Source organism: Bos javanicus, chromosome 11, assembly GCF_032452875.1.
Source record: "Bos javanicus breed banteng chromosome 11, ARS-OSU_banteng_1.0, whole genome shotgun sequence".
Taxonomy (NCBI): domain Eukaryota; kingdom Metazoa; phylum Chordata; class Mammalia; order Artiodactyla; family Bovidae; genus Bos; species Bos javanicus.
The window spans coordinates 73,997,773-74,141,626 of record NC_083878.1 but is presented as its reverse complement, the minus strand read 5'-3'; the positions used below and the strand labels follow the sequence as shown (position 1 = coordinate 74,141,626).

Here is a 143,854-nt window from a genome sequence, read left to right as displayed (position 1 = left end):
AAATGATATGGGCCTAACAGAAGCAGAAGATATTGAGAAGAGGTGGCAAGAATACACAGAAGAACTGTACAAAAAAGTTCTTCACGACCAGGATAATTACGATGGTGTGATCACTCACCTAGAGCCAGATATCCTGGAATATGAAGTCAAGTGGGCCTTAGAAAGCATCACTACGAACAAAGCTAGTGGAGGTGATGGAATTCCAGTTGAGCTATTTCAAATCTTGAAAGATGATGCTGTGAAAGTGCTGCACTCAATATGCCAGCAGATTTGGAAAACTCAGCAGTGGCCACAGGACTGGAAAAGGTCAGTTTTCATTCCAATCCCAAAGAAAGGCAATGCCAAAGAATGCTCAAACTACCGCATAATTGCACTCATCTCACACACTAGTAAAGTCATGCTCAAAATTCTCCAAGCCAGGCTTCAGCAATACGTGAACCATGAACTTCCTGATGTTCAAGCTGGTTTTAGAAAAGGCAGAGGAACCAGAGATCAAATTGCCAACATCTGCTGGATCATGGAAAAAGCAAGAGTTCCAGAAAAACATCAATTTCTGCTTTATTGACTATGCCAAAGCCTTTGACTGTGTGGCTCACAATAAACTGTGGAAAATTCTGAAAGAGATGGGAATACCAGACCACCTGACTGGCCTCTTGCAAAACCTATATTCAGATCAGGAAGCAACAATTAGAACTGGACATGGAACAACAGACTGGTTCCAAATAGGAAAAGGAGTATGTCGAGGCTGTATATTATCACCCTGCTTATTTAACTTATATGCAGAGTACATCATGAGAAACGCTGGACTGGAGGAAGCACAAGCTGGAATCAAGATTGCCGGGAGAAATACCAATAACCTCAGATATGCAGATGACACCACCCTTCTGGCAGAAAGTGAAGAGGAACTAAAAACCCTCTTGATGAAAGTCAAAGAGGAGAGTGAAAAAGTTGGCTTAAAGCTCAACATTCAGAAAACAAAGATCATGGCATCTGGTCCCATCACTTCATGGCAAATAGGTAGGGAAACAGTGGAAACAGTGTCAGACTTTATTTTTCTGGGCTCCAAAATCACTGCAGATGGTGTTTGCAGCCATGAAATTAAAAGATGCTTACTCCTTGGAAGGAAAGTTATGACCAACCTAGACAGCATATTCAAAAGCAGAGACATTACTTTGGCAACAAAGGTCCGTCTAGTCAAGGCTATGGTTTTTCCAGTGGTCATGTATGGATGTGAGAGTTGGACTGTGAAGAAAGCTGAGCACCGAAGAATTGATGCTTTTGAACTGTGGTGTTGGAGAAGACTCTTGAGAGTCCCTTGGACTGTGAGGAGATCCAACCAGTCCATCCTAAAGTAGATCAGTCCCAGGTGTTCTTTGGAAGGACTGATGCTAAAGCTGAAACTCCAATACTTTGGCCACCTCAAGTGAAGAGTTGACTCATTGGAAAAGACCCTGATGCTGGGAGGGATTGGGGGCAGGAGGAGAAGGGGACAACAGAGGATGAGATGGCTGGATGACATCACCAACTCGACGGGCATGAGTTTGAGTGAACTCCAGGAGTTGGTGATGGACAGGGAGGCCTGGCATGCTGCGGTTCATGGGGTCGCAAAGAGTCGGACACAGCTGAGCGACTGAAATGAACTGAACTGAACTGATTCTCCTTAATCTCTTGAATCAATGCCACTACAAATGCAGTCCCAAAAGGAAGCTGGCAAGGTGATTCTACATAGTATGTGGATGAACAGGTGATCAATAATTAAGACGCTTCAGACAAAAAAGAATAAGTTGGGGAAATGTGCCCTATAACATGGCAAGACTTATTTTAGACCCTCAAAGATGAAGGCTGCACTTACCATCCATGTATTCAGTTCGTTTGTAACCTGCTTCATCTCACCTGTCCTGCCTCACTGGCCACTGCTCCTCAGTGTGAAATGTTTGCTCCAGTCTGTTTGACCTTCTCCTTATCTTCTGAATTTGGGCTATTGCCTCCCCTCTCATTGCTCTTTCTGTTTTTCTTGCTTTTAATTCACAAATTTTACCTTTCTACCAACCTCTGCTTTGCCCTCCTCAAATACTGCCTCTAAAAATCTTTTTTGCTGTTGTTCTTATCCAGTTCATACAAATTTCTTTCTTTCCAACCCTCATGCTTTTTGTTGTTTGTGTCATTTATTTCTCTATTTTATCACACCGAGCAATGAAAAAAAGAGGAGAGAAGGGAAGCTAGATTTGATATTCAGAGTTGACCAGATGTCACCCTGCAATACCTCATCAAGAGGTAGCCAGTCTCCTTGAGGATGCAGCCAAGATCTGACAGAAAGCCTGCCAAGCATCATTAAACACTCACCAGCTAGTTTGTGTGGGAAATGTCATATACTTTGATAAAACCTCACAGGATCAGCTGGCAACCCTGACACTGTTGCTGGTTCATGACAGCTATTTTCATCTCTCTTCATCTGGTTAACAGGTTTGATCATGAAAACAAAATCTAAAAGATCAGTAACAACCTATTTGTCCATCAGGAGGTTTTGGATTCTGTTATGGTATACACTGTTGGTAAAGAATCTGCCTGCCAATGCAGGAGATGCAAGTTCAGTCAGTAGCTACACCAGGTACAAAATACAAAAGGTACAAAAAGTATTCAGTGAAGAGTCTCCCACTCTTATCTCTCAGCCCCCATCCCTTTCCTTGGAGACCCGCAATTACCAGTCTCTCTGCATATTCAAAATCCATGAGTATGCACACTTCTTTCTTTCAAACTCTCATGCTCTTTGTTGTTTTTGTACCTTTCGTATTTTGTACCGGGTGTAGCTACTCACTGAACTTGCATCTCCTGCATTGGCAGGCAGATTCTTTACCAACAGTGTGTACCGTAACAGAATCCAAAACCTCCTGATGGACAAATAGGTTGTTACTGATCTTTTAGATTTTGTTTTCATGATCAAACCTGTTAACCAGATGAAGAGAGGGTTGAGAAGATCCCCTAGAGTAGGAAATGACAACCCACTCCAGTATTCTTGCCTGGAAAATTCCATGGACAGAGGAGACTGGTGGGCTACTGTCCATGGGGTTGCAGAGTCAGACATGACTGAGCATGCACATACGCAGTGACAGGCAACTAGTAAAAAGAACAAGCCAGCTCTGTATTGATGATAGCAAACGCTCTCCAAGAGATAGATAAGGAGAAAGCAAGGCACAGACCAATGTCACCACCCACAATGAGTGGGTTTCTTATTTGTTTGTTTAAGAAGTGTGCATACTCGTGGATTTTGAACATGTAGAGAGACTGGTAATTGTGGGTCCCCAAGGAAAGGGATGGGGGCTGAGAGATAAGAGTGGGAGACTTTTCACTGAATACTTTTTGTACTTTTTGTATTTTGTACCGGTGTAGCTACTGACGATTCAAAAAACAAGTATTAAAGAGAAAACAATAAGGAGCACAGATACTCAAAGCAAACAGCAAATTAGAAAGCACCAAAGAACAGCATTGGATATGTGTGTGTGTGTGTGTGTGTGTGTGTGTGTGTGTGCTACATCTTCTGAGGAATGCTAGCAAGGGACAGCACACTCCTCATTAACGTGAAGATGAATGTGTTTCAGGGCAGACCTTCTAACTCGACCAAAAAGATTTTCAACAAAAATGTGAAGCAGAGGAGCAGAGAGCCAGGCTATACAGCTGCAAAAGTAAACACCTCTGAAAAGATACCAGCATCAGAATTACAAACGGAAGACAGTGGGTTGCTTAGCACTGGCTATTTGTTTCCAGAAACAGAACCAAATTAATAATCACACTAAATTGAGGAAGTAAAAAGAAATCCCTCTGGGTAGTTGCAAAGCAGGCTCTAGTTTTAACTCGCTGTCTTCTGGAAGGGGAGAGGAGGTCTGTGACAGCTCAAGGCTTCTGCTGAGCTTCACGATGCAGACCAGATCCTGGGAGCCTGCAGCTGCCACGGTATGTGCTGTCAAGCAGGCTTTGGAAATGCTGCTTCAGGTGAAAGGCAGCCAGAAATCCAAGCACTTTATGGAAAGGGCACGGCCAAGGATCTGAGAAAAGTACTTGAGTCATGCTCAGCGCGTGGTCAACACACCGGAGTACAGGAGTGAAACATCTTGGAGGCAGAGAAATTCCACCAACCAAGTGATCATTTCCAGGGTCCCCTCTGAGAAGGTGTCCATAGACATTAAAAAAGAAACACTGTTAGTTTGGTGTGAAGCTTCTTTACTCTGTAAAGAAAGTACAGCAGAATAGATAGATCATTTGAGGGATTAAAATGTCAAATTCACCTTGAAGCAACTGGAATTCTCATACACTGTTGGTGGGAGTCTGGGAAAATCTGACAGTTTTTGATAAATCTAAACACGAATATATCCTGGGACTCAGCAATTCTACTCCCAGGTAGTTGTCCAAGGAAATAGAGAATATGTGTTCACAAAATGTTTGTATAAGAATGTTCCTAGCAGCATTATTAAGAATAGTTAAAAAAAAAAAGTACAGGTGTAGAAAACAAACTTAGGTTACCCAGGAGGGAAGAGAGTGGGACAAACTGGGAGACTGGGATTCATGGGAAATTTTTTTTAATTAAAAAAAGTAAAAAATAAATATGTATAACAACAACAAAAAATAGTCAAAACTTAGAAACAGCCCAGGTTCCATCAGTAACAAAATGGATGAACTCTTGAGGAAAATATAGGCAGAACATGCATTGACATAAATCACAGCAAGATTTTTTTTGACCCACCTCTTAGAGTAATGAAAATAACAGAAATAAACAAATGGGACCTAATTAAACTTAAAACTTTTGCACAGTGAACCTTAAACAAAATGAAAAGACAACCCTCAGAGTGGGAGAAAATACTTGCAAATGAAGCAACAGACATAGATTAATCTCTAAAATATACAAGCAGCACATGCAGCTCAATATCAAAAAAAACAAACAACTGAATTAAAAAATGGGCAGAAGAACTAAATAGACATTTCTCCAAAGATATTCAGATGGCCAAGAGGCACATGAAAAGATGCTCAACATCACTAATTATTAGAGAAATGCAAAATAAAGCTACAATAAGGTATATCATCTCACACCAGTCAGAATGACCATCATCAAAAAATTTATGAACAATAAATGATGGAGATGGTGTGGAGAAAAGGGAACCCTCTTACACTGATGGTGGGAATATAAATTGATGCAGCCATTATGGAGAACAGTATGGAGGTTCCTTAAAAACTAAAAATAGAACTGTCAGATAACCCAGAAATCCCATTCCTGGGCATATACCTGAATAAAACCATAATTCAAAAAGACACATGCACCCCAATATTCATTGCAGCACTATTTACAATAGCCATGACATGGAAGCAACCTAAATGTCCATCAACAGAGGAATGGATAAAGAAGATATGGCACATATGTTCAATGGAGTTTTTTGTGTGTGTTTGTGTGTGTGCTCAGTTGCTCAGTCATGTCTGACTCTTTGAAATATTACTCAACCATAAAAAGGAATGAAATTGTGCCACATGCAGAGACATGGATGGACCTAGAAACCATCATACAGAGTGAAATAACTTAGAAAGAGAAAAACAAATATCATATAATATTGCCACATATGTGGAATCTAGAAAAATGAAGTTGATAAACTTATTTGCAAAGCAGAAATAAAGACACAGACATAGAGAACAAATGTATAGATACCATACGGGGAATGGGAGTGGTGGTAGGATGAACTGGGAGATTGGGATTGACGTATATACACTATTATGTATAAAATAGATAACTAATGAGAACCTACTGGGCAGCACAGGGAATTCTACTCAGTGCTCTGTGGTGGTCTGACTGGGAAGGCAATCCAAAAAAGAGGGGATGTATGTATACGTAGAGCTGATTCACTTTGCTGTACAGCAGAAACTAACACAACATTGTAAAGCAACTGTATTCCAATAAAAATTTATTTAAAAAATAAGATTTATAATTCAGTGTTTTTTTTTAATATTAGAGTTATGCACACAGCACCTTTATCTAATTTGAAAATATTTCCATTACACTCAAAAGATACTCATCCTCACTTCCCATTCTCCCCTCTCATGCAGAGTCTAGAAACAACTGATCTACCCTCTGTCTCTATTTGCTTTGCCCTTTCTTCACATTTCAAATGAAATTATACAATGTACAGCCTTTTGTGCCTGGCTTTATTTTTTGTTTCACTTAGCGTGTATTCATACTTCTTTACATGGCTCTATGGAGAAATATCAATAACCTCAGATATGCAGATGACACCACCCTTATGGCAGAAAGTGAAGAGGAACTAAAAAGCCTCTTGATGAAAGTGAAAGAGGAAAGTGAAAAAGTTGGCTTAAAGCTCAACATTCAGAAAACTATGATCATGGCATCTGGTCCCATCACTTCATGGGAAATAGATGGAGAAACAGTGGAAACAGTGTCAGACTTTATTTCTGGGGGCTCCAAAATCACTGCAGATGGTGACTGCGCCATGAAATTAAAAGATGCTTACTCCTTGGAAGGAAAGTTATAACCAACCTAGAGAGCATATTCAAAAGCAGAGACATTACTTTGCCAACAAAGGTCCATCTAGTCAAGGCTATGGTTTTTCCTGTGGTCATGTATGGATGTGAGAGTTGGACTGTGAAGAAAGCTGAGCGCCGAAGAATTGATGCTTTTGAACTGTGGTGTTGGAGAAGACTCTTGAGAGTCCCTTGGACTGCAAGGAGATCCAACCAGTCCATTCAGAAGGAGATCAGCCCTGGGATTTCTTTGGAAGGAATGATGCTAAAGCTGAAACTCCAGTACTTTGGCCACCTCATGCGAAGAGTTGACTCATTGGAAAAGACTCTGATGCTGGGAGGGATTGTGGGCAGGAGGAGAAGGGGACGACAGAGGATGAGATGGCTGGATGGCATCACCGACTCGATGCACATGAGTTTGGGTGGACTCCGGGAGTTGGTGATGAACAGGGAGGCCTGGCGTGCTGCGATTCATGGGGTCGCAGAGTCGTACACGACTGACTGACTGAACTGAACTGAACTGATGGCAGCTTTTATGCTACATTGGCCAAGTTACATAGTTGCAACAGAGACTATATGGCCAGCGAAGTCTAAAATATTTACTGCTGCTGCCAAGTGCTCAGTCCTGTCTGACTCTTTGCAAGTCCTGTTTTGACCCATGGACTGCAGCCCACCAGCCTCCTCTGTGTATGGAATTTTTCCAGGCAAGAATACTGGAGTGGGTTGCCATGCTCTTCTCCAGGGGATCTTCCCAATCCAGGGATTGAACCCAGGTCTCGAGTCTGCTGCATTGGCAGGCAGACTCTTTATCACTAGGGCCCCCTGGGAAGCCCAAAATATTTACTAATATTTATTTTAAGTACTATCAAAAAAGTCTGTGACTAGTGGTCTAAAGGAAAAATAAAATACATTTTAGGATCTTAGAGTTGGAGAAGTTAGTTATCAGCAAGTTAGTTAACATCTCATTTAATTCTGGAATCTCCTTACTAGCATCCCTGCTGGAAGTCTTAGTTTGCTGAAAGGATATCTGGTGGACTCTTGACCTTCCTGCCAACAGTTTATCAGGAAATAGAGAAAATAGATTCCTAATGTAGATGTGGTGAGAAAATAGAGGGAAAGAGGGTGTATCTGGGGCACAGACCAATGTCCTAGATTTTAGAAAATCAGATACAAAGAAAAGAAAATTTGTTTTAATAGTTAAAAATTCAAAAGGGGCTCAGGAAAAATAAGTGTAAAGAATGCATGTTCATGGACTGGGAGACTTAATGCTGTTAAGATGTCAATACTACCCAAAGCAATCTACAGAGTCAGTGTAATCCCTGTGACACTTTTTTTTTTTTTTTTTTGCAGAAATAGATACATCCATCCTCAAATTCATATGGAATCTCAAGGAACCCTGAATAGCCAAAACACTTTTGAAAAAGAACAGTCTCCCTGGGAGGTATTTGGGTCCGTGGGTGTGTTTTGGTTGCCACAATGATTGAGAAGCCCCACTGGCTTGGATGGCCAGAGATGCTGGGCACCCCACAGTGTGTGGACAGCCTGCACATGGAGAGTTGTCCCACCTCCCACGCAATTTTCCAAGCCTGTCAGAAATTCACATAGGCACAAACCCTTCTGTGCTTATCTAAGCCTAGCTGTGAACTCTATTTTACACATTGCTGTTGTTCGGTCGCTCAGTCGTGTCTGACTCTTTGCGACCTCATGGACTGCAGCACGCCAGGCTTCCCTGTCCTTCACCATCTCTTGGAGCTTGCTCAAACTCATGTCCATTGAGTCAGTGATGCCATACCACCATCTCGTAAACAGGCACAAGACATTTACATGGTTTACCATATACTGAATTTTCCTCAAATACAACTGCTAGTTAGATTGAGAGAAGACTGCATATTGTTTTGTTGGGAGTTTTACCAAGAGCTGTTCAGAGTTTCAGAATATCATGTCACTGGTGGCGACGTTGCTCGTGGTATTTGAGTCAACACACCTGTATCAGCCTATGTTTGTGTCTGTCTGATTCATATGTAGAAGCATATGCAGAAGCATATTTGTTTAACCTTTCTTTCTAAATGTTAACTACAAAGATGAAAGATCAACAGTATTCAGATGAGTATTATCTTCCTCTTCTTAAATGCAAACTTATTCATTACATGTAGGCACAAACATCTGCCTGTTTTACTATATCTTTAGTTAAGCTGTGCCTGAGTATTTATGTATTAAAATATAATTTGTTTTATTATAAATTACTTTTATTTATTGCTGTTTAAAGTCATACACTATTGTTACTGAAGTCACTCAGTTGTGTCCGACTCTGTGACCCCATGGACTGTAGCCTACAGGGTTCCTCTTCCATTGGATTTTCGAGGCAAGAGTACTAGAGTGGGTTGCCATTTCCTTCTCCAGGGAATCTTCCCAACCCAGGGATCGAACCCAGGCCTCCCACATTGCAGGCAGACACTTTACCATCTGTGCCACCAGGGAAGCCCTTTTTAAGTCATGAATATACATCAATTTTAGGAAATCATGTGATTATGTAGGCTACATTGTTTATGAATTTCATTTCAGTATGTTACAAATATTTTTAATAAAAAGTTAATGTTAGTCTTACAGGATTGAAACAACTGTCTTAAAATATTAAATGAACTTTTAAATACAACTATAGAATTATAGTCTACACACACACACACACACACACACACACATACACATACACATAGATACTTATGTGTCCATACACACTGCACATACAAAGCAAATCCCCTCTTATAACATAGCTTGTTATTGCAAGCAATCAGGTATAACATACATCAAATGATATACCCCAAGACATAACAACTTCCTGTGGAAAAATTGAACCTAACTTGTCTATAAATATTCTTCCTGGCCAGACTTGAATTCTTGGAATGGCACCAAACTAAAACTGTTTTGATATATATTATTAGTTTCCTAACTTAAAAGGAATCATGGCTCTTGTCCTGAAGATCTCATAGTCTACATAACACTGAATTTACATAAAACAGTATACATTACATTGTGCTACGTTACAGTAGTTGCAATTATAGTAGCGTCTTCTAATAACTTCAGTTCCTTTTCTTCCAAAGTCCAGACATCAAACTGGACTGCTAGGCTGCTGTATGAAGGCATTTCGTGCCATCATGTTGTACTTTAATGACTGCAGAGGCCATGGGCATGAAAGCCCTTTCTAGACTCAAAGTTCAGAGAGCTTGGTTCCTTTGTTTTTTTCTCTCCTTCTTCCCTCCCCCCATCTGTGTTTTCCTCTGTGTCCCTCTACTCCCTCCCACTCTTTTCCATTTGCAGTGCCTCCACAGTTTGAGTCACAGGCTGCATCCGTCTTGAAGGCGTGATCATTAGTCAGGGATGCAGGGCCAGCCCTCCCCTGCTTTTCCCTGGCTGCGGAGAGCTGTGTGCAGGCGGCCCTGGCTCTCTGTGGGCACCTGGGGAGACTGCAGAGCCCGCTCCTCACAGCCTGGCTCTTCTGGAGTTGTGGCGATGATGGTGGCACCAGTGACAGCAGGAGAATTAGTGCTGGAAGCAGACTGTGGCTCTGCCGGGCAGGCAGGAGGGGCTGGGCTGCGTGGAGGCCAGGCAGGTGCACAGGTGGAACAACGGAGCAGGAATCTGCCTGCCCGGAGAAACCTCTGAACACGACCCACAGCGCAGATACTAAGCTAATTATTAAGCCTGTGGTGTTGCTAGTCCCCATGACAGCCAAGAGAAGGAGGGAGAGGCCACCCCCAGCGGTGCTTGGCCCTTAACCCTCCCTCTCTCTGCTGACGCCTCTTTCACACCCCTCCCCCAGGCCCTCTGGGGATCAGTGCCCCTGGTACTTGTTAATCTTTGCTATGAGGTAATGCTCTGGAATCCCCAGGTACTTAATTACATAAACCAGGGGACTCAGAGGAAGTAAATTGCTCTCACCATCCCATCCTATGGGCAACAAAGAAGCTAAGTCTCTTTTCCTTCCTTTCCCTAAGCTCACCAAGCTGTTCTTTTGAAACTTATGATCATCGCTCTTGTGTGTCTTCTTTAACTTAGATTTAGAGTTCAGGGCAGAACTGGGATCCGTGCTTTGTTACCTGAAGGGGGACACAAAAGCTGAGAATGGCTGGAAGGCTGTGGCTTCCTGCCTAACAGAGATATACCCGCTTGCGCACGGGGAACCACGGACATAGGCTGGAAGGGAAAGACGCTGCTCTTCTCTGTCTCACTTCACTGTTCTGAGCCAGGTTTCTGCCTCTTCCCTATGGAAGGAATTTGGCAGCAAGGGTCAGAAAAATGAAAGTCCGGGTTTTCAACTTACTTAAGATTCCACCTCTACATAATTTCTCAAACATCAATAAAGAACTAAACGAAGGTGAAATTCTTCATCTCTATTTACTTGCTAACTAAATACGAAATGTCATGGAATCAGATCTTATATGTTTGTCAGAATTTTGTCAACTTACAGGGTAAGAGGGAAGGGAAGTGTTTAATCATGTATCAGGAAGTCTAAAACATGACGCTTTACTACCGTAAGATCCAGCAATCCCACGCTTGGTAATATATCTAGAGGAAACCATTCTTGGAAAAGATACATGTACCCCAATGTTCACTGCAGCACTATTTACAATAGCCAAGACATGGAAGCAACCTAGATGTCCATCGACAGATGAATGAAGAAGATGTGGTATATTTATACAATGGAACATTACACAGCCATAAAAAAGGATGAAATCATGCCATTTGCAGTAACATGGATAGACCTAGAGATTATCATACTAAGTGAAGTAAGCCACAAGGAGAATGACAAATACATATGATATCACTTATATGTGGAACCTAAAAAAATGATGCAAATAAAATTATATACAAAACAAAAACAGACCTATGAACATAGAAAACAAACTTATGGGTAGCAAAGGGGAAAAGGAGAGAGAGCGACAAATTAGGAGCTTGGGATTAACATATACACACTACTATAGATAAAATAGATAACCAACAAGGACCTACCTTATAGCACAGGTAGCTACACTTAATATTTTGTAATAACCTATAAGGGAAAATAATCTGAAACTATACATATATATATACCCACACATAACTGAATCACTTTGCTGTACATCTGAAACTAACACAACATTGTAAATCAAATATATTTCAATAAAAATAAATTTTAAAAAGTAACAGCTAGGGCAGAGTTGAAAATTGCCAAATTTGAATTTTTTTTAATGTATGTTGTGTAAAAATAGTGATAGAAATAGTGTCCAATGGAATATTATATAGCAATTATATGGAAAATTAATATGTGCAACAGTATGGTTTAAAAAAACACAAAACATGACTCTTCAGAGGTGACTGGGTTTAGGGGTTTAAATAATGTCATTAGTTCTATCTCCCTTTTGTTGACTTGTTTGCCCTTGCGGTGGCTCCATTCTCATGTAGCCTCTTCTCATTGTGACAAAGGGGACTCTGCCAGCAATGACTCTTATATTGTTTTCCTTGCTTGTCTTTCTCACTAGCTCCTTCGAAAGTCCCAGGACGGCTCTAATGGGCCTGGCTTAGACCAACTGTCCTTACTTGAATCAACCACTGTGGCCAGGAGGATGAAATAAGTCCTCTAACATTTAGTTCATGTTACGAGTCCAATTGTGTGCGAAGACCAGGCAAGGGATTGGCTCTCCTGTCAGGCAGAAGAGGAGCAATTCTCAAAAGGAAAATATACTGAGCAGATAAAAAATAATACAGCCATATTTTTTAAAAAATAAGTGTCAGCCTACTTGCTTCAAAGCTAATTCTAATGAGCAAGCAATAGGGTGAAAGGGGTGCACAAAATGAAGATTTGTAAGACTAGAATTTGGCCCTTAAAAGAGCGTATATTCTAGTTATTCTGGAAGCTGGTCACATTCTTTACTTAAGAATTTGAGTCAGTGTGAGTTTCTTCATTGGAAAATATTTTCTGAGTCCTTACTTAATGCTAGACATCATGCTGGATTCTCGTCTTCCAGAAATGAAAGACAAACCTCTTCCACAAAAAGCATCAATCAGGTGGGAAAGACAAGCAAGCATTTTCAACTTGAGGTCACCCATGCAATGATAGATGTGTGCACAGGTGTCATGAGAGCTCCCCACAAAAGGCACCTGTTCCACTTTAGGCTCAGAGGGGCTGGTGCATGAGCCAGAGCTAGAAACACAAGAGAGGGGTCCGATGAAGTTGGAGGGTGGGGAAGGGTCTCGCAGGTCGAGGGACTAGGGGAGTGCAGAGGCCCAGGTGTTAAGTAAGTGCTGTGGTTGAGAAGTGTAGATAGTTTGAGTGGAGAACACGAGGGGCTGCAGAGGGAGATGAATCCAAAGAGTTAAGAGGGGCCAGATCACAGATTTGAGCTTATCCCTGAAGGATTTTAAACAGGGTATGAATGTGTCCAGATCTGCAATTAAGCATGCTGCTTCTGGCAGCAGATGGAGTGAAGTGAGCCAGACTGGAGGCAGGAGGAGTAGTGAGAAGATGGCTGTGGGAGAGCACATGAGACTCGTTGAAGACTTCTGCTTGACAGAGAATGCCAGCTAATAAGAGAAGACAATTAGCAAAAGCACCATTTTGCAACCCCGGTTCAGGCAAGGATTATTATCATCAACAGATGCTAAGATATTCATATGGTCTCAAAGAATCTCTCCACTGATTATTAATTACAAAGAGGAAACCGTACCTTTGCAATAGAAAGATCTGGTGGCCATCACCTTAACCTGGAGGTCAAATTCAGCAAAGGGGGACAACTCGATGTTTTGTGCCTTCTGATGTGGTGTGTTAAGAAACACAGAACATCGCCTATGCATCAAAAGTATCCTTTCTAAAGGTGTTTAATCTGAATCTAATCATAAGGAAATAATCAGACAAATCCAGAATATGGGAGATTAGCTAAGAAAACTGGCTGGAATTCTTTAAAACGTCAGCATCATGAAAAACATAAAAACAAAATGTGAAGGTTCTGGTCTAAATCAAAAGAGAGTAAGGAGACTCAACAGCCACATGTATATGTGACCCTTGATGAGATGTTTAATCAAAAACTTGAAATGGCTATAAAAGAGATTTCTGGGGACAATTGGGGAAATCTGAATACGAACCAAATGTTAGATAGTAGTTTTTTAAGGTGTGATAGGACTTCCTCTATGGCTCAGTGGGTAACGAAACTTCCTTCAGTGCTGGGAGACAGGGACGTGAGTTCGATCCCTGGGTCAGGAAGATCCCCTGGAGGAGGAAATGGCAACCCACTTCAGTATTCTTGTCCCATGGACAGAGGATCCTGGCAGACTACTGTTCACAGGCTTGCAAAGTTGGACATGACTGAGCAATAATATTTGATTTGTAATTATATCATAGCTATACAAGAGAATGCCTTCTTCTTAGGTGACGCTGAAGAACTGAGGAGTGATGTGTCTTGCAGTCTCCAACCTAATTTCAAATGGTGACAGAAAGTATGTAATATATGTGTGTGTGTGTGTGTGTTAAACATGGATGCTCTTACATATATATGAAGGCATGTACAAAATAAAAAAAAATATTCACCAAAATCCAACCCATCCATCAATGTCTGGCATAAACACCTTCTTTCCAAAAAACCTTTGCTCATCTCTGGAAAGTCATTCAACTAACACATTTTGAGAATTTGCAGAAAGCCAAGTGGAGGATTAGGTTCTAAGAATATTAACAATTTTTCTGTTTAGAAGAGGGATACACGAGAGTTCTTACACTATTTTTTCAGCTTTATTTGTAGATTTAAACACTATGGGAATGAAAAGGAGAATTTATCTTTGATAAAAACAAAGGCAAATTAATTTTTATTTTAAAAAAGGAGTAGAAAAAGCAGGAAAAGGAGACAAGCTGAGAGCTTGTCCCAAGACCCAAGCAGTAGGTTTGGGGGAGCAAGTTTAGAGCCAAGAGAACTACAGAAATACCGTGAATCCATCCCAGTCTGGAATAACATTGGGGGTCCACCTGCAGTGAAGTCAGGGAAGCAGCCCCTGTCAGGATTTCCAGTCCTGGTCAAAGATGATGTGATATCCTTTCATCATGAGAACAGCGGCAGCAACCACAGTAACAAGAGGACTTAAGTCACCACCCTGGGAGGCAGGGAGCCATGGAGTAGCTTTGAGGGAATGAGGTGAGCTTTTCTGAGGCTCTTTTCTGACAATGAGGAGATTGCAGCAGAAGTCCTCCAAATACATAGTCACAGTTAAGCTTCCTTGCTGATGCTCCGCGAAGCCATCTGAGCTAAGCCTTAAAGAGCTTTTGTCTCATCTGCCATTTTACCTTCTCAGTCCTGATTGATTTCTCCAGCCCTTTCTGACCACCCTCTCTTGAGAGTCTGTCCCACCCCAGATGAGGTCCTCTTTGACCTCTGCTCCATTAAGAGGAGCTGTGATAGCTGCCGGCTCCTGACCCGGCTGCCCCTTGACCTAATGGCAAGGCTCCTTCCCAGACTCTTGGTATTGCTTTCTATTAATAACTTTTCTTATTTTTTTCTTGTGATAAAGCTAGCACACACTTATGAGAGAAAAGTAGAAATCTCCTTCTATAGTCTGGGAAATTTTATAGAAGAAAATCTAAATTACAATTCTACCATTTCACTGACAGTCACTATTAAATTTTCTGAATGCACGAATATCTATGTATGTTGCAAAATTGATCTCTTATCATACACATTATTTTGTATTCTGATTTCTTAATAATGTATCTTGAGTACTCTCTCAGCGGGGAATGGATCAGATCACCATTCTGTAGTTTCTTTTGCAGAATTTTACAAGCATCATTTTACAGATGTCATTTTGGAGCCTCATTTTTCACAGCTTTCAATATAATGAAACACATTATGTTTTTGAGAAATATAATGTTAAAATTCAATGTTTAAATATGTTTTTATCATTATATGATAATGATATAATTATCTTCTCTATAATTAAAGATTCACTGTTTTCATACAAAGTGTTTTCTGAATGATTTTGCAACTCTGCCCATTATTTTCTGATTCTGAGGCAAGGCTGGCCTGTTACATTACCACTGGTACTGGGAAAACCCCGGATAGGGAAAGGACAAAGAAAGAAAGAGACTTGGAATTTCTCAGTTTTCGGTATCATATCATTAATGGCAGAGCTGAGATAGGCTGGAAACTGGAACCTGGGACCCTTTGCTGCAGTTCTTATACCTGGACAAATGTCTCCTCAAGCAATAGACTACAAAAAAAGTGTAAGGGACTAAAAGTAACTGTGTCCATACACAGTTGGGGCAAATTATGAACAAGATACAAAAAGACTAAAAACCCAACTGCCAACTCTGAAGTACGGCGAGCCAGAACAGGGTACTGTGCACCATACCTGCATACAGGACTACCGAAGGGGTGGGCAGACCTTCGAAGCCAACCCTCTGGCCCAGCCCGTGGTTCTTCTCCTATCTGCAGCCCATTTAAGGGAGGAGCTTTCCCCTACCCTGCCCAACTCAGGGAGCAGGCAAGGGCACCTATTTCCTGCTTTTGCTTCCTCATGCTCTAGCACGAGTCCCAGTAAAGACTTGCCTGAATTTCTCATCTGGCGTCTTACCAGTTTCTATTGATTAAGGAGTTCAAGAACCCTGGTTGGTAACAGATCCACAGAACCCACTTCTGGGTGGTGTTCATGGAATTTGTAGGATGTGTGTGTGTGTGGAGCGTGTACAGCAGGGAAGAGCCAAGTGGGAGGAGTAAGGAAATGAATTAAATATGATAGGTGTGGAGGCACATATGGTAACTACTTTGGAGATTCCATCTCTTCCTTTCTTACTAATGCCAAATAATAAGTTCTAATTTTAATGTACTGTGGATGTGTATATATGATGGAGGGGGTGGGGGAGTCATGTGGGCGGATACATTCTAGAATCTTTAAAAAACAACAATATAATTAATCATGTGTTTTTTAATGTCATTAAATTAAAACATCATAACAGTTGACAGATGGATATTCTCTGATGTCTCCAAGAAAGTACCTGAATCATTCACCAATTCAAGCATTTAATATTTTCATCCAAGAAGTTCAAACCACTTAATTCATCCTTATGGCTCCCCTGGGAAGCAAGGAGAAAAAAGAAATTATTCCCACCTCATCTTTTACATGATGTATGTCTATATACACTTTCTATTATGCACTTATCTTTACAGAAAAGGAAACCCATAAACCAAGTACACCTGTCTAAAATCACTTCTAACCCACCTTAGAATGTGCACATTCACTTGAAATTATTGCCTACATATTCCTTGTTTTCCTGTGTTTTTTCCAAATATACCCATTTCAATGACCATCACCCTTACTCTTTTAATGGCTACATAATATTCCATTTTATTGACATGTCATCACTTATTCAACCATATCTTTATTGTGAGAGCTTTAGGAGTTGTTTCTGAATTATTAAAGTATCATAAGTAATACTATCAATACATCATTGTGCAAATGCTTTTTCCCTTTGTATTCTTTACTTGAATCTCACTGATGCTGGCTTTTATTATTTCACTTTTGCTATACTATAAATATATAATAGATTCTCTAAGCTTTTGGTATTTACCTAATTTCTATCAATAGTTTAGAGTTAGATAGTTTATCTAGTTTCTATCAGTGGTCTCTATCTATTTTTCTGTGTATAAAAGTCTATTCTTTTTCTTTTCTACTCTGACCAATTGCCCAATAGAAGCTAAGGATTAGCCATATAAATTTTCATAGATCTAGACTTTTTTAGAAATGTAAACTTCAATGAATTGTATTTTCCATGAATCATTTTCACATTCTGTGGTCTTCCTTTTTTTAAACTTTGTTCAGTTACAATATTTTATATTATTATTATTTTATTTTATTTTTTTGCTGCTCTTCTTAGCTTGTAGAATTTTAGTTCTCCAATGAGGGATTGAACCAGGCCCTCAGCAGTAAAAGCATAGAGTCCTAACCACTGGACAGCCAGGGAATTCCCTATCTGATATATTTTTAGATGTTAATAGCTATATGTAAAATATATAGCCAATGAGAACTTGCTGTGTGTCTCAGGAAACTCAAACAGGGACTCTGTATCAACCTAGAGGGGTGAGATGGGGAGGGAGATAGGAGGGAGGCTCAAGAGGGAAGGGATATGTGAATACCTATGGCTGATTCATGTCGAGGTGTGACAAAAAAAACAAAATTCAGTAAAGCAATTATCCTTCAATTAAAAACTAAATAAATTTTAAAAAGGGATTGTAACAGAATTTACTCATGGACTCTTTCCCAGTGATTTCTATTGCTCTTGGAAACCTCCATATCACCCCTCTAAGTCCTACCACTGTATCCTCTGATATTAGCAAAACAGCATTGGTTCAAGGTTGAAGTGGAACCTGGGACATCCCAGGAATGTGGCCTCCACCATAAGGAGTGTGGCTGAGAGTGGGTGGTCAGTGTCCAGGGATATTGCTACCAGCCCTCTGCTTTCCCATTTCCTTCTTTGTTCCAAAATAGTCACCATGATATCTCTGAATAAATCTCTGGCTGTCCTTTAAACCATGTGCCTAGGGGCCACAACTGGTTATTCCCAGAGCTGCCTGTGGGTCACAAGGAGAAGGGAGAAAGGAGAAAGGGAAGCGTGTTTCCGGGACTCAGACCTGCTTGCTCCAGACCATGGCAATGACACACTTGTCTCCCTTGCCTGATGTTGAACCTGAACCAGGCATTGCACATTTCCCCGGGCTTGAGGCTAGAGCCGTGAGATAGATCCTGGTTCCACACAGAAGGTTATCTTTGTGGTCACTGGAGTGTGACTCTGTGTGTGTCGCCTGTCTCTTGCATGTTAAGTATTCCCTGTTGCATGTCATGCTTGTGTCACAGCCCCTCTTCTACATCCTTGTTGGAGTATGGAGTTGTGGCATTTGGATTGAATGCTTTGTCCCAGCAGCAGTGGGCAAAGAGTATGTTCAAACACTGAACCTTATTCACAGACCCAGTCATCCTGCTCAGCTGTGCTCCATCTGAATGCAGTAGGTTATCACTGCTGGAATTGAGGTCTAATTCTGCTAAGGTGTCGATAGCACATCCTGGGATGAGAATTCACAATGATGCTGGAAGGACTGGGAGGTACAGGTGGGCTTGAGAACAGGAGTCGGGGGTGGTGGGAGGAGTGTGGAAACTACCAGACAATTGTTTACTGCTGTGTTTATATAAACACATCTATAAAACTTTAAGATAAAGGGGTAAAATTTTTTATATAAAAAAGGAGAAACTCATATTAACAGTCTGAATTAGAGGGCTGTAAAATCCAGTGATAAGGAGATGGTGAGAGAAAGCTCTTCACACAGGAGCAGAGAGAGAAATAGCAAGAACAAGACAAAGGAGGGCAAGACCTGGGGCAAACATTGCGAAGAGAGAGTCCAGGAGGTGGGGGAAGGGGAGGCAGGACAGGACTGTTACTGGCGGGGCTGACCCCGGGCCATGTGGTACACCCAGCTAACTCTGCCGCCTAGCTCCCCACCAAGTGCTCTCTAAATACAATGCCACAAGTACCACTCCTTGTTTAATAATTTTAATTCACTTTCTTTTTAAAATTCAAGTGTCTTAACCATCCTAAGTTTCATCTTAAACAATCCTATCTGGGTAATCACAGGCTTGATATGCTACTTATATATTTTTCTGTGCGTGTGTGCTAAGTCAATTCAGTGGTGTTCAACTCTTTGAGACCCCGTGAACTGTAGCCCTCCAGGCTCCTCTGTCCATGCATATTCTCCAGTCATTGGCAGGCGGGTTCTTTACCACTAGCCCCACCTGAGAAGTCCGTATATATTTTTATAATATATATTAAAATAAACACACAACTAGTAAAAAGGATGTATATATCTCTGAAGCACTTGAAATAATCTCAAGTATTGATTGATGGTATGCATGACATTCTTTAGAAAATCCATTCTCTTTTCACCCTGCAGCCATCATTGTCTCTTACTGGAATTATCTGAACAGCTCTGCTTGCTGGAAAATTCTTTCATTTTCCATCCCTTTCTCTGGGAAAAATCTTGATTAATTCTTCAAGTTTCAACTTGGCCTTCACTTCCCAAGGAAATACACACCCACCCCCAAACTTCGACCCCACTAGACTGGGGAAGGTTTCCCTACTATAAGATCCCATAGTTCCTCTTCTTTCCTTATTCATCAGCTACACTTGTTAATATCACTTATTCTATTTTTCAGTCGTTTATTGGAGGTTACCTCTTCCAGGGCAAAGAAATAATAGCCTTTTTCAACATTCTGTTACCAGGGCCTACCACGTTGTCAAGTACATTGCAGTACTCAATAAACAGTTGTTGAATGAATCAATTCTGTCTAGCACCCATGGGCAATTCTCCCTTTTATCAAAATCTTTTCTCAGCTGACTTTCAATTTGTGAAATATTTAGATATTTAAATTTAGACGTAAAAGAACTATAAAAGTCAAGTGCATCAGTCTGTTTGTACTGTCCAACTAACCAGTGAAATGTTTCTCTGCAGAGGATCAGCCCAGAGTCTCTCAAATCACACTTACATGGTGGGGGTGTTTATTTTGCTTTACAAAATAGAGAAGTGAGTGGGGTGGTTGACAGATGTCTCTAGGGTTGTACTACTGGGTTTCAGTCCCAGTTTTCAGTTGTGTAAACTTGAGGAAGATATTTAACTTCCTATGACTCAGTTTTCCCATCTGTAAAATAGGTATACATTTACGCTTGTTTCATAAGTTTTTAAATGTTTTCAGCGTGGCACCTAGTACATAGTAAACACCCAGCAAGTTATAGTTTTCAGATGCCTTTCTCTGAATGCACTCCATTTTGTTAATATCTCTTCTGAGGTGTGTTCTTTTCAGTTGCTCAGTCATGCCAGACTCTTTGTGACCCCATGGACTGCAGCACACCAAGCTTCTCTGTCCTTCACCATCTCCTGGAGCTTGCTCAAACTCACATCCATTGAGTCGGCAATGTCATCCAACCATCTCATTCTCTGTCATCCTCATCTCCTCCTGCCTTCAATCTTTTCCAGCATCAGGGTTTTTTCCCAGTGAGTCAGCTCTTTGCATCAGGTGGCCAAAGTACTGGAGCTTCAGCCTTAGCCTCAGTCCCTCCAATGAATATTCAGGATTGATTTCCTTTAGGATTGACTGGTTTGATCTTGTATCAAACCAGTCAATGCAGTCTTCTGAGATGCAACCAGTCAAAATTAAACCCCAAACTCTATTTAGTCTGACATGGCAAAAGTTACAAGGGGCTAATACCATACAAGATCTAGATTTTTACTAATTTCAATATAATCTAAGATTACACTTGGATAGTTTTTGTTTTTTAGCAGCTATACCATACTGTTGAGTTATATTGACTTTGCATTTGACAAAACGTTCAGACCTTTCTGTGTGAATTTCTGTCCAAATAGCACTTACCCTTTCTGTCTCTGGACAGTTGATTTTTTTTTAAGCAAATACAGAACTTTTAAATTGTTCCTGTAAGTTTTAATTTTGTTTGGACCAAGTGTTTTAGCTCATACAGATAATTTTGAAGTTTGATAACATTCTACTATATTTGTTATTATTCTTAGATCTACCTCGTCTGTAAGTTAAGTGTGTCTTTTAATGTTATATTTAAATCATCCATAAAGCTGTTGAACAGAAGAGACTTTCCTGGTGGTCCAGTAGTTAAGAATCCACCTTGCAATGCAGAGGATGTAAGTTTGATCCCTGGTAGGGGAACTAAGATCCCCACTATGCCACAGAGCAACTAAGCCGGTGTGCCACAACTGCTGAATGTCACAACCATTGACCCCAAGCACTGCAACGAAAGATCTGATGACACAGCAAAGTTCCCATGTGCTGCAACTCAGACCCAATGCAATCAGATAAATAAATAAATATTAATACTTCTCCTCTTTAAAATTATTTTTATAAGTTATTGAATAGAAAAAGGCCAAGGCAAAATCAACATAACTTTAGTAAAGTCTCTGTGAATCAGTATCAATGAACAGCAGCATTTTTCATATGTAATCCACTCAGCCTACAAGTTCCCAACTTGTCTATAAATGTTCTATAAAGATGACCAAAATGACCACTCCTTAATAAAGATGTCTGCAAAAATTGGGCTCTAAGGAAGTTTGCTGAGGCACTGTTTATAAAGCAAAAAATAGAAAACAACCTTAAAGTCCAATAAGAGGTCATTGATAAATACATTTTTTTTTGTACATACTTTCAATGGACTACTCTTTACTATTGCAAAACAAAAAAATAGAATTCTGCAGATTCATAGTTTCCAAACTTATTTTTAGCCATAGATATTGTAGAAATCTGGTGTGGTTTTCACTCTGATTTTTATTCCCTCTTCTGATTATATCACTGACTTTCTTAGGGGGAAATTTCCCTTTCTCACTGGGGTACCTTTGGTGAAACTATCTAATACAGTATCTTTTGCTTCCCTAGCCAGAGGGTGTATACCTGGCCTAACTTAGGACAGGGGAGCTGGCTCTGTCTTCTAGCACCAAAGAAAAGTTGGAACAGATGCATCATAGCAGGCATGCCCTGATCCAAACGGCTCTTAATTTCTGCTGCCAGGAGCCCAGAGCACCCTTGGCTTCTGCCCTTTCTGATTCTGATTTGTCACCTACGCTTTTGATGTCGTGAACTACCTGTTACCTTCTAATGAACTGCGTTTTTGCTTATGTTATCCAGGGTTAGTTTCTGTTGCTTGTAATTAAAAAATAATCTAACTCTAAAATCCTTAAAAAAGTTAAAGACACTTTAAAAATGCCAATACGTAAAACAAAATAAAACAACAGTGCTCTTACATGTGGGAGCTTCCCAGTTGGCTGCTTCTTGCCTGTATAGTAAATTCATATGGTTCTACAAATGCTGTGTAAAATAAGTCATCTTTCATGGATATAGAATCTTCTCTCTTTGGTGATATAAAATGTAAAGTTTTCTTCTGTCTCTATATCCTACAAGTCCTTTTTACTGTTTATTTGCTTTGTGTTTTGTTCTCTGTCCTTCATGTTAGATGCTTTTCTTAAAGGTCTGATTGACTGTTTAGCTTATATTTAAAAGCAACTCACTAAGATGATGATTAGAAATGTAAACAGGCGGGGCTTATACCTGGTTCTTCTGTTTTTAACTCTACTACTTACGTCTGAGGTTCATATTGCCTTTTCCTGAGCCTTTCTGGGGTTCTGCTGCCCAAATCGTCTTTCTTCCTTTGGCACCTTCAGTATGCACCTGCTTTCAGCTTTTTTTTTTCTCTGCCAAATCAGTTACCACTCATCCATTTATTTTTCACCTTCCAAGCATTTGTTGTCATTACTGCTCTTTTTATCTTCTCTCCTAATCACTTTATCTTTATGAATTTTCATCTTTCTTGTTCCTTTATTGTAATTTTAGTGTTTTTCAGTGGGAAGGAAGCACATAATAGTTGGGGTTATTAAACTAGAAAACTCTATCTACCTTTTCTATAATGTTCATATTTTACTTTTATACTAAAAGCAAATTAAAGGTATTTTTAACTCTAAAGTTAACAATCTTTATAACAACCTCCTATTTCCACCAATGGTCTACAAATCTGTTAATTGATTCAAAAAGGAAAGAAAAACATTTACTCTGATTTGTCCTTAACAAACTCATACTGGCTCCAACTGTTCATTTAATTACTTTCTAGGTGTTCACAGCAAGCAACTCTGTTTAACCAGGGGATTCTATTAATTGTCAATATTCACCACCAAGCTGGTAATTAGCAGAACTTACTCTTTCCTTTCATACAAGGTCAACCCTGTTTCAAGTCCTCTCTAGTTTCTCATGAATTTTTAAGGTTTATCAATAGTTACTCTGCAATCCACTTTCCAAGTCTGTCTTCTTAACATCTTAGGAAGAAATTTGTCTAGACATGGGAAGTTTTAATTATCAGTTTTGAATAAATTTAAAAAAATTAAATATATTAAAATAAATAGCTTTAATCAATTATGTTGCTTTAATTCTTTCTTTGCAATGTTTGTTCTAAATCCTTTCTGTTTAAGGATTACAGTAGACTTTTTCTGGGATGAATGCAGTGGGACCACTAGCATTCAAACACCCTTCTCATTTAAAGGAATCCAAAAGATGTGAGAGGGCTTCCCTGGTGGTCCAGTGGTTAGGACACAATGCTCGCAGTGCAGGGGGCACAAGTTCAATCCCTAGTTAGGGAATAAAATTCTACATGCTTCACGATACAGCCGAAAAAAAAACCCAAAAGATGTGGGAGACAGAACTCCACCTCCCACTGTAGAAACCAAAGGGGACAGCTCTTGGTCTCTACCAAAGGTATTAGCATGTGATCTCAGTTTGATGAGTCAGATGCTACTGCACAGGATTTTTAATATTGAGGGAGGGATGTGAAGACAGGAAAGGAGAGACTTCTATTGTTGCAATAGTAGAGAAATGTAGAGTATTAATATGGGGAGGGGGCATCCTTTGTGACACCAACAGTGACAGCAGCCAGCGGTGGTGGTGCCAATGACGGAGGCCTTATTCTGGTGGCATAACCTTGACTGTATTTGGACGCTCCATCTCTCTTGGTTCCTGGCTAGATTTTTATCTTGAGCTTCCCATTGACTCTGTGATCCTATACCATTCCAATGAATTTCTTTTCTGCCTAATTAGCCAGAGTTAGTATATGCTATTTGGACCAAGAGCCTTGACTAACACAGAGAAATTGGTGCTGGGAGACGGTTGTAGGCAACAGGACCTTGGGGAAATGGGTGGGAAAGGGACTATGCTGGCTGGTTACTTAAGACCGAGAGCAATAAACGTTATGTTAGTATACAGCATAGAGATGATATGTCCATGACATACCGTGGTAGAAAAATTAAAAGATAAATAAAGTCTTTGATTGTTGCTCATTTAGAAGCAACTATTTGCTCCTGCCAAACTACAGGAAAGTCAGAAAGAATTAAAGGATCGTGGATGGTGTCACTTTTTCTGTTGGATCTAGTTTACTTAAATAAAAATAAATGACAAGCTCAAATTCTTAGATTTTCAGATCATAATAGAAATGGTGACATTTTCTAAGACTGTGCCAAAAAAGAAACTCATTTCTCACAGAACAGAGGTAACTGAAAGCCAAACTCCATGAGTCGTCAAATGACCAAGTCCACTGAGTCCACAGCCTCATCAGGTCACTTATGTGAATGGGCACTGATCAAGAAAGTGCTGCCCCTCAAGAACTACAGTGGGGATCCATGTGAATGTTTGAAGAACTCATGGACCCTTGTGCCCCTAAACCTCAATGGGCACATCACCAGTCCAAGCACAATCTACCCCTTTTTTAATAAGGCTATTATTGCTTTATGTGAAGCGTCACCAAAGGGAGTTATTGAGCAGAAGGAAGCCGATTATCCTTATTCTCTACTCCCTTCCCTCCTCATTAACTCCAAACATTTGACTAAAATTAGGTACCAGCACGCTCAGGGAGGCCAATTATAAAGGATAACCTGGGATTACTGATCAGCACATACTGTAGATAAGGTGCACACACACACAAGCATCCACACACCGAGACGTGCTAATTTACAAGAAAACAGGGGAAACACACATGGGGATGGATTTTCTAAAGAGGAAAAAACCCAAAATTTTAGATTCAGGCTGAATTTGTCGACAAGAATGTATTTGCTAGAAATTTGAATTTAACTTGTTGGCTTGAGTAGTTGGAAGTGTTTCTAAATATTTTCCTGGTGGGTTGCCTAAAACCTAGTCACAGTAGAAAACACTAAACAAAGCTGAGGTGCAGTAGGGTATAAAGTTGAGAACGAAATTCAAAGACCTTGAAAGACAGAAATATCAGAGTGCATTTATCATGTCCTCTTTCTGTGTCTCTAAGGTAGCCCAGAGAATGCTCATGAAGGAAGCCTTAGAGAGTGCTTTAGTGGCTATTCTAAGTAAGCCAGGAATGCCTGTGATATCTATGGCAAAGCTCCCTCCCCCCTTATTTCAATTACAATGGATAGATCCTGGCTCAGCAGAGGATGTATGTTGATGCTTAATTGCTAGTGATACGGGACATAATTTCCATCTAGGGCAGCAAGGTCAGCATGATAATCAGAAGTTTCACACCTTCATGGTTTTGTTTTGTTTTGTTTTTAACCATGGGTCTTCAGTACCAAAATAAATAATTAACTAGTGGGATCTCATTTGACTTAAAATATATTTTAAAAAATAAAATTCAAAAATTTAAAAACCAGACTCGAGTCGAAAACATTTGATTCAGGCAGAGGCTCCTGCAGTGGTCACTGGCTCTGGGGTATGAAACTGTTCTCTACCCTTCGATCAGACCCTTCCAGTGCCTGGCTCCCATGCCAGCCTCCATTGCTTCTCAGTGCCATGACCTCTACCACCACCTTCAAGGGCATCAACCTCAGCAGGAGGAATAGCTCCTGGGTTTTGCAGCCTCCGCAGCCTTCAGGTGGTGGATCCAGCTTTTCACTATATATATATATATATATATATATATATATATTTGTGTGTGTGTGTAATATTTATTTGAGCTTCCCAGGGTGGCTCAGACAATAAAGAATGTGCCTGCAATTCAGGTAGATTTGAGTTTGATCCCTAGGTCAGGAAGATCCCCTGGAGAAGGGCATGGCTACACACTCCAGTATTTTTGTCTGGAGAGTCCCATGGACAGAGGAGCTTGGCGGGCTACAGTCCATGAGGTTGCAAAGAGTTAGACATGACTGAATGCGACTTAGCACACACATCTCAAGAATTTTAGGGTTTTTTTTTTCCCTCTGAGAAAAATGCCATTGGAATTTTAATAGGGATTGCATTGCATCTGAAGGTCATTTTAGATACTATGGACATTTTTTCTGTTTTTAAACTTATTTAACTGTACTGGGTCTTAGTTGTGGCACACTGGTTCTTCTATCTTCATTGTAGGATCTTGGGATCCTACATGTGGGATCTTGGGTTGCCGAATGCAAACTATTAGTTGTAGCCTGTGGGATCCAGTTCCCTGACCATGAATTGAACCCAGACCCCCTGCATTGGGAGTGCAGAGTCTTAGCCACTGCACCACCAAGGAAGTCCCTGGACATCTTAACAATATTCAATCTTTCAATCCATGAATATGGATGTCTTTCTATTTATTTGTGTTTTCTTTAATTTTTTAAAGCTGCATTCCGTAGCTTTCAGAGTCTACATCCTAGGACTATTTTTATCTCTCCTCTGACATGTCATTTTTCTGTCTTCACTTACCTACTCTCCTAGACTGTCACTTTTCTGGATGGCAAGGATGTTCTTAGTTCTCTCTCCTCACTGCATCTTACAGAATCTCTTGCATGTAATAGGCTCTCGATAAATGTATGTTCTGTAAATTAGAACACAAGTCATCCTGACCTAACAGGCATCAGATATTAACAGGTTCAAAATCAAATTGACTTTTTTGGTTACATGCGTGTTGGTATATATTAATAGATATCTGAGCTTCTCCATTATTTTTGCCTGAGAATTGCTAAGCATCCTGTCATGAGACTAAAATGAGCTGTCATCCCTGAGCCAGCAAAGAGAAAACTGGGCTAGAGATTTAGAAGCTGATAATTGGACTGATTATCAGAGGAGTCTTGTGGCCTCAAGTCCAGGGAGTGGAAAAGGAGCCAGGGATTTCTAACTTCAGGGCTGGCAAAAGCTAAGCAAGTAAACCAGCATCATTTGGGGGAGAATGAGGGGTGGTTTCAAGGTCCACAGCCACTGCGAGGCAGTGAAAAGACACGGCCAAGGAGCCAGGGTTTGGCTCAGACTGGCCAGGGTAACTTCCTCGGAGTGTTGGCATCTGGCTCCATTGAGGTCCTAGGGCTCTTCCTCCCCCAGTGCCACTTTTCAGGTCTTAGAGTTCAGCATCATCTTCTATTTTCTTCCCCAGTAGCCAGGTTTGTAACTTTCTGGAGGTGTTTTTCTTCCTCTCACCCAATTTCATTTAAACCACTCTTTAGCCAGCTCAATATCTCAGGTTGGCCAGCCTCTGGTCAAGCCTGTTCCTTCTGGCTGTGGTTTGTTTGATGCAGTTCTCCTTAGCCATGGCCTGGAAAGCCAGATTTGATCTTCTGAGATCATCTATCTGGCCAACTATATGTTTTTTCCTTTCCCCAGCTGTGCATTTTCCTGTGTTTTCTTTTCTAAGTCACATCTATCAATAAATGAAAATGACACAAAATGGGCTTTCAAGTCATTCAGAGTGTGGGTGGGCTTGGGTCTCCCTGTGAGGGCAAGGATCACACTTGGAGATGGGAGGTAATTAGTGGGGAGTAGGTGCCTCCCGACAGCTGGGACCAAGGAGAGAGTGCAAGGATGAAGAGTCAGGCTAAGGGCGTGATAAAGCTTGAGCTTCTTAACTGGAAGCAACATGGACATGGATTTGAGCTTCAAGTAGAAGAGGAAACTCTTCTCCAGGGACCATAGGGAGTCGCAGCCAATGAAGGGAGCCTGACCTGTCTGGAGAGTAAACACAGGGTAAACAAAAGGCAGAGAGGAGGATGGCGGCCGGAGATCTGACTCAGTACTTTTAAACCTCAGCTTGTCAATAATCAATATCTCAAACTTCACAAACTCCCTGGTGAACTCTGGCTTAGAGGAGGTAAAAATCTGTCTGCAGTAGCCTTCTCCACCCTAGACACTCAGGTCTTGCTCTCCCAGCAGCAGGCAGCTCTGTGCCCCCTCTAGACCCCTCTTCAAGCCAAAGCAGCTCTCAGGGATCTGGCCAAGAACATGTTCCCCTGAACCAGCTCCTGAGATGTCCTGTGTTGTGGAGATGCCGTCTCAGCCCTCGGATACTTATCTGCTACTGTATTTGGCTATAGTTTTTATAGGCTGCTCTTTCCCAGCGGCTTCTGAGAAGTAGGTCAAGGTACCCGCTTTAAGGGAGAGGTGCCAGGGGTTCAAGTCACCAGGCCTGGAGTCAGGAATCCTGACTATTTCAAGCCTCACAGCAAATCAGCTACCTGGTGTCTCAGGGACCCATTCTCCCCTCCGGTTCTCCTTCAGCCCTTCACTGGGTCTCCTGACATATTTTCCCTGAAGATGAATTCCCTGGAGCTGTCACTTTCTTCCCTCTTGCATCCCTCTGGAAGGCCCTTTAAAGCTGTTGGCCGCTCAAGGCTGGTACCCAAGCAAGATCTGCTGCAGTTGTGTGACTGATGGGGAGATGAGAAGCTTCTGCGCAGACTTGGATGAGTTGAGGAGTGGGGGTGGGGAGGGAGGGCCGTGGGAGGCTGGAGATTCAGGAAGCCGAGGCTTGGACTAAAGAATCGGCCTGTTGGCATGGAATCCTGGGTACAAGTGAGGGACCTGTGTTTTGTGTGATGGTGGGAGACTGCTTCCTGCTTCTAAGCCTGCCTTTCTCTGTTACGCAGGGCAATTTAGTCTCTGGTTCAAAAGGAAACTGGGAATTGTGGTGCTTGCTCACGGCAGAGGGGATCCTTTGAGCTGCTGCAACAAAGGACATTGTTCAGAGTGACTGTGCTAATCAGGGCAAGTTTCGCCAAAGAATAATAAGCTTTTCTAAGGCAAGTTCCTCTGGCCTGACCCAACCAGTCCCAGGAGGGTCCTGGACTCTGAAGGCAGTGGCTGCCACAGCAGGTGCACTGCTGTTGGCCCAGGAATGGGATGGAAAGTAGAGCAACTGCTTTGGTCTGTTCAGCCCAAGACCTTCTCCAGTCCAAACGCAAGTAATGAGGGAGGGAAATACAGATGAAGAGGAGGAGCAAATGCCAGTTAAATTGAGGAGAGGGGGCACAGGATTGAACCTGCATCCCCTGCAATGGAAGGTGGATTCTTAACCACTGGACTGCCAGGGAAGTCCTTGCTCTTCTGTTTTGACCTGTGAGCTGGAAGATTGTGTTCCAGCTTCCTTGGATGTAACATCACTACCCTAGCCTTCTACACCACCATCTTTTGCACATATTTTATCTAAACATCTTGATTATACTTCAGAGAAGCTGGGTATGGGCCAGATTCCTTCACCACTGAATGTATGGACCCAGAGGGACCTGAGTGCTCAGGCCAAAGCACCCCGGCAAAGGGTGCAGGCTGGCCAGAGTGACTCTATCCCTGGGCCCTTAGGGGCCACATACCAATGGGATCTAATTGGGAATACAGGTTGAGGGGAGGGTGAGGACCACTCCAGGCCTGGTTCAGTTATAAGAATCCAGAATCACTTTCGCAAAGGATGGTACCAACTAAAGTTGCCAGATAAAATATAGGTTGAATCTAAATTTCAGATAAAAAAATTTTTTAATATAACATGTCTCCCATATTTCATGAGACATACACTAAAAATTATTCCTTATTTATTCAATATTCAAATTAAATTGCTAAGTCTGCCAGCCTTCGATCTAACAGGGAAACCTTTGGATTGGGTGCTTAAGGCCCCAGACCACCTTTCTTGCCTCCCTTCCTACTTAGCAGCTTGTGGGTATTTAGTTCTCAGACCAGGGATTGAACTTGAACAGTGAGAGCAGTGAGAGTGCAGAGCCCTAACCACTAGACAGCTAGGGAATTCCCCTCCTTTCCTACTTCTGTTCCTCATCCTTAACTCTGTTCCAATCAGATGAAACTCCAGGCTGTGTCTCACATTCTCTCTCCCCTCTACCATCTTGACCTTTGCAAACTGTTGTCCCTCTGGCTGAAATTATTAATGTTTACATTATCTCCACATCTAATATCCTACCCATTCCTCAAAGCCCATCGTGAATGTTTTTTCCTTCCTGAAGCTCTACTCTGCTTCCTCTATGGATCTTCACCATAGTAATTATTACATTTTATTATTATTTTTGCATGTCTCCCCTCTCCTAAGCACTTTCCACTGTATAAAACAGATAAAACAGAGTTATCAGTAAATATTTGATTAAAAGAATGAATTAGCCTGAAGGCCTAAATAGGGTCTATATTGTAAAGTCTAAACAAGGTCTGTGCTATATGTCTAAATGAGATCTGTGCTTCTTATGCACAATTTACCATGTTCTTCCTTGTCATGTAATATTGTATCAGCATTTGTCTTGTCATCTCTGCTAGAGATTTCACTCTAAAGGCAGACACTGCGTTTCCCACTGTGATGCGGACACCAGTGTTTAATGAATATATTTTGTGCTGCACAGATTGCAGGGGCAGGAGTCTCTCTGTGTGTTCAGACCAAGCTAGACTCCATTCTCTTGCTTCTGCCCTGGTTCAAGGGCATAAGTGACTCTCAGTAAATCTCAAAGTCACCTGACCTGATCCTAGAACTGAACAACAGAAGATGAGCTTCTTTGAGCCACCTGAGGGTCTCCGTTAAATGTGAGCTCCAGGAACCTTCTCAGAATTTCCCATGGGGCCCCTAAAACTTGCATGTGCTGCTAAGACAGGTAAAGAGACAAAGGGACAGGTACAAAACTTGGAAATATCAAGGGAGTGGGAGAGGGTGGTGAGGCCATAGAGGAATGGGAAGCATGGGTTTGGGATACAACAGAGAGCACTGTTCCAAGAGTCCAGTGACCTGGATTCTCTCCTTGGCTCTGTCTCTGCCTTGGGTGAAAAAGGAAAGAAAAGGTATACATGAGTGCCAGTGTGTACTTATGTAGGTTTTATATTAAATTTCTAACAGCCCTGTAGGAAGCTGAGGCTCAGAGAGGGAGATAACTGGCCTATGGACACATAGCTCAGTGTACCAAGGAAAAGAACACAATTAATTTCTCACAGCCTCAGGTTCCTCTTCACTAAAATTAGAGACATGCTATCATCTTTAAGGGTCAGTTCAGTTCAGTCACTCAGTCATGTCCAACTCTTTGGGACCCCATGGATGGCAACATGCCAGGCTTCCCTGTCCATCACCAGCGAGCCTACTCAAACTCATGTCCATCAAGTCGGTGATGCCATCCAACCATCTCATCCTCTGTCATCCCCTTCACCTCCTGCCTTCAATCTTTCCCAGCATCAGGGTCTTTTCCAATGAGTCAGTTCTTCGCATCCGATGGCCGAAATATTGGAGTTTCAGCTTCAGCATCAGTCCTTCCAATGAATACTCAGGACTGATTTCCTTTAGGATGGAGTGGTTTGATCTCCTTGCAGTCCAAGGGGCTCTCAAGAGTCTTCTCCACCACAATTCAAAAGCATCAATTCTTTGGTGCTCAGCTGTCTTTAGAATCCAACTCTCACATCCATACATGACTACTGGAAAAACCATAGCTTTGACTACACAGACATTTGTCGGCAAAGTAATGTCTCTGCTTTTCAATATGCTATCTCAGTTCAGTTCAGTTCAGTCACTCAGTCGTGTCTGACTCTTTGCAACTCCGTGAGCCACAGTACACCAGGCCTCCCTGTCCATCACCAACTCCCAAAGTTTACTTAAACTCATGTCCATTGAGTAAGTGATGCCATCCAACCATTTCATCCTCTGTTGTCCCCTTCTCCTCCTGCCTTCAATCTCCCAGCATCAGGGGCTTTTCAAATGAGTCAGTTCTTCACATCAGGTGGCCAAAGTATTGGACTTTCAGCTTCAACATCAGTCCTTCCAATGAATATTCAGGACTGATTTCCTTTAGGGTGAACTGGTTGGATCTCCTTGCAGTCCAAGGGACTCTCAAGAATCTTGCAGCACCACAGTTCAAAAGCATCAATTCTTCAGCGCTCAGCTTTCTTTGTAGTTCAACTCTCACATCCATACATGACTACTGAAACAACCATAGCCTTGACTAGATGGACCTTTGCTGGCAAAGTAATGTCTCTGCTTTTTAATATGCTGTCTAGGTTGATCAAAACTTTTCTTCCAAGGAGTAAGCGTCTTTTAATTTCATGGCTGTGGTCACCATCTGCAGTGATTTTAGAGCCCCCAAAAAGAAAGTCTGTCACTGTTTCCATTGTTTTCCCATCTATTTGCCATGAAGAGATGGGACTGGATGCCATGATCTTAGTTTTCTGAATATTGAGTTTTAAGCCAACTTTTTCACTCTTCTCTTTCACTTTCATCAAGAGGCTCTTTAGTTCTTCTTCATTCTCTGTTATAAGGGTGGTGTCATCTGTGTATCTGAGGTTATTGATATCTCTCCTGGCAATCTTGATTCCAGTTTGTGCTTCATCCAGGCTGGCATTTTGCATGATGTACTCTGCATATAAGTTAAATAAGCCAGTGACAATATACAGCCTTGACATACTCCTTTCCTGATTTGGAATCAGTCCGTGGTTTCATGTCCAGTTCTAACTATTGGTTCTTGACTTGCATACAGATTTTTCAGGAGGCAGATCAGGTGGTCTGGTATTCCCATCTCTTTAAGAATTTTCCATGGTTTGTTGTGATCCACACAGTCAAAGGCTTTGGCATAGTCAATAAAGCAGAAGTAGATGTTTTTCTGGAACTCTCTTGCTCTTTCAATGATCCAACGGATCTTTAAGGGTCTCTCCTCCTTAACTTCTGTTGTTACTGTTCAGTCGCTCAGTAGTGTCCGATTCTTTGGGACCCCATGAACAGCAGCACACCAGACTTCCCTGTCCTTCACCAACTGCCTGAGCTTCCTCAAATTCATGTCCATTGAGTCGGTGACGCCATCTCCGTCATCCCCTTCTCCTCCTGCCTTCAATCTTTCCCAGCATCAGGGGAACTTCTACTAGCAGAATTTTGAGGACAAGCCCCTTCAACCATGCGGTAGATGTGAAATGGAGGCTGGGTGAGAAGCCTTAGGGAAGCCCTGAGTTGGGCTAGAATTTGTCTTCAGGCTATTGGCATAAGCCTTCTGCCCCTCTGTGTCTGAGTCCAGAGAGTGATCCCTGGGGCACAGGTAGAGAGTATCCTGGACACGGAGCATGTGAATTAACCGTGTGAATCCGGGAGAGGAAGAGCAAGTGACTTCCTGCAGCGCTTGAGGGGTAGGACGGGGTGCATTTCTTGCATTCCTGGCCCAGGAAGGACGCGATTTGGTAGTGAGCACTTGACCAGAGAGTGGCTGGGAGGGTAATAGCTAAGGGCTTGATTAGGGAACGGGGGTTTATTAAGGGGGCCAAGGGAGGGGGTGATACTCCCCCCTAATTCCTCTTCCTGGCGCCCCCTGGCTTAGCCAACGCATTCTGGATGAATTTGGGGGAGGGGCTACATCTGCAGTTTCCAGCACCCCTACTGACCCTCGGGGCCCCCGCACGTTACGACAGATCTTAGCTTTCGGCCTAAGCATTCCAACCGGAGCAGGGCGGGTCACTTCCCGTAGGGGACGCTGCCGCTGGAAAACGCTCCACCCAGCACCTGGGGGCGACAGCCTAGGAAAGGTGCTTCTAGGGATCTGGGTTTCTAGGAGGGTGGGAATTGCAGGGGGCGGGGCGGGGTGGGATGTGGGCGGGGCAGCCAGGCAGTGACTGAGCCCGGGGGGAGGGGCAATATTAGCATAGCCCCCGCCCCTCTCGGCGCAGCCCAGCCCAGAAACCCGAGCGGAGGCCGGCCGCGCTCAGCCCGGGCTGCTGAATGGGCGCGCGGCTCCAGTCCCCTGCCCTCGCGCGTCGGGCCCCTGCTCTCGCTCCCGAACCCGGTCCGGCTCTCGCCCCGCCCGGGCCTCCGCCGCCCGCCGACATCCGCCAACCCGGCTGTGAATGAAAGGCCGGCGCCGCCGGGGGCTGGCTGCAAGCGACGCGGCCTCCGGGGAGGCGCTCGCCCCGCCAAGATGTACGGTAAGGAGGGCTCTCTGCCTCCGGGCTGGCAAACTTGCAGGACGCGGACCATTGTCCCTCTGCGGGGCCCCAGCGAGGCCAGAGTGTGCGGACTCGGTGCCCGGCTGGGCTCTTTCTGTCGCTCGGTGTGCGCGCGCCTGCGTTGGGAGGACAAAGATGCTCAGGACCGGAGACCCAGGGGTCTTTATGGTCCTTCGGGCCGCTTGTTTGAGGGCTCTGGGGCGAGTGGGCGGTGGTCCGTCGGGGTGCGGCGGGGCTCGGGGGATCCGAAGCAGCTGGGTTTTGGGGAAAGCGAGTCTCCCTTGGTGCCGAGGAGACAGGAGGTGTTGGTGGAGGTGGTCGTGTGACAGCATTTGCAGAATTAACAAAAGCAGGTTGTACTGGGGAGTTTGATGCGGGAAGCCGGTACGGAATTGCGGGGAGACGCTCACTGGCTGCCTTGTGCCGGCTTCAAGGATGTGGGAGGCGGCGCCCGCGGTGCAGAGAGCTGGCCAGAGAGCCAGTTCTGGGAGACAGGTCTCGCCGCCCCTGGATGGACCTGGCCTCTGCCCGCCCCTGCCGCCCGTGGGACCCAAGCTCCCGAACTTCCGGGTATGCCCTCGGCAGTGCTGAAGGGGAGAGACGCTGCCGAGGGTGCCAGGCAGCTCTGGCTGGCCACCTCTGTCTGTCACCCGATCTCTCTTGCCCCCTTCCACGGCCATCCCCTCAACTGACGTGCAACAGTTAGCCAGACCCTCATGATGCCCTGCTCTGCCTTAAAATTTTCCAGGAATTCCTCTGGGTTTGGCGGCAGTGTGGGTGAAGAAAAGAGCACTCGGGGTCCAAATTGCAGCCTGGAGGAATGGAGCACGGGAGACCCAGACCAGTTTAGAAATCAACTGCGTTATAGAGCCTCCAGCTGCTGTGTATGTGTCAGAGACAGACAGACAGAGACAGAGAAGAGAGAAAGGATACCCGTGGACCAAAGTCGTCAGAACTCAGGCTCTGGTAGCTATTTAGGGCCAGCAGAAGAGCTGCAGCTATGCTCAGCTCCCACCCCCGCAGCCAGGTAGGGGCTCAGGTGGCACCTGAGGGGTGAGTTGGAAGAAAAGCACATTCTGAATTTAATCCATCACTGAGTCTGCTTGGCTGCCTCACTGTGCAAACACTGAGTCACAAAGTTTGTTGGAGGCACAGGAAGCTGAGAGTGGAGTGCAGAGATGCTCAGCAGTCGGTGGGCCTCGTTATTTAGAGATACTTCACCTTATGATCAGCCTCCTCTCCTGCCCACTTTGGTCACACGTGCATTTCTGAACCTTGGGGAACATCAGCAGGTCCCTTCAGCAAGTATCCTTTCTCTCCCAATGGGCCGAGGTTGGGGAGTAGAGTGGGAGGGGATTGACTTCAGAGCGTGTGCTGCTGGCCAGTGGGGACTCTGCAGAAATGGTAGCAAGGCAGTTATGTTTTATAAGCTAGAAGCTTTTGAGGTTCCCAGGAGAGAGCTATATTTTCTTAATCTCTGTTCCCCCCCCCTCCCCATTCTTTTCTGCAGAGTGAGCAGCCTAAGGCTGCAGATCACTTGACAAAAGCATGTGACTGCAGGGGCACCTGCAGTGGGGAAGGAGTTAGGACAAGGCCCATCAGAGTGAGTAAGAATTAGGAATGCTAGTTCTGCTGGGTCACCTGGCAGCATTCAGTCCAAGACTGTTTGATGACTGATCCCAGGATACCTGAGTGGTGGGGGTCCCAATTTACCCCTGTTGCGTGAAGCAAGTCAAGGAAGAGTTGGATGGTACAGAAAGGTGAACTGGGAAGCTGGCGTATCTGGGTGCTATTTTTGGATATATCACGGATTTTCAGGTCTCTTTTATAATATGTTCTTATTCCTCCAGACACAAACAGCGATGGTCCTCACCCCTGAATCATTCATAGAAAGATTATAATGAAGGAATCCTCTGGGCAGTTGCCTGCAGCAGTCTTGCCAGTGCTGGTAGGGAGATGATTACTGAGTTTTAGGGCAAAGCCTTGTCTCAGGAGTTGTGAGAGGCACCCAGTCTCCAAGGGGAGGGCTTGTTGGCCTGGATTTTAGTATTTTCTTGATGCTTATGAAAAGAAAAGGTCCACGTCATACTTTCAATCATTCTGTCCTCAGAGGCAGTCGAATGATGAAATAAGAAGTGAATAGGGAGATTGGGAAGGTGTAGAATAATAGACTTCTTATATTTGGTTCTTATTTTTCTAGTGATTTATCCAGGGCGACACAGTTATATAGAAAGGGGCAAAATGAAAATGGGGGCTTCCAAGCCCAGTACCCCTTCCCTCCCCTAATGCCCTAGGTAAGTGCTCGTTAGGAAAATGCCACCAGGGATTTCATTAACTGATGGGCAGTGAGGCCCCCGTGTGGAGCCAACAGTCACCTAATAGCTTTAGGTAAAGGTGTCCCTTGACCATGCACCTGGTTACGGGATCCATTATCAACATGCATAACCTCACTCCCATTGCCGCCTTTCAGCTGCATGGTGATGCTGGAGATCTTCATCTCCCCTCTTGTCTCCTCCTCACTTCCCTCTGTCCTCGACATCTCAGTCTCTCTGGGTCCTCAGTTTCTCCCATCTTCTTCCTCCCATCTATGGGAGAATAAGGGTCCCTTGTCTTTGCCAAAGGACACGGTATCATCTGGGACAGAAAGGATCCTAGACCTGGCATCAGCCCATCTCAACCCACAGTCAGATCATGGCTATTTCACCTTAGACAGGTGGGTTTGTCTCTTGGAATCACATCTCTGTATTAAATGACAAGATACTCATGTATCTCCCAGTTCTGTGCAAACCTCAGGGCTGGCACCTGGATGTGACAGTGCATTATAGGAGGTTCTGCACTCACAAGGCAAATCACTCAAGAGCCTGTGCCCTTCAGGTCCTCCTGGGCCTTTGCCCGTCTCTCTTCCTCTTTGAGGCTCCTGAAGATGCGTGTTTGCAGCATCTCCCCCACCTCCCACTTTAGCACACAAGTCACCTTGACCTAGCTAACCACTCAAGCCATTGAACCGCTTCTGCTTCCCTTCACCAGACTTACCCATGCCGCTCTGAACCATCACTCATTCCTAAACCCCAGTCACTTTTTGGAAATGGCTCTCCAAGAGGTCACAGGTGACTCCCCACAATCTTGTTTATACCTATGAACATAGATTGACAAGGGACCTGGGTAAATAAAAAGCACTTTATACTTGGGTGGGAAGACTGTGGGCAAATTCTCTGCAAAAAATGGATTCCCATTAGGTTTTTCTGTGTGTGTGTTGTATGTTAGAATTACGTAATTAAAAGTTTCCCTAACCCTTTCCCCGGGGATGAAGCCACAGTGGTCTTACCTGGAAGCCCCCCACTGACCCCCCCGAGGTGAGTCCAAGCTCTCTAAGAAATACTGCCCTCGGAATCAGGGCAGCTGGATATGAAGACAATTGGGATGGCTTTTCCCAGAACCCCTGTCTGGGTGGCCCCATCCCTCTAAAACTAAATCTGCCCTAACGAACCCTTCCTCACCTTTAGGTGCTGCCCCATCCCCAACACATGCCTTTCTTCAAGCTTTGTGATCCAGAAAGCTGACTGTGGGGAAAACAGCCATGACACACAGTTTCCTGTAAATGTGCCTTACAGAGCACTTGTGTGTGACTTGTGGATGGTGGGGAGACCTGCAAGGAGGGGCTGACTCCACCTGCAACACAACGGCTCACCTTTGCAGACAGCTCCATGGATCCTGCTGCTCCTCATCACAGGAGACTCCCACAACATGCACACAGGCACACATGTTCCACCCTCGTCCCCTGAATCCTGAGGTGGCCCCATGATGCAGCATATGGTTCAAGTCGGGGTTGTGAGACTGCTCCCCCTTTCCCTCCGACCCCTGTATTCCCCTTAGGAAGGGATTCAGGATGAGTAGAGCCTATTTTCTCTCTTGTTGCTCACAGTTCAGTGATTTCAAATGGTTGCAGTTTTCTTCTTGCACATAAATAAAAACAAAAAGTTCACATCACGTTATGGAAAACCTGGAAAAGCGAGGAGGGGAAAAAACCACCCGCAATCTTACCCACTAGAACCACCCGTTTATACTGTTCTATAAATTACCCCTGAGATTTTGTGCTCACCTGCCATGCCCTTTCTTTTCTCTTTCTCTGCCTGATCCTGGCATAGTAGCCTGGTTGTGATGGCGCCTCTGCCCCTCAGGTAACCTTGAACTTGACTTTCTGAGCCTGTCTCCTGGCTCTACAAAGTGACAATGCTTGTTTCATGGCAGGGATTAATCAGGGTCAGAGAGCTGCCCTCACTCTCTCTCTCCTTCCCTTTCTTCAGCTTTCTCTTGTCTCTCTGTTTCTTAGTTTTGAAACAGGTGCAAAAATAAAATAAATGAAAACTTATGTCTCAAAGCTCAATAACGGTGCTGTTCCTGGTATAAAGAAAAGGAAAAAATCTACTTGAAAAGCATCTTTTGGGAATTCCCTGGTAATCCAATGGTTTGGACTCTGCACTTCACTGCAGGATGTGGGGGTGGGGGTAGGGACAGATTTGATCCCTGATCAGTAAACTAAGATCCTGCAAGCCATGGCACACTGCCAAAAAAGAAAGAAAAGCATCTTTTCTGCACCCTCCTCCAGTAGTCATCCAATATTTCTAGAAAACCTGGAATGCACAATAAACTATAAGCAAGTATAACTGCTTTTACTGTTTTGATATATTTTCTTTCATGCATTTGTTTATGTGGTTAGAATTATTCATTTCCTATAATCTTGTATTTTATTTTTTTCTACTTAACTTTACATATAAGCATTCCCCCAGCCCCAAGTTAACACAGAATCATTGGCTGCCATTTTTAATGTCCTGTAACAGTCCACTTAATGGACATATAATTTCCTTATTGTACATTTAAGTTATTCATAAAGATTCAGTATTATAACCCTGGGAGGAGTCCCTGGTGCCCAGGGCTTTCTCTGGACTTTGGAATATGTCCCTAACACTCCAGTGAGTTGGGGCTTCCCGCCTGGTTCAGCAGTAAAGAATCTGCCTGCAATGCAAAAACTGCAGGAGATGTGAGTTAGATCCCTGGGCTGAGAAGATCCCCTGGAGGAGGGCATGGCAACCCATTCCAGTATCCTTGCCTGGAGAATCCCATGGACAGAGGAGCCTGGCAGGCTATAGTCCATGGGGTCGCAAAGAGTCAGACACGGCTGAAGCGACTTAGCATGCATGCATGAACGCACACACCGATGTGTATAGGAATTTTAAAGCTTTTATATATTGTCAAATTGTTTTCAATTTGTATTGATTACACCAGCAGTTATGAGAGTACCTGTCTCCTTTCACTCTCAAAAGCTTTAAAGATTGAGATTTTTTTCCTTATCTTTGTTAATTTGATAGCAAACAACATTTTAACTTGTATTCTTTATTACTAGTGAAGTTAAACACTTCCTATGTTTTCTAACCTTTTGCGTTTTAGTGAATTATCATATGAGTATGACTAGTTTATTTATTGAGGATTTAACCTTTTGTCTGTCATTTGCTTTATGCTTTGTATTTTGAAGGGAAAGAGACATGAACTGTCAAGTATTTGTGGAGTATCAACTTTATATGATACTACACAGAGCATCAAAAAGATGCCAATTCCAGTGGGCAAATGAGTTGTAAAGATCTGCAAAATATTGAACAATACAGAGACAGTTTCAGTAAAATTACACAGTTTTGCAAGGTGGAATGGAGTTACTCTTCAAATAGTCAGCCAGCAATATTTTGATTTGGAAGAGACCCCTGGGAGGTGGAGCCATGAGGAGAGCTTCAGAGGACAGCAAGCATTTGTGTGAGGTTTTGAGGGCTGTGAGGATGGGTCCCCGGGGGTGGGGGCAGGCGTGCCAGGCAGACACAGCAGTGTCAGTGCACAGAGGCGGGGAAAGAAAAGACATATCCAGGGACAGTTAGGGGAGCTACCTGGGATTGGGCAGAGTTTAGGTGATAAAGTGTGTGATGAGAAGGAGATTTTGTCAGGATAAGGAGTTTTCACTTATCCCTATGAGCAGTAGGAGCCAGGGAAGAGTTTGAAACTGTCAAATGGCTGATTTTGCTCAACTGATGCTTTAAAGAAATGAAAACTAGGGGGCACTGTGCAGAATGTATGTGGGCGGGGAGGGGGGCGATGATGGGAAGATGAAGAAAAGAGGGAGACAGATGCTACAGCTGCAGGAGTGAGAAAGTTTTGGACCAGTTAAAACTGTGCATATGTAATAGAAGATGTTTGCCCCTTAAAAAAAGTAGTGATGGGAGTGGGTGGGTGGGAGTGGGCGCAGGTAGGGATAAGGTGAACTGAAACTTAAAAAATTCCCATGGTACATAAAATGTGGGTTATATAAGAAGATATAAAAAATAGTTTGTTTATTTTGAAATAGGTGCTAAATTACCTCAAACAGTACATTTATTATAATCTAGCTAGTACTAAAGAGGATTTGGAGCATATATTTTACACATGCGCACACACACACACACCTGTCCTACGATAAATAAAGAGATCAACTCAACGAAAATCTAAGAGTAAAACAGAGGGGAAAAAGCCAGAAATAAAGTCATATCAGGGAAAAAGTACCTACCACCTAGTCCTGTTGCAAATTCAGTTTTGAGCTTCCTGTAGCTCACAAGAGAAAAGTCATTTGCAAAACTCATCGCATCTATAAAACTTTTTAAAATGCAGTTGCCTAGGACAAATACAGCTTTTTGAGATGCTAAGATAAATTCCTCCCCGAGTTCCTCCTTAAGAGGAGATATTTCAAAAGTATTGGCCTAAATTCTTTTGAAAATATAGTTCCCCTCATTGGCTGTATCCCAGTTCGTAAAATATGAAAGAAAAGAAAGAAAAAGAAAGTCACTCAGTCTTTGCAACTCCATAGACTATACAGTCCATGGAATTCTCCAGGCCAGAATACTGGAGTGGGTAGCCTTTCCCTTCTCCAGGGGCTCTTCCCAACCCAAGGATTGAACCCAGGTCTCCCATATTGCAGGCAGATTCTTTACCTGCTGAGCCACAAGGGGAGCCCTTTGTAGAGTATGAAGATTGGTCCAAATTGGAGTTGTGGGTTCTGACTCCTCCCTCAGAAATAGCCGCAGACTCTGCTCATGGCTTCCTTCCTAGTTCCGATAAGCCAGGACTTGCCGAGGCTCTTGCCCACCTTGGAAGTGGTGGATATTATTTTCTCCCTCCATGGATGAATGTCACTCCACGTGTCTTTTGAGAATTTGCTCCCTGGAGAAGCTATTCTTGCCTCTAGAGTCCATGGAAGCTGTCTATCCCTCTCATTCGCTTGCCTTACAGTAAGTCCCCTACATACGAACCTTCAAGTTGCAAACTTTCAAAGATGCAAACGTGTATCTGGTTCCAGCAAGGAACCTGAACCTGTGCCATCATGGCATGAGTTAAATTGCAGCTTTCCCTCCATCTCCTTTTGCTGAAGATCCTTCAGCTCTAGTAGCATCTCCCACCTTATCTCCCTCCTCCAGTCAGTAACTCTTCTTGCCTGTTCACTTGAAGCCAGCTCCTGGATGCCAGCCATTGTACTATACTACTGTACTTTTCAAGGTTCTATACTCTAAGATTTAAAATATTTATTTTTTGTGTTTATTTTTTATGTATGTATTATTTATGTGAGAATTATTAGAAACCTATTACAATACAGTATTACATAGCTAATTGTGTTAGTTGGGTGCCTAGGCTAACTTTGTAGGACTTATGAACTTGCTCTTCAAACCAAACTCACTTGTATGTAGGGGACTTACTATATTTTAATTCACTGCACAGCCATTGAGCACAATCTAATATTCCTCTTGTCTGTGTTTCCCACAGTCCACTTCTCTTGTTCTCTACTGCATCTTTAGGGCACAGAGCACTGCCTGGTAAAGAGCAGATGCTCAAAAACCTGCTCTTTCATCCTTGTTGAATGAATGAACCCTGAGCTAGAGGTCTTTTCTAAAATTTATCTCTTTATAACTTTGTTTCCATTCATTGGGCACCACTATGTGCCAAGCAGTAGTCTAAGCACTTTTTAAGTATTTACAGATTTTTTTTTGTTGTTCAGTGGATAAGTCATTTCCGACTTTTTCTGACCCTGTGGACTGCAGCACTCCAGGCTCCTCTGTCCTCCACTATCTCCCGGAGTTTGCTCAAATACATGTCCATTGAGTTGGTGATGTTATCTAACCACCTCATCCTCTGCTGTACCCTTCTCCTTTTCCTTCAGTCTTTCCCAGAATCAGGGTCTTTTCCAATGAGTCAGCTCTTCTCACCAGATAGCCAAAGTATTGGAGCTTCAGCTTCAGCATAAGTCCTTCCAGGGTTGATTTCCAGATATTCAGGATTGATTTCCTTTAGGATTGACTGGTTTGATCTCCTTGCAATCTGAAGGACTTTCAGTAATCTTCTCTAGCATCAGAATTTGAAAGCACTTATTGATTTTTAGTTCAGTTCAATTCAGTCGCTCAGTCGTGTCCAACTCTTTGCGACCCCATGAATTGCAGCACGCCAGGCCTCCCTGTCCATCACCAACTCCCGGAGTTCACTCAAACTCATGTCCATCGAGGTGGTGATGCCATCCAGCCATCTCATCCTCTGTCGTCCCCTTCTCCTCCTGCCCCCAATCCCTCCGAGCATCAGAGTAATCCTCCCCAAATTCTGGGGATTGGGAATTATTATTCTCATTTTAGAAATGAGAAAATTGAGATGCTGAGAGTTTTAGTGATCCACCTGTGGCTGCACACTTAGGAGACTGCACTGGGATTGGAACCTCGGCATTCCAACTCCAGACTGTGGGCTCACCCCCGCCCCCACTCCCACACTGCTGTCCCTCGAATATTTCAAATGTTTCAGAGAATATGGGTCTTTCCTTTGCAGAGCTCCCTGTACCACAGAGAGTGGTACATGTTAATCTGGGGAGCGAGGAGAGTGCACATAACAGACATGAACTCCTGAGGGGATATGCCTTCTGGTTGGTTACAGGCCAGTCAGCAGAGAAGCTGGGAGCTGTCGCTTCTGGTTGGAGCCTCTGCTTCTTGGCAGCCTGCCCACCTGCTTTATGACTGTTTACTTTGTTGGAGAGAGAAAGGGCCCCAGGAAGAGTCTGGGGACCTGGATGAGGAAAGGGCAAGTAAGAGAGGAGTCAGGAGAGTAGGTTGGTGAGAGTGGAAAACAGAAGGCAGGTGCCAGGGACGTCATGAAAAACGGGAGCATGGGCTGCCTCTCGAAAGAGAGAGAGAAGGGGATACATGTATCAGATCAGATCAGATCAGATCAGTCGCTCAGTCGTGTCCGACTCTTTTCGACCCCATGAATCACAGCACGCCAGGCCTCCCTGTCCATCACCAACTCCCGGAGTTCACTCAGACTCATGTCCATCGAGTCAGTGATGCCATCCAGCCATCTCATCCTCTGTCGTCCCCTTCTCCTCCTGCCCCCAATCCCTCCCAGCATCAGAGTCTTTTCCAATGAGTCAACTCTTCGCATGAGGTGGCCAAAGTACTGGAGTTTCAGCTTTAGCATCATTCCTTCCAAAGAAATCCCAGGGCTGATCTCCTTCAGAATGGACTGGTTGGATCTCCTTGCAGTCTTATTCACATTGAGGTTTGACAGAAAACAACAAAATTCTGTAAAGCAATTATCCTTCAATTAAAAAAATAAAATAAAATTAATGATACGAAAAAAAAAGAAAGAGAGAGAGATGGGCAGACAGGGTGGGGCTGTCAGCCAGCACTGAGTCACACATATGCCTGCTTTGCAGTGTTCTTAACAACATGGTCCATGGTCAGGGCTTGGAGAACTGAGAAAGACTCTGGAGATTGAGACATTCATTCATGGGAGGAGCTTCTGCTTTTCTGATAGTTTGACCTTGAATTTAGAACTCCTTCCCTACATTTTCAGGTCCATCCAGTCTAGAACCAGCGATTGTTGCCTCTGAGAGGCGGGGTTGGAACTTGGCTGTGTGTGTGAGAGAGGGATGGTGGTCCAAGTCCCCAGTGGCCACCTGCAAGCCATAGGTCCCTAGTTCCTCTCTCTGAGCATATTCCTCCCTGATAACAATGGGGATAATTAATTTGCTTTGTATGTGCATGCTGCATGCTCAGTCACTTCAGTCATGTCCATGTCCAACCCTTTGCAGCCCCATTGACTGTAGCCCACCAGGTGCCTCTGTCCATGGGATTCTCCAGGCAAGAATTCTGGAGTGGGTTGCCATGCCCTCCTCCAGGGGATCTTCCTGACCCAGGAGTGGAACCCTCATCTCTTACGTCTCCTGCATTGACAGGCAGGTTCTTTACCAGTAGCAACACCTGAGAGAGGGGTCAAATGAGAAAATGTCGCTGTACATGTATTTACTTTACAAAACATGATACCTATGAAGGGGGATATTATCACCATCTGAGTAATTCTTGTGGATGCTTCTGGGGCATGGCCATGCCCTCTCCAGAAACAGTGATAATCCCTGCTTACGAGGATACTTATGTCATACTTCGACTGTATTTGTTAAAACCCTTAGACAGAAGTTTTGGGTAATAAGAATACAAACCTGAGAGCTGCTGCAGAATTGGCAAGCTGAGCCCCTGACTCTGGGAAGTCTGCTTGCCAGATGGGAGCCCTGAGAGGGGACATAACACCTATTCTGTTGAGCACTTGTTTGTCTCCTAGAGGACCATCTGCAGATTGGTGGGCCATGACTGTGTCCCTCTCATCTCTGTACCAGAAAGATGAGAAAATCTCTTAGACCACAAAGAGGACAGGAATGACATCTTCATCTAAGTCCTTAGAATATGCTAAATCCTTATGCGTTACAAAACTGTAGCGATGTTTAGTCATTTTGTGCAGTATATGCACTCAGAACAACCGGTATGGTGATGGACGTCGTTACATCGGTGGCTAAGCTGGGGACACAGAAATTCGGAAGACCAATCATCTGGCCAAGGTCACGCAGCTGGGTGAAGTTCATTCTCTCCACTGTCTCCTGAGCAAGTGTTCACAGAACTGCATGCAAGATTAAAACACTGCTTTTGTACCTGATGGCGTTGACGAGTGTCTTATGCCAAACAGTACATTTTCCCACAAGAGAATTCCAAACAGAATATTTCAGTAGCTTGTATGTAGTTTAGCTGTGGCTTTACATCTAGGAATACGGGTGCCTGGTGAGGACTTGGAAGCTCAGTGCCCTAATGCACATCCTGAATCTGCCTATAAATCTGAGAATTAAGATTTCTGGGCTCAAATGCCAACTTTTTCCTTACCCTACAGAACGACTCAGGTAAATTCAAGCACCTGGAACCAGGAGATTCGTAGCTTGGTAGGACTCCAAGCTTTATCATAACTATTCAGAAAGACTTCTCTCCATGTCCCAACTTTGTTTTTAGGTGAATGGTATGTGAAATAGCATTTATAAATTAGAACCTCTAAGGTACAAGCACATTTATAAAGATCTTGAGTGAAGATCTGTAGAAAGGCCCTGCTTGTAATAAAGTGATGCATTCCTAGCCTCACTCCTAGCCTCTCACTATTTGTGCGGGAGGTGCTCCTGGAGCTGAATCATACAGGATGGATGCTGAAAAAATTCAGAGCTCTGCAGCCTCCGCCAAGCCCTCTTTGTGTCCCCAACTGTATCTTATACTTTGCTGTTATTTTTATCATGTATTTGTCACACTAAATGTCATTTATTTCTTTACACAGTAGATCTGTGAACCTCTTGAGGACACAACCTCTATCTTAATCTTTGTTTTTCCTGGCACCTAGGGGAAATCTCTGGTATATAGTAAGAGCTCAGATATTTGCATTAAACTATAAAATAGTTATATGTATCATTCATCCAACTATACATACACATGTGGCAATCCAGGTTTCTAAGAAACCAGTGCTGGTGGGCTGAGGAGTCTCCCCAAGGTCGGAGACAATAATATTTTATCATCTCACTTTGCCTTCCTGCATATATTATAATTTTGTATAGAATAAAATATTCTTTATAGAATAAAGAATATGCCAGAATATAACCACTTGGCTTTTCCTCCAGATTTTAATGGTGTTAGTCATGAGAAATAGCCACTTGGCCTACTGATGAGATGGTTAAGGCAGTTAGAGAGTCATTCCTACACATTTCTTTCTTGGTTTGTGGATCTCAGAATAAATGGTACAATCATTTTCTTCAAAAAGCAAGGTTACTTAGTGGCATAATTATGGGCAAATCTTTATTTTGATTTCCATTCATATCATCTGTGCATTATTCCTTCACAAAACATGAAAGATGAAAAGGCCTTTTGAAGCAAAAGCAATGAAATGTCTGTTTCTCATTGCTTGGAAGCACTGGCCAGAACGTTCCCAGATAAAGCACTCTGCTCCCTTGTGCTCCTTCCGTCTCAGGGCTGGAGCGCAAGGGCACCTGCAATAATTGGTGTGCTGACCTTGGCTGGGGGGCTTATACAGCACGGTAGGAAGGGGAAAAAATACCAGCATCATCCCACTGTTTTCCTCAACCCCCGTGAGAGGCCTGGCCCTCCTAGCAGGCCTGGACCCAGGGGCTGCTAAATAAACATGTCCAGTTGTCTGTCTGTCTTGAGAAATTTCACCCCCAAAGCTATACTGTTCCCCAGCACCGCTGAGAATGTCCTATTCTCCCCCAGACAACACTGTCAGAGGAGAACAGGCCTGAGCGTTCCGGGGAGGAGTGGGTGGTGCTGGACCTGGAACAAGGCCTCCCTTCTGCTCTCTCAAGGGCATTCGTTGCCGCACTGGGAGGGAGGGTTGGCCGGCAGGGTGACTCAGGCAATGTTGCTGTGTGAATCTGGGCAAAATTCTCAACCTCCCTCATATTCTCTCATCTGTAAGTTGGGAGAGCTGGACTGGATGGTCTTTAAGGGTTTCCCAGTTCTTATGTCTGCACTGGGGTTGAGGCGACTGGTCTGTCCTATGAGTGAGACAGCAGGGACCGGGGGTGAGGGGCACACCCATAGCAGAAGATCTAAGTGGTAACTGTAGGCGCTATGGTCTTGGGTTCTTTATGTAACCTGGCCATGCACCCGTTTCCTCATTGATAAGACCAGGATAATGATTCCTTTGTTAATTCAAACAGTGCCTGTCCTGGGGTCCTGTTGAATGAAATGATACTTGCTGACAAGTATGCTGGGGTAGGCGTGGAGAAGAGGCGTGTGTCTTCCAAGTGCTGGGCACTCTGATTCTTGCTCTGTGTGCATTCACATTTCACAAAAGCCTTACTTGGTAGATATTCTTTTCCCCTCTCCCATCTTCATATAGGGCTTCCCTGGTGGCTCAGATGGTAGAGTTTGCCTGCAATGCAGGAGACCAGGTTCAGTCTCTGGGTTGGGAAGATTCCTTAGAGAAGGAAATGGCAATCCACTCCAGTATTCTTGCCTGGAAAATCCCATGGACAGAGGAGCCTGGCAGGCTACAGTCCATGGGGTCACAAAGAGTCAGACATGACTGAACGACTAACACATGCAATCTTCAAATAAGGATAATGAAGTTCAGAGAAATTAAATGCCTTGTCCAGGGTCATCCAGCTCATTGAGTAGCATAACTAAGAAAAAACCCAAGGCTGGATTTTTTTCCAACACTTTTTACTTCTAGTCCAAATGTATTCTTATTTAAAACACCATTATTAATTGGACTACATAAAAATTTAAAACTTTGATGTACCAAAGGACACCATCAACAGAGTGATAAGGAAGCCCATGGAATGGCAACCCAGAAAATATTTGCAAATCCTGTATCTGATAAGGGAATTCTATCCAGAATATATAAAGGCTGCCTACAACTCAGCAACAGAAAAACAACTTGGTTAAAAATGGGAATAGGACTTGAATAGACAAGCCGGACACAACTGAGCGACTTCACTTTCATGCATTGGAGAAGGTAATGGCAACCCACTCCAGTATTCTTGCCTGGAGAATCCCAGGGACAGAGGAGCCTGGTGGGCTGCCATCTCTGGGGTCGCACAGAGTCAGACACGACTGAAGCAACTTAGCAGCAGCAGCAGCAGACATTTCTTCAAAGACAATATATAAATGGCCAACAAATACATGAAAAGATGCTCCATATCACTAATTATTAGGGAAATGCAAATCAAAACCACAATGAGATGCCACTCCACACTGATTAAGATGGCTATTATATATTTTTTTAAAAAGCGGGAAATAACAAGTGTTGATGAGTGTGTACAGAAATTGGAACCCTGTTCACTGCCAGTGGGAATGTAAAATGAAAATAATTTCCACAATGGAAAATGGTATGGCAGTTTTTGAAAAAAATCAAAAACAGAGCTACCATATGATCCAGTAATTCCATCCCTAGATATGTATCAAACAAAGCAAAAGCAGGGCCTCAAAAAGATACAGTACACCCCTGCCCACAGCAGCATCACGAGAAACAGCCAAAAGTGGAAACTAGCTAAATATATCTAGACAGATGAATGGATAAACAAAATGTAGTATGCACATTCAGTGGAATATTATTTAGCCTTGAAAAGGAAGGGAATCCTGACACGTGCCATGAAAGGGATGAACCCCAAGGATGTTGTGCTAAGTGAAGTAAACCAGTCACAAAATGACACACTCTGCGTGATTTCATTCATGTGAGATACCTAGAGCAGTCAGCTTCATGGACAGGAGGTAGGACAGAGGTCACTAGGGGCTGAGGGGATGGGGTGTGGAGAGTTGTTTAATGGGTAAAGAGTTTTGCAAGCTGAAAAGAGTTCTAGAGCACAATTCATGCTGGGAAGATGACCTAGCATTGGTTACCTTGTTGCTTGGGATGTATATAAAAGAAGACTCAGCAACTAACACCATCATATTCTTGGGATCCTTAGAAAAAACTCCTCCAACTTAAGGATGTTATTAAAGTGCCATCTTTCAAAGAAAATCTATATAATATCAAGGGCATGTCTATGGCTGCATTCTTATGAAAGTAGCTAGAGAAATGATTGTCCAGTTTGGAGATTTTGTTGCAGATGATCTGTGTGTGTGCTATGTCGCTTCAGTCGTATCCGAGTCAGTGTGACCCTATGGACTGTAGCCCACCAGGCTCCTCTATCCATGGGATTCTCTAGGCAAGAATACTGGAGTGGGTTGCCATTTCCTCCTCTAGGGGATCTTCCCGACCTAGGGATCGAACCTGCATCTCCTCTGTCTCCTGCATTGGCAGGTGAGTTCTTTACCAACAGTGCCACCTGGGAAGCCCACAGATGGTCTGATTTAATGGCAAATGTGTTATCCACATTGTGGAGGTATAGCTCAAGGTATGTCTCAAGGAGCTAGCCACTGTCTTTTGAGAAGTAAAACTGAGGTACCAGGAGAGGTCATATGACTGCCAGTGGAAAAAAGAGTGTCAGACATATCCCACCGAAGAAAACAAGCAGTGAATTCAGATATTGGCCCCAAATGAACCACAAAAGTTGGTGCTTGAAATTGCAGATTGATATTTGGTGGAGCTGTCTCTTACACAGGCAACACCAAATGACCTGCTCTGAGGTCAGCAGCAACAAGCTTTATTTATTTACAAAAAAAAGCTAATGCCACGCTAGAGAACCTGTCATCGATGCATGTGTACTAGCCCTGAAAGAAACCCACTAGAATACTAATAGTGGTTATTTCTGGGTGATAGGATCCCAGGTGATTTTTAAACTCTTTTAAAAACTTTTGGTATATATCTAGGGATGGAATTACTGGATCATATGGTAGCTCTGTTTTTAATTTTTTGAAAGTTTTTAAAAGAGTTTATAAGAGTTTTTAAAAGAGTCACAGATATAGAAAGCAAACTTAGGCTACCAGGGAATAAATGGGGGGGAGGAATAAATTGAGAGATTGGGATTGACATATGCAAACTATTTAAAATAGATACCTAATAAGGACCTACTGTAGAGCACAGGGAACTCTGCTCAATACTTTGTAATGGTCCATATGGGAAAAGAATCTAAAAAAAGAGTGGATATATGTATATGTGTAACTGATTCACTTTCCTGTATACCTGAAGCTAATACAAAATTGTAAGTCAACTATGCTCCATTAAAATATTTTTTAAATAAAATAACACATACACATACAAACCCCCTTATTTCATATTTTTCACATGTTGTATAGTAAGCGTGTCTTTTAATGGCAGAACATAGATATGATCCAAAGTGTTTTTCATCATCAAAGGCCTGTGGATGGTTATCGAACATCTTCTAATTATGTTTTAGATATAATTAGGCAAGTTCAATTCAGTCACTCAGTCATGTATGACTCTTTGCAACCCCATGGACTGCAGCATGCCAGGCTTCCCTGTCCAACACCATCTCCCAGAGCTTACTCACACTCATATCCATCGAGTCAGTGATACCATCCAACCATCTCATCCTCTGTCATCCCTTTCTCCTCCTGCCTTCAGTCTTTCCCAGCATCAGGGTCTTTTCCAATGTGTCAGTTTTTCGCATCAGGTGGCCAAAGGATTGGAGCTTCAGCATCAGTCCTTCTAGTGAATATTCAGGACTGATTTCCTTTAGGATGGACTGGTTGGATCTCCTCGCTGTCCAAGGGACTCTCAAGAGTCTTCTCCAAAACCACAGTTCAAAGCATCAATTCTTCGGCACTCAGATTTCTTTATAGTCCAACTTGCACATCCATACATGACTACTGGATAAACCATAGCTGTGACTAGACAGTCCTTTGTCAGCAAGTGATGTCTGTGCTTTTTAATACACTGCCTAGGTTGGTCATAGCTTTTCTTCCAAGGAGCAAGCATCTTTTAATTTCATGGCTGCAGTCACCATCTGCACTGATTTTGGAGCCCAAGAAAATAAAGTCTGTCACTATTTTCATTGTTTCCCCATCTATTTGCCATGAAGTGACGGGACCAGATGCCATGATCTTAGTTTTTGAATGTTGAGTTTTAAACCAACTCTTTCACTCTCCTCTTTCACTTTCATCAAGAGGCTCTTCAGTTCTTCGCTTTCTGCCGTAAGTGTGGTGTCATCTGTATATCTGAGGTTATTGATATTTCTCCCCACAATCTTCATTCCAGCTTGTGCTTCATCCATTCCAGCATTTCGTGTGATGTACTCTTTACATAAGTTAAATAAGCAAGGTGACAATATACAGACTTGATGTACTCCTTTCCCAATTTGGAACCAGTCCATTGTTCCATGTCCAGTTCTAACTATTTCTTCTTGACCTGCATACAGATTTCTCAGGAGGCAGGTAAAGTGGTCTGGTATTCCCGTCTCTTTAAGAATTTTCCACAGTTTGTTGTGATCCACATAGTCAAAGGATTTAGGGTAGTCAATGAAGCAGAAGTAGATGTTTTTCTGGAGTTCTCTTGCCTTTCCTATGATCCAATGGATGTTGGCAGTTGGATCTCTGATTAGGCAAGAATACATGCAAAAACAAATCAGGATGGGGAACACATGTATACCTGTGGCGGATTCATTTTGATATTTGGCAAAACTAATACAATTATGTAAAGTTTAAAAATAAAATAAAATTAGAAAAAAAAAAGAAAAAAAAATCAATGCTGATAGAAGTTAGAAATCAGATAGTGGTTGGGTGCAGGGGTTGGCTGAAAAAGAGAACTCTCTGGGGACATCCCAAAGTTTTGTCTCTTATTTGGGCGGTGGTTACACAAGTGTACAAACAGTTGTGGAGGCTCTCAGCACTGAACTGGGAAGATCTGTGCATCTACTGCATGTGAATTATGTTGCAATAAGACAGCAGGAAAGCCGGGGAAGGAAGAAAACAGACATGCAAACAATCGCGGGTCTGTTTTGCATCGCTGGCAGTTGGTGTGCCAGAAGACAGCCAGGGATCTGTGCCAGCCGGCACCGAGCTCTTACCCGAAGCCCAGCAGGGTCCCCAGCACCCCAGTGAAAGTGCTCATTGAGAGCTGCTAGTCAGGGCTCACACTGCTGGAAAACTCACATACTGAGTAGAGAGTAGAAGAAGCTGACCCAGGAAGTCCAGCCTGGCGTTGGCAGCTGGGAGGCTGATGGAGCCGGCTGGGCAGTGGGCAGAGAGCCTATAAAAAAGAGCCATCTGGTGCAAGGCCTTTTGAGCATTGCCAATGGCATCGCTGAATCTCACTGGACCTTAAAGACAGAACACAGGCCAGCTTGACCAGGCCTGCAGCCTTGTCTCAGCATCAGCACAGACACGGCCAATGGCTAAGCAGGGCTGGGTGTTTGTGCAGGACTGATTTTTCCATTTCTTCCTTGAGGCTTCTGTGACCTCCCAGGGATGTCATTCTCCTAAAAATGCATAGCCTTTTAATAGCCTTATTATTCACCTGTTTCTTAATAATGTGCTGGCTTGTGACGTCTCTGCACAAAGATCTACATCTCCCTAGCTAAAATTGGATTTTTTTTTTTTCTAATGGCACATGAAAGTGGATAAAACTCAGTATCTCCTTTATAGCCCTGGGGTGAAGTGTGAAAACACTATAGTCAGATAGGCCTGGATTTGAATCCCACTATCTCAGATAACAGTTGTGTGATTTTGGGTAAGTTTTTCAACTATGCTACGATTTGTTTTGCTCATCTGTAAAATGGGGACATAGATCCCACCTCAGTGTTGTTGGGAGGATTGAATAAAATAATTCATTCAACCCTCTTAACAGTTCCAGATGCAAAGAGCGAGCTTAATGTTAGCTGATGTAGATGTTAATAGGAGAGGTCATAATACATATTTTACTATCAACAGATCCTTTTTAATGACAACATAGCAGTAACAGAGCCACCCCTCCAGAGGCAGACGGTCTGATTTAGAGAATGTAATCGCCACCCCTCATTTAGAACTTTTTAAGAAGCTGTCCCTGGCCAGCTGGGTTTCTGCTTTCAGGACCCAGCCTGCTCAGCTGCTTTTTCACACTGCCTGCTTTTTGCTTCTTGCAATGTGGGCAGGCCCTGCTGGAGGGACACTCTTCTTCATGCAGGTATATACCCAGTAAGCCCATGTGCACTCGAACTGCGTCATTAAAAATGGATCTTGGCTGTGATTGGACTGCTGCTTACATGGCAGTTTTAGTGTGGCTCAACCTGGCACTTGTTTTGGTTTGGTTTTGTTTTTGCAGAATTCTGGTGCTTGCTCCTAATTCTGTTTTGCATTTCAGAAGTGTTGCTTCTGAAACTCCCCTCTGGCGCCAGGGTCACCCCGTGGTCCGGCTTTATCTTTTAGCAGCTCCAGGCACAGTGCCTGTTTTGTGTTCCAGCACCACTGCTCATGCTGTGACAGACTCTCTGATTATATATTTGGACTTTTGAATGATTGATCTTGGAATCTTAGCCTTTAAGAGTCTGCATCTTAAATCTGTTAGTTCATCTGTATATTTAAGGCATTCACTCTTGCTCTCAATCATTTTGGCTCCGTAACAATGAAGCTTCCTCCGGTTTCTATATTTGATACGGTGTGTTCAGTTGGAAAGATAGAGGTGAGTAACCTTACTTTTTATAGGCTGCCTGGTGACCATAGTAGGAAACTGGACATATAAATATCATGGGAATGGGGAAAGCATAAATGGTAAATCCCAAGTCCTGGTGTATGGTTCTTAGCTCCAAACTTAAACTAAATCAGCAGTGAAATTTCTAACACTGTATTGTTTTCATGTAATGGATTCTACTCCCTGAGCTGTAGACCCTTTGAGGGCACGAGTTATCCATCAGAAGGCTTCTTAACCCCATAGTTTCTGTGTTCTTAGGAAAAAAAAAAAAATGAATGCCTCAGTGTGCTGAGTTGTAGATATCCAGATGGATAAATTTCAGATGAACAAATTCTTATCATGAGCTCAGAACACCTTACAGACAGCTATGTACAAAAGCGTTATTAACCCCCACCCCACCCCACCCGCCTTGATCTCATTTATTTGGATTCACTCAGTTTTAAAGGCCCACAAAGTACTTCCTTCCATATATGTAACCAATACACTGCTTATACTGATGAAGTTTATAAAGTAAGTACCAATTAAATTATAAAATGCCAACAATGCTCTGTTAGCAGTAATTCTATCATCAAAGCTATAAAACTAGCTCCAGGGTCCTAAGGCCACAGTGGAAGCAGGTCTCAAAGCCACCTCAGAAGTTCACCCTCAGCCCCGGGGCCTGTGCTGCTGCTGATCTTGGAGGCAGCCTGGACTTCTTCAATTATTCACACCTGGTAAGGGCTGAGCCTCCAAAGCCCTGTGTTCCCATGAACCACATAGAGGCAGACCAAGCACTGTCGGTGGTGGTGTTTTTAAATCAATGTTTCATGTAATATTTCCCGATGCTTCTAAACCAGCAGTCATGGAAGCTGAGATTACCTCTTCTCTTCCCTTAATAGTCATTTAGGGAATTCCCTGGTGGTCCAATGGCTTAGACTCCGGGCTCTCAATGCAACAGAGCCTGGGTTCGATCCCCGGTCAGGAAATTAGATCCTGCATGCCTCAACTAAGACCCAGAACAACCAAACAAACAAATATTAAAAAGAAAAGTCATTCCCCACTTGGCTCATTTTATTTGAGATTCTGAGGTCAACTCTACTGAAAACCTGTCTGGAAGATCACCAGTTGAGGCCTGATTGCTGGGTCGTTTGCCTTTGCCTTCTCAGTTCCCACTGTTTTGTTTCCTCTCTGGACTTTTTTCACTTTTCGAAACTCACTCCCTGCCCCAAACTGCAGTGGCCCGGTGCCCTCCAGGTTCCTCACCTCCCTCTGTGATGGCGGATGCTGTGCCAAAGCCAAGAGGCCTGGCCATTTCTGTCTCTAACGTGGCTCCTAGGAAGCCCCTCCACTCCCGCTTCAGCTGTCAGCTCTGTTTGGTGGCCCTCTTGTGTAAAGGAAGGGAGAGAGGCTGAGGTTAGCCTGCGTTCCGCCCACCCCATCTCTGGTCCTGCTCCCAAATGTCGTCCCTCGGCTCTGGGGCTGGTGAGACCCCCATCAGAAGCCTCTGCGTCCTCCTGATTCCCCTTTCCACTTATTTCTGCTTCACCACAGGCCAGAGACTGAATATGTGCCGCCCGCCTGCACTGCAGGCTCACCCTGTGTGACTCCCCTACATACCTAGTTCAGGGTCTTGTCTTAATCCTCTGCCAGGGCCGTCACAATCTTCGTGACTTCCTGGGCATGCCCCAACCATCTAGACACTGGAAGTAGATTCCTTATGCATTGTAAAGCACAATAAAAGGTGACCTGGTTGTTATTTAGTGTAATGACAGTCCTCCCCCTTGGCCTGGCATCCACGGTAATCTTACCACCTGGCCCTTCCCTGACACCCCAGCTTCCCTGCATCCAGGGGCATCTCACCACCTGACCCTTGCCTGACACCCCAGCTTCCATCACACAGCCCTGGACAGACTGGTCTACTGACTTCTCTCAAAGGCTCTCCTGGACTTGGACTTGGCTCCTCTGAGCTTTTACAGATGCTGTTCCCCTTGTCTGGAAGGCCCTCCCTTCTCTTTGTCACCACCTTATCTGTTCCTCATTTCTGTTGGGCAGCACCTAAGCTGAAATGACACTTCCATCCTCTGATGTCCCAGCACACTGGCTCTCTGACTCAAGTGATACTTGTCCTTTTGTTATGGCTGCTTGAGAGCATGCCCAAGGGGATGAGGACTTATGCATCCTGTTTTGTCTTTTTTTTTTCCCATCTATGTCTAATGGACTTGGTTCATTTGTGTTGTTTGCCTGGTGTGTGCATGAATAAATGAGATGACGCCAGGTCTTTAGTCAGCTGCAGTGAGAACCAAGCTGAGCAAGTACAGAAAACGGTCCGTGTGTGTGTGTATGTGTGTTTTGAACTCTTGGATTCCATATCTTTGAACAGAAAGTGATTCCAATCAGATTTTGTGCGGAGTTTCATCCCAAAGAAAAAAATGGGAGAAACATTAAAAATTATATTTATTTTATTTTATTTTTATATTTATTTTAAATTAGGTGAGGAGTAATATAAAATCTTTTTGTTGGGGAAGGAAATTCAAATAAAAAGTAAAGCTTGAAATCAGAGCTTCTCAAGGACCTTTGTGCGATGATGCAAATGTTCTTTATCTACGCTGTCCAACGAGGTAGCCACTAGCCAGCTGTGGCTATTGGACACATACAGTGTGGCTAGTGTGTCTGAGGAACTGAATTTTAAGTTTTGTTTGATTTAAATAACCACGAGTGACTGGTGTCTCCCTCATCTCCTCATTCCACACTGGAGGTAACCTGATGACCTTGCTCTGTGTGACCTTACAGGTCTTTCTTTGTGTATCCACAGCATATTTCACGCACATATTTACACATGCACCAGTGAGGGTTTGGCCAGTGAGGGTTTTGCACACGACATCAGGGAGATCTATCATAGTGGCGCTCTCAGCTCTGCTCTATTCATCTCAACTGCTGCGCAGTGTCCATTGCATGAATGCTCCTTGGTCTATTTAGTCATTTCCCTATTGAGGTACATTTAGGTTATTCCAAACAAAGCCACCAATTCATTCATATCTGCTTCCTTGTACATATGAGCAGGTGCCAGTACTAAGAATGGGATTTCTGAGCCAAGGAGAGGAAAAGTGCTGATATTCCATCTGTGAACCTCCTAGCGCTGGTTCTCCTGGGCTGATCGTACAGGGTCAGGGTTGATATGACCTACCAACCCCCATGTCTGAGACTGTGTTGGGGAGCCCTTGTTATTATTATTACTTTTTTGTAGGAAGCTGGCAGCTGTGTTCTAGTCTGATCTTTGTTTTCACTCCCCATGCCGAGAAGCTGAAACCTAGATTTTATCAAACAGGCTGTGATGAGCTCTGAAAATACTGAGATATTAATAACAGTTTGAAGATGACAGGCACATACAGCATCCATCTACAAGCTGAGTTCGGTGCAGACTTGGACAATCTGGAATGTTGAGTGCCTCATACTCAGTTAGATTTCCTGAACAGTGTTCGCTAGACCCATCTTGGGACACAAATATACTGATAAGATAACTTGGTTTAAAGATCTGTGTATTTGCTAGCATTTGATACTGGGTGTTGAGCAATGGGTAAAACAAAGACTCATTGTCTGATCTGTACCAGAGTCACTTTCTAAATGAGGGAAAGGAGGTCCAGGCCCTAGGGATGGCTGGGAGTCAGTGACAGTAAAGTGAGAAGAGTAGCCGTCGCGCACTTGTGGCGGCCACCGTTTATCTCATGCCATATTTCCCCCCACCCCACCCCCCTTTTCAAAGTGTGCTGAAATAAAAGTTATTAAAGATTCCACAGCAAGTTTTTCCTCTCCCAGTAGTGATTTAAAATTCAACCCTGGAGGGGTTAGTGATGGCTGAGCTGAAATGAAAAATGGAGGAGGAAAAGGGTGAGCAGCCCATAGCATCCTTTAAATTAGAAACGTCCCATCACAGCCAGGAGTGGGAGTGATTCCCTGTCCAACAAAGAGCTGGGGAAAGGAGAGAGGAGTGAAGTGAGCCCAGAAAAGGGAGCAGAGGCTCAGAGAAAGCAGACCCTGCTCACCAGACTCTGTTGTTGTTGTCAGTCACTCAGTCGTGTCCGACTCTTTGTGACCCCATGGACTGTAGCCTGCCAGGCTCCTCTGTCCATGGGATTTCCCAGGCAGCAATACTGGAGTGGGTTGCCGTTTCCTTCTCCAGGCTTACAGACAAGCAAAATTGAGGCAAGAGGGAATTGCAAATATCCATACAGTGTTCATGGAAATGAAAATCAAGGAGAAAATTCCCTGTGGTTTGATACGCCAGCAGGTCAAGCTGTTTTTCTTTTCTCCAAATCCCCTGTCCTAATTTAATCATAGTTTTCATGTGAAAGTATATGAAGTATATGAAAGTGAGTCTCTCAGTCATGTCCGACTCTTTGCGACCCCATGGACCATACAGTGCATGGAATTCTCCAGGCCAGAATACTGGAGTGGGTAGCCTTTCCCCTCTCCAGGGGATCTTCCCAACCCAGGGATGGAACCCAGGTCTCCTGCATTGTGGGTGGATTCTTTACCAGCTGAGCTATCAGGGAAGCCCTTAATATTCATAGGTTGGCCCATACTGTGGATATAGTTTTGTGCATATACACCTTTCTCATCCAACACTCCACTCTAGGCATTTTTCCATGCTGTCACCTGGTCTTCCAAAGTATGCCAATAAGGTTTGCACTTAAATTATTTATTCAAATGCGTTGCAGCCAGCTGGCTAAGTTACACTGGGTTCCTTCATTTGCAAACATCATGGTGGTAGTGTATGCCTATGATTAATAGACATCAGAAAACAGAGTACAGTGCTACAGGCTTCTCTCTGTTGTTTGCCTTCCAGATTTGTAATTGGCTTTCGGTGCGTTGATTTTACTGGGTGGTGTTCTGGCCCTAATCTACCTTCTTTCTTATGGTTGGTCCCCAACCTCTCATATCACTGTGGTGATGTGATATTACTGACGTTGTCATTCCACAGTGGCAGGAAGAGTTTCTAAGCCCATTTCCAAGACCAGTGTGGGCAGGAAGCCACCGCTGGGGGTGAGACATCCCCATTTCTATCATTAATTCCAAGTTCCGGACCCCTCCCCCCACCTTTGTGCTGTCAGTCACGGCTGTGGGTTGTTCTCACTCAGGTTTGGCCCATCTGGCTCTTCCTTTCTCTTTTGCCACTACCCATATTTCCCTATGTCTTCATTCCAGCTCCTTTAAAAGAAGAATTATTTATGTGGCTGCCCTGGGTCTTAGTTGTGGCATGAAGGATCTAGTTCCTGACCAAGGATCAAACCCGGGCCCCCTGCATTGGGAGCACAGAGTCTTAGCCACCGGACCACCAGGGAAGTCCCAGATTCGGCATCATCTGGCTCTTTCTCTTTCTTTTCCGCACCACCTGTATTTCGCTATGTCTTGGTTCCAGCTTCTTCTCTTGATGGCCTTCCTTCTTCTGCTGTCTCTAAACTCAAACTCCAGTGGTCATATTACTCTTGATTGGTCTTCCTAGAGTACACTAGTCTCATCCTCTTACGCCTCCTTTTCAACAAACCTTCAAATAATTCCCCCTTACCTAGAAGATCAAATCTGGAGTCCTTATCTGGGCAGTCAGAGCTTCTTGTATCCTAAGGACTTGAGAGGCTTCTGCTTGAAACCTCTCGACCTAGTCTTGGCCATTTTCTGTCCCTGAAGAGGCAGTTCAAAGTCTCAAGTCTTAAAAATATCCATATCTCTTGACTCAAATTCTGAACATAATCCAGAAAGTGAAACAATCTGTAAGGTACACACCCTCATTTCAACCTTATATTTTTATTTTTTTAATTTTAAGTTTATTTATTTTTTAATTGAAAGATAATTGCTTTACAGAATTGTGTTGGTTTTTGCCAAACATCAACATGAATCAGTCATAGTCAACCTTATTTTTTAATAGCATGAAAATATAAATGAGATAAATGTCAAATAATATGGAAACAGTTCAGTAAATGGTTATAGATCTTCTCCCTGGAAATTTAAGCCACACTAACAATGATAGTTCTGATGACAATTCAGCAACAGGAAAAATGCTTATGAAATAGGATGAAGGGACCAGAGAGCTCACCTTTATGGAGTGCCTACTGTGTGATGGCTTCCCTGGTGGCTTAGCGGATTAAGTGTCTGCCTGTAATGCGGGAGACCCAGGTTCGATCCCTAGGTCGGGAAGATCCCCTGGAGAAGGAAATGGCAACCCATTCCAATACTCTGAAAAATCCCATAGACGGAGGAGCCTGGTAGGCTACAGTCCATGGGATCGCAAAGAGTCGGACACGACCGAGCGACTTCACTTTCTACTTTCCACTGTGTACCAGCTCATGCTAGGTGCCTTGCTCATCTCCCACAGATGAAGAAATCAGCAGAGAGCTTGGATGACCTGTCTGAGGTCACACAGCTCATAGTCCCGTGCTAAGTCACTTCAGTCATGTCTGACTCTGTGTGACCCTGTGCACTGCAGCCCACCAGGCTCCTCTGTCCACTGGATTCTCCAGGCAAGAATACTGGAGTGGGTTACCATGCCCTCCTCCAGGGGCCCCAGATATCAAACCCACGTCTCTTATGTCTCCTGCATTGGCAGGTGGATTCTTTACCACTGGAACCACCTGAAAAGCCCCATGTAATCCTTTACTTAACACTTTCTCTTGCCTGGGCTGCCCCTCCCCTGCACTTCCTTTAAGACTCTGTTGAAATTCTACCACCCCTGAGAAGTCTTCCTTAACCAACCCAGCCTAGGGAGCATGCCTTTACCTTTGAGTCACTGCTGTAACACATGAAACTTTCCTTGAGAAACGTCAAGAAAAGTACACCCAGGCTGGCTTAGATTTTATTGACTGACTGCTCCTTTTCTCTCCAGCTAGACTGTAAGAGCCCCGAAAGCCAGACTTGTGTCTTGGGAACACTTCACATCCCCAGGAAGCCTTTGGCACAACAGGTGCCTGTGATAGGTGCTCTGTATATGTGTTGGCAAACCTTAATTCTCCCTCCATTGTAGGCAACTGAGTGTGAGGCTGGCTGGCCACCCAAAGGACTTGTGAGAGAGGCTCTTGCCTTGTCTCACGGTGTGACACCGTGCTCCCCACCCCACGAGCAGATCAGTCCTGTGTCAAGTCCCTCTACTAGTCACTGTCTCCACTCAAAGGAGGTGAACTCTGCCTTTTTTATGCGCCAGCCTTTTTTTTTTTTTGACAGACTTTCTGTAGTTGCAGTAAGTGGGGGCTATTCTTGATCGTGGTGCCTGGGCTTCTCCTGTTGTAGCGCACAGGATCTAGGTGGGCAGGCTCAGTATTTGTGGCCATGGGCTTAGCTGCTCTGCAGTATATGTGGAATCTTCCCCCACCAGGGATCAAACTGGTGTGCCTTGCATTGGCAGGTGGATTCTTACCCACTGCACTACCAGGGAAGTCCTATATGCCACCCTCTTAAAAAAAAACTTCTTATTTTGAGGGCTTCCCTGGTGGTCCAGTGGTTAAGAATCTGCCTTGCACGGGTTCAATCCCTGATCCAAGAACTAAGATCCTACATGCTGCAGGGCAACTGAGTCCCCGGGCCACAACTACTGAATCCTGCACACCCTAGAGCCCATGCTCCCCACAAGAGAAGCCACCGCAGTGAGAAGCCCACGCCCTGCAACTAGAGAAAGCCAGAGCATGGCAACAAAGACCCCAACGAAGACCCAGCTCAGCCATAAATAAGTTTAAAAAAACTTATTATTTTGAAATATAGATTCCTAAGTAATTGCAAAGAAATGTACAGGAAGGGCCCCCATACCTTCTACCCAGCCTCCTCCAATGTTAGCATCTTGCACAAGGATAGTTCAGTATCAATACGAGGAAACTGGTGTGGGTACAGTCCACAGAGCTGGCTAAGATTTCCCCCATCATCAGTTATACATAAATTTTATCATTTTCTGCTCAAGTAGTTTTTCTTCATATCCATGCCTAACATATTCACTCTCTCTTCAAATTGTATTGCTCTGAAATCAAAGGGCCTTCCTTGTTCTGTTCCTGGCCCTGTTCGTTGCTCCCTGAGTGATCTTGGGCAAATTAATTAACCTCTCTGAGCTCTGCTTTTTCTCCCCTGAAAAATGATAATACTTCATGGGATTTAAAAAAAAACAGCTGGAAAGTGTTTAAGTTAGGCGCATAATATAATAAGCACTCAGGAACTGTCAGTGTTTTCTTTCTACCCTCTTGCTTCATGGAAAGCCCTCTTTTTGTCACAATTAAATGGGATCCTTCTCTTATAAATAATGTTCAAAATTAGCCTCCTCGACAGGTTCCAATTCCATTTCTTAGCAATCCTACTCTGTGGATGTGTAACACTTAATTAGAGTGATCCTGATTGTTTGGTCCGCATTTCTGTTGATTGTATTTTCATTTCTGTTTTTACCTATCAACAGTATATGGTATTTGAGGCCTGAGACCTCGGTGCTTTATTTTCTACAAGCCAACACGTTGAAAGAGCCTTGGTTTGGTGCCATCTACAGAACAAGGATACTTGTATCAACTGCATAGACTTTTATAAAGAGTAAATGCATGGATGCAGGCGAGACAAATAGGGTGGTACCTGGCACAGACCATCTGAAAACACAGTAGCTGCTGCCGTTGGTCAGAATAACCCCCAATCAGTTGTGCTTCTGCTCAGAGATTTGTCCTTGGGCATCCCAGAGGTCATGTTTGTCTATGTGGATTTGGATTTAGATTTCTTAATAGCTGTTTGTGCACTCCAAGTATAAAATGAAAACAAAAGGTTTTAAGGGCCGTTCTTGCCCTAAAATTCCATTTTATTCTACCCTGCCTTCTCTCTCCTAAGTAGGTGGCGCTAGTGGTAAAGAACCCACCTACCAATGCAGGAGACACAGGAGACCAGGGTTCGATCCTTGGGTCAGGAAGATCCCCTGGAGGAGGAAATGGCAACCCGCTCTAGTATTATTTCCTGGAGAATCCCATGGACAGAGGACCCTGGTGGGCTACAGTCCATAGGGTCACAAAGAGTCAGAAGCGACTTAGCACACCTTCTCTCTCCTAAGTTAGGGAAAAGATTTTAATAATAATTACCATATTGGTATTGATGATGATAACAGCTACTATTTTTTTTAATGCTTATTATATGCCAGGAACAGTTCTAATAACTTCACTTGTGTTACCTTATCTAGTGAGAGTTGAGTGAGTGCAAGTCGCTCAGTAGTGTCCAACTCTTTGTGACCCCATGGACCATACAGTCTATGGAATTCACCAGGCCAGAATACTGGAGTGGGTAGCCATTTCTTTCTCCAGGAGATCTTCCCAACCCAGGGATAGAACCTAGGTCTCCTGCATTGAAGGCAGATTCTTTACCAGCTGAGCCACCAGGGAAGCCCAAGAACACTGGAGTAGGTAGCCTATCCTTTCTCCAGCACCTTATCTAGGCTTCACCACAAACCTATGAAGTAGGTTCTATTGTTCCCATTTTGCAGATGAGTAGCCTGAGGCACAGAAAGCTTGAAACCCTGCCTAAATTTGCACAGCTTGTGAGAGCCAAAACTATGGTTATAAATTAGGCTGCTTGGTTCCTGAAAATAGTTGGGATACATTTTTCCTGCTGTTAGTGTTTCCAAGAGACAAGGAATGGAAAAACATTCTGTTTATTTTTATCTATTATTTGCTTGAAGTGTGATACCCAAGCCCAGGGAAGCTTACATTTAGTAAAGAATAGAAGCCCAGCTGAACATATTTCTCTGTTTTTAAATGCCCATCCTCAATTAAGATGGCAATCAGATTAGCCAAGATTGGCCAGAAAGCAGTGAGCGTATTGGAAGTGATGGAGTTCGAAAAAGTCAGGCTACGGACAGCTACTGGTTGTCTGTGAATTCAGACACAGCCTGGTCCAAACTGTCTCCCCAGGGAGAATTCAGCTGCTGTTTAATTCCACTTCTAATAAAATCTGTCTGGAAACTCGGACTCTGCCTCATTCCCCAAACACGTTTGCGTCAGCACCTCCTCTTGGTCTTTCGATCCTGAATCATCCTTGGGCAAGACAACCAGGTCCTGGTGCCTAGAGATGTCCTCTCCACGGCACTGCTGGCCTCTCAGCCACCTGGCGCCGCTTGAGTTCCTTATCACCAATAAAACCAGATCAGGCTCTCCCTGTACAATTTCTGGCTTTAATTATTGAAGGCAAATCACTGTATCATTCAGAATAATGAAAAATTGGAAACAGCCGTGAGGATCTGGTCAAAAGATGGAATAATAAGTAACCTCTAAAATGAGGTTCTGAAAAAATTTAGTGAGATGACAGGTACAGTATAAGAACATAGGTTTTAATGCTATACTGTATGATCCCAATTTTATGTGCATATTTTCAAAATATGCATAAACACAGAAACTAGAACAAATACATTAAAATGTTAATAATCACAAACAGTGCAATTATAAGTGATGTTTGCATTCACTTTAATTTTTTTCCTATTTTACACTTTTATATGCATGAGCATGTATTCATTTGAAAATCTGAAATAAGGGAAAAGGGGGAAAGAGAAAAGAGAACCTTTATTATTTTCTTAAAGTTTTTCCCTTTGAAGACCTGTTGACTTTTCCTTTCATGGGTTCACCAGTACTTACCAGCTTTCTCTGCCTCAGATCTTGCCTCTTTCAGGAAGCCTTCCTGGACTCATCAAACTCCCAGAGATTTCTTCAGTTTTGGGGCTTCTTAGTCTCATTGTGAAATATCATCGACTTTAAATGTGGGTGGGTTTTATGTCCCAAACTAGAGCTTAAGTTCTTTGATGGCAGAACCTATCTATTTCAAACTTTTTCCTCTTCCCCACCCCACCCAGCAAGAATACTGTACAAAGTGCTAAAGTTCAGTTCACATCAGCTGGACACAAGACCTGGTCCTCATGGGAGGTACTTGAATCTAACGCCCCTTTCTGTCTGAACTTTGTTCTGTTTCCTCCAATTCATTTCAAAGGAGTGTCTGTGCCATTAGCCGTGGGTTAAGTTTTATTGTAAATTGTTTAAAAAGAATTCAGTTTTCTTTGGTAAGGACGAGCAAGTCCAGCCCTTGCCTTTACAAGGGGATTGTGAAGCTAAGAAAATAAATATGAACTATTTTGAGCAAAAAGGCATTTTTCTTGGTGAATGGGGATAATGGCATTGATGTTTATAAAAAGGAAACCAAGGTCTAGGAGAGGAGGTGACTTCCCTGGATCTCACGCTGATCAAAGGCACCACGCGTCATGCCAGCTTTCCTCAAGTCCTGCTGGGCTCCACATACTGTACTGAGGTTGGGAGGAAATGAGACCTGAGGAATTTACAGTTTATCTGGGGGTAGAAAATACGATTCACTGAAAAACAGCTTGAGCAAGCAGGAAGCAAGTAGAAGATTGTGTAGTACAACATGGAACTGGACTTCCCTGGTGGCACGGTGATTAAGAATCAATCCTCCTGCCATTGCAGGCGACACATGTTTGATTCCTGGTCTGGGAAGATTCTGCATGCTGGGAAGCAACAAGTCCTATGTGCCACAACTGCAGAGCCCTGCTCTAGAGCCCATGCTCTGCAGCAAGAGAAGCCACCGCAGTGAGAAGCTGGCAAACCACACGAAGAGTAGCTCCCACTTTCCACAACTAGAGAAAGCCATGCTGAGAAGTGAAGATCCAGCACAGCCAAAAATAATTAATTACTTAATTTCTAAAGAAAGATAATATGGTACAAGGGGCATACAGAAGTTAGCTGGCAGAGGGGAAATAAAGCCTAGAGTTGGGGATGTTATTAATGAAGGTCTTCTAAGGAGGACTCAGCAGGAGCTGGGGTCTGCCAGCCCCTCAGCCCCACCCAGTGTGATGACTTCTAGGCCCCCAGGACACTCTTGGGGCTCTGACTCTCCAGTTTTTGCCTGGTCCCTATCACCTGAACATCCTCTCCTCCACAGTTGTGGGCCTCACCATGGTTGCATGGCCCCCCTCTGTCTGCTCCGCAAACTACCCCGTCCTTCTCACAGCTGGATTCTGCCATGACTTCTGGCTGCTGGACAAGAGCTGTGCCAAGAGGAAGGACGTGAAGGCGGAACAACCCCCACCTTTGCAGGGCATCCCTTGTTGAATGCTAAGTGGCAGGGTTGACGTGTAATGGAATGGTGAGTCACGTTCACGGCTTGGCTGTGCAGCAAACTAAATCAAGCGAAGATTTACCTCAAAACTACCCAGAGAATGAATGGAAGCAAGGAAATGGGCCCAGTGGCATTCACAAGGACTGGATATCAGGTGTCAAGGAGCTGACCTAGCACGGCAGCTGGGGCAAAGGAGAGCGCAAGGTGGAACTGAGAAACTGTTGAGGATTTATTTTGAGGGAAAGTGATGGGGAAAAAAAAAAATTAGGGGAGCCTTGTTGCAGAAATGGAGAAGGAAATGGCAACCCACTGCAGTATTCTTGCTTGGGAAATCCCATGGACAGAGGACCCTGGTGGGGGTCCATGGGACAGTCCACGGGTTTGCAAAGAGTCAGGCATGATGGAGTGCACACATACACATGAGTGCACACACACACACACACACACATTGCAGAAGAGCACATGCTGTGTGACTTTGAGCAGGGCATCTGACCTCTCTGATCCTGCTTCTTTTTTGATAAAATGAGAATAATAGTACATACCTTAGTGCTTTGTTATGAGTATTATACATACGAAAATGTTTGTGCAGTGTTTGGCCTAGTGCTTTGCACAGAGGTGGTAAACCGTGGTATTTTTTAGGTATTAAAGATCAGCATGACAGAGGCTGGATTGGCGATGAATCAATCTAAAGAATCTAATATTATATCTCAGGGGGCCTGGCAGACAATGCTGGGTTAGAAATAGGGAATTGGAGGGAAAGTGGCCTGGATATTTAGAAGCATGATGTGCTTGGTGTTTTGAGAGCGTTTGCTTGTTTCATGCCTCCCATCACCCTAGGTAGTGAGTAAGCTCTGATCAAGGGGTCAGTTGAGTCAAAAAAACAGAATCAGGCAAGCAGAGCAAAGGAGGCCAGGGCAATGGCATGCGGGAGGTGTGAGCACACAGCTGCTGCCAGTGAGAGGTCAGAGTCCACAGACACTGCCAGCAACCGTGAGATCTGCCATCGCATGCTGTCAGGCAGAGAGCTGGGCCAGGGCTTCTTGCTCTGGCCATGCGCCAGAGTCACAGAGGATCACCTCGGGCCCCTCCTCGGAGACAGGAGGAGATTCTGATAGCAGGCTGGACTGGAGCCAGCAAGCAGGGCTGGAGGGCTTGGGGGCCAACAGGCAGAGGGCCAGCGGGAGGTAGGGGCAGAGTAATGGAACCCAAAGACCCCCTTCCCCCACTCACACACCTGGAGGGAGTTTGGCCCCAGCGAGCCTGGCTCTGAGCCTCAGGTGCTAACCCCAGAAGACAAGCTGGGCAGGATTCAGGAATTGAAGCCAACAGGTCTCAATAGAAACATTCCCCTAGCCCTCCCAGGACAAGGTCTTGTGAGCACCCGGGGATCTTTTGCTAAATGCCCTGTCGTTCCCTTAAAGTGAGTGAAAGTGTTAGTCGCTCAGTCATGTCTGACTTTGCAACCCCCCGGACTATAGCCCACTGGGCTCCCCCCTCCATTGAATTTCCCAGGCAAGAATACTGGAGTAGATTGCCATTCCTTTCCCTTACTGACTTTGAAATCCATGATTGCTTTTCTCCCAATCACACACTCTTTTCTTCATTCAACAGACGTATGTGACCATTCCCCACTACCTCCCCGCCACAGGTTACTCCCTGTTCAGACTCTGGGATGCACAGGGTCAAATAGGCATGTCTCCTGCTCTCCAGGAACTTACCTTCGAAGCGGGGTGGACAGAGTGTGGACACAAACAAAGGATGTTGATTGGTAAAAAATGCTATGAAGGGAAATAGGGAGAGAAAATTAAAGGAGAATGGGAAATTCTCTAGTTAGGTGACACTAGGGCAAACCCTTGAGGGAAATGAGCGTGGGAGCCTGGAGGAAATACAGAGAAACCCTCCAGGTGGATAATAGTAAGTCAAGGGCCCTGAAGCAGGATGGTGTGCAAGGAGGCCCCTGAGGTTGGGGCAGGATGAACTATAGGGAGATGACTGGGGCAGGTCTAAAGATTCTTAGAGTTTGCAAAGTTGGAGGAAGCCACTGAAATGAAGCCACTGAGTGTCATTAGACACTCTGTTAATCTCACTGATTTGATTTTTCAGTACAACCAGCTGTATATTTACTAGTGGAACTGGCCACATCATGTTTCCCTCTCTTTCTTAAAAAATAAGTGTAAAAATATTAGGTAAGACAAGTCCTAGTGACAGAAAAGCATCCTTATTAAATTTACCTTTGGCCTCCATGGTTTAATCTGCCAGACCTGATCCCCAGAAAGGGGGAGAAGGCCCTAGTAGAGAATGCTTCTCCCTTAGAAATAAAATGGCTCAGAACCTAAAAGATTCTTTTAATAGGCACTTGGCTGTGAGTTGAACTCCATATACTTCTATGTATGAACATGAAGAATAAATACCATTAGAAGCTGGACTAAAGAAATATGTATCCCAATCTCTCATAACAAAGAACTGTTTTCAATTTCTTTTAAAATATCTTCTATTCTTTGGGCTTTTTTCCCCTTGGCCTGGTTGTGGCTACTTTGAAATGACCTTCTCCTGGTGGGAAGCTTTCGAGGGGTGCCTGTGGGTTCCGGTCACCTCCTGAGCTGCTGTGACATGCAGAGGCCAGGGGTTCCTGACCGAGCCCTCTGTCTCTTTGCCTTATCAGAGAGGAGATCTCTATCTGCTGCTTTGATTACCTACCCAGGAAGCTTTCGGTGCCACTCAGGGTTTTCTGCCTTCTGACTGAGATTCCAAATCTCTTTTCTTATATGACTGATCATCTACTTTCTAAGTAGAGCAGATTTAAATTGTAAATAGTTTTGGGTTTATTTCCCTCAATGATCCTTTCTTGTGTTTCTTTCCTTGAATTAGGATATGGTCAGCAAGGAAAGTTATGACCAACCTAGATAGCATATTCAAAAGCAGAGACATTACTTTGCCAACAAAGTTTCGTCTAGTCAAGGCCATGGTTTTTCCTATGGTTATGTATGGATGTGAGAATTGGACTGTGCAGAAGGCTGAGCACTGAAGAATTGATGCTTTTGAACTGTGGTGTTGGAGAAGATTCTTGAGAGTCCCTTGGACTGCAAGGAGATCCAACCAGTCCATTCTGAAGGAGATCAGCCCTGGGATTTCTTTGGAAGGAATGATGCTAAAGCTGAAACTCCAGTACTTTGGCCACCTCATGCGAAGAGTTGACTCATTGGAAAAGACTCTGATGCTGGGAGGGATTGAGGGCAAGAGGAGAAGGGGACGACAGAGGATGAGATGGCTGGATGGCATCACCGACTCGATGGACATGAGTTTGAGTGAACTCCGGGAGTTGGTGATGGACAGGGAGGCCTGGCGTGCTGCAATTCGTGGGGTCGCAAAGAGTCGGACACGACTGAGCGACTGATCTGATCTGATGGCTTCATAGTTGTCTACCCCATACTCTTTTGAAAGTTACTGTGATTACTTAAAAACAAACAAAAAGTGATCAACATTTTCTATACTCCCCCCACCCCAACCCCTGGCCAAAACAATGCTATTAACTTTGCTTCTTACTTTTCTTAAAACTGGGTATGTAAAGGGTTAAAAAACAAACTTTAGAGCCCAACATAGCAGAACAGTTTTCAGACACTTGTATGCTGATTTCCTCATGTAAATGCTCTCCACTACCTACATTTTACAAAGTTCAACTATTAGACGTTATTTTACTTGGCTTCAAGCCTTTATAAATGCATATGAGGAAAAATGCATAAACCCTCTGAAAGACTATTGATCAGCTACCAGCATCTCTTGAATTAGATAATCAGACAGGGATTTTGATGGAGTGGGGGCTAATAAGGGAGTAATCTGGGGTCAGTGTGAGCAGCTTGAAGTCCCCAAATGCCTTAGCTTGGAGGACCTTGGGGAACAGGCAGAGAAATGAGCAAAAGAAAGGTGAAAGGCTTTATAGGAAAGTAGTGGGTGGGGAAAACAGGAAGGAACTGACAGATGAAGTGGACAAGGCAGCCATCCTTGGGGATCTGCTCCTCCATCCTGCTCCTCCTCCCCTGAGCAATCAGGTTCTGTCTGATGCGCCAGTGCTCACTGAGCGCCAGTGACCCTCAGATCTTCAGTCTGGTCTCTCCCATGAGTCTCAGCGCTCCCCACGACTAACTGGATGATCTGAACTAGTTGACGCCGCTCGCCTAGTCCCAGCCACCTCCGTCTCCTCCATTTCAGTTAAGGGGGTTGTGATCTCCAGTCACTGGAACAGAAAGCCCGCAGTCATGTTTCGTACCTTCCTCTTCTTCTTTCCCGCAGAACCCCTCACGTCTTGCTGATTCCTCTGATATCACCCAGTTCAGGTATCTGCCCCTCACCTGGGGCGATTCATGAAGTTCCCAGAGCTCACGGTTCATCTAGGCAAAATCTAACCGCTTCATCCTGTTGTTCAAGGCTGTGCTCAGTCTGGCCCCAGTCTGGTCTTCTGTATTTTTCCTTCTAGAAATTTAGAGGAAAAAAAGAAAAAGAGAGAAGCCAGGAAGATGTTATCATTTAATCTCCAGCCCTCTAAGAAGGTGGGAGAAGAAAATGGCAACCCATTCCAGTACTCTTGCCTGGAAAATCCCATGGATGGAGGAGCCTGATAGGCTACAGTCCATGGGGTCGCAAAGAGCTAGACATGACTGAGTGACTTCACTTTCACTTTCTTTCACTTGCCTCTAAGAAGGAACCACATCATCTTCATTTTTCATATGAGGAAACTTGGATTCAGGTTAAGTAACTTACTCAAGATGAAACAAGTAAGAAGTTAGGAGAGCTGAGGTTTCAACCTGAGCCTGCCTGACTCCAGAGCCCAAATTCTTAGCCACTGTGCTCTGGTGCCTTGCAATCTCAAAGTGTGGTCCCTGGACCAGGGCCATCAGCATCACCTGGAGCCTGGTGGGAGTGCAGAGCCTCAGGCCCCAGCCCTGGTCTGCTGAAGCAGAATCTGCATTTTAATAAGAACCCCAGATGATGAGTCTGCTCTTTACAGTTTGCAGCTGTAGAGGAGGAAAAAGTTTTCTTTGACCCTCTTAGGGTCCCTGGCTGGGTCTGAGAAGGAAGCTGACAGAGAGAGAGATTAACAGGAGAGACACAGACAAATGTGATTGAATTTTCACATGTACACGGAAGCCTTCGCAAGAGAATGAAAACCCAAAAAAGTGACCGGAGCGAAGAGATTTTATACCTTTTAGGCAAAGAAACAATGCATTTGTAAAGAACTGACCTGTGGGTAGTGAAGGGTGAAGAGATAAGTGGGAGGATAGGGTTAGTTTAACAAGGTTTGTTTGCAGATTTCTCTGGTGACTTCTTAAAAATCTGCCTCCAGTTTGTCCTTGTTGTTTAGTCGCTAAAGTAAGAGAAACACTTATTTCCTGTCTTTAGGCAAAAAGAGGGGAGCTTTTTCTGCCGTTTGCTGCCACTTAATTGCTTTCAGCTCAAGACAGTTTTTTATGTCAAAGAGGCATATTTGGGATGACATCCTCTGGTTTCCTTCAAGATGCACTGCCCAAGTGGTCCTTGCCTTTCTGTACAAGCCTGGTCTAGCTCCCTAGCTAATGCATCCCTTCCCTGAAATAGTGCCTAAGAACATCAGTGTCTCTAGAGGTAGATTTTGGGGTTTCAAATCCTGCCACTTATTAACTGTGAGGCTCTAGGCAGGTAACTTAACCTTTTGGTGCCTCAACTTCCACATCTGTAAAAATGGGAATAAAAGCAATACCTACCCCATGGGGTTGTAGGCTTAATGAGTTGATGCTTGTAAAGTATTTCAGCACTGTGTCTGACGCATAGGTCCATCTAGTGTGCCAATAAAGGTCCATCTAGTCAAAGCGATGGTTTTTCCAGTAGTCATGTATGGATGTGAGAGTTGGACTGTGAAGAAAGCTGAGCACCAAAGAATTGATGCTTTTGAACTGTGGTGTTGGAGAAGACTCTTGAGAGTCCCTTGGACTGCAAGGAGATCCAACCAATATCCTGAAGGAAATCAGTCCTAAATATTAATTGGAAAGACTGATGCTGAAGCTGAAGCTCCAATATTTTGGCCACCTGATGCAAAGAACTGACTCATTGGAAAAGACCCTGATGCTGGGAAAGATTGAAGGCAGGAGGAGAAGGGGACGACAGAGGATGAGATGGTTGGATAGCATCCCCGAGTCAATGGACATGAGTTTGAGCAGGCTCTGGGAGTTGGTGATGGAGGGGGAAGCCTGGCATGCTGAAGTCCATGGGGTCACAAAGAGTCAGGCACGACTGAGCGACTGAACTGAACTGAACTGAACTGACACATAAGAAGTAAAGCAGCCACTGCCCTGTGACTCCCGCCCCTCATCGCCTTGTCTGTCCTCTCCTGAGAAGCCTTCTCCAACCAGCAGAGCTCAAGGTGTTTTCTCCCTTTCTAGATTCTATTGCAAATGGTCTGGGACTTCAGTCATAGGATTGTACCTTAGGGGAAAATCTTCTCTTATTATATTAATGAGAAAACTGAGTCTCAACTTGAACTCAAAACCTTTTAAACTCCAAAATTAGCACTGTTTCTGTTAATAGTGACTCTGTGGAGCATAACTGCCACCAATAACCCCTGTTTTTTGAAGAGTTGACAACAGTCACCTTGGTACCTTCTGTAGAGACAGATTAGTAATACCATTTGGATTTCTTTTCTGGTCTTGGTCTATTCAAGTATACTACTGGGCCAATTTCACTAATTTTACACTTTTAAAAAAGCGTGCATTTCATCTGATATTAAGGTGTTCCTTTTTCAACACCTTTCTCCCCTTGTATGTTCCATTTTTGTTCCTAAACTTATTATTTGGTGTATCTCTTTTTCTTTGATAACTGACAATGTGTATCTTTTGGTGTTTGCCTATGAGTATTTTCAAATAATGAGGTCATATTTTGTGATTATTTTGCTATTTGTTTTCTGTTTCCATAACATCTGCTCATATTTTAACTCTGTGTTTCTCTTTTCATTTTGTTATGTTTCAAACTTAATCCACTTATTTTAATTATTTTTTATATTCTAAAATAAAATCCTATATAAGACCTTAAAAAAAAAAGCACTGTTTCCAATGTACTCTATTTACAGTAGCGTATAGCTTTCTGTTTCCATCTAGTGCATGCATGTGAAGTTGCTTGTGTCTGACTCTTTGCAACCCTTGGACTGTAGCCTGCCAGGCTCCTATGTCCATGGGATTTCCCAGGCAAGAATACTGGAGTGGGTTGCCGTGCCCTCTACTGGGGGATCTTCCTGACGCAGGGGGTCGAACCCGTGTCCCTTGCATCTCCTGCATTGGCAAGCGGGTTCTTTACCACTAGCGCCACTTGGGAAGCCCTCCCACATAGGAGGCAATACATATGCCTTGAAAAAAGAATATTAAAAGTATTCATCATGTTGCTATTTATAACAGTGAAAAATGGGGAGATGTTGATTTGAAATTTTAAATAGATTTCTTTGCCTTATGACTTTTCAGAGGCTTTAGTAAGCTTATTTGCCTGCGAATCTAAAATGGGGGATTTGGTGTGCATGGTTTCATAGATTTATTTGTCCTCAGACCCTTTTTCTGAAGAGTGCTTGTTAGTTTCCCACCACAGCTGCTCTCCTCGTGACCCTCCAACAGCCAGCCAGTCCCATGGGCTCTCTCCAGTGAGCCTCTTGCTTTATCTTTCAACAGCATTTGACTCTGGTCTGTTGTGTACACTGGAAATATGTCATATTTGCATTGAGGTTTGTGGAGCTGATGCTGAGGTAGGAAAATTCGGGAATGCTGACTTTGAGAAGCTGGCCGGCAGTGACTGGAGTTTCATATCAAGTTATCACTGCAGACCCATAGGCCAGTGAGGTTAGGTCTTCTGAAGCAATGTTCTGGGACTCTCACTTCTTAGGCCTCCAGTTGTCCCTTGGCCTTGGTCACCATTACTGAGTAAGTGAATGGTGGGGAAGCTGCACTAAGATGTACCAGCCAGCATGGACCAGCTGGCAGTCTGGGAAGGGCTCTGCCGCCCTGGGCTGGGGAACGCGGAGGGAAGGGCGGCTGGTGGTGATCTGCCCTGAGTGCTTTGCAGCATAAACTCGCTTCGGTCTCACAGCAGCCCCAAGCGCTAAACCAGGACACCAGTACCCACAGAATGCCACTCCTTGTGCAACATCACATCTAGGAAGTGGCAGTGCCAGGATTTGATTTGAAACTTATGCTGTTGCCCACTTGGCCTCAACTAGCCCCTGCCCTCCAGGAGTCAGAGGAGGCTGGAATGAAAGAGTGTACAAGAAGAAATCACTAGGGCGTAGGTCCAGTTAATTGCTCAGTCGTGTCCGACTCTGCAATCCCATGGACTGTAGCCTCTGTCGATGGGATTCTCCAGGCAAGAATACTGGATTGGGTTGTCATTTCCTTCTCCAGGCGATCTTCCTGACCCAGGGATTGAACTCCAGTCTCCTGCACTATAGGCAGATTGTTTACCGTCTGAGCCACTGTGGAAGCCTGTAGGTCCGGAAGCACCCAGAAGCAGAGCAGCTCTGCTGACCAGGCACCTGCTCGCCTCTCTTGTTCTACTGTCTTCTCACCTCTCCCCCAGGGAGAGGTGCCCGGGCCTCCATGTGATGGATTCCCCCTGCCTTATGGCTTCTGGGGGCCTCTGTGCTGGAAGAGGGACCCCCGCACGGAGGTTTATACCCGGAGTACCCAAAATAGGCTTGTGCTTTCTCAGACAAGTCTGGGTTTCTAACAACCGTGAGCTTGGCCTCAGTGAGAAAAGTTTGAAAATGGACTGACATTGGAGGGCTTGGGGGCTCTAATTTCTCCTTGTCTCTAGTTCTGACTCCCTTGAAGATGCACACAGATCCATGTTGCTGTTTTAGCACGCAGGGCCCATGCTCCGGGGCATCCTAGAAGAAGTGCACTGATGGCCGCACTGGGCAGAGGGCCCAAGGGCAGGTTTCAATCCTGAGCCTCGGGGTCAGGGTCCCCCCAGGGAGCTGCCCCATCCCAAGGGATAGCCCTGGATGCCAGCCAGCTGGAGCCCTCACACCTTCTCCTCGGTGGGCAGGGAGGAGATGAGGCGACGCCAGTGCCGGTTCAGCACAGAAAGATGGAACCCAGAGGCCAGTGTGCAGCTGTGGACTGGTTCTACCATCCTCCCTGTGCCTGGGGTGGGTGAGGGACTGGGGGACACACTGGGACCCTGGTGGTCCTTTGGTATCAGAAATCTGATATCCTGCCTTTGGAGTGCCCCGTTTCCCCAGGGACACGCCCATCCCCTAACAATCTGGGAGCCCAGATTGCCCCGTTCCTTCCTCCTCCTGGTGGTGCTGCCCACCCCCATCCCCTCCCAGTCCAGGTCCCCCAACTCCGCCCCCCAACCGCTTTTCTCTCCACTGTAAAGCTCTTTGTGACTCTCTGTGTGATTAAAGTAATTCCCACTAAAGTAATTCATTCTTCTCTGAATGACCCGTAGGCTTGATTCTTCCAGGGCACCTTTGCATTTCAAGTAGAGCATTTGTACAAACAAAATTAAGCGTTAATTGGTAGAGTGAGAAGGCAATTATTTTGGAAGGGGGTGGACTTTCCCATGCCCTTCCCCGCCGTCCCCTCCACTCCCTCAGGGGTCACTGCCTTCCTTCCCAATTCTGGGAGGGTGCAGTTGGGCTATGCCAAGGGAGGTGTCTGCTGAGGATGAAAGGGAGGAAAAGAGCAGTGGTTCTAATTGAAAACTTTTTACGGTGGGACCTCTAGAATCATCAACTTTTTATTTTCCCAAGGTTTGTTCTATTATCACTGATTTCTTAACACTGTCTCACAAAGGAGCTCACGTCAGTCTGTACCTTTCTGACAACGTACATTATTCTTTCGCTCAGTCACTTCGGTTGTGCCCAATTCTTTGTGACCCCGTGGACTGCAGTCCACCAGTCTCCTCTGTCTATGGGATTTCCTAAGCAAGAATACTGGAGTGGGTTGCCATTTCCTTTTTCAGCGGATCTTCCCAACCCAGGAATCAAACCTGAGTCTCCTTTGGCTCCTGCATAGCAGGAATCTTTACCACTGAGCCACCAGGGAAGGCCACGTTATCTTAGGTTTTTGTTTTGCCCCAGACTGGTGAGAATCTCCTGTGGTGGGAGAGGGCTGGTGTTGGGAACCATAGACCAGGTGGCCCCCGGAAACCCTCCAGCTCTCAAAGACCACGGCTTTCAAACACCATGGTCTCACTGTATTAAAGATGCATTTTCAAAGGTTAATAATTAATGGCAATGTTAATTTATCATAGTTTCACATGACATTCTATAATAGAAATGGCCCCAGGAGAGAGGATGGTAAAGGAGATTGAGGACCAGAGTGGAGAAGAAGTGGACAGAAAGCGAGAGGGTAGGGTAGGTGGAGTAACTGCTCTTCCCAGCTGGATGATCTCCCAGGACCTGGAGAAGAGTCTTGGGCTGCAGGAGGCAGTTTTATATAGTCTTGGCACACAGTGTGTGTGTGTGCGTGTGTGTGTGTGTGTGAGTGCACATGTGTGTGTGAGTGCACATGCACGCACACATGTGTGCTCAATGGCCTGGCTTCCTAAACAAATTCTGATCTGCTGGCACCTATGCCTGATCCCCAAGCGAAAGACACCTAACAAGGAAGGCAATGTCTTAGAGTGGGGGCGGGGTGGGGAAACAGCAGGAAGGACCGAGGCTCTGGTGCTCTAACGGAGGGACCCTTCTGTTTCCAGCCTGGATTTGGTTTCTCAGAAGCCGCCCAGCCTGGCCCCGGGAGGCTTAGCTCACCGGGCATTCTTGTTGCTGTTCCAGGTGTGTGCGGCTGCTGCGGTGCCCTGCGCCCCAGGTACAAAAGGCTGGTGGACAACATCTTCCCTGAGGATCCCGAGGTGGGTCGCATCTCCTGCCACCAGTGTGCTTCTCACCGTCTCACCCGATCCAGGGCCCTAGGGGCTGCCACAAGGAGAGGCGAGCCCCCCAAGATCACTCAGACACTCTGAAACCACAGCCACAGCCCTGTCAGTGACCAGAGGCAGTTGGAAACCTGAAAGCTGAGGATCTTCGGACCCCTCTGAAGGCAAGATCTGCAGAGGGCTCGGAAGTTTGTCTTGGTGCTTCCGGCCGCTGCTGAGCATCTTGCTCACTCGTCTCTCTCTGGGTGATAGTTCCTGGAGCCACTAACTCTCTGGAGGGTACTATTTCCCTGACATCAGGTGTGAGCATTTCCTTTCCTGGGTTTTGGCTCTGGAGCTCATGGTCTTCTGTGTGCTCCCTCTGGTATCTGTCAGGTGTCAGGTGGGCACACAAGATGCCTGGTTTCTTGGTTTCCCCAGCCGCCACTCAACTGTCAGACTGCAATGTGGGTCATGTGGTTTCAGAAATGTCAAGGTTTGATGTACTTGACTTGCTCTCTGGAAATCGATGGCCTTTTCTTGATGGGCAGGGGTGGGGTGGGAGTGGTCACATTTCTAGCATCCTCTGGACAATTCCCTGAAAGCTATAGAGCTGCCTTCTTTCTGTTCACTTCTTGATTTTGGAGATCCAAAACGTTTTAATTCTGGGTTGCTTTCATTGAAGTCTTGTCATCCATTCATATACACATGCATTCACATACATATATATACATTCATGAACATATACATATAAGTATGTAAACCCATATCATATACACATGCACACATATATGTGCATTTCTATCACTTACTATTTTTATTTATAGCTAGCACACTTTGGGCTAAGTTGTGAGCTCCTAGAGAACAGGGTCTATGTTTTAATCATTTTTGTATCCCCCAAATCCACATGGTACCTGTCACATACATGATGGGCACTCTGTTAAACATTGATTAAATTGAATGATCACTTACCTTTGGACTTGAACTCTTCTAGCCATCACATGGCCACAGTGAGGATGACCTGTCTTTTACAGGATGGCCTGGTGAAGACCAACATGGAGAAGCTGACCTTCTATGCCCTCTCAGCTCCTGAAAAGCTTGATCGCATTGGCGCCTACCTCTCCGAGAGGCTCATCCGTGACGTGGGTCGTCATCGATATGGGTAAGTAGTATGAGATGGGGAGAGAGATTTTCAGAAATTATATAATATTATATTTTTAGGGCAATACTTGGGGTCCTCATGGACATGAGTTTGAGTGAACTCCGGGAGTTGGTGATGGACAGGGAGGCCTGGCGTGCTGCAATTCATGGGGTCGCAAAGAGTCGGACACAACTGAGTGACTGAACTGAACTGAACTGAATGAAAAAAGTCAACTGCAGGAGAGACATGTCTGTTACCTAATGCCACGATCTGGAGTGGGGTGGATGTAAAGGGAACACTAAGATGTTTCTGGTGACACTGTTGGTGGGACAGAGGGAAAAGCAGGTCCAGGGCAGTTGTTCATGTGTCCCATTGGTTCTATTCTCCACAAAGCCTTTTATATCCATCCTCTACTTTCCTCTACTCCTACCTTTTTCCTGGTGCAGACTCCGGGTTACTGCAGTGGCCTTGGAAATAGTCTCCCTGCTTCCCATCTTTCCTGTTCTGGCCCTTCAGATCAATACTGCTAGCTATGATCTTTAAAACACAGACCCAAAGCTATACTTTCCTGGCTCCTTTAGCTTCCAATCCAAGCTCCTCAGCCTGACTTCTAAGGCCTTCCACTACCTGCCCCCATATTGCCTTTGCATGAGTCCTCAGTCACTTCAGTCATGTCCGACTGTTTGCGACCCTATGGACGACAGCACGCCAGGCTCCTCTGTCCATGGGATTCTCCAGGCAAGAATACTACAGTGCATTGCCACACCTTCCTCCAGGGGATCTTCCTGACCCAGGGATCGAACCTGCATCTCCTATGTTTCCTGAATTGCAGGCAGATATTTTTTACCACTGAGCCACCAAGGAAGCCCCAAACTGCCTTTAACCCCAGCCAAACCCACCGCAACTGCCATAGCTGCTCTACACCTACTCCAGATGGACTAGCTCATGACCCCCCCACCTCACTCTCTGGCCTCTGTGCTTTTGCAGTGATCACCTCCCTGGACCCTCTCTGTCCTGCCCCCCAGCTACACCTGTCACCCCCACCACCCTCCAAGGCCCCTTCCTCCTGATGAGGAAGGTGGAGTGAGAACCAGAGGGGCAAGTCTGCACTGTGCTGACAGTGTATAGAGGTCCACCCTCCACAGGACCCACCAGCCACCCTTACATCAAGCTATCCCTGATAGAAAAACAAGACTGAAAACAATTCATTTCTATGATCCCTTTCTATTAATATAATAAAATTAGGTTAACATGCTCAATAAAAAGGGCATGAATATACTGAACATGCTGATTATATAAATCGCCTTGACATATTATAAAGCAGGCTCAAGCAAATACAATAAAAATATCTTTATCCTAGATTGAACCTGAAACTAATATGCAAGCGCTGACATTAAACATTTAATACTAATTTTGCCTGCCCTCTCTGCACTGATGGTTCTCTCAGTAAAAAATGTCCTGTAGCCAGCAGAGCCACTTAGAAGCATTCCACTGCCCTCAGAACTATCACTCAAAATTGGCATCATTCTGTTAAAAATAGCCATTGCAGCGTCTAAGTATTTAAAGCCTTGATGGCCTCACTGGGGGCTTTAATCATAAACACTGGGAGAAGAGAAATCTGTTAGATCTGTTCTCTGGGTCTCTTTCTGCCTCTTCCCCGAGTTTCCTTACCCAGCTCCACACTCATCACCATTGTCCTAACCACTGAGGGCAGCTTTGGAGTAGCAAAATATTCACCTACAGACAGGTGAGATGGTGTGAGGAGCTGTCTCCCTACCATCATCCAGGTGTTTGTGTTCTCATATACATGAAAACTTTGGGTGTTGGACCGAGTGGTAGAAACACCCTCCTCGACAGGCATGTGTTTAGCGTCAGGGGTGATAACTCAATGTGGGCGGAGAGAGAATAAGATAAGAATTTCAAGGTATTTCTCCTTGGTGGGGGCTACGATGAACAGTGAGATGCAGAGCAACTAAAAGCAAGAATTCCTCCTATTTTCCTCCTTTCAGTTCAGCCCAATTGCTAGAACACCCCTAGAAACTGAAGAGCAAGGGAGGTAACAGCGGTTGTGGGTGAGACTCGGGATTGACTGACAGTGTCCCCAGAGCAATGACCATGTGTAGAAGGCCACATTAGAATCTGTCGGGTTGGGACTTCCCTGGTGGTCCAGTGGCTAAGACTCCAAGCTCCCAGTGCAGGGGGCCCAGGGTTTGATCCCTGGTCAGGGAACTACATCCCACATGCTGCAACTAAGAGTTTGAACACCATAACTAAAAAAAAATCCCAAATGTCACAGTGAGGATCCAAGATCCTGTGTGCTACAACTCAGACCTGGTGCAGCCAAATAAATCAATTTTTAAAAAATTATTTTAAAAAATGAATCATCAGGTTCCCCAGTGACTGGAGGATGGAGACCCCTATGCCAAAAGAGTTGGGCTACTTCCCCAGGAGCCTGGGCCTGGTACTGACTTAGTGGGGCTCCCAAGAGATACACAGTCCCCAGAGGGACTCTGAACCCTGTTAGAGAGTGGAGCTGACCCTGCAGACAGAGATTTTGCAGATTCCTACCAGACAGGAAGGTTCATCCTTCCCTCCCTTGTCTGATGTCAACCCCTGCTTCTGGGCTCCTAAAACCAGGAAGTTTCTGTTCGGTAGGGAGAACTTGACTGCATACATTCAGACTGCCGAGAATGAGAGGTTCTTTGTCAAGGCTGCCACCCTCTGAGTGATTCTCAGTTGACGACTGGCCCAGCTAAAGTTGCCCCCTCTCTCTGCTGGCTGGTCCCCATCTCTGACCCTGGATCTGCACTCCTTTCCAACCAAGTCTGGTTCCCAGACCTTGCATGCTGGCTCCTCCTTTCCCAGAGAGTCCTAAGGCCACTCCTTGCTGAAAAGAGGTGTTCAAGCAGCAAGTGTGAGAGTGTTAGTAGCTCAGTTGTGTCCGACTCTTTTCAACCCCATGGACTGTAGCCCACCAGGCTCCTTTTCCATGGAATTCTCCAGGAAAGAATACTGGAGTGGGTTGCCATTTTCTGCTCCCAGGGATCCTCCCCCAGGGAGTGAACCTGGGGCTCCTGCATTGCAGGCAGATTCTTTGCCATCCCAGCCACCAGAGAAGCAGAAGCAGCTGCCTATTCTAGAACTCAATTCAAGGAATTTCCTGCCTCTCCCCAAGCACCAGGCCCCCTGCGTCTTTTTCTCAGTTGTTATAACTCACCTTCTGCTTTGGTTGGCCCATGACCCTGAGTTCCTGTTGTTGTAACCTACTAACTGACCACTCCTGACCTCGGTTACTGCCCATGAACTCCAGTCCATCCCAGATTCCTTGATTTCTGCTGGGAAGCCCTACTAGTGGATCCAAGACCCTTGGTCATCCCCTGCTGCTGTGGTCTGTGCCCTGTTCTTGCCTTCGCCCCTAGGCCCCTGCTGTAGATTAGTCTTCACCACCTTCGACCTTCCCCACCCTGCTCCAACAACCCAGTCAGGTCCATTTCTCAGACCCCTTTCAGGATCCCAAGTTCAGATTAGATCTCTGCTAAGACTGTCCTGCTCAGTGAACATCACCCTGAGAAGACTGTGCTCTCTCCCTTTGAGAATATGGATTTAAAGCATAGGATGTACCCAGGAAGTTTATTGTCAGATAGGACCAAAGCAGTGAGCATTAGACTAGGAGGTTCCAAGATCCCACTAACTTCTAGTCTTCTAAGATACTTTGAAAAGTTTAAGTTCTCAATTACAGTCCTTCCATCCCTGCATGCTAAATCACTTTTATTAGCCCTCATGCCACTCAAAATATAATAAATGGGGCTCACACCCCATGGATGGCATCAAGTACAGTCTCGTCCCCAGATCTTGTAACAGAGCAAGAATCTTAGAGACTGAGGCAATGGAATAATCAGCCTGAGCTGGGAGGCTATAGCCTCCTGGGAAGTTCTGGGCCTCAGAGGCAGAGACACTTGCTCCTTGGAAGAAAAGCTATGACAAACCTAGACAGTGTATTAAAAAGCAGAGACATCACTTTGCCAACAAAGGTCCATATAGTCAAAGTTTTCCCAGTAGTCATGTACGGATGTGAGAGTTGGACCATAAAGAAAGCTGAGCACCGAAGAATCGATGCTTTTGAACTGTGATGCTGGAGAAGACTCTTGAGAGTCCCTTGGACTGTGAGGAGATCCAACCAGTCTATCCTAAAGGAAATCAACCCTGAATATTCATTGAGAGGACTGATGCTGAAGCTGAGGCTCCAATACTTTGGCCACCTGATGCAAAGAACCGACTCATTAGAAAAGACCCTGATGCTGGGAAAGATTGAGAGCATGAGGAGAAGGGGACGACAGTGGATGAGAATGTTGGATGGCATCACCGACTCAGTGGACATGAGTTTGAGCAAACTCCAGGAGATAGTGAAGGACAGGGAAGCCTGGCGTGCTGCAGTCCACGGGGTCACAGAGTCAGACACGACTGAGCAACTGAACAACAGAGGTCCCCCACCTGGGCTTCCCAGGTGGTGCTAGTGGTGAAGAACCTGCCTGCCAATGCAGGAGACCTAAGAGAACTTCTCTGGTTCAATCCCTGGGTTGGGAAGACCCCTGGAGAAAGAAATGGCAACCTGCTCCAATATTCTTGCCTGGAGAATTCCATGGACAGAGGAGCCTGGTGGGCTACAATCCATGGGGTCACACAGAGTCAGACACAACTGAAGTGACTTAGCACACAGCATGTACATATTCAAGTAACAAGGCTTTAGAACTTCCCCAGTGGTCCAGTGATTAAGGCTCTGTCTTCCAAAGCCAAGAGTTCAAGTTTAACCCCTGGTCGGGGAGCTAAGATCCCACATACCTCTTGGCCAAAAAGCCAAAACATGAAACAGAAGCAATATTGTAACAAATTCAATGAAGACTTCAAAAATGATCCACGTCAAAAGAAAACAAAAATCTTCAAGAAAAAGAAGGGGCCTTAAACTTCATTTACTTTTCAGTTTCACTTCTACCATAATTTTCACTTTCCATCAAAATTTCCACTCCTGGTAATTAGATAATTTTTTTCTTTTTCCTGGCTAGCAAAGGACCGTCTTCCTTATCAGGATTTTCTGGGAATTTTTTACAGGAAAAGGAAAAGCAGCAATCTAAGCTTTGGGGTTTGGGAGGCCTTCTAGTTTCTTCTCTTGCCAAACCCCACCCCATCCCTTCCTTTCCCTCATTTAAACTCTGTAAAATAATGGTGAAACCCTTCATATTGAAGGACGCTGGGATGATTCATGTTATGTCTGACTCTTTGTGACTCCCATGGACCATAGCCCGCCAGGCTCTTCTATCCATGGAATTTTTTAAGCAAGAATACTGGAGTGGGTTGCCATTTCCTACTCCAGGGAATCCTCCCAACCCAGGAATTGAACCTGCACCTCTTGCATCTCCTGCATTGGCAGGCGGATTCTTTACCACTGTGTCACCTGGCATGTTCTGGGATGATTCATAGAAGAGAATTCCATGCTGCTGCCTGCTCCCATTTCCCAGCTGCCGTGTTTCACTGCCAGAATGTGTCCATGTTTCCCTGCCAGCTGTTTGGAAGGGCCCCACCCCAGGCTGCTGCCTCAACCCTGCAAGAGTCAGCCTGCTTCATGACCTACACGGTGGACCCAGCGTGTGCCAGGCTTGGGTCTGCAAGATCTTAAGATTTTAATAACTCAAGATACTAGTGTAAGAGGGTTCCCTTTTCTCCACACCCTCTCCAGCATTTATTATTTGTAGACTTTTGGATCGCAGCCATTCTGACTGGTGTGAAATGGTATCTCATAGTGGTTTTGATTTGCATTTCTCTGATAATGAGTGATGTTGAGCATCTTTTCATGTGATGCTTGGGGCTGGTGCACTGGGACGACCCAGAGGGATGGTATGGGGAGGGAGGAGGGAGGAGGGTTCAGGATGGGGAACACATGTAAAGAAAAAAAAAAAAAAGATACTAGTATCTTAAGCTCTTTTCAACTTTTACTTATGTGTTTATTTTGGCATGGGTAGGATCTTAGTTCTCCCACCAGGGATTGAGCCTGCGCCCCCTGCAGTGAACTCTGGAGTCTTAACCACTGGGCTGCCAGGGAGGGCCTCAGAACAAATCTTTTAATTCGTTCCCTATTATACACATGGCCTATAAACCTGACGCTGGGCAGCTTCTTGAAGAGAGGCCTTTTCCTACTTGCTTTAACTTACAGGCCTCAGCCTGACTCCTCAGCACCCCGGTAGGTTTGGAGTTGTCCACTCTCTCTGTCTGGCCTGCATTTTGTTTATATCAGGAAGTACTTTTCTGTTCCATGTGGTTTGGCTCTGCGGGTAGAGGGATCACCGCCCTGTAATAGGCACGTGAGCCACGCTCCTCATCCATGGAGTCTCAAGTGACTCCCCCTCCTGCAGGATGGGGTCAGGTTCAGCCCTTACTTCTCTTGCCTGTGAGTTGCTTTGGATTGCTCAGGATTCGCTTTTATTTGTGCCCTCAGGTTTCTAAAGCACTCCTAAATCTGATTATCAGATACTTGTGTCATTTAGACATAAAGAGACTTAAATATACTGGCTCCAGCAGTAGAAGAAATCAACCCTGAATATTCATTGGAAGGACTGATGCTGAAGCTGAAGCCCCAATACTTTGGCCACCTGATGCAAACAGCTGACTCAGAAAAGACCCTGATGCTAGGAAAGATTAAGGGCAGGAGGAGAAGGGGGTGACAGAAGATGAGATGGTTGGAAGGCATCATCGACTCAATGGACATGAGTATGAGCAAGCTCCAGGAGATGGTGAAGGACAGAGATGCCTGGCGTGCTGCAGTCCATGGGATTGCAAAGAATCAGACACGATAGAGCAACTGAAAAACAACCAGCAGTAAAGAAGTATTTTTTTCTCTCTCTCAAGCAATAATCCAGTCTGGGCCAGTGGGCTGTGCTCCACAAGGTCATCTGGGGCTTTCACCTCTTGCCATCCAGTTGCTCCCACTCCACAATCAGCAGGAAGAGAGAAGAGAGGACTCAGAGGACAGGGCAAGCCTGTTTTTCAAGCAAGTGATGCTCGACACTGCTTGCATCACTCCCCCTCATTTTAAGGGCAATGTTTAAGTCATGTGGCCTCACCTAGCAGCAGGAGAGGCTGGGAAATGTTCCCAGTGAGCAGCCGCAGTTCAGATAAACTTCTAAATAAGCAGTGAGAAGGGCAAAAATAGTTTCCAGGGGAGACATCTAGCCTTCTGCCCCAGACACCTAAGTCCTTAATGAAAACTATAACATTTTTAACCAGGTTAGTTTTGCTGAGGCTCCCTTATTAGAAGTTAAAAATAACCTTTTTCTGTGTATGTCTGCCTTGCTTTCTTTAGAATGCAAATGCTTTTTAAGTGGAGGATGTATCTTTCCTGACGTGCCTTACCTGACCGTATGCTCGTTATGTCACTATCATGGAATAAATGCTGGGTTTGAGTTTAGGCATGCATCCCTAATTCTCAATAGGAATTTGATTTGTGGCATTTTTCTTGGGATTTAAGAGAGGCATTGAAGAAGATAACAATTAGGGGTTGTCCTACAAAGGCTAGCCTGGAAAGGATTGGGTATTTTTACTTTTTCAATGTAATTTAATTATTATTATTATTATTTTTGGTCATGCCATGCTGCTTGTGGGAATCTTAGTTCCCTGACCAGAGATTGAACCTAGGCCCTGAGAAGTGAAAGTGCAGAGTCCTAACCCCTGGACTGCCAGGGAATTCCCAGGACTGGGTATTTTTAGCACAGAGAAGAGAAGAACATGGTAAAATAGATTGTTGTTATCAAGTGGTTAAAGGGCTGGCAGGTAGCAGAAGGTTCAGTCCTCTTTTTTGCTGCTTCTGAAAGTAGAATTGTAAATAAAGGATGGAGGTTATTAGGGCTTGCTTGCTTTTCTTTCTGCTCAAATTTCCTCGTGAAATGGTATGCCTTGTCTCTCATATTCTTTGTGTGTAAAATAAGGGGCTTGATGAATCCATCTCTAGGCTCCCTTGCAGCTCTGCTTCATTCTGCTTCTCAGTGCTGGGCTGGAGTGGGCGCTTGATGGAACAGCCGTCCAGACATGGCAACCTGGGAAGAGCTCTATTAGCTGGATGCTGCCCAGGTGGTCACTGCACTGCCATCGAGGTTGTCCCAGACATGTGGTGCGGGTGATTGAGTGATGAGGCTGAGTACTTTGTGATGAGTACTGAGTACTCAGCATGAGGCTGAGCAATGGCGGTGGTGCTGCTTTCCCCAGATACGTGTGCATCGCCATGGAGGCGCTGGACCAACTGCTCATGGCCTGTCACTGCCAGAGCATCAACCTCTTCGTGGAGAGTTTCCTCAAGATGGTGGCCAAGCTGCTTGAGTCGGAGAAACCCAATCTGCAGATCCTCGGCACCAACTCGGTAAGGAGGTCCGAGGGGCCCTGGAGAGTGGGCATGGTGGGGAGAGTGGGGCAGAACTTCTGGGTCAGCTTTGTTATGATCCATTCCTATTTGTTTTCTGATTTTTAAAAATGATTTTTCCCTTAAATAATTATAGGTGGGGCCCCAATAGATATTAAAGTAGAAAGGGGGGGTATTCCTTTGAGAGCAGGCGGTGGCCAGCGCCCTCGAAGCTTGGCCCCTGACTCCACAGGGCATACTTTGAAAGCTGTCCAGGTTGTGCTTCTTTCAAAGATAAAATAAATTGATGTTCACAGGACAGAGGCATCAGATAAGTGGAAAGATCACGGGGAAGCAGGAAGCAGGGCTTCTGGCTTAGTTCTGCCCTTTCCTAGCTGGGTAACCTCGAGAAGGTTATCTTTCATGAGCCTGGCTTTTCACTGATACCATGAGCGGATTGAACTCAGTCCAAGCTTTGTAACATAACTTATCCCTGAACAAGTGGCTGCTATCTGCTTCTGGCGTGTGGAGAGAAGAACTATCAGTTGTGTCAAGAATTCCCAACTTTGAAGGGATAGTTTGAGAGTTTGGAATGGGCATGTACACACTGCTGTGTTTAAAATAGGTAACCAAGAAGGACCTACTATATGGCACGTGGAACTCTGCTTGATGTTATGTGGCAGCCTGGATGGCAGGGGAATTTGGGAGAGAATGGATACAGGTATACGTATGGCTGAGTCCCTTTGCTGTTCACCTGAAACACTGTTAATCAGCTATACCCTGATACAAAATAAAAAGTTTAAAACAACAACAAAAAAGAGCTCCCAACTTCCTAAGCATCTGTCCTCCTTGAATATCCCAGTTGCTTTCTTCAACTTCTTGCTCTCTCTCTCAGTTCCTCTCCCTTCAGGGAATACTTTCAGCTCTAAGCCTTCAAGCAGCTTGGTGTTGAAAGCCCTAACATGCAACTATTTTACAGATATCACCAGGGAAAAAAAGGAAAGTTTAAGGTTTGTGGTCTTAGCCTTCCCAACCTGACTTTTCTGAGTTTTTATTGCACAGGTCACAACTGCTTTCCTCTTCTAAAATTGATTTAACCAGAAGATAGTCTTTCAACTCTTCTTTCAAAGACCAAAACTAATCACCTATTCCCCTCTTTCCTCTCTCTGTGAACCAGCTGCCTTTGACAAATTACATATACAGCAGCAAGGGTAAAGTCTTTTGTCACGTTACCCTGGCAACAGCTTCAGATACCGTTTCACTTGCCCTGTTTAAGATAACTATAGTCTGGAAAAGAACATCTAAATGGAAGATAAACCAGTCATCGATGCGTCCACAGGGCATCTCCCCAGGGGGAGATATAGAAGCAGGTGGCTGCCAGCCCCAGAGTTCCCTGAAGCACATCCTGGCCCCTGGTAGGCATTTTATTAGCAACAGCCTTGAAAATTCCAGGTCCTGCAAATTCCTCGATTCCTCATCACAGTGAATCACTGCATTAGCAAGAGAGCAGTTGACTAATGATTAGTGTACTGCAGACAGTGGAGATTATATAAGGACAGATGATTATAAGTAAGTCAGATAATTGCAGGAGGTTCAGAGTTCAGCTTCAGAGGCAGCCTTTGCTAGCAGAAAGATGCTCTTTCCAGCTTTCCAAGCCTGAGACTTCTCTGTTTCTTCCTTCTTTCTTAATGGATATTTATCCAGCCTGTGCTTGACTACCCCAAGGGTTGAAGCTGTGCTGACATTAGTCACCAAAAAAAATCTGATTTTGCTAATACTATTCCTGCATATCATACGCAGTATAGTTTTTTAAGTTTATTTGATACCTTTAAGTCTTTAATGAGAATATCTGAACTTGAGGTGATGTTGAGGGACAGGTGACAGGAGATGATGGAGCCAACTAAGCTCAACTATTTGCTTAGAGATTTACTTCTGTGCACCTGCCTTATTGCCTGGTGGGTCCAAATGTAAGTTCTGGGAACAGTGCACTGATCATGTGCCCTGACTTTTGAGGTCACTCTAAGGATAAACTGAAAATATTAAATATGAAAATGCCGAGGTTATTTACATAAACGATCTAATATATGAACCTCGTATAAATAACAAAATACTATGAAGGATCACAAAGGTCCATCTAGTCAAGGCTATGGTTTTTCCAGTAGTCATGCATGGATGTGAAAGTTGGACTGTGAAGAAAGCTGAGCGCCAAAGAATTGATGCTTTTGAACTGTGGTGTTGGAGAAGACTCTTTTTTTTTTTTTTTTGTATTTTTTTTAATTTAAATTTATTTATTTTAATTAGAGGCTAATTACTTTACAATATTGTATTGGTTTTGCCATACATCAACATGAATCTGCCACGGGTCTTGAGAGTCCCTTGGACTGCAAGGAGATCCAACCAGTCCATTCTAAAGGAGATCAGTCCTGGGTGTTCATTGGAAGGACTGATGCTGAAGCTGAAACTCCAATACTTTGGCCACCTCATGCGAAGAGTTGACTCATTGGAAAAGACTCTGTTGCTGGGAGGGATTGGGGGCAGGAGGAGAAGGGGACGACAGAGGATGAGATGGCTGGATGGCATCACCGACTTGATGAACATGAGTTTGAGTGAACTCCGGGAGTTGGTGATGGACAGGGAGGCCTGACGTGCTGTGATTCATTGGGTCACAAAGAGTCAAACACGACTGAGCGACTGAACTGAACTGAACTGAACTGAACTGATGAAGGATCATGGATTTAAAGTTTGTACTTTCATCCCTACCTCACAGCATATATAAAAATTAACTCAAGAACTTCCCTGGTGGCCCAGTGGTGGGGAGTCCGCCTTGCAGTGCAGGAGATGTAGGTTCAGTCCTGGGTCCGGGAAGATTCCAAATGCCCTCTGGTCACAACTAAGACCCAATGCAGCCAAATAAACAAATAAAAATTTTTTTAAAAAATTAACTCAAAATAGATCAAAGACCTAAATATAAGAGTTAAACTTGTAGAACTCTTAGAAGAAATATATGGGTCTATCTTTATGGTCTTGAATTTTGCAATGGATTCTTAGATATGATAGTAAAAACAAAAGCAACAAAAGAAAAAATAAATGAATTTGACTTCTTCAAAATTAAAAACTTTTGTGCATCAAAGGACACTACAGAACAAAAGACAACTACAGAATGAGAGAAAATGTTTGTGATTCTCATATACAATAAGGGCTCAGTAACCAGAATATATGAAAAACTCTTACAACTCAACAACAAAAAGAAAACCCAATTAAAAATTGGGCAAAGGACTTGAATAGACATTTCTCCAAAGAAGATATACAAATGTCCAGAAAGCACATGAACTGATGCTCAGCATCACTAATTATGACAGAAATGCAAGTCAGAAATCATAGAGAGATACTTCTTCACACCCACTAGGTTGTTTATATATTTTTAAAATCCTATAAAAAGCCGTGTTGGTGAGGATATGTAGAAATTGGAACCCTTGTACCTTGCTAGCCAAGCTGTAAAACAGTGTAGACACTGTGGAAAACAGTTTAGTGGTTCCTCCAAAAGTTAAACATATAGGATTACCATATGACTCAGCATTTCTCCCTAGATATGTACCAAAGAGAACAGAAAACAGACACTCAAACAAATACTTGATTACCAATGTTTCTGGCAGCACAGTTCATAGTAGCCAGAAGGTGGACACAACCAGAAGGTCACATATTGTATTTCCATTTCAATGAGATACCAGAATAGGTGACTCCATAGAGACAGAAAGCAGATTAGTGTTTGCCGGGGGCTGGGGTGGGTGGGGGGACAGGAATAGAAAGTGACTGATTGATGACCAGGATGTGGGTTTCCTTTGGGGTTCTGCTTTAGTTGCAAAACATTGTGAATGTATTGAGCGCTACTGAATTTTGCACTTTAAAAGGGTTCACTTTTTGTTTTGTGAATTTTACCCAAATTTTTAAAAATTGTGCTTTCATCTCAGATTGTGGCATACAACCCTTTGTGTTCACACTGCACCCCAGCCTGAAGGCAAGCACACTCAGAGGCAGCACAGAAGCGAGTCCCTTGGGAGGGGAGGGAAGCTCTTGAAGCATGTCGGGGTGATGTGGGACCCGGTTGCGGTGGGGGGCGGGGGAGTCTCTCTTTCCGGTAAAGCAGAGGGGCTGTGACTTGCCTGGAGGCTCTGTGAATGTGAAAGTCGCTCAGTCATGTCCGACTCTTTGCAACCCCATGGACTGTAGCCCACCAGGCTTCTCTGTCCATGGAATTCTCCAGGCAAGAAGACTAGACTGGGTTGCCATTCCCTTCTCCAGGGTATCTTCCCAACTCAGGGATTGAACCCGGGTCTCCTGCATCGCAGGCAGATTCTTCACCATCTGAGCCAGTAAGAAACCACCCTCCCTGCTTCAAGACCTCACCTCTCAGACGCCTTCCCTTCCCTCTACCCAGGGCAGCTCCTTCTGAGGCTCCCTTTCTTGGCCTCCCCGCCAGACCCAGCAGGAACCAGGCTCCTGTCCACCTGCTGCAGCCATGCTCTGCCTTCTGCACCCAAATGCCCCACTCAGAGAACCGCCCTCAGAAAACCACCTGATGTGAGGATTGGGGCATCTACAGAAGCATGCTTTAAATTTTGACTTGGCTTTCAGGGCAGCTCCTTATCCATTCTTTGACCACCGCCTTCTCTCATCTTCTCAGTGCTCACTAGAGACCTTCTGTTGTCTCCTCAAGCACCATCCTGAATCTGCTTCCTCAGTCTCAGAGATGGTCTTGCCTTCTTCTGTTCACTGAGAAAACTATCTGCTGGGGGTCCCTCAACTTGTATCCATCTTTTTCTTCCCCAAAGGCTCCCTTCTCCTCAGGAATCTCCCTACATCCATTATTTTTCTCTCCATGTCTCCACTCTTCCCCTTTTTCTCATTCCTTCCCTTAGTCTAAATATAAGTTCAAGTCTCTTCCATTATAAAACGAAAGAAACAAAACAAACACGGGAAAGAAAACTGAAACAATTCACATTCTGCATAACCACAGAGTACCTTTAGCTCACCTGACAAAACTTGCCATCATTCCCTGATTTTAAAAAATTCTTTGGTTCAAATTAAAATTTCCCTCATAGTCCCCACATTGTCTTGTATTGCTGTCTGTCAGATCAGGATTCAGTATAGATCACGTGTTTATTTTGTTTTCTGTGTCTCTTATGTCTCTCAACCTGTCCCAACCCCTCTCCCGTCCCTCTTCATTTTTCATGGTATTGGCCAGGTCATCACTTTGTAGAACGTCCCACATTCTGGATTTGTCTGATTATCTCCTTGTGGTGTTCTTCCTTTTGCTCTCTTGTCTCCTATACTTCCCACAGACTAGAATTTGGTCTGAATGCTTGATTGGATGCAGTTAAATACTTTGGGGCATAATGCTTCATGGAGAGTGCTGGGCACTGAGCATCTAAAAGAGGCAGGAGTGTCCGGGAGCCCACTTTTATGGATGCGAAGTGCCATCCCAAGTTAGGGTGGTTACAGCCAGCTCTCCCAGTTGTAAAAGTTTGTGTGTGTGTGTGTCTTTGCACTTAGAAATCTCTGGAAACCATGCAAACAACCCATTCTTCACTCAACTTCCAGCTGATGTTTCTGTCTCCGGTGGCATTTCTCCCCGTTGATTGCACCTTCTTCAAACTCCCTTGACTTCCTGGCCCTGTCACCCCAGCTCTTCCCACCTGGCCCATCTTTCTTAGTTTCTATGGTTGGCTGAATAATGGTCCCCTACCTGTATCCACATCCTAATCACTGACACCCACGAATGTACCTTAGATGACAGAAGGGACTTGGCAGGTTTGATCAAGTTAAGGATCTTGTGATAAGGAGATTCTCCATGTGCTCCCATCTTTCTAAGAGGGAGGCAGGAGGATCAGAGTCAGACAGTAGATCAGGAATAGAGAGAAAGAAATTTGAAGATGCTCCTCTGCTGCCCATGAAGATGGTGGAAGGGGACTATGAGCCAAAGAATGTGGGTGGCTTCTGGAAGCCAGGAAAGTCAAGGAAACAGATGCTCTCCTGGAAGCGTCCAGAAGGAATGAAACCCTGCAGACCCATTTGAGACTTTTTTTTTTTAATTTATTTTTATTTTTGGCTGTATTGGGTCTTCAGTGCTGCGTGCGGGCTCTCTCTAGTTGCGGCAAGTGGGGCCTACTCTCTAGTTGCTGTGCTCGGGCTTCTCACTGTGTCGGCTCCCCTGGTTGCAGAGCACAGGCTCTAAGGCGCACTGGCTCAGTAGTCATTGCACACTGGCGTAGTTGCCCTGTGGCATGTGGGATCTTCCTGGCAGGGATCTAACCTGGGTTAAGGTGGATTCTTAAACACTGGACCACTAGGGAAGCCCCCATTTTAGACTTCTGACCTCCAGAACTGTAAAGTAATAAATTTGTGTTGCATTAGGCCACTAAATTGTGGTATTTATTACAGCACTAAATTATTACGGCAGCAATAGGAAACTAATACAGTTTCCTTCAGTGATTCTTTTCTTCCACGTCGTCCTGAAATGTCTGTGGTCTCCAAGGTTACTGCTATATCCTCTTCTCTGTGTGCTCCCTCTGGACAATGTAATCAATTCTTGTGGTTTTAACTGTCACCTATAGACTAGAAATTCTCTTGTCTCCCACACCAGGGTAGAAATCAGCACTGCTAAAAACCAGCAGGCTAGAAGTGGGTTCCATGAAGGGAGGTGGGGGCAGAACTGTGATGCTGGGGGAACGGCTCAGGTCACAGGGGTCAGCTCAAGCAAATGATGGGGGTTTCAGAGCAGAAGCAGCCTGGGCTTCCCTGGGTCTGTACTTCCCGAGTGTAGGCCTTGGAGGCTGGCTAGCACATGGGGCAACTTGGGACCAGAGAGGTCACCTTTTCGGGCAGCAACACTGGGCTTTCCCAGGAGTTTTTAAAACCACCGTCAGTTTTGCAAAGAATCTTGAAGGAGGAAAGCTGTACTATGGGTAGACAGGGGAGGGTGTCCTAGGGCTTCCCAAGTGGTGTTAGTGGTAAAGAACCTACCTGCCAATTCAGGAGATGTAAGAGACATGAGTTCAATCCCTGGGTCGGGAAGATCCCCTGGAGAAGGAAATGGCTACCCACTCCAGTATTCTTGCCTGAAGAATCCCATGAACAGAGGAGCCTGGTGGGACAGTCCACAGGGTCACAAAGAGTCAGACACGAATGCAGTGACTTAGCACACATGCACACAGGAGAGGGTGTCCTAGGTGGAGGGACTCACCTTGGCCGGCAGTCAGGCAATTTGCAGGGCACCAACATTTCACAGTAGGACTGTTCCTTTGGCTTTAAGGAAAACTTCTCCCAGGACTAGCTATAAACAAAAGCAAATGGGAGAATGGATAGGGGATGTTAAAATCAAACTGTGTGGTTCTACTGGGTATATACCCTGAGGAAACCATAATTGAAAAAGACCCATCTACCTCAATGTTCAATGAAGCACCATTTGCAATAGCTAGGACATGGAAGCAACCTAGATGTCCATTGACAGATGAATGGATAAGGAAGTTGTGGTACATATACACAGTGGAATATTACTCAGCTATAAAAAGGAATGCATTTGAGTCAGTTCTAATGAGGGGGATGAACCTGGAGCCTATTCTACAGAGTGAAGGAAGTCAGAAAGAGAAAGACAAATATTATATATTAATATGTATATATATATATATATATGGAATCTAGAAAGATAGTACTGATGATCCTACTCACAGGGCAGCAAAGGAAACACAGACATAAAGAACAGACTTTTGGACACAGTGGGAGAAGAGTGTGGGATGATTTGAGAAAATAGCACTGAAACATACGCATCACCATGTGTAAAATAGATAGCCAGTGGGAGTTCGCTATATGACGCAGGAAACCCAAAGCTGGTGCTCTCTGACAACCTAGAGGGGTGGGATGCAGGGGGAGATTGGTAGGGGGTTCAAGAGGGATGGGACATATATATACCTATGGCCAGTTCATATTGACGTATGGCTGAAACCATCACAATATTGTAAAGTAATTAGCCTCTAATTTAAAAAAAGGAAAGTGAGGTTTATGCGATCTTTTCCAACTAGGGTTCATCTTAGTGCAGCAGAACAACTTTCTTCTTATGAAGGTGAACAGAGGAAAAGGCCTGCAGTCCTAGATCCACCAAAGAGTTGGGGTTTCTCTATACCCAGTATTTTAAACCATGGTTCTGTTGTTGACAGCAGGAAATTGTGTGGCTCAGAATAGCCAACTACAGAAGAGAGGAGACTGGCTTGTGCTTGGAGAGACTTGGCTAGCGCCGAAGTAAGGCCAACCAGCAGCTAGCTCAGCTTCCATTTTACAGTCCCAGGGAGGGCTGGTTTTGCAATGTCAATATTTGGAGTTTGCTTTCTCTCTATTGACCCAACCCCTTAGTAACTCTCAGTTTTCATTCAACTGTGGCTCTTTCCTGCCTGTGCCAGAGGGTGGGTGAGCAACTCCTGCAAGCATAGCACCCTTTGTTGTGTATGAAGAGCTGAAACTTTGATCATGAAAGGGTGGCTCTAGCAGTGCCCATGGCCTTTAAAGTGTCACATCTTCACAGTCTCCAGTTTGTTGCTATGGAGACCTTCCTCATCATGACAATGTCTTTAAAAAATAAAACAAAAAACCCTACATTATTATTTCACAATCTTATGCATTAGATAAGTAGCATTTTAATGTAAGCCATTCTTAAGGTATGAACTAGCGGTGATCAGCGTGAAGTAGACAGGAAGTTTCGGCTGTTTCAGGCATTTAAAAACATTAGTGGGTCACACAAGTACAGGGGCCCGGTGAACCACGATTACCAAAGTTTCCATTTTGGCCTCCTCTCATCAGCCCTGGAGGACTCAGGAGCAGCTTAAGGTGGGCTCTCTTGGAGCAGTACCCATGGGGATACTCAGGCCAGCATTCCCTGACCACGTTATCTCTGTTGTCCAACTTTCAGACTCAGGTAAGGGAAGCTCCTCCTATCAGGCTACCAAACCAAAGGTTCCCAAGGATGCTCAGAGATCCTGGTACCAAAAAGTGGCTGTTTTATTAGCCCTCATGCCACTCAAAATATAATAAATGGGGCTCACACCCTGTGGATGGCATCAAGTACAGTCTCGTCCCCAGATCTTGTAACAGAGCAAGAATCTCAGAGACTGAGGCAATGGAATAATCAGCCTGAGCTGGGAGGCTATAGCCTCCTGGGAAGTTCTGGGCCTCAGAGGCAGAGACACTTGCTCCTTGGAAGAAAAGCTATGACAAACCTAGACAGTGTATTAAAGAGCAGAGACATCACTTTGTCAACAAAGGTCCATATAGTCAAAGTTTTCCCAGTAGTCATGTACGGATGTGAGAGTTGGACCATAAAGAAAGCTGAGCACCAAAGAATTGATGCTTTTGAACTGTGATGCTGGAGAAGATTCTTGGGAGTCCCTTGGACTGTAAGGAGATCCAACCAGTCTATCCTAAAGGAAATCAACCCTGAATATTCATTGAGAGGACTGATGCTGAAGCTGAGGCTCCAATACTTTGGCCACCTGATGCAAAGAACCGACTCATTAGAAAAGACCCTGATGCTGGGAAAGATTGAGAGCATGAGGAGAAGGGGACGACAGCAGATGAGAATGTTGGATGGCATCACCGACTCAGTGGACATGAGTTTGAGCAAACTCCAGGAGATAGTGAAGGACAGGGAAGCCTGGCGTGCTGCAGTCCACGGGGTCGCAGAGAGTCAGACACGACTGAGCAACTGAACAACAAAGGTCCCCCACCTGGGCTTCCCAGGTGGTGCTAGTGGTAAAGAACCCACCTGCCAACGCAGGAGACACAAGAAATGGGAGCCTGATACCTGGGTTGGGAGGATCCCCTGGAGAAGGTAGTGACAACCCGCTCCAGTATTCTTGCCTGGAGAATCCCTGTGGACAGAGGAGCCTGGTGTACTACAGCCCATGGGGTCGCAGAGTTGGACACGACTGAAGTGACTTGGTTTACACAAGGTCCTCTCCAGCGGTGTCTTCATTCTCTGCCCGTTCCCCCTGACAGCTGCCCCCATCCCCAAAGCAACACTCCTGGGTCATTTGGTCTGAGGCACTAGAGGAAGCCAGGATCAAGAGCAAAGCTGGAGGTTTTCTGGGCAGAGCTCTGCTGGAGAGACCTGCAGTGAGGCCTCTGTGTTGATACCCGGGTTTTTCCTGCAGGACCCTGGGCAGTTATGTAACATTTGTGGGTCTCAGTCTCTTTGTCTTCAAAGTGAGAATAATAATCTCTCTCTAAATTAGAGTCATTTTATGAAATGAAATAGCTGATGCATATAAAATGCTTAGGGTAGTACCTGATACATGTATGTTCTAAACATCATTGCTATTAGCGCATCGACTCCCACACCAGTGACCATGAAGTCTGGTTATTCATTCTCCTGATATATATTTGGATCTACACAGTCAATATATATTTAGGACCAGGTCTTTTTTTTTTTTAAGTTATTATTATTTTTTTAAATTTTGGCTGTGCTGGGTCTTCATTGCGCTGCTCAGGGTTTTCCTGTTGCGGAGCTTGGGCTCTGAAGTGCACAGGCTCAGTGGTTGCTTGCAGGTGGCCTAGTTGCTCCAGGGCATGTGGGATCTTAGTTCCCCAACCAGGGAGCAAACCAGTGTCCCCTGCACTGGAAGCCGAATTCTTAACCACTGGACCACCAGGGAAGTCTCAGGGACCTAGTCTTCCTTTAACAATTTCTCCTTCTTTATTACTGGCCTCTTTTCTTCTTCAGTCTTAATTATTTTCAAAGGCACACATTCTTGCATATACAGTCTTATCTTAAACTGCCTTATCATATTTGAAGTAGATGGAGGATCAGTAAAAGAAAGAACCATAATAAATGAAGACTGGGCTGCTTATTCCTCACATGGAAAGACCAAGACATAAGAGGAGACAAATGTCTCACTCAGAGGTCCTCCTACCAGTTAGAGGCAGATCTGTAATTAGAACCACATAGCTGCATGCCTCCTCTCACTTGATGGACCAAGCCAGGCTTCTGATTTGGGGAGTGAAGCCTGGGACCATCTCCATGGCGGTTAAGAGCAGCAATGCACTCGTATTTAGCTCCAACCTCTGTATCAACTCTGGTAGCTCAGCTGGCAAAGAATCTGCCTGCAATGCAGGAGAAAGAAAGAAAGTAAAGTGGCTCAGTCGTGTCCGACTCTTGCGACTCCATGGACTGTAGCCTACCAGACTCCTCCGTCCATAGGATTCTCCAGGCAAGAATACTGGAGTGGGTTGCCATTTCCTTCTCTAGGGGATCTTCTCAACCCAGGGACTGAACCCAGGTCTCCCGCATTACAGGCAGACAGTTTACCCTCTGAGCCACCAGGACCCGGTTCAATTCCTGGGTCAGGAAGATCCACTAGAGAAGGGATAGGCTACCCACTCCAGTATTCTTGTGCTTCCCTGGTAGCTCAGCTGGTAAAGAATCTGCCCACAATGTCGGAGACCTGGGTTGCATCCCTGGGTTGGGAAGATCCCCTGGAGAAGGAATTGGCTACCCACTCCAGTATTCTGGCCTGGAGAATGCCGTGGACCATACAGTCACAAAAAGTCAGACATAACTGAGCGACTTTCCCTCACTCTGTATCTGCCTGACTTTGTGTTCTAGCCTGCAGGGTTTAGGAAGATCACTTAGCCAAACAGCAGCTTTATCGTTGTTTCTGGAACTCCCAAACTTATGTTGAATCGATGATCTTGTGACCACATGGATTACCACTCCACTTCTTCTGCATTACCACATCAATAAATCAAGCAATGTCGTTTGGATTTATTGCTAATAGCAGAATAATCACTTCCAAATACATATATACATTTTAGATGTATCTTTGAAGGAAAGATTTCCTTATTTGCTTTGCATGTTGAGATATTTGAGTCAGCAGAAAATAAATGCGTATTTATTATTGCAAGAACAAAACACCATAATAATTAAGAATGCTTGTGTGTTGCTAATTTTCATCCCCAAAAAAGTTATTAACAACTTTTAAGTATTTAAATGGGGAAAACAGGTTGACGATACTGAATATTGTGAGAATGTACTTACTAGATAATTTTAGTAATAACAGTATGTCCTTTTTGAACCAACAAAGGTTTGTAAAAATTGAACAATAGTACAAGGCAGAATAATGGAGAATATAGTCTAAATCAAATCTGTTTAGAGTTGTTTGTGGTACTTAGCAAAATAAGCTGTAAGAATTATATTTCATTTTGGGTAATTTAACTCCACTCAGTCTGTGACTCTCGCTTCTCTCCGGGGCTCAGTAGAAATCAAGTCCCTATTTAGAACTGCAAATTCGCAGCACGGCGATGGCAGAAGGGATCTAGCAGCTGAGAATGCTGAGCAAGATTTAATGAACTGAAATGGCACACCTTCGACACGCACTCAAAATTTTCATAATAAAACGTAGTTACGGTTTCTAATCAAAGTTCAGATTTGCCCTGGTTTCCCAGAATGTCTTCTAGAGTGGTGCTCTATAAGCTTTAGGATTGGCTTTTGCTCAGTTGCAGCTTTGCTCCACAAAGCCTCTCAGCCTGTGTGTTTCGGGCAGCTCTGGACGTTAATGGGAACAGGAGTTTAAGTGACGAAGCTCCCCTTTTCTCTTCCATTCCCTGCTCACCTAGCAGGGAAGGGCCAGGGATTCCTGTCTCATGTAGACAAGAAAGGGGAGCAGAATTTGGCACTCAGATCTCCAGAATCTGGTTCTCAAATCTCACAGTGTGCTCTGGGAAGCAGACTAGAGCTGGATCCAGGGGTGTGTGTGTTTCCCGAGATGTGTTATCCTGTGGCTTTCCTATGGCAAAGGGTTTGGGGACACCAAGTGCCAGAGCCCAAAGGTGGGGAGCATGGCTGGTCACCTTCCTGTCATTTCTCCCTCTCCCCTCCCACACACAGTTTGTGAAGTTCGCCAACATCGAGGAGGACACCCCGTCCTACCATCGGAGCTACGATTTCTTCGTTTCTCGCTTCAGTGAGATGTGCCACTCCAGCCACGAGGACTTGGAGATCAAGACTAAGTGAGTATGAGGCAGGAGCATCAGTGGGTCCCCAGAGCTCCCAGCCCGGACTGCATGTCTAATTTTACTGCATTTACCACAGCTCTGGTGTTGGCAGGGAAAAGGTTCCCAGCAGGACTTAGGCGAGTGCATGGGCAGAGTTGTGCTCCCAGTACCTGCTTTCTAAAGGAATAGCCTCAAGGGACAGAATACAGAGTGAGGTGTAAGGTCATGGTCCTCTGAGCCCAATCTGAGAGCCAGCCACTCACACACACACACACACACACACACACACAAACACCCATGCTCTCTTTTGTTCAGAAGTGCATGCACTTACACACCCCAGAAATATTCCCACTTACCACTCTCCATCAAAATAGTGTGTTAGTGTTAGTCACTCAGTAGTGTCTGACTCTTTGCAACCCTATGGATTGTAACCTGCCAGGTTCCTCTGTCCGTTGGATTCTCCAAGCAAGAATACTGAAATGGGTTGCCATTCCTTTTTTCAGGGGATCTTCCTGACCCAGGGATTGAATCTGGGTCTCCTGCAATGCAGGCGGATTCTTTACTGTCTGAGCCACTAGGGAAGCCCACAAATATACACCCAAAAATAAAAAGCCAAAGTCCTCACATTGGCCGATCCCTGCTGCCCTCCTGACTTCATCTCATCCCCTCTCCTACTGCACATTCCCCTTCAGCCACACAGGCTTCCCTGCTGCCTTGGAAACACACCAGGGACATTCCTGCCACAGGGCCTTTGCACTGTCTGTTCTTCTGCCTGAAATGCTTCTTGTGTGGATCTGTACAGCTCACTCCTTCACCTCTTCCAGGCTTTGCTCAAATATCCCCTTGTCAACAACGCCTTCTCCTGAAAATTCCCACGTACCCCATCCCTTTCTCCCTCACCCTGCTCTGTTTTTATTTTCCCTTCAAACATGTTTCATCATTTGCATATGTCTCTCATTCATTGTCTATCTCTCCCCACTAGAATGTCAGCTCTGTGAGGTCAGGAATCAGTTTCATTCACTGAAGCATGCCAAGTGCCCGGAGAGCAGAAGGCACTCAAGAAATACTTGTTGAGTAAGTGAATGAAGGAGTAAGTGCTTCTCAGATGAACATCTTAAATAACAGAGCACACTTTTACACACACACACGCATACACACTCACACAAAAATACTTCACTCACAGAAATAGACTCGTTGACATAGAAATTAAATCCCTTAAATAACATCACAGAGAAATTCACACAAATATAGGCTGACACAGATAGACAAATCACGACACAGCATCAGGCCGATGAAGCAGTACGTTGGTGCTTTGTGCCAAGCATCGTCCTTGGAACTGAGAGGTGCAAAGGATGAAAAGTAAACCCCTGCCTATGAAGAGTACGTATCACGTCTGGGAGGTGATATGAAACCAAGGAAAAGGAAGAGGGAGGAAGGAAAAGGGCTGAGCCATTCATCTGACAAAGCTTCAGGAGTCGGAGGAGGCAGGGGCTGGGAGGCTGAGGCTGGGTGGCCAACACGCCCACAGGAGACCAGTTCTCCATGGCTTTTTTCCGGAACTCAGCTGCTGGCTCCTTCCTGCATCATGTCAGCACCCCAAGGGACCCGGAGTGCCAGATGATGTGTGATGGCAGGGTCAGGGAGCCCCGTGTGCCCTTAATGACAGCTTGCAAACCATGGCTGATGTTCTGGGATGGAGGAACATCAGGACGCAAACCCCTCCATCCCCCAGGCTGCCAGTTCCCAAAGCTTCTGAGCCTCAGGACTGCTCTGGGGCAGGACCCGTGTGACTGGCTGGCAATATCCCGGATCCCCAGTCTCCCCTCTCTGGAACCAGCCAGGAGGTCCCTGGGGCTGTGCTGCTGCAGTGCCTCTGTGAGGCCGGTGGGGGTCAGGGGAGGAAGGAGTCCCCCTGTTCCCACAGCAGCCAGCTCACTCCAGATGGCTGTGAAGAGACAGAAGCAGGTGAGGAAGAGGCAGAGCGATAACCAGGTGTGACTGTAAGGGATGCTGATCACACAGGCAGAGCCCTGCTTTGGGAAAGGGAGGGGAGGGGACACTTCTCATGCCGCTCTACACACACACACACACACACACACAATCACATACATGCACACCATCACACTATACACAATTGCATACACAACCACACACATACATACAATGACATCCACACACACAACACAAACCCACGAGTCATTTTGTGTTAGTCACGCAGTCATGTTGGACTCTTTGCGACCCCATGGACTGTAGCCCTCCAGGCTCCTCTGTCCATGGAATTCTCCAGGCAAGAATACTGAGGTGGGTTTCCATGCCCATCTCTAGGGGATCTTCCTGACCCAGGGATTGAACCTGGGTCTCCTGCATGGCAGGCAGATTCTTTACTGTGTGAGCCACCAGGGAAGCCCACACACAATCACACACCCACACACATACAACCGTGCACATATACACAATCCACAGGAGGAGGGGAGAAGGCGCAGTCACACCATGTTCTGATGGCGTGGACAGCAAAGGAACACTGGGAGAAGGGCGCTGAGGTTTGCTCCTGACAGCTGGGTAGTGCCCTCAGCACCCACAGCCTGGCACCTGCCACCCATGGAAGGGAGGCTGAGGGGTGAGAAGTGATTCTCCCTTCCTCTTGTCTCCCATCCATAACCTCCCTGCATCCCTTCTCCAGGAGCTCACTCCTGGTCCTTTGCAGCCTTTGCAGAGCGCAGAGCTCCCTTCTAAGAACTATCCTTGGGTCTTGTAAATAGGGGTGTGGGGTGTGTGTGTGTGTATGTGTGTGTGTAATCCCCTTGGGTTCACACTCTCTAGGTCCCCTGCATGCAGGCAGACCTCCACTGAGCCCATGACAAGGAGCAGTTAAGAAGCTGCTTCTCCTTCAGGCCCAGTCAGTCAGCACCGGGTGCCATGGAATGAATTGTGTTCATGTGTGTAAGGGATTCTGGGGAAATTGAAAGAGTGAATAAAAATTAATTCATAGTCATGAAGAACGAAACCCTGAGTAGAAAATTTTCCACCCCCCAGGCCTGGTTTCCCTGCCAGCCAGACTCTCTTGGGTGGGACAGGAGTCCAGCATGTCTGGGATTTATTTCTGTACTGCACGAGGGAGAACCTTTAACCTGAAGCCAACAATAGTTTAACAGAACTGTATTCCAGTTAATTTTTTCTCCTGAAAGCCTCAGCTCAGAGTGCTGACTGGGGGTCAGGATGAGAGTAGCTGCGTGTTTGCCCAGGGAATCTGTGTCCATTGCCAGCAGCCTAACTGGTCCTGGGCCAAGGCATCTTGGTGCATTAGGCAAATCCCACTACCCATTTATGTTCTCTGGGTTAAAAAGCTCAGCATAGCACCCTGGTGCGCATGTGCTCAGCCTCTCAGTTGTGTCCGACTCTTTGCAACCCCATGGACTATAGCCCGCCAGGCTCCTCTGTCCGTGGGATTCTCCAGGCAAGAATACTGGAGTGGGTAGCCATTCCCTTCTCCAGGGCATCTTCCCGACCCAGGGATTGAACCTTGGCAACAGCACTTAAAACCGAAGTTGAAGTTACAAATGGCAACTAAATGTTTAGAAAAACGGCTCAAGTCCAATAAGGGGTACAGGAGTTGAAATGGTTACAAGATGTGAGGGTTTTTCTGAGCTACAAAGTTAGAGCAGTTGTTTAAAATGAAATCCCCAGTGCTGAGGCAGAAACGGTGAGGACAGCCATCTCCTGCAGCTTGTGCGATGGGGGTGGGGGAGGAATCTGGCAAAACTGGGAGCCTTTTATTTCTTATCTTTCGACTCAGTAATTCCATTCACAGCGATGATTTGGAATGTAGTAAAGTCGGACTTGGCTTAGCAACTCCAACTGTGCAATTCAACAACAACAAAGTACTTTATACAAGGATGTCCACTGTAGCATTATTACAGAAGCAAATTTACAAACAACCAATGACCAACAGGAGACTAGTTTAGAAAGTTCTTATAACAGTGTATCATGTAACCATTCAACATGTTTGTGAGTTTATGATATAGGAAAATGCTGGTAATAGAATGCTATGGGTGAAAAAAGCCAATACCAATTAGATATGCAGCAGGTTCTTTATTCTATTACATATTATACACAGAAGAAAAGCAGGACACCAAAATGCCAGTGATAATTATCTTTAAGTGGTGATGGCGGGGGATAAATCATCTTTGCACTTTTCTATAATTAGCATGTATTATGTTATAATCTGGAGAAGTCAATGGCACCCCACTCCAGTACTCTTGCCTGGAAAATCCCATGGGCGGAGGAGCCTGGTAGGCTGCAGTCCATGGGGTCGCAAAGAGTCAGACACGACTGAGCAACTTGACTTTCACTTTTCACTTTCATGCATTGGAGAAGGAAATGGCAACCCACTCCAGTGTTCTTGAGCCTGGAGAATCTCAGGGATGGGAGAGCCTGGTTGGCTGCCGTCTATGGGGTCGCACAGAGTCGGACATGACTGAAGTGACTTAGCAGCAGCAGCAGCAGCATGTTATAATCAGAAAAAGGTTTGGTTAAAAAAAGGAACCTCAGGATGAAATAAACAGCCAGGAAAGAGGGCCCCCCTTGCAGGGCCGTCCTGTCACCTGGGTCAGCACAGTGGATACTCAGTTCAGTGCAGTTCAGTCACTCAGTCGTGTCCAACTCTTAGCAATCCCATGGACTGCAGCACACCAGGCTTCCCTGTTCATCACCACCTCCCGGAGCTTGCTCAAACTCATGTCCATTGAGTCAGTGATGCCATCCAACCATCTATCCTCTGTCATCCCCTTCTCCTCCTGCCTTCAATCTTTCCCAGCATCAGGGTCTTTTCCAGTGAGTCAGTTCTTCGAATCAGGTGACCAAAGTATTGGAGTTTCAGCTTTAGCATCAGTCCTTCCAGTCAATATTCAGGACATATCCTTTAGGATTGACCAGTTTGATCTCCTTGCAGTCCAAGTGACTCTCAAGAGTTTTCTCCAACGCCACAGTTCAAAAGCATCAATTCTTTGGCTCTTGGCTTTCTTTATAGTCCAACTCTCACATCCATACATGACTACTGGGAAAACCATAGCTTTGACTAGATGGACCTTTGTCAGCAAAGTAATATCTCTGCTTTTTAATATGTTGCCTAGGTTGGTCATAGCTTTTCTCCCAAGAAGCAAGCATCTGTTAATTTCATGGCTTCAGTCACCATCTGCAGTGAATTTGGAGCCAAAAAAAAATAGTCCTTCACTGTTTCCATTGTTTCCTCATCTATTTGCCATGAAGTGATGGGACTGGATGCCATGATCTTACTCTTCTGAACGTTGAGTTTTAAGCCAACTTTTTCACTCTCCTCTTTCACTTTCATCAAGAGGCTCTTTAGTTCTTCTTCACTTTCTGCCATAAGGGTAGTGTCATCTGCATGTCTGAGGTTATTGATATGTCTCCCAGCAGTCTTGATCCAGCTTGTGCTTCATGCAGCCCAGCATTTCGCATGATGTACTCTGAATATAAGTTAAATAAGAAGGGTGACAATATACAGCCTTGATGTACTCCTTTCTCAATTTGGAACCAGTCCATTGTTCCATGTCTGGTTCTAACTGTTGCTTCTTGACCTGCACACAGATTTCTCAGGAGGCAGGTAAGGTGGTCTGGTATTCCCATCTCTTGAAGAATTTTCCACAGTTTGTTGTGATCCAAACAGTCAAAGGCTTTGGCATAGTCAATAAAGCAGAAATAGATGTTTTTCTGGAACTCTCTTACTTTTTTCCATGATCCAGCGGATGTTGGCAATTTGATCTCTGGTTCCTCTGCCTTTTCTAAATCCAGCTTGAACATCTGGAATTTCACAGTTCACGTACTGTTGAATCCTGGCTTGGGGAATTTGAGCATTACTTTGCTAGTGTGTGAGATGAGTGCAATTGTGTGGTAGTTTGAACATTTTTTAGCATTGCCCTTCTTTGGCATTGGAATGAAAACTGACCTTTTCCGGTCCTGTGGCCACTGCTGAGTTTTCTAAATTTGCTGGCATGTTGAGTGCAGCACTTTCACAGCATCATCTTTTAGGATTTGAAATAGCTGAACTGGAATTCCATCACCTCCACTAGCTTTGTTTATAGTGATGTTTCCTAAGGCCCACTTGACTTCACATTCCAGTATGTCTTGCTCTAGGTGCGTGATCACACCATTGTGGTTATCTGGGTCATGAAGATCTTTTTTGTATAGTTCTTCTGTGTATTATTACCACCTCTTAATATTGCCCTGCTTCATTTTGTACTCCAAGGCCAAATTTGCCTGTGACTCCAGGTATCTCTTGATTTCCTACTTTTGCATTCCAGTTCAGTTCAGTTCAGTTGCTCAGTTGTGTTTGACTCTTTGTGACCCCATGAATCACAGCACACCAGGCCTCCCTGTCCATCACCAACTCCCAGAGTTCACTCAAACTCATGTCCATGGAGTCGGTGATGCCATCCAGCCATCTCATCCTCTGTCGTCCCCTTCTCCTCCTGCCCCCAATCCCTCCCAGCATCAGAGTCTTTTCCAATGAGTCAACTCTTCGCATGAGGTGGCCAAAGTACTGGAGTTTCAGCTTCAGCATCATTCCTTCCAAAGAAATCCCAGGGCTGATCTCCTTCAGAATGGACTGGTTGGATCTCCTTGCAGTCCAAGGGACTCTCAAGAATCTTCTCCAACACCACAGTTTAAAAGCATCAATTCTTCTGTGGGCTCAGCCTTCTTCACAGTCCAACTCTCACATCCATACATGACCACAGGAAAAACCATAGCCTTGACTAGACGAACTTTTGTTCATCTAACAAAGTAATGTCTCTGCTTTTTAATATGCTATCTAGGTTGGTCATAACTTTCCTTCCAAGGAGTGTCTTTTAATTTCATGGCTGCAATCACCACCTGCAGTGATTTTGGAGCCCCAAAAAATAAAGTCTGACACTGTTTCCACTGTTTCCCCATCTATTTCCCATGAAGTGATGGGACTCGATGCCATGATCTTCGTTTTCTGAATGTTGAGCTTGAAGCCAACTTTTTCACTCTCCACTTTCACTTTCATCAAGAGGCTTTTTAGTTCCTCTTCACTTTCTGCCATAAGGGTGGTGTCATCTGCATATCTGAGGTGATTGATATTTCTCCCGGCAATCTTGATTCCAGCTTGTGTTTCTTCCAGTCCAGCGTTTCTCATGATGTACTCTGCATATAAGTTAAATAAACAGGGTGACAATATACAGCCTTGATGTACTCCTTTTCCTATTTGGAACCAGTCTGTTGTTCCATGTCCAGTTCTAACTGTTGCTTCCTGACCTGCATACAAATTTCTCAAGAGGCAGATCAGGTGGTCTGGTATTCCCATCTCTTTCAGTTTTTTGCATTCCAGTCCCCTATAATGAAAAGGATATCTTTTTTTGGTGTTAGTTCTAGTCTTGTAGGTCTTCATAGAACTGTTCAACTTCAGTTTCTTCAGCATTACTGGTCGGGGCATAAACTTGGATTACTGTGATATTGAGTGGTTTGCCTTGGAAACGAACAGAGATCATTCTGTTGTTTTTGAGATTGCATCCAAGTACTGAATTTCGGACTCTTATTGACTATGATGGCTACTCCATTGCTTCCCTTGTGGCTCAGCTGGTAAGGAATTCGCCTACAATGGAGACCTGGGTTTGATCCCTGGGTTGGGAAGATCCCCTGAAGAAGGGAAAGGCTACTCACTTCAGTATTCTGGCCTGGAGAATTCCATGGGGTCACAAAGAGTGGGACTTGACTGAGTGACTTTCACTTTCATTGGAGACTGGATCTGTGCAAAAGGGGTCCCCTGTATGCTGTTACTCTTGTGTCCTCTGATTTCTCAGCCAGCTTAGTCCCAGCCAAGACCCCCTTGTGCCCGAGAGCCTGACAGCTCTGTGCCTCCTCCTCCAGATCCCTTCCCCCTGTAAGTTGCCCTCAGCCCTATTTTCTGCCTTGTCAGTTCTTGGCAGCCCTTTGGGCTCTTATATCTCAGTCTCAAGGTGGAGAAAACCCAGCTGGGTACTAAGAAGCCTGGAGAAAACTGGCACCCTAGAGATGAAACCTGGGTGGTACAGGGCAAGGGCAGTCTAGGAATCTCCAAGACAAGCTGGAAGACATGGCTTTCAGGCAGCCAGCCAGGAGGCCCAGTCACACGAAGAGTAGAAGGTGGGCTCCCCTCTGCCTTTATGGGCATCTGTAAACCCCTCGCTGTGCTCCCCTCCTTGTCACAGAAGCTGGACTTAACCAAGGTTTGCAGATGCCATGGCCCCTGTCTCCCTTTTCTTTACAGAATCCGAATGTCGGGCATCAAAGGTCTACAAGGGGTGGTGAGGAAGACGGTGAATGACGAGCTGCAGGCCAATATCTGGGACCCACAGCACATGGACAAGATCGTGCCGTCGCTGCTTTTCAACCTGCAACACGTGGAGGAGGCAGAGAGGTGAGCAGGCAAGGGAGCGGCTTGCATGGCCACTCTGTAGCCCTCTCAGGGTGCTCAGCAACCATACACCTGGGGCCGATTGGTAAAACCCAGCTCCAAGGCCAGGGATCTTGGCGTTTGTGGCTTGTTCCGCAGCGCATCCAAAGCTGGTTCCTTGGGAACGTTGGCTCTGGCCTTCTGCCAGCCCTCTGTACCCCTTAAAGTCTGCGTTCCTGAAGGAAAAGCAGGGATGGTGCTGGGCTCCCTGGGGTGAGTGTGTGCTGAATACAAAGAACCAAGAGTCGGGTTTCCTCGGTCTTTCAAGAAGCAGCAGAACAAGGAGGTTTTCAAATGCCAAAAGAACCCGATGGTGGGAGTTAGGGCAAGAGAAGAAGCAGGTGGCCGAGGATGAGATGGTTGGATAGCATCACTGACTCAATGGACGTGAGTTTGAGCAAAGTCCGGGAGATAGTGAAGGACAGAGGAGCCTAGTGTGCTGCAGTTGATGGGGTTGCAAAGAGTCAGACTGGGCTTAGCAACTGAACAACATGATTCAATTTGCTGAGGAGGGCCTCTTCTCCCTCACTTCCTAATGGTGTTTCAGGTCCTTAAAAAATGCCCACCAGCCAGCAGCCACTTGACATGAACTCCAGATATTAGATTTTAATCTGGGAACCCCCAGACATGAATTCATCCTGCTCATGCCACTTGCTCTTCCCCTCTGTGAAATGGGATAGAGAGAAAGGTTCCTGGTGCTGTCCACCTCCGCTGTGCATGACACCAAGTGAAGATGATCTGAGTTCCCCACTTTCTTTCCATTGATACTGCGTAAATAGAGCTGGTTGGGGATTTAGTATGCCCTCTGGTGGTGGTTCCTGGAATAGCATTATCTCTGACAAGCTCCTGGGTGGTCTCAGGATGAGGAATCCTGGGACTCCTGTCCAGATCTGAGCCCACTCCCTGTGACTTGGGTACCACGAGTCACACCCAAGCCAGCACCTGTTTTTCCCTCCTGAGCCTTTCTTTTTTTCCCTCCTGCTTTTTGCCCACGCTCCTCTCTCCCCTTTGCTTTTGCTTTGTCCAACTCTGCTTGCATCCCTCTCTTCTTATGTCATCTCTTGTCCCTTCCAAAGCCTTGGGGGCGTGGAGATACGTGTGGTCTGCACCTCCCCAGGTCCGTGGTGCTCAAAGCACCTTCCTTCCCACAGAGACCCATCAGGCCTGTCCCTAGGGTGTCCAGAAAAAGAACTTTATCCGTCTTCCCACCATCTTCCTCCACTCTGGGCTTCCTTACCCCATTTAACTTCTGAGAGCCTAGCCATCTCCCTGTGACCTCGCACAGCCTACATCAAGTTCCTACTTGTCCTCCTGGGTCTGTTTACATGAGGGAAGCACAGAAAGCCTGCACAAAGCTGACTCTCAGACTGTGCATTCCATCCTTCTTCACCCACGGGCTGTGTGTTTCCGCAGCCGGTCCCCCTCCCCTCTCCAAGCACCAGAGAAGGAGAAAGAGAACCCGGCAGAGCTAGCCGAGAGGTGCCTCCGGGAACTGCTGGGCCGGGCTGCCTTTGGCAACATCAAAAACGCCATCAAGCCTGTTCTCATGTGAGTGTTCCCCTTCCTCGCCCCCTGGCCTCCAGCTTTGAACCGTTTCAGGTCCGGCACCTCCTTACTAACTCGGGAGGAGGGGCCTGTCACAGTTGAGGGGCTGCGGCCAAGTTGGTCCCTTCTCTGTGCCCACGTTCTTCTGCACTGTGGCATCGAAAACTACCACGTAGTGGCCAAGCACAGTTTTGGGGAGACGAGTTGGCAGGAGGAGTCCCAAGGCTAAAGGAAGGCGCTCGGCTTCATTCCTGAGTCCACAGCCACAGCCCCTGTTCTCAGCTTCTCGTGCTTCTCTCACCGGCACCTGAAAGCCCTTGCTACTTACCTGGAAGCTTCGAGAGGGACTGGGTTTCTCAGGACGGGTTATGTTCCCACCAAGCTTCTCCTCCTCCTTTGCATCACCTGCATTTCATAGTTACTCTCCACGTTTTTTCCCTCACAGCCATCTGGATAACCATTCTCTTTGGGAACCCAAGGTGTTCGCCATCCGTTGCTTTAAAATCATCATGTACTCAATTCAGGTATGATGGTTCTCCAGGTTCATCTTGTCCCCTTGGCCAAGGGTATCCCTGGGAGCAGGATGATGCACACCTGGAGAAAACCAGCCCCTAGTCGTCTGAACTGGTGCTGCTTGACCTAGTCGTGGAGAAGGACTGGTTTAAAACATTTTATTTCTAATATGTCACAGACTTATACTTTATAAAACACAAAAAGAATTCCTAGAAAAAGTAAGTGAAAACCTCATGCTAAATACAAGCCCACAGACCGTAACTGGCTGCCATGGCTTTGTCAGATTGCTTACTCAACACTTACTTTCAATTTCTGTCCTTAGCTCAATGTAAATGGGCATCAGACAGATCTTGAATTGGCACCAGACCATGGGCCACACTCTGAGCAGCACTGGACTAAACCATGTGACTGCTTGTGGCACTTACTTTAAGATCTGGCACCTGGGGGAAATGAAAAGGAAGACAGTATTTTTAAACTGACTTTTGACCCACTTGAAGTGCAAGGGCCCAGGAAATACGTGGAAATCCAAGTCTTCATTGGGATTTGACTCAGCTCCTTCTTGGACCAAGAAGTGGGGAGAGATTCAGGAAGAGGAGCCAGGGTATCTGGGCGCCACCTCTAGTGCCCGCTAGCTTTGGGACCTCACTTTTTGTCCACACAACTTTGGGTCCTCCTGGAGGGCTCAGAGGCCACGTGGGGGGTTGCTGTTTGGGGACCAGCACGTCTTCCTCCCCCCCAGCCGCAGCACTCCCACCTGGTTATCCAGCAGCTCCTGAGCCACCTGGATGCCAACAGCCGCAGCGCGGCCACGGTGCGAGCGGGCATCGTGGAGGTCCTGTCAGAAGCTGCCGTCATCGCCGCCACCGGCTCTGTGGGTAAGGCGGGATCTTGAGCGGAATGGGGGCTGGAAACCCCCTCAAGGACGAAGAACTGCCCTTAGCGGTGAGCTGTCCCTCCTTCCAGAAAAGGGCAAGGGTAGAGAGGTGTCAGAGCGGTTATCCTCAGGAGGAGAAATCAGCCGGGGAAGGTGGGGGGGGCAGAGGAAGCCCCTGGCTGGAAGTGGGCCTGGGCTTGCCCGGTAAGCCTGGGCAGGGGACAATGAGCCAGGAGTGCCAGCCCCAGATGTCAGGTCTCCCACCTGCTGCGCTCAGGGCCCACGGTGCTGGAGATGTTCAACACTCTGCTGAGGCAGCTGCGGCTCAGTATCGACTACGTTCTGACCGGGAGCTACGACGGGGCCATCAGCCTCGGCACCAAGATCATCAAGGAACACGAAGAGCGCATGTTCCAGGAGGCAGTCATCAAGACCATAGGTGGGCCCCGGGAGAGGTGGGGCCCCGGAGGGTTCCCGGGCCAGACCTGCTGAAGGAGGGGCAGATGGGCGGTCCCCATTCCCCCAAGGATGTTAGTCCCTGGCGTTGTAGGTTTGTCATCCACTCAACGTCACGTTAGGGCTTCCCTGGTAGCTCAGCTGGTAAAGAATCCGCCTACAATGCAGGAGACCTAGGTTCGATCCCTGGGTTGGGGAAGATCCCCTGGAGAAGGTCATGGCAGCCCATTCCAGTATTCTTGCCTGGAGAATCCCCATGGACAGAGGAGCCTGGAGGGCTGCCGTCCACGGGGTCGAAAAGAGTCGGACACAGCTGAGCGACTAAGCACGAATACTCGCACTTCGTGTTAATGCGCGGACACTGGAAGAAGTGGAGTTAGCCCACAGTGCACGCAGCTCACAGCGTCCCTGGGGCCAGGCCTGAGTTAGATCACAGAACAATGTCCCTGGGTTTCTCAGCCTGGAGTTCAGATCAGAGGCTAAGAGAGGCGAACTCTTCTTGCACCCCAGTCCCCATTAGGCCTGCCTGATCCTTCCACGTTTGAGCGATTGGAGGGGTTCAGTTCAGTTCAGTTCAGTTCCTCAGTGGAGTCCAACTCTTTGTGATCCCATGAACCACAGCACACCAGGCCTCGCTGTCCATCACCAACTCCTGGAGTTCACCCAAACTCGTGTCCACTGAGTCGGTGATACCATCCAACCATCTCATCTTCTGTTGTCCCCTTCTCCTCCTGCTCTCCATCTTCCCCAGCATCAGGGTCTTTTCAAATGAGTCAGCTCTTCGCATGAGGTGGCCAAAGTATTGGAGGGGAGGTGACAGAAAGAAAGACAAAAGGAAGGAAAGAGGACAGGGAGAAAGCTATGGGTATGCACATGGATACTCTGACGTCCACACGTGATTGTAAGGGCTCAGAGTCTCCCTGTTCCTGTGCCACTGGAGCGTCCCCTCTAGGTCCCACATCTTCACCACAGCCACGGGAATAACAGGTCAAGGGATAGGAGCCTGGAAGAGTCAGCTGACACTCCTCACAGTTGTCTGTTAGGCTGAAAGGCTGAGCAGGGACCCCCCTCGGCTGCCGGCCTTACCAGAGCCAACCCTCTCCTCTGTCATTTCCCCGCAGGCTCCTTTGCCAGCACATTGCCTACTTACCAGCGCTCCGAGGTGATCCTCTTCATCATGAGCAAGGTTCCGCTGCCTTCCCTGCACCACCCCATGGAGACGGGGAGGACTGGGTGAGTCTACCCTGCCTTCTTCTCCCTTCTTGGATTCCACCGACTCCCCTTCCCACGTTTCTGGGCTCTCTCCCTTCTCCACCTCAACTTTCCTAGTTCTGCCCTTACATATATTCTCTCATTCTGCTCTCAGATCCCTCCACAGCCTCTCGTGGGCCTTTGGATCCTAAGTAACTCCACTGACTGTCCTATCAGTAACAATCGCCCACCTTGAGGGGTGTGTGTGCGCTAAGTCGCTTCCGTCATGTGCTACTCTTTGTGACCCCATGGACTGTAGCCCACCAGGCTTCTCTGTCCATGGAGATTCTCCAGGCAAGAATACTGGAGTGGGTTGCCATGCTCTTCTCCAGGGGATCTTCCCGACCCAGGGATTGAACCTGCATCTCTTTATGTCTCCTGCGCTGACAAGCTGGTTCTTTACCACTAGCTGGTCAGCGTCCTTCCTCTGGAAGCCACTGTCCTGGGTAGCCCAACAAGTTTAGCCTCATGGAGAATCTAATCACAAGAAAAAACTTGGCACACAAGTGTGGGGTTTTCTGTATCTGTACCACCATCCTGGTGATCATCTGTATCTCTGATCTACAGGGAGAACAGGAACCGACTGACCCAGATTATGCTGCTGAAATCCCTCCTTCAGGTAAGCCTCTCTTGTCCCTGTTCCTGCTCTGCCTCTGCAGGAGGCAGCTCCTTCCAAGGGACCAAGAGAAGGCTACTACTTTCTGTTGTGCAGGTTGCACACTGCACAAACATGCCCAGCCAAAGGGGTGAGTGGGGGACTGAATCTAACCTGTGTACCACTCACTAGGCAGGCTGGGAACCCACAAGATGGGGTTATCCAGAGCAGGCAGGACACCTGTTTCTAACTTTCACAAAGGTACCTTCTCAGCTACTGATGGTCTTGTCACTCAAGCCTTATCTCTGTATTGAGATGGAATCTACTGGTCCCTGCCCTTTCTCCTTCCAAGTAACTCACCAGGTCCCCTCCACCTGTTTCTCCCTTGGCATTTATGCCCACCTCAGTCTCCCAGTCACCATCTTTCCCTTTATCAGTTTTTTAAAAATAATAACTATAATTATTTTAGGTAATTTAATTTTAAAATTATTTTTAAAAAAATTTTTGGCCATGCAATGTGGCTTGCAAGATTTTAGTTCCCTCACCAGGGATTGAACCCGGGACCCAAAAGTGAAAGTGCCAAGTGCTAACTAACCACTGGACCGCCAGGGAATCTCCACCCCGACCCTCCACTTAGCAATATTTTTGCATTTGTCTTCTTTCCATCTTTGCAGCCATCACTGGAGCCTAGATTTATTGTTCTCAAATGCCATTCCAGTGACCAACTTGTTTAATATAGAGAGTCCCTAGAGACTTTGAACCATCAGTTTGAGTGAGGTCCTAGAATGTGTATTTGTTAACAAGTGCCTCAGGTATTTTTGTGAACAGCCCTGGCCTAAATTCTGGACATTTCACAACTAGATTACTCTCTTGGTTTCTCCCTCCCTCCTTGCTGCTGCTGCTGCTGCTGCTAAGTCACTTCAGTCGTATCCAACTCTGTGCGACCCCATAGACAGCAGCCCACCAGGTTTCCCCATCCCTGAGATTCTCCAGGCAAGAACACTGGAGTGGGTTGCCATTTCCTTCTCCAAAGCATGAAAGTGAAAAATGAAAGTGAAGTCACTCAGTCGTGTCCGACTCCTAGTGACCCCATGGACTGCAGCCTACCAGGCTCCTCCATCCATGGCATTTGCCAGGCAAGAGTACTGGAGCGGGTTGCCATTGCCTTCTCCCCCTCCCTCCTTACCTATCTTAAATTCAACCAAGAAGAATTTTCTAGAAATGTTGTTCCTCATGGATTGCTCCTTGTTAAAGAGTCGATCTCAGTTTCCAGTTGATGTACATCCAGATGTCAAACTTCTCAGATTGAAATTGGAAGGCCCTCTGTACCTATTCCCTCCCTAGAACCTCCATGTCACCCCTCAACCTGTCTCTGTGCTAACCATGCTAGCCGGCACAGCCCCCTTGCTCCTGATCCCCTCGCTTCCATGCCCCCTTCCCAGCCCACACCTTTCATGTCACCCCTTATTATAAAGGCTTTTCCTACTGACACCCACATCTGGCTACCTCCTTGGTCTATGTATTCCTGCCATTTCTTTGCTGAGTTTACCCTGGTTAATTTGTACCCAGCATCTTACCAAGGTGATGGTTGGGGACACACATTAAATACATCCCCCTTCAGTGAACACTGATGCCACCAGGCTTTACCAGAGCCTCAAGGGCCTGCTGAATCATCAAAGGCATTGTTTTGCAATATGGACTTAACAATAAATCTGTTTGGCTGCTTTTTGACAACATCAAGGATGAGATATCTCAGTATGCCAACAGGCTTTAATCCAAAGACCACCATCATGGCCTAGCTAGAAGAGGTGTAAACAAACTCTATGTGTGTTCTCTGACTGTGACTATGTCTGTGGGTTCTAATTTGTCAGCCCAGCTGTAAGTTCTTCCACTATCTCTCCTTTTCTTTGTGGCTGTCCATGCTCCTGATGAAGTGCGTTTATGGTGAACGTTCACCGTGTATGCCTTAATGGGTTGGAACTTTAGGTTCAGATACTCTCTGGCTTCTTGCTCCCCTCTAGTGCTCATCCTCTGGCTTGCTTTTAGCAGCTTAATGTCCCTGGATACTGTCCCCATCTGCTCAGCTACACTGATCTGAGCAGGTCGCCTCAGTAGATGTTGAAGGGTTCCCCAAAGCTGCCTACGGTGAAGGACAGGGGGGAACTGGACTGGGAGATGTTTAGAGAAGATGGATGCTCGGGACCCAGCTCCTGCTGTCTGCTTCTCCATCTCCTCACTGCTGCCAGGAGGACCGGTGTTCCTAGGCATGCGATCCCAGGCTCCCTTGCAGGTATCTACTGGCTTCCAGAGCAACAACATGATGTCAGCTTTGCCCAGCAACTTCCTTGACCGCCTTCTCTCTACCGCCCTCATGGAGGACGCAGAGATCCGTCTCTTCGTTCTAGAGATTCTCATCAGTTTCATTGATCGTCATGGCAACCGTCACAAGTTCTCTACCATCAGGTGAACTTAGGGTCTCCCCACCCCCGCAATTTGATATGTGATGGGGGAGAAGGCTCCCATTAGGGTCTCACCCTCAGGTGGGAGGACAATGCAGATCTTCAGTGGGGACCCCTCACCAGGGAGTTGACCATGGACATGGACCCAGGGTTCTTTCGAGGGAAGGAGACTGAAAGGGGGCTTATGTCTAAGGGAGCAAGGGAGGGAGTGGAGATTTGGGAGATAAAGAGCAGGTACTCACAGGAGCTCTTTGGTAGGAAGGGAAGAAGAGGATGCAGGGTTATCAGTAGAGTGGGGGCTGAAAGGGAGGAAAGAAAGTGAGGAAGAAGGTAATCTGGATCAGTATTTAAGAAAAAATGAGAAAGGAGCTTGAGAACTTGAGAGAAAGTGGCGATCAGGCTAAGAACCAGGGTGGGAGGACACAGGGAGACATTGATACAACTAAGGACGGGGGCAGGGCCCAGTGATACCACGCGAGCCCTGCTGGCCTCACACCAGGGCTCAGGTGACCCCTCACTTCCCCTCGCAGCACCCTCAGTGACATCTCTGTCCTGAAGCTGAAAGTGGACAAGTGCTCCCGGCAGGACACCATCTTCATGAAGAAGGTTAGCAAGCGTGACCTCAAGACACAGTGAAACCTGGGTGGGTCAGGCCCTGTGGACCCCAGCCTTCCAGCCCCCAAGTCACCACTGGCCATGCCTAAAAAGCCCACTTCCTCCTCTCTGACTATGATTAGTCAGGATGACCAGCCGACCCCTCTAGGGGATCAAGCCCCCAGGTCATACTCATCCCAAGCCAGAGGAGGACCATCGCTTGACCGTCTTCCCCTGTGTTTGGGCAGCAGCTTTTGTTGTTAGTTTCACTGGCCCCACCTTCCCTAAGCACATATTCCTGCCTGTACTCCATTCCGCTGGGGTCTGCTTTAAAGGTATCCTGTCCCTGAGGGCAGAGAGAGGGGTACAGGAGGAAGGAGGTGGAGCTACATCACCCACTTCAGACTGCTCTTCCATGCCCCGGCCCCTCCTGTGGCCATCCACCATGGCCTTGCTCCCACCCTCACCCACTTCTCCAGCACTCCCAGCAGCTCTACAGACACATCTACCTGAGCTGTAAGGAGGAAACGAACATACATAAGCACTACGAGGCGCTCTACGGCCTGCTGGCACTCATCAGCATCGAGCTGGCCAACGAGGAGGTGGTGGTGGACCTCATCCGCCTGGTGCTGGCCGTCCAGGTGGGGCCTGGTGTGGGCAGGACACAGAGGTTAGGGTCGGGGGGGGGACCTGTCTGGGCCAAGCTCTAATGAGAGTGCCGAGTGGCCGCTGTTTTAACTACTGTGTTTTGGAGCCCAGGTATGGTGCGCCCTTAGTTGGCCATTCCTCTGAAGACCACAAACCATGGTCCTGCCAGGGTAACCACCAAAGAATGCTGAATTCATGGCTTTGACCCATCCTCAGACTAAAGGAGATCCAGGGAACAGGATCTTTCAAAAACATCACTCACCCCTAGTATTTCAGGTCTCTTGCAAGGTCTGAATGAGACTTCATGGATTACCAAGACAGCCTGGTGCTGTGCTTAGTCGCTCAGTCCAACTCTCGTGACGTTATGGACTGTAGCCCGCCAGACTCCTCTGTCCATGGAGATTCTCTAGGCAAGAATACTGGAGTGGGTTGCCATGCTCTCCTCCAGGCGATCTTCCCAACCCAGGGATCAAACCCAGGTCTCCCTCATTGTAGGCAGATTCTTTACCATCTTAGTCACCAGGGAAGCCCAAGAATACTGGAGTGGGTAGCCTATCCCTTTTCCAGGGGATCTTCCCAACCCAGGAATTGAACTGGGGTCTCCTGCATTGCCAGTGGATTCTTTACCAGCTGAGCTACCAGGGAAGCAGTGATCCCCAAACAAACTTGTTTGTCTAAATGTCACCTGGTTCCCAAAACTGGCTGTGCTTTCAGAATTGCCTTAAACACTTATTAAAAATATATAATCCCCGTACTGTACCCAAGCTCAGGGACCTAGAGATTCAACAAGCCCCCGTCATGACTCTCAGGCAGCCATTGTGGCACCAGATAGGGTTTAGACTTCCAAGGTCTGCCCAGGTAAAAGTACACTCCCCAGGATGCTAAGAACGGGAGCAGATTCTTAAGACCTCAAAGGCCAGGGTCTGCAGGGTCCTGAGCTAAGTGGGCATCATATTCTGAATGGTGGTGAACCTGGGAATTCTGTCAGGGAGACTCCTTAGCTACCTGCTTGATGTGCTAAATCCTGCAAGACCAACCCAGATGCTATGATAGTCTTCATTCTAGAATGTGAGATTCCTCTGTGTCCCAGCCCCTAGTAATTCTCATAGCTTTGTCAATTTAACGTGTGAATCCAACATAGCAAACCAATCCAGTCCTCCAAGAATTATCAGAGGTCTGTAGTGAAGGAAACAGCATCCTTGAAGTGGAGATTCACGAGGGTTTGGACAGTCAAGATTGCTACAGCTGGAACTGCGAAGTCAGGCATTGAGGTTATCGCCTCTCCACTCGAGTATTTATGGGCATCCAGCTCATGGATTGTTCTAGGGACCGTTTGCTTCAGTGACTTCTGTCCCCCAGAAGGTTAAGGGACAAATGCAGGGAGAGACTTCATCTAGAGTGGTGGGTCATCTCTAAGGGAGGTTGGGAGAGGTTGGTGGAGAGTGGGCACCCATATGGGTTGTTCCCTGTCTTGTCCCAGGATGTGGCCCAGGTCAATGAAGAGAACCTGCCTGTTTACAACCGCTGTGCCCTCTACGCACTGGGCGCCGCCTACCTGAACCTTATCAGCCAACTCACGACAGTGCCTGCCTTCTGCCAGCACATCCATGAGGTTGGTGTCCTTATGACCCCAAGAGCTCAGGAAGCCCTTGACTTGGGGTTTCCCCAGAAAACCTTTTGCTGAATTGTATGAGCTCTGTGCTTAGTCCAGGCATGAGAACTAATGATGAGAAATTCCCAGCAGAGCATCTCCTGCTGCAGGACATGACATAGCAGGGTGGGATCAGACATAGTCAGTGTCCTGTACCTCTTCCCAGCCTGCTACCTGCGCCCCCTGTACTTCCTGCCCCTCTATGCCCCCCTCACTCCCAGAAGCACACATGTACACACCTCTCGGGTCATCTGGTACTGAAACTACTTTTAAGAAACATTTTTGTTGTGAAAGTTTTCAAATATCAAAAAAGCAGTGTGAGTAGCCAGTGTACATCCACACAGCTATCACACAGATTAAACACTTATGAAGGTTTTTCCACATTTGCTTCATCTGTCTCTTTTTATTTTCCTTTGCTGAAATATGCTTAAACAGACCTTGGTTATCACGTCATTTCACCTCTAAATATATCAGTATTCGTATCTAAAAAAATATGGACACCTTCTTGCTCAATTGCTATGCTATTTACATAATGAAAGTATTAATTAAATGACTGATTATGCCTTGGTATTATCTTATAGCCAGTCTACAATCCAATGTGCTCAGTTATTGCAAAAAGACATTTAAAAACATACTGAACTGTGTATAGGTAGAATGATATCATATGTAGGATTAACTTTAAAATATACCAGCAGAACAAAAGTAAACAAGAAAGCCTAGGTCTCGGCTAACCTGACCGGCTGGGGGGCATGGAGGAAGGTGCTACAGCAGCTTTGCTGAGCCAAAGACCAGCCTGAACGAAGCAGGACCTTGCCAGCCGTGGGCTGATCCAGGAGGACTGGAAGAGCAACGCTGACGTCCTCTTCAGTACAAACAGTCGCCTCATGGCTTCCTCACCTCCTGCGTGTACTTTGATGCCAACTGTCCTCCCACTTCTCACCATCTTAATAGCTGTCACTTTTCTTGTCAAAAATTTGCAAAGGATGATGAGGGAAACTCACTGTGTCACTTTCCATCAGGATGCTTTGTGGTGCCTCTGGGTTTGGGGAACAGTGCGATCTGTGCTTCCTCTCTCGTGTGTAAACAGAAAACAGGAATAGGTCATGGGAGCAAGACACTGGACTCTCCTGGGAGCAAAGTCCCCTGCCTTTGGCGGACATTTAGTGCATGTGTGTCACTGGAGACAGCTTGAGCAGTCCTCCTGGGCTTCCTGAGCTGCCCCGAGGTCCTGGTTGGTCTGTTTCTCCCCCAGCTCTGGGTGCTCTGCCAGGGACTGCGTGGGAGGAAGGAAGTGCTCTGTTGGGGCGGGAGCTCTTTCCTTGGCCCATTTGCATCTCCCTCTCCCCACTGAACTCAGCTCTTTTCTCCATTCCTCCCAAACCTCAGGTGATAGAGACCAGGAAGAAAGAGGCCCCATACATGCTTCCGGAGGACGTGTTTGTGGAGAGGCCTAGGTAAGGATCACAGCAGGGACATGGTCAAGGAAACACCCAGGGCATCTGAGGAAGAAAGTGGGTGATCTGAGGCCAGGGACTTGGGCTTCTGTGGGCTCACAGGCAGAAAATGGACCCTGCCTGTGACGCAGAAGTCCTGGGTCAAATTTAATCCCCCTCACGTGACCGTGATCCCCGCCTTGCGCAATCTCAGCATGCTGTATGATCGAGTATGGGATAGAGCCTCTGGGTACTTTGGCCAAGCCCAGGGGAACACATCCTGGAGAAGCCGCTCCACCAATCCAAGCGGCCTTCTCAGACTGTAGTCTGTGGGCCAGTGTCACTTCAATATCAGGGGAACTCAAGGAAAAGATATTCTGAAAAAGCAAAATATCCCACAATAGAGGATGGCTTTATAAATTATGGCCTGTCCATACCATTAGACAACTGGTAGCCCACCCCCAATGTTTTGGAAGAGTAGTTCATGTGAAATAGTCACTGCATAATAGGTGAGTAAAATAAGTCCTGGAATAGGACTGTGGAGGGTAGGGGAATGTTTGCATGTGTGCATAAATGTGTATGACTGAGGGAACCTACACAAAATGTGGATATGGTTCTCTCTGGGAAGTGGGACTGCAGGTGGTTTTTTTTTTTTCCTTTCTCTCCTCTGTCATTTTGTATAATAAGTGTTACCTTGCTACAGCTTGCAGGATCTCAGTTCCCTGACCAGGGATTGAACCCAGGCCACAGCAGTGAAAGCCTGGAATCCCAGCCACTGGGCCCCAAGGGCACTCCCTTGAGCATTACATTTATAATAAGGAAGGGCCCCGGAAATCGGCCTGGTCGCCCAGGGCTCTCAGGTGCCTCTCCCCGCTCTCTGTCTCCCAGGCTGACTCACAACCTTGACGGAGTGGTGATTGAGCTGCTCTTCCGCCAGAGCAAGATCAGTGAAGTCCTGGGCGGCAGCGGTTACAATGCCGACAGGCTCTGCGTGCCCTACATCCCTCAGCTGACAGGTAGGAGCTCTGCTCAAGCACTTTCAAGCCTGCCTCTGGCTTTTCTTGGCCAGGTAAGGGCCGTAATGGAAGGGGCCTGTGAGCCCTTCTGTCACCTTCCACGGCGACTTGGATGTCACACTGGGAATCCATGGTGAGATCCTCATCATCCCCACCTCTGCCCCTCAGTGCAGAGTCCTTGAGAATAACTGGCCCACGAGATAGCCTGGCTTGTGCGTGGGAGACGGCCCCACTGTGCTGTAAAGAGCGCCCATGGACTACAGAGTCAGAGACCCAGTTCTCTGCAACTTCCCTCCTGAAAATTCTTAACTGAGTCCCTTGGCATCTCTGAGTCTCAATTGCCTTGGCTGTAAAATAGGAATGTTAACAATACCTGCCTTAGAGGGAAGAGGCAAATGTCCATAGGAGCAAATGCTACGCAAATGACAGTTGCTGGAGCTGTTAGCAGGCGATGCCCATGCTTTCTGGTCATAAGCAGCTTCTTTGTGCTCATCAATGATTGCAAAATCTTAGCCCTAAAGAGCAAAACTCACCAACCTAAGAGGGGCAGAGAAGTTCTCGCAGCCCTCTATAAACTCCAGCTGTAGCCCCCAGGGTATAAATCCCTTTGAGCCCTCCAAGGACCCGGCCAAGCCAGGAGGGGTTGGAGGAGGGCGGCAAGGTGGGAGATGGTGCTGGAGGCGTGCTTCTGGCTCCCTCTCCAGGGCTGGGGGACTCTAGCTTCCAGGCTTCTCTTTTCCCAGATGAGGATCGCTTATCCAAGAGGAAGAGCATTGGAGAGACCATTTCCCTGCAGGTGGAGGTGGAATCGAGGAACAGCCCAGAGAAGGAGGAGGTGAGTATCTCCTTCTTGATCTGCTGTCCTGGAGAAGCTCAGCATCCCTGGGGGAGGGGACCGGTTCTGCCTCTTTGGCAGGTGGTCAGACACTCCATGATCCAGGCACCCTTAACTGCACTACGTATTTAAGGGAAGGTAAATTTCCCAAGTAAGCCCTGTTTTCTTTCTGACTCTCATCATATATGTCCTAGACATTTCCATCCATCTGGAAAAAGTAATTGAACCTCCATACACTCCCATTAGGACGTTCTAAAAACCAGTCTTGAAAGGTTTGCTGGTTGTCATCCCCCATTCACGATGGAGGTGAACCTGATCTGTGTTGGAAATTGGAAGGCCTCACAGAGAGGATGAAGGCAAAAATAGCTTTCACAATGTCTCTTCCAGATATGTCAAGAAAAGTGCTTTTGAAGAGAAAGGTGTAGCTTAAAGATCGCTCTTTCTTCTATCATCTCTTAAGGGCTGTGAATATCTAATTTCTGTTTAAATTAACATGTATCTCTTCTGCCATTATTACTTCTGCCTCATAAAATAAAGCAGATGTACCCACAAGTAAGAAAGAATAAGGAGTCATAGTGGAAATACCAAATTTATTCCCTCAAATGAGAAAGGAACAGGGGCAGGGCAGAGAGGAGGGAGAAAGGCCTCTCAAGGGAGCAGAAGCTGCAGGACACAGTATACTTGTTTTTCTTATAGTTTTTTTGTTGGGGTGTAGTTGATTTACAATGTTGTATTTGTTTCTGCTGTACAGCAAAGTTAATCAGTTGTGCATATGCATACATCCACTCTTTTTTAGATTCTTTTCCCGTACAGGCCTTTACAGAGAATTGAGTGTAGTTCCCATGCTACACTATTTTCTATTTCATATATAGTGGTGTGTATATGTCAGTTCCAATCTCCCAATTTATCCCCTCCCCACAGTACAGATGCTCTTAATGGCGACTCTGTCAATTAAGGGCTCCCCTGTGGCTCAGCTGGTAAAGAATCCACCTGCAATGCAGTAGACCTGGGTTCAATCCCTGAGTTGGGAAGATCTCCTGGAGAAGGGAAAGGTTACCCACTCCAGTATTCTGGCCTGGAGAATTCCATGGACTGTATAATCATGGGGCGACAAAGAATTGGACACGACTGAGTGGCTCTCACCCTTCACTGCCAATTAAGGGAATTAATAGAGATGAGGGAACTTAGCAAGAAGTGAGGAGGACACACATCTGGATGGAATTGGGACCAGAAGATGCACAGGGTCCTTCAGCACGAACAGCCTGGCAGAGCCATGGAGGGCAGCTTGGACACCCAGCCTCTCCCCAGTGGGCTTGGGGCAAAGACAAATCAATGGGGTCAAGATCAAGCCTCCCCCAACCATGCCCTCAGCCATTCCTTCAACTCCTCAGTTACCAGGGCAGACCTCCAGGACTGGGCTTTTCGAGGCTTGTCTGGAAGCTTCCCCTGGAAGGAAGCAAGCTCTGACTCAGGCTAATTGAAGAAGCGGAATGAGGTTGAGCCAGGTGTCCTCCAAGGCCCTTCCGGTTCTGCAGGGCGGGAAGCCTCACACATGTTAGGACCACAGTGTAGTTGGCTGCTGTCCCCTCCGTAGTTATAATTCTTCCTTCCTGAGAGTCAAGAGACCCTTAGAAATGGATAAATAAAGTAAATCAGCAGAAGGAAGAGAAATGCTCCCCTGGGTACACAGCCACCTGCTCCCTGCTGGCCGCCTTGTCATTGACACGGGTTCCTCCCCCTCTTTGAGAGTCAGCTCAGTCCAGAGATGGCTAAGTAGCTAGAGCAGGGGTGTGGGGGCCCCCACCCTCTGCCATGCTTTTCCACTTCCTTTTCCATTTTTACTCTGAAGACTCATTCACTCTGAAGGTTTATTCTTTGTCTCTCCATCCACCCATCCATCCACTGCCAGTACTGACCAACATCAGATATTCACAGGTGAGGTGGTAGGGAACCATGCGGTAGTGAGAGAGTAAAGGAAGACCGATCACTGGGTAAGGACAGGTAGAGAGAAGCTGATGGAGGAGGTGGGCCACAAGCCAGGTCTACAAGCCAGCCCACCATGCCCCTTCCCCATGCCTCCAGAGTCCCTCAGTGACTTTCTGTAACCCTCAAATACCAGGCTCATAGGAGGTGATCAACAGATGCTGGTTTGGTCAAATTCCCAACCCAGTGCCTGGCATTCAGAGCCATTTGGAGTCAGGAGTGCCTGGCCGTTTCGTCTCCCCTCCCATCTGGCTGGTCTATATTCAGTCTCCCCCATGCTATCTCACTCATCTCCATGTCTTCGCTAGTATGGAATCCCATGTTGCAATCACCCTTCCTCTCCACCTCCACAGTCATGAATCTCCCTTTCTTCAGTACCAGCTTGTGGTCCACCTCCTCCATCAGCTTCTCTCTACCCGCCCTTACCCTGTGATCTGTCTTCATTTTCTCTCCCACTACCGCATGGTTCCCTGTCACCACCTGATGTTGGTCAGCACTGACAGTGGATGGATGGGTGAATGGATGGATGAATGTACATACAAAGAATAAACCTTCAGAGTGAATGAGTCTTCAAAGTAAAACGATTGCTCTCTATGATAACATATTTTGCAGTTGCAATTGAGTGACTCGCCGAGAATCCTACACATACGTCGTTGTGAAAGTCACTCAGTCGTGTCCGACTTTGCGACCCCGTGGACTATACAGTCCATGGAATTCTCCAGGCCAGAATACTGGCGTGGGTAGCCTTTCCCTACTCCAGGGCATCTTCCCAATCCAGGAATTGAACCCAGGTCTCCTGCATTGCAGATGATTCTTTACCAGCTGAGCCACAAGGGAACAAAAATGTTAGTCAGTTTTTGAAATTTTCATATGAGATTATATTTGCTAACCGCCTTCTCTTGTATCGAATATTTTCTGTGATGTTTTTCTGAAGACTTGTTTGAATTACAGTTTTCTTCCCAGGGGACAAGCAGACCCTCTGGGAGGAGGGAGGGGAGAGGGAAGGGACAGTGAGTTCTTTCAGGTGAGACTTGTGGCTCTTGAGGAACTAGCCTCCATCGCTCACTGCTCGCCTTTAGTTAGCAGGTCTGTGCCTGCTCAGAGGCACAGAGCTTCCAGAGACCCTGGTAAGAATGCGGGTGTCCTAAGGGAGTTTCTGCCCGTTGGGACAGTCTTCTGAGAAGTGAAGGGGCTACCTTCACTTCCTCCTTCCTCCCCCCCTCCACCTTCCTGAGCGTTCTGTGCACTTCTGTCCCTTCTCCCCCAGCGAGTGCCTGCCGAGGAGATCACCTACGAGACCCTGAAGAAGGCCATTGGTGAGTGGGAGGCCCCCAGGGAGAGGCATGTGGGGCTGGGTTCTGGGGTGTGTGTGGGTGTGCTTGGACCTGTCTGCTGCCCTCCCAAGCATGGTTCACACGGATGTCAGGGAAGAGGCTGGCAGTTTCCTCTAAACTCTTCACAGCTACCGAAGCTGCAATTAAAAGTCCCTGTCTCTTAACAGGGGTCAGTGTCCTATGCCAGGAACCTTTCTTCTACTGACAGTTGCCATTAAAAGTAGCTGGTTGAGGGTTATGGCCAATCAGACAGGTGAAAAAGGAATTTTAATGTCAAAGTATAAATACTTTGAGAATTTTTTTGGTGGCGTATGATACAAAAGAGCAAGTTGATCAATGAGAGCTATTAAGACCAAATCCTATTAATATTTAATAATGGCAGTGGATTTTAAAATGCAGTATTATTACCTCATCTGAATTATTGGATAGCGAAGTATCCTGAATTAGAGAATTTTTCTGCTGATAACAAATGTTTATTTTTCTCATCATTCATGGTATTCTTTCTGAATGTTTCACTGCTCTGTCTTTTTAAGCTGGGCATGATGAACATATTTCATACCTTTCTCTCTCTCTCTTTTTTCATTTTTGAGGCCACGAGGAATATGTAGAAGCCTTAAACTAAATGGCCTCAGACTGCTCTGCCACAGGGGTTTTTCACTGGCTTTTCCATTGTTGATGTCCCTTTTCATGTTACCCCTAAAATACTTCCTGCTCCAGAAGCCTAGTTTAAGAGTCCCAGTGGCAGATATGTTAGTTAATGTTATTGTAGTAATAATTTCACAATACATATCTGTATCAAATCATAACGTCTGGTGCTTTAAAATTATACCATGCTATATATCAGTTAACTCTTGACAAAGATGGAAACATTTTATTTAAAGTCTCAAAGGAGTGGGAATGTACAATACATTTACATGAGTGGGGAAGTGAATCATCATTTTGAAAAATAAAATTCTGAATAGGACAAACCAAAAAAAAAAGGAGAGAGAGAGAAAAAGTCCCCGTAGCAAGTGCAGCTACGTGGAGCTTTAGCCCCGATTAAGGGTCTACTTAACTAGTGCTCAGACTCTTAGGGAAGGGGGCTGAGCACTCGGGCAGAATCAGGAAAGGGTCCAGCCCTCCTGGGGCCAAGTGATGGCACCGCACCCTCCGTGCCACCCTGCCCCTTGTCAGCAGAGGGGAAAGCTGGTGGCCATCTGGGGCCGCAACAGCGGGCAGGACCCGCATGCTGACCCGGCTCTCCACCACAGTGGACAGCGTGGCCGTTGAGGAGCAGGAGCGGGAACGGCGGCGACAGGTGGTGGAGAAGTTCCAGAAGGCGCCCTTTGAGGAGATCGCAGCGCACTGTGGGGCCCGGGTAAGTGAGGTGGCACAGGGCCCATCCCAGGACCAACTGGACACAGGATGTGTGTCCAGGGCAGGACTGAGTTTCTAGGAGATCACCAGACACTAGGGTTTAGAGCCTAACACTGCATTGATTCCCCACGAACCAAAAGCCTATCAGTCATACACCCCTTCAGACGTCACAATTTTCATATAAGGGAGAAATCCTGACCTCAGCGCCTCCTGTACTGAACAGATTATAATAATAATAATCATCAGAGGAAGAACATAAATAGCACTCACTCTTCACCAGAGCATCTTCCATTGATCAGCTTATCTCCTTCTCATGATAACTCTATGAGGTTGCCATTAGGACTGTCACATTATGGAGTGATGACAGGAGGGGCTGTAGCACAGGAAAGAAGGCCAGCATTAGCTACTGGGCCACTTCCAACTGGGGGACACTGGTAGGTAGAAAGGAACAGCCTGGCCGTGGAAAAGAAATTTAAATGAGAGGGCACCAGACAAGTAAAAGGACAGTCTGATGTCTCTGGGTAAGGGAGGAGTGCAAACATTTCTTGGCAATGATAGACCAGGATTTGTTAGACCCAGGGTCCATCTTAGTAACAATGAAACATAAGTGTAAATATCTGAAGTCTACAGATAACATACTTTATTGTACATTTTCCTCCCCATAAAAATACATGTAACTTTCTAATATACGTATTTCTAATATATATCCATATATTCAAACCTCTCATATGTTTTAATAGTTATAGTAATATGCATTATGGTATATACAAATATAAGTAAGTATAATACAGATTTTTCTGGGTCTATATTATACTAAGTTCTTGTCCTATCTCAAGAGGTGCCTATTTTGTAAGCTCAGAGTTGAGTGCAGTCTCACTCTTTGTGTCTATGGGCTTCGTTGGAGCCAGAGGGGACCAGAGAGAGTGTCTTCCCTAACACACCAGCTTTGCACAGCTGCTCCTTGGGAGTTAAGGAAAGAGCTGGAACCAGCTCTGAACCTCCAGACTCTGCCCAACAGGCCCTGTTGCCTCACCTGGAGGACCTAAGGGCCCTTCCAGAACTGCTGCTGAAGTCCTTTCTGGGGTTGCCTGGCCTCTGTGCTGTCCCCGGCAGGCCTTTGCTGGGCCCCTCTGTCTGATCTGAACTCACTGTTAAGGTCCACTGATAAGCGCTGGAAACAAGCTCACAGCAGTTTCTTTCCTAAGACTGCAGCTGCCCCGTACCTACAGTGCATGCTGGACCGGTAGGCTTGGGAGTCAAGGTGTGGGGAGCCCCCAGTTCACTTTCTTCTCTGTTTGTTTCTAGGCATCACTGCTGCAGAGCAAACTCAATCAGATCTTTGAAATCACTATCCGGTAAGTGGCATCCCTGGGCAGGGGGTGCCCACCTCTGTGGCCCAGTTGTAGGTACCCCTCCCCCCAAGTCCTCCTTTCACACCTGTCTTTAGCCCTCCCTGCCCCCAGCCTCTGTCTCCAGGGCTCGGCCACCAGCTCTCCCCAGGTAAGGAAACAGAGACTGAAGGGAGGAAGAGACAGCTCAGTGAACCCTGGAAAAGAGCCAGGGGTCTTAGTGTCCCAAGCTAGTACTTTTACTTTCTAAAGCAACAGTCACTATAGAACCAGCAATGAAGCTTGACTTCAAGCTGAAGATTCTAGAACAGCTTGAAACCTTGGAACCCACAGAGTGACAAAATCTCTGGTCCCTATTCAAAGAGAAATCAATCAGCTGCTCTGTGGCACAAGGTGGGACCCTTGGACCCCTTCCTCATGTCTTTCTCTTCCATGTGTTTCTGCCCCAGGCCCCCTCCAAGCCCATCAGGAACCATCACGGCAGCCTATGGCCAGCCTCAGAACCACTCGATCCCTGTCTATGAGATGAAGTTTCCCGATCTCTGCGTATACTGAATTCAAGACACAGTTTCTCCGAGGGGCAGGGTCTGAGGGAGGAGCTTGCCTCCATGCCCATCCCTATGACATGGAAATCTAACTGGGATCTCAGAGAATAAGCACCTTGGACAGCAGCACCTCCCGAGTGAAGCAAGGTGGAGCCCCGGGCCCCCTCATCTCCTACGGGCCCCTCCCCTCCCTGCTTCCTTCTTGTCTTCCCTGAGGGAGATCCGGCCACCTGCCCCTCTGGGGCCAATAAGCATACCACCTGTGCCCTTTGTCTCCTCTGTGTCAGCCTGGGGCCAAAAGTGAGGGGGCGGAGGGGAGGTTCTCCAGAGAGAGGCTGAGGTCCTAGGAAGCTGTGCTTAACGTAGTGACTGATGGCTTTCACGTGGAGTTTGGGGGGGTGAGGTGAGGGGGTGGTCCTGGGCAGGGAGTTTCCCCAGGAGGAAACTAGATGGAGACACAGGAAGCTGAAGATGTGATAAGGAGGAAGCGAGGCCGGCTCCTCCTACAAAGCAGTGGCATGTGGGAGCTGGAAAACAGGGCACTGATCTCCTCCAGAGCATCCCCTCCTCCTCCCCCATTTGAGGGACCAAAGGCCTCCAAATCTTTAATGTCTCTTCCACTCCCTGGCTCACCCTGCACCTCTCCTTGGTTCTTTCTAACGTTGGTTAATATTGAGCCCTTATAACAGGAGTTGGGGTAGATACCCCATGGCGGGGGTGGGGGGCAGCAGAGGATGAAGCTGCTGATAGAGGGGGCTCCTGCTCCCCAACTGCTGGCCTCCTGTAGGGGAGCAGCAGGCAGAAGTGGGCAAGTCTGTCCCCCTCTGTAGCGTCTCCCCTCCTTCGTCCAGAGGGATGTTCTCCCGAGTTGATTCTCTCTCTTTGATGCCTTTCTTCCTGAAGATCCCAATGTGAGCCACCTCTGGCGGAACCTCCCCTGGGCCTCTTCCTGGGGAAGCACCCTCTGGCCCAGGGGAGCACTTTGCTTCTTTTCCAGTCTACCCTCCTATAACTTTTGAGCTGATATGACTCATAGGAAGGGGAGAATGGTCAAATGATTCCTCCCTGGAGAAACTGCTTTTGAAAAGAGGGAGAGTGAGTAGATTTCTTGACCCAAAGGAACCCCTTTTGACAGCTTTAGACAGCATGGGGTGGGGTCAGAAGCAGGCCATTTCTGCTAAGGAGAGGGCAGTCTTCTCGAGACCCCCTCAGATCACACCCCTGTGTGTGGCCCAGCACAGGTGCACTGTGAGAGCCTGGTTATCAGAACAGAGAGGTGTATTTGCCCAAACCAGGAGACTCTGAACCTAGGTACTTTCTCACTGCATGTGCAGTAAACTTGTTGGATAGGGGGGCTGTCTGACCCTCATTCCTGTAGTTTTCTGCCTTGATCGCTGCCTCTGTGCTGCAAGCCTGCAACTTCCAGAGGGTCTACACGACTCTGGGGCCAAGGGGGGCTGGCCCCTGCTCCCACCATGGCCTTTGGCTCTGCGATATGGCTTTTGGCTAATGCTCAACCCAACTTTACAAGCATGGACTGAGATCTCTCTTTAATATCTCTTCATTAAGAAACCAAGATTAAAATAACTAGAAACAAACCTGAAGACAAGTAACCTTTGGAAGACATGTTGGAGAAAATCTAAATCTTGAAACACAATCATGTCTTCACTGGCTCTTCCCCTGCTCAGCTTTGACATGAGGCCCTATTTCTCTTTCATGATTCTCTGACTGTGGGGTCCACCCCATGCCGTCTGTACTCTGAGCCCCGCCTGGGGGTCCTGGCTCTGGGACTTGGGAGTCATTCTTAGAGCCTCCTTCTAGTACCAGCCCCAGAACCAGAGACCTCCAGGTCCGTCTACTGTCTCTCCCTCATCCCCACCCTGGGAACAGAGTGAAGGAAAAGGTGCAGGATGTCCGTCTTCATACACTCCACTGCTGTTTCCTGTCTGAAACAGCTTTCTCTTTATGCCATCGCTGCCTAGCAGAGATGTGCTGCTTTTGGAGACCTGGCTGCATCTTGAGCGGCCCTCTTCTCAGTTTCAATTTAGTCACACTCAGTGAAATACTGTCTTGCCTGCTGACGTGCTGTAGAATCTGGCTTCTGGCCAAAGATGCCTCGGAATCAGAAAGTTTAAGATGAACATTAATTCAAACAATTCAATGATAAATTAAGCAGTCTCCTTCACCCTCCCCTGGCCCTCCCAAGCCCAGGGAGAGAAGCCAAGCAGAGAATGGTGGGTAGCCAGGCCTTCAGCCTAGCATCACTCTTCCTGCCTTCCAAACCCTATGGGATCTAGTGACACTGTGTCAAGTGACCAGCCCTCTTTGCTACCCTTCTGTGTTACGATTTTGAGTTAACAAAGCCATCCAAACCAGTTGCCCCCCCAAACCACTGAAGACTCATCTTCATGGGCAAGGAGTAGGGCCCATTGGCTCGAATACTGACAGAACCCAGTAGCACGGATATACTGGGGATTTGGAAGTTCACTGAACTTGGTTGAGTCACATGAGTGTGTCAGAAGCAGCTGGGAGGAGAGCCCCAGTGTGACCCTGGAGGCTCCTTCTGGTTTTCCTTGCAAAGGGATCCACCATGGCCTGTGCCTGTTCCCATTTTCCTCTTTCTGAAAAGTAGAAATAAGTGATTTCTTGACTTCTGAACACCTCCTCCCCAGAGGAGGAGCCTGGGTGGATCAGAAGAAGAAATAGAAAAGTCCTCAGACATTCTCCTCTGTCCAGCCCTCCACTTCAAGCATCAGTATAGACGAATGAGCAGTGAAATGGCAGGGCTGGGACCATCTACAGTGCCTGAAGTGCAGGGGTCATGGAGGCGCTGCCCTTTGCCCTGGTGTTCTCAGTCCCAAAGGGTATGTTTCAACTGGCTTAAGGATCAGGACAGCCTTGCAGTTGCTTTGATGCCTAAAAGGCCAGACCTCTTGGCTTCACCTTGGGCCCCTGGGTCAGGAAACCTTCCAGATACTATTCCATTGTCCCTGGGTAGAAAGTGTCTCATTGAGAAGTGAGGCTAATTCTCCCAATTCCTTTTCATGACCATGAAGTGGCAGCTGGCCAGTTGGGGCTTATGGGAAAAGACTAGACCTGAGCTGTTAGACTGAATATTAAGTTTGACGGTAGAGAGGGAGGGAGGCTCCTCAAGGCAGGCCACATCCAATTCTCTGGACCCACAGACCCTGGAAGACAGCTTGTGGTGAAACAAGATATCTGTCTTATGTCTGGGGAGAAGGCTTAGGGCAGCGTGTTACTTCTTCATCTCATGACCCTAGAAATCTTCTAGTTAAAATGCCCTTTATCCCAAATCTGGCCTAGGATGGAAGTCTGCAGAAGAACGGTGGTGGTGCAGCCTGCCAGCTGGGGGAGCGGGGAAGGGGACACAGGCCTGTGAGAGGGCTCTGTGGTCTATTTTCCATTCTGTCTTTTATCACCACCAGGTTGACCAAGTCTTTTCTCCTTCAGGGGACCTTGGGGCCCCAGCCCAACACCGTCCCCTTTTGAGCTCTTCCTCCATGGCTGTTGATTCTGGCGTATGGAGTGCAGAGCTGTAAATCCACAAATGCTGCAGCGTTACTCTTACATTATAACATGTCTGTGTCCACTTAAGACCTTCATGACCTGGTTGAGTGTGTGTGTGCCCATGCGTGTGCATGTGTGTATAATGTAGTTCATAGTTGACAATGTTTGTATATAATTGCTGATGTATTTATATGTGAGTGCAGAATTAGTGCCTGTGGAAGTTTTCTGTATTTTGAACTCACTGAATCCAATTTGAAGGAAGGGGAAGGAGGATTGGGGTGGGGGGCGTTCGGTATGTAGGAAGAAGGACTCCTAGCAAGATTATTCTTTAGGACTATTAGTTGTGAATTCCCAGTGACCTTTTCAAATAAATGTTAATGTTGTCACTGCACAGATGTGTGTTTGATTTCTTTAAAGTAAATGGTTTTTTGAGATGCAAACAGGATCTGAAAATACCACCAGCATTAACCACTGACATTTAGCCACCCCCACCTACCATTACTTTACTTGCCTTGAACAGAAGGGGAGTAAGTGAAAGCATGCTACCAAGATGTAAACAGGAGGCCCAGGATTCCCAGCATGGGAGCATCCTCAGATGGGAAGGCCTGGGACATTGCTTCATTACAGCGACTAGGATACAACCCCATTTCATAGAACCCACATTGAGGGAGAGTTTATCTTGAGTCTGGCTTTCTTGTTCCCTTTATATCAGGACTTCCCAGGTGCAATCCAGTTTTAATTGTGAATGTCCATATCAAAATATGGAGGTAAATATGGAAGTGCCATACAGAAATATTGCCCAGCCGGTTTTGATCTGTATCATCCATTGATGCAGTTGACACGGCGACGTGCATCTCTGTGTATGCACTCTGTGAACGTGTGACTACAAACCAGTGGCCCCAACTTTGTGAAAACATCTTGGGGACATAAGAAACACAACCCCTGGCCTCTGCTCTCATGGAGCTTCGTTTCCTTGAAAGAAAAGAGCACAATATGTGTGTGCAGTAAGAAACTTGCCATCCGAGCTGGACAGCACGCTCTCCAGTGCAGAGGGGCCGAACACAACCCCTGGCCTCTGCCCTCACGGAGCTTCGTTTCCTTGAAAGAAAAGAGCACAATATGAGTGTGCAGTAAGAAACTTGCCATCCGAGCTGGACAGCACGCTCTCCAGTGCAGAGGGGCCGAACACAACCCCTGGCCTCTGCCCTCATGGAGCTTCGTTTCCTTGAAAGAAAAGAGCACAATATGTGTGTGCAGTAAGAAACTTGCCATCCGAGCTGGACGACACACTCTCCAGTGCAGAGGGGCTGACTGCAGAAACCCTGAAAATGAACAGGCTTGGCTGCAAAACACCCCATCTTTCCCAGTAGAAGTGGACTTGAGCCTGGATTCATGTTGAAAACAGTGTAACATTCAAAATAGAGGGGAATGGTGGAGAATTCCAGGCAGAGGATGGAGGAGGATGGAAGAAGTGATAAAACCAGGGAAGTGGAGTTTGGTAAGGAGAGTGAAACTCATACAAGAGAAGAGCTCTTGTATGTGTCATGCCCAGTTATTTGGAATTGATGGAAGAGTGGGGGTGGGGTGATTGTATCTTGAGCCAACTACTGTGGAGAAAGCAAGATTTTGTATATATACATTAATATGAAGAATGTGTACAATGGATTGGGGAAAAAGCAACTGGAGACCAGGATACCAGTTGGTTAGGAAGCTATTAGGCTAGTTGAGGCCTGAGTGAGAGCACTGAGCATGAAGAGAAGGCTGACGCTGGGCAACCTAGGGAGGAGAGAGCTTGGGCATGACAAGCAGGTCAAGACAGACTTCAGTCTTGAGCCCCAGAGGCCGGAAGAAGCATCTGTGCATACTGTATTTCTACAGATGTGTTTCCATGGGTATATGTCTATGTGGGTGAGACCCTGTAAGTTTGAGAGTATCTGAGGGTAGCCTGGGAGAGCAGTCAAATCTGAACCATACCAACCCTCAGGTCTCACATTCAGCCTCTCAGTGATGAAAAGATGACCTCTCCAGTTTCTCATTAACCCTCACACAGTACTCATAATAGGAAGGAATGAGAGAACTAAACTTTGGAGACGTTCAGAGACTTGCCTAAGTTCTCACAGACTGCTAGATCCACGTAGGCATTAACCACAGCGTCCTACCTCGGAGCCCAGACACCTCCCAGTTCCCGTGGGGGCTCATCTGTGTCCCACTGGCTCTTGGACTTCGGTGGGAACCAGGGTAATAGGAGGAATCCTGTCTTTTGGAGGAATCATCAGCTGGCTGATCAGTCTTTTCGCACTCAATGGAGAGTGGGAAATGCAGCACACTGAGCCATCACCTTATTTGACCTCTAGAAGACCCATTTGCTAGGGGCGGGGAGGAAGTACCCTTTCCTTTGATTCTCAGTATATCCTGTTAAACATACCAACACGTAGTCACATGGAAACCACTATCGCCCCTCCAATATGCACGGCCCTTTACTTGATGGAAATGCGTTTTTAATTCACCCAGTCAATATTCGTGAAACTTGAAAGGTTTTATTTCTTAACTACAGACAGCTTTAAGAGTCGGGATACCTGGCGCCATCACTGCCTGGGCGAATCCTCACCCAGGCTGCGAGGCGGCAGGAGGGCAGAAGAGAGGCCTTCGGGGTCAACTTTCCGCGGAGAGAGGCCCCTGCCCGCTGCGCCCTCACTGGCCCTTCTTGTGGGCGTTCTTGATGATGGCGTTTTTGAACAGCGTGACAAGGGGCGTTTGGCTCTTCTCGGAGGTCATGAACCCGCCGTAGCGCTTGTCCTTGGGCGGGCTGCCCCAGCGGAAGTGTTCCATCTTATAGGGCCCCGAGTCCTTCTTCTCGGCCGCCTCAGCCTCCGCCTCCGCCTCCGCCACCAGGCCATACTCCAGCTCAGCCCGGGCGGCCGCACTCTCAGCCTGGGCCTCGGGGCCGCGCGCCTGCTCGAGCCTCTCCCCGGTCAGCTCCCTCTTGAATTCGAGGGGAAAGGCCTGGGCCGACTCGTCCTCGGCGCCGTTGGGGTACACCTTCACCGGGCGCCGCTTCTTGCCCACCGGCTTGCCCCAGCGGAAGTGTTCCATGGAGTAAGAACGCTTGTCCTCGCGCGGACCCGTCTCGGCGTCATCGCCGCGGGGCCCGGGGCCTTCGCCCACCGCCACTTCCTCCTCGCGCTTCTGGGCCGCGCCCCCAACTCCGCTGCTGCTGCTACCATCCCGACGGCCGAAGCGGTCCCAGCGGAAATGGCCCATGACGTACTTCCGGGGGTTCTCAGTCAGCGGCTGCTCGTCGCCGTTGCCGGGGAACACCGGCGTCTCGGCGGAGAGGTCGGGCTTGCAGGCCCGGATGCACGCCTGCGGGAGAGTGGCGAGCGCGTCAGGCCCCGCCCACTCCAGGCCGCGGCGTTCCCCCGCCCCTCAAGCGCGCCGCCTGAGCCTTCCACTGCCTCCGCACGTGCGGGGTGGCCCACTGGGCTAACTGCGGAGGATATCTGCCCACTCCCACCGCTGAGGATACCCAGACGTCTGAAGACTCAGCTCGGACAGCGCCTTTTTTGTCCGCTGGGCTCCTGGTACCCCTGCCCGGCAGCTATAACAAAATCCCCGTCCCACTCGATGGTGTACTTGCGTTGTAGCTTTGTGGGTAGTCTATTCAGTAGTCGTGGCTCATGGGCTTAGTCGCTTGTCAGCATGTGGGATCTTCCCAGACCAGGGATGGAGGCCCTGTTCCCTGAATTGGCAGGCGGATTCTTAACCACTGGATCACCAGGGAAGTCCCCATCTCTGCTTTGGAGTGACATGGCTCAGACGGTAAAGCATATGCCTACAACGCGGGAGACCTGGGTCCGATCCCTGGGTCGGGAAGATCCCCTGGGGAAGGAAATGGCAACCCACTCCAGTATTCTTGCCTGGAAAATCCCATGGACGGTTCACGGGGTCGCAAAGAGTCGGACACGACTGAGTAACTTCACTTTGTGGGTAGGGTAACCACCCTAAACTTTATAAGCCAGATATATAGGAATTCGTCAATAAATGACAGGTGGGTGGGAGTTGTCAGCACTTAATGAATAGTGAGTAAATAAATATGGTTCAGTTTGAGTCTGGGAAGGGCATTGGGTTGAAATTTGGGAGAAGTCTGGCTTCCAGGGCTTGTAGTTTCAATAATGCGTCAGCTGTACCCCAGTGGTCTGCAAACTTACCGCATGCCCTCCGCTAGCCATCTCCCTCCAAACTTGCCCACACCCATCTGGAATTTTCCCTTGTTCTTTCAGGTCTTGCGAGCTGATCCTGTCTTTTCCTCAATGAGCTTAGGGAGGAGGCGACTCACTTCCCTGTGACTTTCTAACTGAATGGAAGGATAGGAAGTCAGGATTATTTCTATCACAGAGGTCATGGAGTCCTGTACATGGAGCCCTGTCTTCTTTCTGTGACTAGACAACTGTGGCACACATTTGCTTAGGAAAACGACCTTGAGGCTGCAGCCTTGAGTTTTCAGTTATTCGGGACAACAAAAGAGGAAAAAGAAGGATCCCACCCACTCTGTTGAGTTGGGAACTTCATACTCCAGGAATTTAGAATTATAACACTGCAGAATAGTAACAGTGGAAAACAAAAATTATCTCATACTTCTCTCCCCTGGACACATAATGATACACAATTTCTCAGAGAGGAGAAAGGAAGTTGGTAAGGTTCCACAGCCCATTGACAGAACTGGGACTGGGACTAGAACCCACAGACTCTGACCACAGCCAGTGCTTCTTCCCTGGTGAGCTCTCAACAGGCAAGACTGTGCAGTGGGTGTCTCCAAACAAGAGTGTCTTGGGTCTCTCTGAAACAGAGCTCACAGGATTCCTGGGCTCTTTACTTCTATTTTATATTCTACATGTAACCTGCTCTGTTTTTGAGAAAGTCTTTCTCCATGTTAACTCAGCTTCTCTACTGACAAAACACACAGAATGCAGTGATGTGCATTCCACCCTCGCCAGGCAGGTACAGGCAGTAGGCTGGAACTCAGTCATGGCCACCAGAAGTGTTTCTTGTAGCCTTGAGTTGGTATTGTTCCTCATTTATACTTCCCAATACAAATAAATAATAACAAATACACACGCAAGCTATGATGACCTAGAGGGAGTTCCAGCCTGGCACAAAGGGCTTTGAGATGCTATGGAAAGGCTGCAGAAGGTCAGTCCTCGAGAAGCAGGAGGTATTTGGCACCAGTTAGTGGAAAATAGCACCTGAGTTTTTCCTTCTAGAGCCGGTTTGTGGTATCTTCCTGACTTTGTAACTGGTAGCAGATATAAGGAAAGAAAAATGGAATGGAAATGGAAAGTGATATGAAGTTATCTAAAAAGGAATAATTTCAAGGCTAAAAGATTGAAAGAATAGGTAAGGTCAGTCAAGGGAGCAATTATGGTTATTACTATGATTAGTATTGTTTATTTTAATAGCACTATCTCTAAATAGTTTAAAAGGAGTGGATCTCTATACAAGAAGACAGGGCAGGAAGTAAAGAAAATCAAGAAGACATTATGGACCAGACCCATCTCCCTGAAGCTGCTTCCTCCCTTCCTTGACCCAATTCTTACTTCACCCTAGAGGTCTATTCCTGTGCTTGATTGAGTTAGCCATATCTCTGAAAATGAATCTCCCCTTTTGCATGCTCCTTTCTTTGTGCTGTCCCCACCCCAGTACCATCTGATACCCAAATCAAGATGGCGGCCACAGCCCACGTACCAGCAGGTTACTTTCCGTGGTGAGGTCCTGACACTGGCTGCTCTCCAGGCACCAACCACGCACTTCCATGGAGGCCTGAAGCAGCAAGGCCAGCAGCAGGGCGCCCGAACGACTGCTGCACAGTCTCGGCATCTTCCAGGCAGGCTGAGGCTCTGCAGAGGCAAACAAGATGAGTGGGACCCCTGCAAGGAGCAGAACAATGTTGGCCACTCATCAGGAAGGACCATGAGCCAACATTAACAATACTCTCATTTGTGGAGCTCAAGGCTTTTTGAGGACAAGAGCAGCTCAAGGAGCAGGTTGGTGTGCAGGGTGGTCGTGTGAGTTGTAATAGAGAGGAGGGCAGTGGGACCTGGGTAAACTGCACAATTTTCCCTTTATCTCCTATTAAAAATTAAACCCCAAAGGATGTTAGGGCTGGAAGATATTTTAGGGATCATTTGGTATGACCCCTTATTTGAGAGATGAGGAAACTGAGACAGAGAGAGACAATGACTTGGGTTTTTCACAATGAGGTATGGCCAAGTTCTGAGCTTTTCTATTTCCCCATCTTCAGGAAACTAAAGTTCTAACACTCCAGATGCAAGGAGTAACTTGGGAAAGACAAAGGACTGTGAAACTCCTGCTCAAGATGGTCTACTCCTGTCCACCAGGATTCTATTATTCCTCAGAAACTCTACTTCCTATGAATAGTAGGTTTGCATAATGGCAAATGAAACCTCTGTCCAACTGAGCCAAAACTTCAGCCAACCCAGTTTGATGTCCTGTACATAAATCACTCAGGGAATCACTATTTCCCAGACCCCTGTGACTTTGGAGATTTATTTTTAAAGTAGACCCCCATTTAAAACTAGTTCATCTCCTGAGTGTGGTATATGTCAGACCTCGTCTTGTTCTCTGAGTCTCTCACAGGTAGCCTGAAATAGCTGGACTTGAAGATGCTGTTGGTGTGGAAAGGAAGGACATGATCACACAGAGCAGAAGGGAACTACATCACATCATGAACTCCTGCCAAAGACACTTTCTCAGAGAAATCAGAAAACACCACTGGGCAGATGCTTAATTAAAGAGGTCCAGATGCAGTAAAAGGGAGAATCAATGCTGCCTTTTGCCCGCTGTGCCCAACATTTTCCCCATCCCTCTAGCTTTCATACTGCCCTGCCACCCCTCACAAGGTCTCCCCTCCAAAATGCCCCTAAGCTCTGTTACCATGCACTCCACAGTCAAATGCAGATCTTTTCAACCCAGCAGTTATGGAAGAAATCTAATTAGATAAGAAAAGAAATTTATATTAAGGTGTAGATGACTAATTGTCTCTCCTGATTTAAAAATATTTGCCCAAAGGAATCTCCTATCTGTGAAGGCATGGGCCAAATCTTTTTTAATAGGGACAGCTTTGGAAGTGAAATTTCCCCCTGGCTCTCATTGTCTGCTTCAGGAAGCCACTTCCTTCTCTCTGTCCCACCCCACTCCTTTTCCCAAAAGCTGAGCTGAAAGGGCTCCCTTCTGAATGGTTGCCAAGCACAGCCCGAGTGTTTTCAGAGCAGCCATTAGATGGTGCTGGTAGCCAGTGAGCTGGCCTATCTGCATCACAGGGTAACTAGGAGAACATTGGTCAACCTGGTGTCCTGTTGTGACCGAGGACAGGATGCTCCTGTTGTAGACTTTTGGTGCTCCAGTTCAAGTACAAAGCCTGAATTTGATGGACAAGGTAATTTATGTTAAATCTCTGAGACCACACAGCACATTTTGGTCAGAAAAAAATGCCCAAGTTTAAAAGAGAAGCAGAAAAGTGGTAGTTTTATATTACTATGTTGTTGTTGTTGTTATTGTTTAGTCACTAAGTTGTGTCCAACTCTTGCAAACTCATGGACTGTAGCCCCTCAGGCTCCTCTGTCTATAGAATTCTCCAGGCAAGAATAACTAAAGTGGGTTGCCATGCCCTCCTCCAGGGAATCTTCCCAATCCAGGGATCCAACCCAAGTCTCCTGCATCTCCTGCATTGGCAATTGGGTTGTTTTTTTTTTCTTTTAACCCAAGGCAATGGCAACCCACTCCAGTACTCTTGCCTGGCAAATCCCATGGACAGAGGAGCCTGGTAGGCTGCAGTCCATGGGGTCCCTAAGAGTCAGACACGACTGAGCGACTTCACTTTCGCTTTTCACTTTCATGCATTGGAGAAGGAAATGGCAACCCACTCCAGTATTCTTGGCTGGAGAATCCCAGGGATGGGGGAGCCTGGTGGGCTGCCATCTATGGGGTCGCACCGAGTCGGACACGACTGAAGTGACTTAGCAGCAGCAGCAGCAGCCATCTAGGAAGCCTTATATACTATGGACAAGTGTAAAATAGCATCTTAGTAGAGAAGAAAGTAAGGAGAAGGCAATGGCGCCCCACTCCATTACTCTTGCCTGGAAAATCCCAGGGACGGGGGAGCCTGGTGGGCTGCCATCTATGGGGTCGCACAGAGTCAGACACGACTGAAGCAACTTAGCAGCAGCAGCAGAGAAGAAAGTAAAGTCATACAGGTCTGACAATCCCCTCAACTATATTTCAATTCTTCTCAAAATTGGCCATTCTGGGATGACTTCGATTTTCTAAAAACCTACCTCATGATATCAGACCTTCCTGAAAAGTCTCAGACAGTGTTTCCTCTCTTGCCCCATGGGCTATATAATACAATACGATAACATCCTCACTCCCCACCTCTCAGAGCTGCAATCTTCTGCTAAAAAATTAGGTAGCTTCCTGAAAGCAACTTATCTTCTTTCTGCTCATGTATATTTTGTATTTTTCTACAATAAACAAATATTACATTGTCATGTTTTTAAAGCAATAAAGTAATAGGTAGATGTCAAATGTGCTTTTTGTAAGTAAGGAGTGTCGAATAATTGAAAGCTTGGAAAAATAAATATAAACTTGTAATTTGCTAATCTTGACATTAACTTTATAATAGAATTACACTCATTAGGAATTTGTATGTGTTGATGAATTCTCTATGAGCTAAACAAAACATTTTGTTTTATTTAATTTCATTTTTAATATTCTTTTCCATTATGGTTTATCACATGATATTGAATACAGTAGGACCTTGTTGTTTAATCCATCCTATATATAATAGTTTGCCTCTGCTAATCCCACACTCCCAGTCCTTCTGTCCCCCACCCCCCTCTAAAATTGCACACTGGCCATGCCAGTCTGTAAAGATTAGAGAAACAGAGATGCAGAGTTTTGTCCTGGCACCATGATACACACCCATCAAGTCCGAAAACAATGTCAAAGGAATATTACATCATTAAATAAGCCATGATCTATAGATCTTAAGACAAGTGCTTCTTCCAGCACTTCTGTGAGAACCATCAGCTCCCCTTTATACACGAAGAATTTGGGGGATCCAAATGCTCTGCAGACTCTCCCTCCCTCACTGGGAACCCACCTTGCCTGAGCCTGCGTCTTGTCTGAGCTTCCATCGCCTCCTACGGCTGCTGCTGCTGCCCTGCGCTCTAACGTCTGCGGGATTGGAGGTCCGTTCTGCGGTCCTATTGAGAGCAGGGTGGTTCAGGACCGTGGACAGTTCCCATCCGGGCCACCTCTTTTTAACACCAGCAGCTCATGTAGAGCAGACGGTGTCATTCTCTTAAGCGCAGTCACGTCGGGGGCGCTAAGGTGGGCAGGGAAACGATGTTTCAGAAATCTGAATTCAAAGAAGTCTGGAACGCAGGGAGTTTGTTGTCACTTTTAGCCTCTTCTCTTCTGCCCCCGTTTCCAACATCAATTTACGCTAGAGTATATGGTATCTTTTAAGAAGTGACACCTACCCGGCAAATCAGAAGTCCCAAAAGACTGGGTCTCCTGGAATCTCCCCAGAATACGGGTAGGACTCCTCAGGAGTCCCTCTCCCCGGGACAGACGCGGCCGCCAGCTCCTGAAAGGCACCACTTTCAGCGTCGCTGCGGCTCTCCGGCCGTCCAGAGAGGCCGGTCCTCGCCGCTCCGCTGCCAGCGGCTTCCCACGCCGCGCCCAGCACAGAAAGTTTTCAAAGAATTCAGGACGGCGGCAAGACAAAAGATGCCTTTGAGATCGGAGCTGGGCGACAGCATCCCGAGGCCCCCGGAGCAGGGGATCCGGGGATAAGATTGAGGTTCCCCGCCGCTGCGCCCTTACCTGTCACAGGGAAGCTGCCTCGGGCGGCTCCCGCTGCGCCGGGGCGAGGATGTTCAGCGGCCTCTCGGTCACTTTTCTTCCCTTCGTTCTCTTCCGTCGCGCCGTCTTGTCCCACTCGCTCTCCGCGGTCTTTATATACTTGCGGGGCCCGCCCGGGTGGGCGCTAGACGTTGAGTGGACTTCCCGGCAGCTGCAACGTAACAGGCAACTCCCCCGTCCATAGGAAGCGGGGAGCCGTGGGGGCGCGGGAGGGGGTTTCCAGGTAGGGGCTGGGCTGGAGAGCAGACGTGCCCGGAAAGGGGTCTGGATCTCTGTCCCCTGGAGGCTGGAATTAACACTCTCTTGCTGAAGGACACACCTGGCAGCCGTCAGGAAAGAACTTAATTAAGGATGGTTTTGGGTCTCCAGTTAGGGTGAGCGGGAGGCTTAGCACCCCGGTGTGGGGCTGGCCTGGCCGGGCTGGCTGAGATCATTAACGAGAGGGCAAAGTTACCTGTGTGCCTGCTTGGGCTGGCATCTGCCTCTTTCGCATTTGGAGGTAAATATCACCACCCAGGGAGTGCGTCTGTGATGCCTCAGATTTCCCCAACGTTTGGAAACTGTGATGAGAAAATGTCAGGAGCCGTCACAATCCCTCTGTTACAGGTTGGAGGGCCCCAATGTCAAGCCAAGGAGGAAAGAATGGCACTCAAACCTGCAATGGAAGAGTCTCTACCTTAACCTGGAGTAAAGAACCAAAAGCAAATTGTGGGAAGCAGTGGGGGTGAGCAGGAGTGCTGGAACTAAACTGAACTTCAGAAAGGTTCTTGCTTAATGTGTCATTTGCAGGACATTTCTTTATTCCCAGATGCTCTTTTGGACTCCAGGACACCCTTGAGAATTTCTGGTTGGCAACATTGGCTTTATACTCAGCAATCCTTTTCTTTGGGGTCACAAGAGAGATTCACGCTCCTTAACAGTTAAATAAGGTATTATTACCTGGCCTTGGCCTCTTTCCAGGGTCATCTCTTACCTCTTGTATCCTGGCACTTTGACCATTCACAACATTCCCATTCCCATAAACACTATTTTCTCAAGCCATCACCTCTTTATCTATGGTATCCCCTCCTAAAACACCCTTTCTCCTTCCAACCACCTGGGAAAATTAGACTCTTGCATTAAGATTTAGCTTATCCATCATCACCAGTTCCCTGAAGGTCTCCTTGGTCAGTTGTCCTTCCAAGGCATGAAACATGATCATGTCTGTTTTCCAGAGAAGCCCACACTCATCTCATCTGTGTATGTAGCTTGCACAGCTGGAACAAATTCCACTCTGTTTTCCATCTTTCCTCTTCCAGCCACTCCTGCCCCACCCCTGCCACTGCCAGGCTTATGAGCCCTCTCAATTAGAGATTCTCATTTTTCTCTGTACTATTTTTATAACTTTAAGAGGCAGCTGATGGTAGAAAAAGAGCCAGACTGGGAAAAGTTCAGATTGACCCAGCTTCTGTCCTGCTCTGTCAGTTGGGTTCTTAATTACATGCAGCAGAACCAACTTCAGGGGATGTAAACTGACAGACCATTGAATCACATTTAATTTCACTGGGAAGGCTGGGCAACCAGGATCCAAAAATGGGCAGAGAAAAAGGGTGCCTGGAATCATGGCCACTGGTCGGATCCAATGAGAAAGACAAACAGACCACTACTGGGAACAAGAGGCCACAAGTCAGGCATTGGACACAGATGTCACTTCTATGTCCAGGTTGATGTGATGTGATGTAATGTGAAGTCGCTCAGTCGTGCCCGACTCTTTGTGACCCCATGGATAGTAGCCTGCACCAAGCTCTTCCATCCATGGGATTTTCAAGGCAAGAGTACTGGAGTGGGTTGCCATTTCCTTCTCCAGGGAATCTTCCCAACCCAGGGATCGAACCCAGGTCTCAGGTCTCTCACATTGTAGACAGACGCTTTACTGTCTGAGCCACCAGGTTGCTGCTGCTGCTGCTGCTAAGTCGCTTCAGTCGTGTTCAACTCTGTGCGACCCCATAGATGGCAGCCCACCAGGCTCCACCATCCCTGGGATTCTCCAGGCAAGAACACTGGAGTGGGTTGCCATTTCCTTCTTCAATGCATGAAAGTGAAAAGTGAAAGGGAAGTCGCTCAGTCATGTTCGACTCTTAGAGACCCCATGGACTGCAGCCTACCAGGCTCCTCCGTCGGTGGGATTTTCCAGGCAAGAGTACTAGAGTGGGGTGCCATTGCTATTCCCATTTTGACTGATGTCACCAGAAAGGATGTCACCGCCCTTGCTTCATTGTATCACTAGCTCCTCTTTGAAAGCCTGGAGCAGGTGCTTCTGATTATCTGAGATGATAATATGATTTACCCCTC

The 143,854-nt window shown here is 46.1% G+C and overlaps 2 protein-coding genes across 5 annotated transcripts; one reads left to right on the top strand and one right to left on the bottom strand.

Annotated features, from left to right (window-relative positions):
- Positions 1–33,895: 33,895 nt before the first annotated feature.
- Positions 33,896–131,969, top strand: EFR3B (EFR3 homolog B). Of its 3 annotated transcripts, none has more exons than XM_061433127.1 (23): positions 33,896–34,179; positions 76,508–76,584; positions 77,622–77,749; positions 85,979–86,129; positions 99,037–99,158; positions 107,428–107,577; positions 109,027–109,161; positions 109,604–109,682; positions 110,441–110,546; positions 110,823–110,984; positions 112,123–112,234; positions 112,820–112,871; positions 115,138–115,310; positions 115,837–115,912; positions 116,380–116,541; positions 118,029–118,160; positions 119,586–119,653; positions 120,521–120,648; positions 121,392–121,483; positions 124,734–124,782; positions 126,051–126,157; positions 127,462–127,511; positions 127,955–131,969. In XM_061433127.1, the coding sequence occupies exons 1-23, from the start codon at positions 34,173–34,175 to the stop codon at positions 128,058–128,060; spliced, it is 2,424 nt and encodes an 807-aa protein (XP_061289111.1). In that variant the 5' UTR covers positions 33,896–34,172; the 3' UTR covers positions 128,061–131,969. The 3 variants fall into 3 exon arrangements, with proteins under 3 accessions (XP_061289111.1, XP_061289110.1, XP_061289109.1); XM_061433126.1 differs by having other exon boundaries at positions 110,438–110,546; XM_061433125.1 differs by having other exon boundaries at positions 110,411–110,546.
- Positions 131,970–134,095: 2,126 nt separating this feature from the next.
- On the bottom strand, positions 134,096–141,605 carry POMC (proopiomelanocortin). 2 transcript variants are annotated; one of them, XM_061433124.1, is made up of 3 exons: positions 141,485–141,605; positions 137,321–137,502; positions 134,096–134,941 (listed from the first exon to the last, which is right to left on the bottom strand). In XM_061433124.1, the coding sequence occupies exons 2-3, from the start codon at positions 137,450–137,452 to the stop codon at positions 134,270–134,272; spliced, it is 804 nt and encodes a 267-aa protein (XP_061289108.1). In that variant the 5' UTR covers positions 137,453–137,502; positions 141,485–141,605; the 3' UTR covers positions 134,096–134,269. The 2 variants fall into 2 exon arrangements, with proteins under 2 accessions (XP_061289108.1, XP_061289107.1); XM_061433123.1 differs by having other exon boundaries at positions 137,321–137,472.
- Between the last annotated feature and the right edge of the window lie 2,249 nt (positions 141,606–143,854).

What these genes read in the sequence shown, in the direction of transcription:
- EFR3B (XM_061433125.1), top strand. An exon ending in AGATCCTCGGCACCAACTCG is followed by an intron (nt 86,130 to 99,036) that starts GTAAGGAGGTCC and finishes TCCCACACACAG; the next exon opens with TTTGTGAAGTTCGCCAACAT. An exon ending in GCCTGGTGCTGGCCGTCCAG is followed by an intron (nt 116,542 to 118,028) that starts GTGGGGCCTGGT and finishes GTCTTGTCCCAG; the next exon opens with GATGTGGCCCAGGTCAATGA.
- POMC (XM_061433124.1), bottom strand. Translation starts at nt 137,452, where the DNA reads ATGCCGAGACTGTGCAGCAGTCGTTCGGGCGCCCTGCTGCTGGCCTTG. An exon ending in CCACGGAAAGTAACCTGCTG is followed by an intron (nt 134,942 to 137,320) that starts GTACGTGGGCTG and finishes ACTCTCCCGCAG; the next exon opens with GCGTGCATCCGGGCCTGCAA.